The sequence below is a fragment of the Triturus cristatus genome, chromosome 5_1 (genome assembly GCF_964204655.1).
Source record: "Triturus cristatus chromosome 5_1, aTriCri1.1, whole genome shotgun sequence".
Classification (NCBI taxonomy): Eukaryota; Metazoa; Chordata; class Amphibia; order Caudata; family Salamandridae; genus Triturus; species Triturus cristatus.
Genome location: NC_140587.1, coordinates 410,020,563 through 410,164,741, shown reverse-complemented (window position 1 = coordinate 410,164,741; position 144,179 = coordinate 410,020,563).

The following is a 144,179-nucleotide window of genomic DNA, read 5'->3' as shown; positions in this document are numbered from 1 at the left end:
TGGCCTAGACGCCGTATTATTTCTTGATTTATGGGTGGACTACACCAAAGAATTACCAGAGAGTCAGAGATGGCCCGCAGCGGGGACCTGGGATGCAGATTGCATCATGAGAGTAGAAGAAGAATTATGGAAAAAGAAAGCCAGACAGTCACAGAAAGATGCCATTGAATTATGGCGTAAAGAATCGTATAGACGTACAGAAAAAGCACTCAGACAGGAAGATAAGGGTAAGGAGAATTCAAATAAAGTCCGAGAGAATCTGTTAATTGAGGAAGGTACCCGAGTAGAATCAGAACAAGTAAAATAGACAAAGAAACACCCTTATGAATGGTATGTATCCACTTCTGGCCGAAGGGTTACCTAAGGCTACTCCGGAAATACCAAAAGACTTGCCACCTCCATTGTTTCCGATAAAAGCACATCCCAAATCACATCCCAAAACAGCAAAGGACGTTTTTCTTTCCTCCTATTTAGATGACGCAGCTCCCGAGTATGCTAATGCCATACCACCCACACCGCTTGCCGATGGTGTTCAACACCAAGAGCATTCGTCTGTATCCCCGCAACTACAAACTCCTACACAAGTTTCAACAGGCTCGTCCGTCTCTACAGTTTTTCCCACATCTACAATCTCTATCCTACGCCCAACGAATCCTTTCGTGCCTAGCACCTCAGATGGTGCTACAGGAGGTACGACAGATATGTTTGCCACACCGCCGAGAAATAAACAGACCCTTAGAGAATTAGCACACCAACGCACGCCCAAACTAGCAACTCCCGACATGCTTAAGGAACTTCTAGTAGATTGTAGATATGATCCTGTGCCCGGTAAACGGGACGAAATGCTGCTGTCATCATTACGTATTCGACGAGCTGCAATATATTTAACGAAGCTACCAGGAATGACTACACATTTAGAAAATATATATCACTTTGTCCAGTCAGGGCGAGGTCCTGAAAGTATTAGCAGAGCCATGGAGTACCAGAAAGCGGAGGTACAGGGACAACTGTTACGTTTCCTCATAAACTGTGTAATTAGAAATCAAGACCGGCCTGGGGTAAATCCGAAAGAAATGCAAAAACTTTTCACTTGGGGCCAGAATATATCAGAAGGAAGACATGATAAACAGTTATGTATAGTAGCTATGTACCGAAAGATCCGCAAAGAAGTAGAACGAATACACGAAGAAAGATTAGAGGTAGACGCCACTGACCTAAACAGAGAGGAGGGGGAAGAATCAGAAATGCCAACAGGGCAATTAGAAACGATAGCTTATGTAGGTAGAGGAAGATCCCATAATAATACCGGAGGTTTTAACGACCCAATACGTCCAATACGTTCAGATTGTAATAGACATTTTCCACACCCTATGCTAAATACAAAATCCCCTGAACACTTATTCCAAGCCGCTGATAAATTACTCCGAAATCGAAGGGGGTACCACATGCTCGATTCCATGGACGAACAAGAATTAGCCAGGTCAGCAGTACAATGGGCTGACAGTCCCGGCGAATACAATGATGATGTACTTGCACACACATTTCTGAATCTAGACCCATATGAACAGCGTTTAGCTAGTATATACATGATTCAACACCTCCTTATATTATATAAAAGCCAACACTCCGATCCAGGACCCTTACCTGACATATTGACAGAACTACTCACGAATATATGGAGAGGGTCAGGTACTGATTTGATTAAAGAAATTCTAGAATCCCGAAACCAATATTTAAATTTCGTATGCCCAGAACACGTTCCAGTTCCCATTATGGGAAGAAAAATGTATCACATAGATAGACAGAACCCGTTACGCGAAGTGCACCCAATAAGAGGTGCCGGTGATAATTTCACACGCGTGTTTGTGTACACGCCTATAACTAAACTGGAATTATTAGAAATGAAGAAAGTAGTACCCAGCCATGACAAGGACCCAGCAGGTTTCCACCGTGAGATAAAAGACATGTTACTCATGGGAGAGTATACCTACCCCGACATTATGAAAATATTAAAGGTCCTATTACCCGCCGGTGTTTATGAGAAACTCAAAGAAAAAGAATGGGAGGTGGGAGACCAAAAGATAGATTGGACAGCGTTGGAAAACGAAGAAAAAGCCCGAGCTGCAGGAGCAGGGCTTGGGGAAAAGACTTCAGCACTAGCAGGATTACTAGTGCAGGTACTGCCACGTTTATTAACTACGAAAAAGGAAGACTGGGGTGCAATCTCAGCCTGTAAACAAAAACCAGATGAAGACACTAGTGATTTCTATTCCCGATTTGAAAAATGTTTTGGTATTAATAGTGGCATAAAAGCAAGTAGCGAGTCATATCCACATCTGTTTGTGACGAAATTAGTTGAAAACTCTCTGCTACAAGTCAAGAATAGAGTATTGAAATTCGAAAGTACCTGGCAAGGTAATACCCCATCACAGATGCTACAGATGTTACAATATCACCACAATAGAATTAGAGAAGAACAAGAACACGAACAAAGACGTATGAAAGATACGAAAATGAAAATGCTTGTTGCACAGTCAGTTCCAGTCGATAGTCATCAAAAGGGTGATTCTGCAGGTCCTGCGAAAGGGACATGCAACTATTGTAAACAACCAGGTCATTATATACACGATTGTCCAGTCCTGAAACATAATATTGCTACAGGTAGAACTCAGGAGAGACCACGTCCACCTAGACAGGATCAGAATATACAACAAATCCCTCAGCATGCACAACCTAGGTTAGCTCCGCAACAACTAGCTCCGCAACAGGCAGCTCCACAACAGATCGTAGCACAACAACAAGCGCAACCTATTGCTGCAACACAAGCGACAACACAACAGATGTATCAGTATGCACAAACAGATTATCCCGATTATCAGCGATACTCATGAGATAGCCTAGAGAGGGAAGTTGGCTTACCCCTTATTGAGGTTCCTGTAGACCAAGAGGGACCTTATGTACATAGTGAACTATTAGGGGAAGACAGAAAGTTTTTACTTGATACAGGGGCAAGCAGAACAACTATAAGACGCAGTGAAGTTCCAGGGGCACCCCTCTCAGGCTCACAGAATATTTCCCTTGGATTCTCAGGAAAACCTATAATAAATGACGTAACACAACCTCTTCCACTCACAGTAGGTCCATTAACACGTACTACAGATTTGTTGCTTACTAAATCATGTCCAGAAAACTTGTTAGGCATAAAAACATTGAAAGCTCTAGGAGCCATAATATGTTGTTCTCCGGAAGGAGTACGACTATTTTTACGTGACTTTAAAGGTCACTACGTATCCAGAGATATGGATCACCGACTGCAGAATTTACCTACACATTTATGGGCACAAGGCCCCACTGATGTTGGTTGCATGAACATTACACCATATCGAGTTACACTGAAATCAGGAATAGTACTACCACGAATGCGACAATACAAGTTACCACCAGATGCTGTAGTGGCTTTACTGCAAATAATTGACGAGCTCATTGCACAAGGAGTGGTTGTCGAAACGGACTCCAATGTGTGTAATTCCCCGATAATTCCGATTCTTAAAAGAACGGATCCAAAAGCTCCACCAGTATATCGATTAGTTATTGATCTGCGCGAATTAAATAAATGTATTGTACCACAATACCCTGTGGTCCCAGATATCTCTTCATTACTCACAGCTATTGACTCAGAAGCAACGTTTTTCACTGTAATTGATCTCAAGAATGCTTTCTTTAGTGTCCCAATCGATCCGGAAAGTCAATATTTGTTCGGATTCAGTTTAAATGGACGAAGTTTTAAATTCACACGCGCACCTCAAGGATTTACAGAAAGCCCCAGCATCTATAGCCAAGCACTGAAACGAGAACTTGACAGTATCCACATGCCAGTTAACACTGCCTTGCTTCAATATGTCGATGATCTGCTGATCACCGCTCAAAGCGAACCTGAATGTGAAAAAGCGTCACTGACGGTTTTGAAATTTCTGGCCGACAAGGGGCACAAGGTGTCCCCTTCTAAGCTGCAATTCTGTGTCCAGCGAGTTGTTTACCTTGGGCACTCGCTGTCCAAGGAGGGAAGGCAGCTTACACCCGACCGCATCCAGTTAATTGCTAACATGCCACCACCCAAGACACAAAAGGAGGTGCGGGCTTGTATAGGCCTCACTTCATACTGTAGGCAGTGGATCCCTCAATATGCATTTCTAGCAAAACCACTCATCCAGTTGACAACACAGGAGGCAGCCACATCGACTGTCCTCCCTTGGACTCCAGAACATACACACGCTTTTGAAAGCTTAAAGAAAGCTTTATGCCAAGCACCTGTCCTAGCAACACCATGTTACAGTAAACAGTTTACACTCTTTGTTACAGAACGCGAAGGTACTGCTTTGTCAGTACTCACTCAGGAACAAGCAGGATCACACAAACCATGTGCTTATTTCTCTAGTACATTAGATCCAGTAGCTCAGGCACTTCCTGCGTGCTTGAAATCAGTGGCAGCAACAGCTTTAGCAATCAGACAAAGCGATGCCATAGTGTTAGGACATCAATTGACAGTACAAGTACCACACGCAGTAGAGGTTCTCTTGAACCGCACACAAACACAACACTTGACTATAGCAAGACTCACCGGTTACGAATTAACATTGTTTCAGCCACATATAGAAATCAGACGTTGTAATACGTTAAATCCTGCCACACTGTTACCAGTAGGCGGAACAGATCCATTGGCACATGATTGTGTCGAAGTCATCACTATCACGACGAAACCCAGACAAGACTTGACAGACATCCCTTTGTCAGATCCAGACTTGACATTGTATGTAGATGGGTCATGTATGAGAACAAGTACAGGAGAGTTAGTGGCCGCTTACGCAGTCACAACAGACACTGAAGTCATTGAAACAAATTGTATTAACACTTTGTCAGCTCAAGCAGCAGAGCTCACCGCTCTGACACAAGCCTGTATTCAAGCTACAAATAAAAAAGTCAACATATACACAGATTCACGTTATGCATTCGGAGTCGTCCATGACTTCGGCGTACTGTGGCGAGAGAGAGGTTATTTAACTTCTCACGGTGCCCACATCCAACACGGACCCCTCATTCAAGCCCTATTAGACGCGATTCATCTACCTACTGCAATATCGATTATGAAATGTAAAGCCCACACAAAAGTTACCGATATCATTTCTCAGGGTAATGACCTAGCTGACAGAACAGCTAAACAGACTGCTCAGAATCAGACTCACACAACTGACGTGACAAAGACAATAGTTCCGACACCAACACATTGCATGACAGTTAAGGATCCCGCCCTTGATGTAATTGATATACAGACACATGCTACACCAGAAGAAATAAAGAAATGGACTGAATTAGGAGGGATCCAAACAGATCAAGGATGGATGACGAAGGAAAAATCTATATGGTTTCTTCCCGACTCAATGGTCCAAGTCATCATTAACACTATACATAGTCCAGCGCACCTAGGAGAAAAAGCTATGCTAGACAGCATTCAACACATTTGGTTCAACAAACATTTACGAGCCGCAGCTAAACAAAAGGTTCGTACCTGTATGATATGTTGTCAGTTTAATCCAGGTAAAAGCATCCCCGTAGAACAAGGTGGATTCCAAACTCCCGATCATGCTTTTGAAGTCCTCCAGATGGATTATATCCAGATGGAACGATGTCGAGGATTCAAATATGTTCTCGTAGTTGTCTGTGCTCTTTCCCGTTGGACAGAAGCATACCCGGTTTCAGATTACACTGCCCCGACTACTGCCAAACAGTTAGTTCGAGAATTCTTCCCACGGTACGGTTTACCACGTGTTGTCTATTCAGATAACGGCCAGCCGTTCTCATCCGAACTAATGAAACACGTTTCCCTTCTATTAGGCTATCAATGGAAGTTTCACTGTGTCCGACATCCCGAGGCAGCAGGTCTCGTAGAACGCCATAATCAAACTTTGAAAATTAGATTGTCCAAAATATGTAGAGAAAAAGGAGTCGATTGGATAGTAGCCTTACCAGTTGCGCTCTTTTACATGAGAATGGTAGCACATTCTCGAACAGGGCTATCCCCGTATGAGGTGATCTTCGGTAGACCACCAAATATGTGGGGGACGCCTATACCTCGCAAAATCACTGATGTTGACTGTAATATGCTGACAGATTACCTGGCTTCCTTGATGTCTGCACTACAATCTTGTCGTTCACAGGTATCCGCAGCTTTTCCCGATAATACTGAGGTGAAGCCCCATGACGTGGTTCCTGGTGACCTGGTTTTGGTCAGGAACTTTGACCGGAAGACCCAACTGGATCCTAGGTGGAAGTCACCGAAGTTGGTTCTACTCACCACAAGGACAGCCGTGAAAATCGAGGGACGGAAAGGGTGGTTGCATTCGAGTCATATCAAGAAATTTTATGGACTACCACCCAGTGTAGAGACTCAACCCTGTATTCCCTCACAGACAGACTCAAAGCTCCCCTTGGTTGAGCAATCGAACTCAGAAATTTATAAACTAAAATTGAGGTCTAGTAAGTCAGACAATTTGATTGTTTAAGTCCTCTCCAAGGTGAATCGGTTGAATTTGTCTCTGACATGTATCCTCTAGACCGGAATAGAGAAAGAAATCATCAGATGCAGCTCAAAAAGCATGCGTATTGTAAATCACTTCGTAGTCACTGCACAGTAACATTATTAATTTTGTTTTCTCTAAGTCTTCTGATCATCATTGTCAGCATACTATTGCACATGTATTACCCTATTCTTAAACGTGCTTACAATATAACTGCAGAACATTCTTTTAGCGAATTTCCTCCACATGAATTGTCTTATAGATTTGCGCTGCGCAACAACACATTCATTAGTATGTTACATCATTCCCATCAAACCAGCAATGCCACAAATTGTTGGATATGTGGCCGACTCCCTCCCTATCAGAACTATAAGGGAGTTTTGCCCCTCTTTCCCTATCCGTTTACACACAATGGCTCCTGTGGAGCATGGTTTAGTTTGATTAATTCCCTAGATTCAAATTCCGCGGTTTATCAAGACAACTGGGTATGGGGCAACCTGAACTTAGTTTTGCTTAAAGTCTGCTACCCTAACAAGGAGGGACTTCCCAAAAGAACAGGAACTGATCTAGAAAATGAAGTATATGGATTAGGTAACTTTACACTTAACCTCATGATCCTGAACGTTGAATCTGAAGCTACACCAATCTTGCCCGCCATGTCAGTATTCCCAGTAAAAGGGGAATTATGTATAAGAAAGAATGGTTCCATACACATGGGTCATAGTAAATGCACCACTGTAATAAAATTCAGTGATCAAGGCAAGTCTACATTTAGAGCTTCTCATCATTCCTACTTCATATGTGGCCAGACCGCATATATATGTCTACCTCTAGATTGGGATGGTACTTGTTACATAGCATTCCTTCTGCCACCTGTTTTCCTAGCCCCTCCTGATTATCATAGAAATACCCATTTAGTACACAATAGACAGCAGAGAGATCTCCCAATTGTCGATTACACTGAAACAGCATGGGAAAAATACACAGATTTCAATAAGGGGTTCTTTCCCTATATAGGTACAGTCACTAATAGTAAGCTGATACGTAGATTAACCAGAACCCTTGAAGCAGTAGTGAACGAAACTATTTCCGCCTTAGGCAATTTAACAGAAGAGCAGTCTGCTATGCGGATTGTTGTGCTCCAAAATCGTCTTGTCCTTGACGTCATCCTGGCCGATAGGGGCGGAGCTTGTAGGGTCATCGGATCAAGTTGCTGCATTTTCATCCCAGAAAATTCACCATCAGTATATAAAGCCATAACTCGCCTTCATAAGATTGTAAGCCAGATACACCAGAGCCCAGGCACCTGGACTTGGTCCGGTTGGTTCTGGGGCGTGTTGTCAGCCTGGGGATGGAGAATCCTATCCTTCCTAGGTATTGGCCTTCTCATACTATTCAGTTGCTGCTTATGTCTACAATGTGGGCCAGCGATTTGTGGTCTGTGTGCCACCTCGTGTATCCCACATCCAAGTTTTCGTTCGAGATCCCGGAAGAAGAAAGAAGAACAAATTATGCTATATGAACAGATCGATGGATTGATGAAGATCGATATCTCCTGAGGGTCCGTAGGGGACAAGGAGGGAATGAGGAAATGTGAATTTTGTGATCAGTTATGTCCCCTATCGTAGACCCCAACGGCTCCATGTGCATGCTATAAGTACATGTATGTTCCCTCCTACTCCAGTTTTGAAGACGCAAATATATGTGCGTCCACCGTCAACATGTCCTCTTTCAGATCCGCCATGAATGGGTCAGATATTCCATTCCTAAGTATGAAAGGCCACCGACTTTATATGGTTCACTTTCCACATTTTACAGATTCAGGCGAGTAGGCCCGAATTCTGTCATCAAGCCTTTTCCTGCCTTCTGCTTCTGAAAGCTCCAGTCTGAGCCTGCATCTGTGACCATGAACTTTGTCCTACTCCCTGCGCGGCTAACGGTGCCTGATCCAGCCAGTTGCCTGCCAAAAACTGTATTTCACCTTCAAGATTATCTCCTTCGCTCCTCATCCGATGCATTCCTGTCTAGTAGTTTAGGTAAACATTCCTCCAGCTACCGTGCAAAGGGCCAGGCCTCGCTGCCCTCATGCAAGTAATTCATAGCCCCGTTACCATGGAATATTCCTACCCCCTCGCATCTAGTGTAGACACTTAGACGCTTGTACACGCACTAACAGTCAGTATAGTCAGTATAGAATAGATTCTGTCCTAAGAGACCTCTCCTTTTGGATAACACAGTTCTTTAAACATAAGGATATTAGATATGATTTGGGATTAGGTTGACATAACCCCAGACTTCTGTCTCCACATGTAGAGCTAAATGTCAAGTCTCCTTCACCCTCTAGTTGCACGTCAATCACACGTCATGCGGCTGCGCGCGCATCTTTGCCAAACATTTCTGCTGACATTGCAGGATTCTTTTATGGATCCACCCACTTGTGACATCATGTTTAATGACGTATTCTAGTTACACCCATGTTTACGCCTCTATTAGTTACGTATGCACAGTTTTTCTGTATTATCAGCTGTCACGCCTCTTGCATCTGTTTCACTGTAATGTATTTTCTATAAAGCTGCCTATCTGTCAATAATATATGCTCCCTTCCTTCCTGAACTTTCGTGGTGATGGAATAGAAGGCCCACAATTCGAATTGTCTTCCTTTTTATAGGAATAAAGCCTTTTAAAACCTCTAATACCACGGATTCTGCCTCTTATATTTACTGAGTTATTCTTGATAGACTTTACCGCATAAAAAATAGTACCGGTAACGAAATATTTACCACAATACCATCTTTTACACTAAAAATGTTAATGATCACGTCAACAATTCAGATACATACATGCCCACCCCAACGGATCCAACCAATGATTTCATGATTGTGCTAAAAACCATCGTTAATACAGCTTTAGAACAGGGTGTCATCAACGACGAAGACAAAACATATCTGATCAAAAGCAACCCATCTACACCCTATATCTATATGCTCCCTAAAATGCACAAAAACGCCACAAGACCGCCATTTAGACCCATTGTGTCTACAGTGAACTCACTACATGAACCCGTAGGGAAATACTTGGACAAACATCTACAAGCTTCTGTTCAGTCGATGACTACCTACATTAAGGACACTACTGATTTTCTCAATATCCTGGAGTCCATTCAAAATTTGATAACCATGGAAACCGTCCTATGTACCATTGATGTAAACTCACTTTACACTTCCATACCCCATGATAAAGGCATTGAGGCAATCGAGTCATTTCTGATGACCACAGACAAACCAGAGAATCTCAAAGTATTTCTGATGGAACTCATGCATTTCACCCTTTATCACAGCTACTTCGAATGGGCAGGAACATTTTACATTCAATGCTCCGGAACTTCCATGGGCAATTGTGCCGCCCCAACATACGCGAACCTCTTTATGCACCGTTTTGAAATAGACAACATACTTTGCAAACACGAGTGGACCCAACATCTTACCCTTTATAAAAGATACATTGATGACATTTTTATCTTATGGAATGGCTCAATTGATCATCTGGAATCATTAATTGAATCACTTAATACAGTTGACCAACGAATTCAATTCACTCACTGTATAAACAAAGAATCAATAACATTCCTGGATACCAAGGTCACATTATACCAAGGAAACCTCACCACTGAGGTTTACACTAAACCTACTGACCGCAATAATCTCCTGCACTTTCACAGTTTCCACCAACCATCTCTCAAGAATCACTTGCCCTACTCACAACTACTACGATTGAAAAGAATCTCAAGTACCAATGAATTGTTTGAATCAAGCAAATCCGCTTGCATTTCCAAATTTGAACAACGAAAATATCCTACCAAAGTTCTTGACAGCGCCATATTGAAGTCTAACAAATCTACCCGACAGATGCTTCTTTCACCCAAACCACCAAAAACTTCAGATCAACGAATGACATTTGTGTCAAAATTTTCCACACAAAGTTTCAACATAAAAAAAACCATCCTCAGGTATTGGCCTATGTTAAGCATGGAAATGGATTTCAATAACATTTTTGAAATATCACCTAGATTTGCTTACCAAAGATCACGCAACATCAAACAAATATTGTCTAAAGCTGATGAACTCACTACCAGCTCCTTCAAAGGTACTTTACCATGTCTTAACTGTGGTAACTGTAACTCTATCATCAAAGGTACCAACATCTAACATCCTTCACAAGGCAACACGATCAAACTCAAGGTTACAGCCACATGTAATAGTCAGAATCTCATTTACATGTTGAAATGTCCATGTGGTTTGGTTTATGTGGGCAAAACTGAGAGAAAAATCCGTATACGGATCAATGAACACAAAAGCAATATACGTACCAAACAGGCGAAATCACCAATCGCAACTCATTTTCACCAGCATCAGCACAACATCTGTCAACTGCGATTTTTGGTTCTTGAACAGATTCCCCAGCTGAGGGGTTGTGACAATAGTAAATATCTATTACAAAGAGAAACATTTTGGATCCACAAGCTGAATTCCATACATCCGAAAGGTCTCAACGAGCGTTATGATCTGGGCTGTTTTCTGTAACCAAGGTCTCCTTTATTCACCTTAAATTGGAGATTTGAACTTTCCACCCGACTTGTGATACCCTAGTACCTTGTGTAACTTTACAGTTCATGTTGAACCTCACAGTTATTTCCTTTTATTTTACTTACTAATTTCATCTTATACACATGTACTATTGCACTATTACATTGACGCTCCCTTACAAGCTCCAGGATTTGGTAATATCTTACATTTTTTGAACTATCACTTTTGGTTCGAATCACTCGAATTACATGTGTTTCTTCGGTTTCACACGCTGTTTATTCCATTCTTTTTACTTTTGGCCTAATTCCTTTACAGATTTAACTGCACTCACTTTTGTTTATTATTTTATATTTTGTTTGCACGTGTAGTTTCACTAAACTTTATTGACCTTTTGGAACTACAAGTCTGTTTTCTTTGTAGTTCTCCTTTTCCCGCATTTTTCTTTATCACATATCACATGATTACCTCTTGGAACTACAAGTCTGTTTTCTTTGTAGTTCTCTTTTTCCCGCACTTTTCCTTATCACATGTCTATATATCACATGATTACCATCCATTACACTTACCGGAGCGTTTCCGATTTGATTCTCCCGGGTTCAGGAGAATCTATACATCACCATACCAACTGTAAGTTTGATCTTCCGTTACTTGTCAGATAGTGATTGTATTCTTTTAAAAGGCCCCACGCTGTATGTATTTTTGTTACCCACACCACCATCCAGATTTTTCTTTTTATTTCGTCTTTACTTTTTCCTACAATTTTGGCAAAAACACACCACATTACTTTGTCCTATATGGCATTTTCATTTTTTCATTTAATTTTTTTACTTACACTACCACCCAAACTTTCTTGGTCCATTTCGGCTTCACTATTTCTTATGACCTTGGTAAATGCACATCACAGTATGTTGTTTTAACATGTAAAACAAGTGGATATTTTCACATCACTTTGATGTGTAGTGTACCTCCATTTTGGTAATTACCAACACTGGTATTGTGTTTTTTTACTTATTACGAACGTATTACTTTTAATACTGTTTCAACATGATCATGTTTGTTACAATCAAAATCTACTGTATAATTGTTTGGATAAAAATTGTTCTTTTCTATTGAGTGTTTATAATATGTATATATATACTGAACCCTATACCTTATCCTTTCAGAGTACCGCCCCTGAAGAAGGGCTTAAAAAAGCCCGAAATGCATTGGGCAGTTGGATATATGATGCATTGATAAAGAATGAATACAATTCTTTGACTTCATTAACTTTGAACAACGGTTAATAAACTCAAGTTATGCTTGAATAAATTCCGATTTACCTGAGTTTAATTTCACAAAAGAGATCATATCTCTGAGATTGAGTGCAAAACGAAAGACATTTTCCTATTCAGGAACGTGCTATCATTATCTACGATTTGAATTCCCTACTCAGGGGGATTAATTCGTTTGCACCAACTAATTTTGCTTAAATTATTGACCTGGAGAAATTTTGAGTGCGCAACTTCTGTTCTAGCTTTTCAATGGGTGACATCCCCATACTGGAGTACTTATATAGCGGAAGGGGGGTACGCTCTCCTCCACTGGCTACACAGGTGGTTTTCAATGTATGGAGGGGCTTCTTGCAGCGGATGGACTGGTGGAGGAAGTTGCCAGAGTGGAGGCCATTGTGGCAGGGTAGCATGCTAAAACAGGTGACGCAATTGGAGGAATTTCAGAGGTGGGACATAATCGGGATCTCCACTCTAGGGGATGTGATGTGGGCCACTGTCTTGAAATCGTTCAAGGTGCACCAAACTGATTATTAACTCCATTGTAGTCAGTTCCATTGTTACCTGCAGCTCCGTCATGCCCTCACCTCTTATATCTGGGACCTAACAGACCTTCCAGAATTTAACCCACTGGAGGGTTAGCTTCTCCTGGGGGACTTGGGACCTCAAATTGGCAAAAGTGTACCAGACGCTAGTCACAAATAGCTCCACCACACTGCCTACCCTTCAGGTGACATAGGAAGCAGACCTTGGTGAATTAGAGAATAACGTTTGGACAGAAGCATTGGGGGCGCTTCGTGAGTTGGCCATTTTGGCCCATTTCCATTTAATACAATTCAAGTACCTCCACAGAGCATACTAGACAAGTCATCGTTTGTGGCGCATGGGAGTGATTGACTCCCCAACATTCCTCAGATGCAGGATGGTAGAGGGTACTTTCCTTCACAGTGTGGAGTTGCACAGAGCTGAACAGGTTGTGTGAGGTGTGACATCATGTTTGGGGAAGTCCTCTCTTGGACCATTCCCCTAGACCCCAAACTGATTCTTCTTCACACTACAGAGGCCATGGGGGGAACAAATATAACCGAATGCTCCTGTTTTTGCGACAGACCCTGGCAAAAATGGGATATAGCCAGAGAGTGGAAGGCGGAATCCCCACCATCTCTTAAGGTGTGGAAGAAAGGGATGGACCACTGCATGGGGCTGGGGGTTGCAGTAATCAGGCCAGGGGCTGCCCTCCAAACCAACCCTAGATCTGGCAGAAATTTGCCGATTACAGGGTGATTGTTTTGATGCCCACTATTATAGCGCACTCAACACTTGAGGCAGAGATCCGGGGATACGGAGCTGGTGTATAGGGAATTGATTTAGGGCCAGATATATGAAAGGGTTTTGCCTATTCTGTGTCTATGGGAAAATGTGTTCGCACATAAGGCCCCAAATGATTTATACGTAGAATGTTGGTTTTGCGGGGCAATTATTTTGCTGCTTTGTGTTTGGGGGAGGGGGTGGGGTCAACTTAAATTTTCTCTGATTATGTTTATGGATGCATTTAATTTCTTATCCTTTGTATATTTATTAGCCTTGGTGGCCATGTCTTTTTATAAAAATCATAAAATGCGTTATTGCAAAAAAATAGGTTTGCCCTAGAAAGTAGAAATCCAATAAAGTGTGCTATTAAATAAAAAAAATAGGTTTGCCCTAAAAAGTAAGGGGCAGATTTACAAGCCCATTGCGCCACTTTTGCATCACTTTTCCCATGTTAAAAATGACGCAAAAGTGGCGCAAGGGGCTTGTAAATAAGCCCCTAAATACTTTATCAAGACTTTGCACTGTTTGCGTGACTTTGCAGTGGCACAAGTCTTGATACATCTGTCCCTTTGAGCGTTATATCAGTGTCGTATGTGCACCGCGCTGCTAGAAGACTGATTATGGACACGATCTGCCCGTATCCATGAAGTCAAGCTGCCACATTTCTGCTTTACAGCAGGTGCATTGTCGTTTAGAATACGGACACACAAATAATGGCATTGTGAAAATGACTGGTCTGAAAGGCTGTCATCAATCATCGGTGGGGTTTATTTGCATAGAGCAGTGCCCAGGGCACACGTGGGGGACCAGGCGTGCATGGACAGAGCATGTCAGTGCTGCACAGTGTGTGCTGGCTCAGTGAATCGTGCGAGGGAGCTGTGAAAAACCATATTCTGCTTATGTGAATGTGCTTTTTGTAAACATTCTCTCTCCATGAGCACACTGTCTCGTGAGAAGCATTCTTTGGGTAAATTAGTTAAGTATTTACAACTGAATGCAATCAGACAACTCCTTCTGCCTCTTGTAATGATTATACAGGCACGTGTCAATCTTTGAGTGTGGAATCATTTGAAAGACACTGATCCATGCTGATCCACACAGTGACACTCTCTGAAGCCTGGATCCACACAGTGACACTCTCTGAAGCCTGGATCCACCCAGTGACACTCTCTGAAGCCTGGATCCACCCAGTGACACTCTCTGAAGCCTGGATCCAAACAGTGACACTCTCTGAAGCCTGGATCAAGCCTGGATCCACACAGTGACACTCTCTGAAGCCTGGATCCACACAGTGACACTCTCTGAAGCCTGGGTCCACCCAGTGACACTCTCTGAAGCCTGGATCCACACAGTGACACTCTCTGAAGCCTGGATCCACCCAGTGACACTCTCTGAAGCCTGGATCCACACAGTGACACTCTCTGAAGCCTGGATCCACACAGTGACACTCTCTGAAGCCTGGATCAAGCCTGGATCCACTCAGTGACACTCTCTGAAGCCTGGATCCACACAGTGACACTCTCTGAAGCCTGGATCCACACAGTGACACTCTCGGAAGCCTGGATCCACCCAGTGACACTCTCTGAAGCCTGGATCCACCCAGTGACACTCTCTGAAGCCTGGATCCAAACAGTGACACTCTCTGAAGCCTGGATCAAGCCTGGATCCACACAGTAACACTCCCTGAAGCCTGGATCCACACAGTGACACTCTCTGAAGCCTGGGTCCACCCAGTGACACTCTCTGAAGCCTGGATCCACACAGTGACACTCTCTGAAGCCTGGATCCACACAGTGACACTCTCTGAAGCCTGGATCAAGCCTGGATCCACACAGTGACACTCTCTGAAGCCTGGATCAAGCCTGGATCCACTCAGTGACACTCTCTGAAGCCTGGATCCACACAGTGACACTCTCTGAAGCCTGGGTCCACCCAGTGACACTCTCTGAAGCCTGGATCCACACAGTGACACTCTCTGAAGCCTGGATCCACACAGTGACACTTTCTGAAGCCTGGATCAAGCCTGGATCCACACAGTGACACTCTCTGAAGCCTGGATCCACACAGTGACACTCTCTGAAGCCTGGATCAAGCCTGGATCCACTCAGTGACACTCTCTGAAGCCTGGATCCACACAGTGACACTCTCCGAAGCCTGGGTCCACCCAGTGACACTCTCTGAAGCCTGGATCCAAACAGTGACACTCTCTGAAGCCTGGATCCACACAGTGACACTCTCTGAAGCCTGGATCAAGCCTGGATCCACACAGTGACACTCTCTGAAGCCTGGATCCACACAGTGACACTCTCTGAAGCCTGGATCAAGCCTGGATCCACACAGTGACACTCTCTGAAGCCTGTATCCACACAGTGACACTCTCTGAAGCCTGGGTCCACCCGGTGACACTCTCTGAAGCCTGGATCCACACAGTGACACTCTCTGAAGCCTGGGTCCACCCAGTGACACTCTCTGAAGCCTGGATCCACACAGTGACACTCTCTGAAGCCTGGGTCCACCCAGTGACACTCTCTGAAGCCTGGATCCACACAGTGACACTCTCTGAAGCCGGTTCACCAGGACAGAAGCTTTAGTCCTAACAGCCTACACACAACTTCTTTCTTTTCTCCAATAAATCGCCCATCTCCTTCTTGTTATTTCTTTGAGTGTCTACCTCACTTGACAAGCAAAGTAAGAATGAGGCAACTTTATGAGGCAACTTGGTGTTCCTAGGAAGGTGAGTATAATTTGTAACAATGACAAGGATTCCTCAGAGTATGCATCGCCAGTAACCTGCTCCTGGAGGCCAGTGCACATGTTTGTCCCGCTCGCTCTGCCTGCCTTAGCACTTTCTCCGTTCTCCTGGCTGGTGAGGTAAATAGAAAACAATATTTTCATTTAGTCCCAGTACATGACAATAGACCCTATTCAGGCCTCAATAGAAGTCAATGGGAGAAATACATTCTATCGACTATTAAAAAAAACCTCCCACTTTTCCCTTCTAAAATGTTGGCATGTATGCCAGTATGGTTCATCTTAGTGATGGCTAATGCCAAACCACAGTCCGCAGGGTTCAGCAACTCGTTTGTCTTTGCTAATTGTTCGTGCTCCTACAGGCGCCATGTGAAGTAGGGATTGGTGGGTCATGTCAGGTGGGTTGCTGGGCCTGGGGAAGGACAGACCTTGTAGCCAGCACCGGCTGCACACGGCTAAAGGCATGTGCAACGGGGCTTGGCTGTTCACAGCGAGTTGGGTGCTCGACCTGGCCAAAGGCCAGCTCCGCAGCATAAACCTCCTGTGCAGAGTCATAGGACATATGCAGAAGGCACTGGTAGCTTGCATCAGATTGGCTGCAAGGCTGCACCGCTGTGGCACAGCTGGGCTTGAAAATAAAATGAAGTATTTAACAAACTCTAGAAATTCACTGAAAAAAACATGCAAAACCACTGAAATGTAAAGGTTATGGGAAGCAATCACACAACATATGTTATAACTCACACTGCCATCCATGCTCACAACAAACACCACTTTGCCAACAGTACAGGAACAAAATAAATTCCATAGAGAACGAAAGACACAATGGCTGGTTTTAAGCACCTGAGCGGGGTAGGTATAAGGTATGGACAAAATGGATAGAAATAAGCACCAAAAGCACTTAGCGTACAGTAAATGTAAAAAATGTAAGGAATTCACACGCACTGGCTGCCTTTTTGTACTAAGAAATGGGAGTAATTTAGCTGGGTTTGCAAATTCCATGGAATTCATAAATTTAAAAAAGTGTAAACGAAAGAAATGTCTGCAGGTCTGTGGGTAGGTTCCGGGGCTAGTAGAAGGCACAATGTGACACATGGGTAGGTGGGCACATGGCCTGAACTGCAGCCAGCCCTGCCCGCAACTGCGGCAACACTTGGCCAGCTGGACACAGGGCCACAACCTGGGCCTTAAGTCCGTACCACACCGACACGGACTTTATGCGCAGTAGGGTGCAATGCATGGTGGGGTGCCAGCCCTTCACCTAACATTCTGTCTAGTCAAAAGTTGTATGAGGGAGGGCTAGATGCACAGGTGGTTAGGCATACGACCTCCCCATGGGCACATGCCTGCTACCAAGCACAAATGTCCTTTTAAAAAAACATAGATATTCATTGGGAAAAAAAGTCAAAACAATATGGTTCAAGTAGTGCAGACACTGGAGAATGCACATTCACATGGTGAAAAACCCTATGACATTTACGGAAAACAATTTAGTTAAAGTGACATAACAGTTCTCAATCCTAAATCACCCGGCAATTTACCAGTTCTGATCTGCTGCACAAACAATAACTTGGCCTCCAGCAATGGAATTCGTACCTCACCCCCAAAGAGAGCATAAATGAATCTGATATTGAAGCGATAAATGTTATCCCCTTCATCTGTAAAAAGTCTACTACTGGAGTAAATATCTTGGTGAAGCCTCGAGCAGCAGAAGATAGATCCAATAGTGGAACTCTCAATGCTGGGAGCCCTAGAAACCCTAGAAACCGCTGACAGCCCAGATGAATCTGTATTTATAAATAGGCATTTTTAGGGATAAAGTCACCAGAAAATCCCTGGAGCCACTAAGGGAATTGCCCCTCTGGAGCCACTAAGGGAATTGCCCCTCTGGAGCCACCAGAGGAATTTTCCCCCTGGAGCCACTAAGGGAATTGCCCCTCTGGATCCACTAAGAGAATTGCCCCCCTGGAGCCACTAAGAGAATTGCCCCCCTGGAGCCACTAAGGGAATTGCCCCTCTGGAGCCACTAAGGGAATTGCCCCTCTGGAGCCACTAAGGGAATTGCCCCTCTGGAGCCACTAAGGGAATTGCCCCTCTGGAGCCACTAAGGGAATTGCCCCCCTGGAGCCACTAAGGGAATTGCCCCCGTGGAGCCACTAAGGGAATTGCCCCTCTGGCTTGGGAATCAGGAAAAGGTTGGAAGAGAATCCTAGGACATGTTTGTCTAAAAGAGCGCGGTTATCTGTCAAAAAGCCCTGATGCCGGATTGGAGTTTATAGAAGATGAAAACTTTAAAGCGAGTTTCTTTCCGAGGAGAGTGGCAGAGTGCAGTGTTCAGGGATTGCTCTTCTCTGCCCCAGCGACAGCACCTGAGCACACCAGGTTGCTCTGCGTCATGTCTCCCGCCTTCCTCTGGCTGCAGCTCTGAGTGTGCCAGCACAAGGCTTGAAGGGGCACCAGCCTCTCCCTCCATCTCCTGCCAAGGCAAGGGCAGGAACCTGAGCAGCAGAGTGACAGAACGAGCCGCCCAGACCAAGAGCCGCAGTGCTGTTTCTGCCCCACTGTAGACACTGCACCTGCACTCCGCAGCGCAGTCCGGTGCCAGCCAGCTGCATCACTGCCCTCTGCCCCGCTCCAGCTATGGCACCCGATTGAGATGGCGCTGATCCTGGAATCAGCTATACCCTGCAGAACAGCGATGTATGGAGAGCAGGTAAACAACTATGGGTAAGCATCTTTGGGGGAGACACAAAGGAGGTGAATCTTGGGGGGCCAGAGTGACGGTTGCAGGGGAAGGAAAGGGGTTAAATCCTATGTATATGGAAACAGAAGAAGGAGTAAGTACTCGAAGAAAAAAGGAAATGTCCTCTTCGGTACAATAACGCAGAGGCCTGTGTTCATTGGAGATCGCCTCCTCAAGTATCTCAGGACTGAGAGGAGGCTGATGGAGGAGGAGGTCATGCGTTTTAGTCATATCAGTATCGACAACAAAATTCAATATCATTTCGTAATATTTCTTAGTGCTGACACATATATACAGCTTGTCAATCTTTGATTACGTAGCTGATCAGCTGAGACCTCCCGTTAATCATATATGTATGGATGTACACATATGATATGACATGTGTAGAGTGTGTCATCAGCTCTTTCCCAAACTCGAGCAGGTTTCGGGGGGTCCCGGTGGACATTGAGATGTTGTTCCAGGTCCTGGGTGTGCAGATGGAGAAGGCCTTCGATGGTTTGTGCTCTTTGATCAGAAAGCGCTCTTCTTCATGCTTCTATCACTGCCAGTGAGCGACCCTTCCAAGTGTTCCTCATTCTGTACAAGTGTCAGGACAGTAAGCCCTCAGTTGTGTCTATTGCTGGACACCTTAAGTTGCAATGTCGATGGCCCCTCTTGCCCAGTGAATAAATTGTAAAAAAAAGAGTAAGTGCCAGGGCCCAACGCAGGAGCCGCGGCAGTGTGCACCATCCATTGCCCCTGCCAGCGCTGCCAATGACAGCACCAACACAACTACTAACCGCTGCACTCCTACAAGTGATACTATTCAGACTATTTTTATGTATTTTGACGTATCAAACACACTTGTTGTGCTCATCTCTACTTAAAAAGACAGCGCCACCATGTGGTGGACTGTAACTTGAGTCAGTGCTGACAATTAAGTGCTGGTGCTCAGCACCAGAAACCACCGGCTCATATTAAGCACTATGCTTACCCTTGTTAAAGCAGAATGTTAAAAGGAGTGTTTCAAAGAAGCACATGCACATGTTCTAAGAAGTTCAGGATCAGTGCTACAGCTAAACTGTGCCTCTCCAAGACCGACTACAAGCTCATCCACAAATAGAATTTGCAAGGTCTAATAATTTGTGGGTTGTGGCCTTATTGTTGGTAATCGTGTTAGAGTTTTTCCTCACTCACTAAAATCGGACATACCGCAGTTATGATATGCATTAGTCCTGATATTATATTTTTATCTATTCCTTACTCATCCTGTCTTGAATTAATCAGCATTGCTATCTTGTGGCGCAACATGCCCAAGTTTGAAATACTGGTGATAAAGCATGACATGCATTTGAAGCCAGAGTATTATCTGCACAGGATGTTTAATTGAACTGCTGGTGTACCATTTTATTGTTTGCACCATGTGCACTGAATATATGTTTATTATCTTCCCGTCCCTGTATCCCTGGCATCTAGCATCTCTTTCCTAGTCACATCCACTGTAGCTCTATTAGTATTCAGTGAACACGTTTATGTGCTGGCAAGGTGTTTGGTGATATATCTGCCTCATGATATATCTGCAGTGCTAGCAAGCTGCCAGCTGTTTGACCTTGTCAATGCTTGTTTTCTTTTGTTGTGGTTTTTACAAAACGTTACTGCCGGGGAAGCTGTCAGGCTCTCCTCAATCTAAAAAAACAGTTTTACTTGCAAAAAAAATAAATATATTTTTTGGTTCGAAAAGCACACATTGTCCTACTAGTCCTGGCACTGAAGGGAACTATTTGGTGGGTGGATGTCCTGTTCGTGAAAAGGCAGACTGCCATCAATGACTGAAGAGGGCTGACCAATGACTGAAGTGTTTATTCCACCCACTACAGCACTCATGCTCTAATGGGTGGAATAAAACTGTGAATGACACAAGAACAGACCAGTGGATGAAGATGGCTGGCTGCAAGCCTCTATAAATTAAGGCCCAGCTTTACTATCATTTTGAGCCGGGGTTGCGTCAGTTTTGTGGCGCAGCCTAGAAGCCAAATCATTTAATAAGCTACATAAAGCCACTTCGTGTGGCTTTGTGTGGTTTAGTAATTACAAAGTAACACAAGGCAACGCACAGTGATCCCTTGTGGTACTTTGCATCGGGTAGGCGTTACATAGGTGGAGCATGGGCACAGTGGCATTGGAACTAGGAGTGCAGGAGGTGCTATAGCAGCCCCATAAAACTTGAAAGAGCATAGGTGGAGAATGAACAATAAAGGGGCCCTTCGGACAATTTTCTTCTGGCTTCATTTGTTGTGTTTTCAAAAACATATAGCCACTATACCTTCAGTGAGGTGACTTTTTGGCAAGCACCCCACTCTAAAATTGTTTATAGCACAACTGTAGGGAAATTCCCATGCATCTACCCATGGGTTCTGACATAAACCCAGATTCACAAACACTTGTAATCCTGGGTTTGCATCAAAATGATGGGCCTACCCGACAGAGGCGTAACGAGGAGAAATACCTTTATGTCTGCTTGTTAGGGCCTCTTTCCACGTGTGCTGCACACGTGGAAAGAGGAATATGCCTCTAAGGTTTATTTTGTGCAGAACGGTATCTCTTTCTGTACAAAAACAATCCGGCCTGTGAGGGAGGCATCCTTGCACAATATGCAGACAGCTTTGCACCATGGTGCAAAGCTGCCTGTGTTGACACGAGGCAGCACACAGTGCACCAGCGCAAGGAGACAGAGGAAATTCTCCATATCGCATTACCTGAATTAATAATAAAAGTTCCGCTAAGTTTATTATTCATATAATGTTAGTAAAATCAAAAGGTCTTGGCAAGCGATAGCCCTAAAAAGGGTAACTAAAAACATGCTTTGAAAAAAATAGGCACACCATTATGGAGAGTTTGAAGTATGAAATATGAATGTATTGAAGGAATTACATATAAAAAGGGAAAAAGCAAACAAAGTCCATTATGACAAATCCCACATAAACAGAGACTGTCCAGAACGACATATAGAACACCCCTTTGACCTTGCTAGAATTTTAATTCCAGTATAGTAGCTAAATAGAAAACATATTTTTTGGCTTGCAATCTAAAACATACCTTTTTGCTGGGAATCACTCCAAAGCGGGCATTAATACTTATTTCTAGAATATGACACAAAGCACTAAGCAAAATGTCTACTTGTAACAATTTAATGCGAAAAAAAAACAATTAGTTGTTATTGAAAGAAAATACGTGGAGTTTTCATTAACTAATTTCAACAGGCACAAATTTGGGAACACATAAGAATGTTTTAATAAATGTAGGTAGAAAGCAAACAGGACAGGATTGTCAGAAGATAAGAACGATGTTTAAAATGTGGAATTGAGAAGCAGGACTATAAATCTTTTTTTTCAATAACGTATTAAGAACAAAACATTTCCTCCATTCACCCCTGGCGTTACTGCACAGAAAAAAACAGAAAACTGTTGCTTTAGCCACAAAGTTTAAAACAAGCATTGACAATGCCAATCGTGTTGGGTTTTGCATATGGTAAGTCTCTTTGGAAGGCGGAGTAAGGCTCTGCTTTAATGAGATCAGTGTAGGGTCCTATGGATATAGGGTACTGAAGTAGTGCAGGATCACAATGCATTTCATGGTCCAAGGGGATGGGGGTCCAGGAAGCAGCAGCACATGGTCCATAGCCAGGGCCGGACTGGGAATCAAAACCAGCCCTGGCAAAGTGCTCGGCCACCCCTCCACCCCCGGTTGGGAGTGCGTCCGTGCTCTTTGCCAAGGCCGGTTTTCGGCCGATTTTGTTACAGGGCCGATTTTGCAGCTATGCTGCAAAAACAACCCTGTACCAAAAGCGGCCCCCAGGAGCCCAAAACCGGCCCCTACCCTTGCGGCGCACCGGGGGATTGCCCGGTGCCTGCTACGACCAGTCCGGCCCTGTCCATAGAATGCAGAGTCAAGGGGTAGGTCAGGGGGTTTGGGAGCAGTGCTCAGTCAAGGGGATAAAGTGCAGTGCACGGTCAAAGGGGTGGGAAGCAGTGCAGGGTCCCCTGGGGAACAGTATAAGTAGAAGCAGGACAGGGTCCAGTAAGGGAGCAGCGCAAGATCCAGGGGAGGAGCTTCAGTGTTGTCATCAATGATGCCATTTGAGATGTCATCAGTTATGTCGTAAATGACATCACAGAACATATCATAAGCAATGTAATATGTGAGGTCATAAGCAGTGCATGTCAGGAAGCAAGTTATAATTTGCTCTGCTAACTATAAATGGTGAATTTCTGTGTTTTTTAAGTTCAAAACATTAATGTCGTCACTGAGATATTCACCTGACTATAACATCACTTTAACCTTAGTTTTTTTCAGTGAATTTCTAAGGTGTAAAAAAAATGTAAACATATCTTTTTTATCACACTTAACTGTAACATGACTTGAACTTTTTTTCCAGTGAATTTCTAGGTTTGTTTTTCACTTAAAGTGAGATTTTTATTGCCATATGTAAAGCCAGGCCCCGCCACTCATGGCCTTTGGCTGTGCCCTGTGGGGGGTTGTCCACTGGGCCTGGCTTGTGGCCCGTACTCTGGGCAGCCTACCCAGCCAATCTCCCCTCAGGCAGCCAACACCATGCTGCCCATGGCCTTTCATCACGAGTGGTGTGGTGATGGCTGCAGGCAGCCAGCAGGAGGCAGCCAACCCCACCCTGTGCATGGCCTTCAGTCATGAATTGCGTGGGGTTAGCCGCAGGGCCTGTCTTGCAGCCAGGCCCTGCTTCCAACTCACCGTAGGCAGCCAAACCCATGCTGCACACAGCCTTTGGTTGTGCGCAGTGGGGTGTTGGCTACAGGGCTTGGTCTTCCGCCAGGCTTTGTGGCCAAACCCTCAGCAGGCTGCCAACGCAACAGAGCAGTGTCGAGCTAGCCTTTGGGCCCGGGGAGCCATCCCCTTGGGCCAAATCACATATATATTAAGGGGAGGGGGACATGCAGCTCCCTCTCAATCCTTAATTGGCCCCAGGGACCCCATCCCCAGGGGCCAAACATAATACAAAAGGGGAGGTGGCTGCTGAGCCCCCCTCCCCGATCCTTATTAGGCCCTGTAGACCCCATCCTCTGGGCCAAATATAAAAATTTATAAGAGGAGGGAGCCTTATTGGGCCCTGGATATCCCATCTCCAGGGTCGAAATAGTAAAAAGGGAAGGGGTGTGTGCACCCCCCCCTGAGCCTTCATAGAACCCAGGGTTCCCAACCCCCTGGGGCTTTTCTGTTTAAAAGAGGAGGGGAGCTGTATGACCCCCTTCACCAAGCCTTATCGGGTCCTGGGGACTCCATCCCCCAGGGCCAAAGCCAATTTAAAGAGGGGAGCATACAGCCTCCTCTTCAAGTCTTCTTGGGCCCCTAGCACTGTCCCCAAGACTAAATTTTATAAAAAGGGGAGGGGCTTGCAGCCCCCTTCCTTTAGCCTTATTAGCCCTGGGGACCCCTTATGCTGGGACCGAGTAATCAAAAAGGGAGGGAGCGTACGCCCCACTCACTGAGCCGAATTAGGCCCCAGGGAGCCAATCCCCCAGCGCAAGAATGTAAATAAAAGGGGAGGGTGCTGAGCTGACTTTCTCATGGCGCCTTTATAGGCACCAGGGACCCCACCCGCAGGGCCATACTATTGTTAAAACAGGAGTGGGCCATGCAGTCCCTCTACCAAGCCTATTTTTGACCCAGGAACGCTATTCCCCGAGGACCACATCAGTTATAGATGGGTGCCCAGTGCCCACCCAGGGCTACCACTGACTAACACATTTGGGCCATGGGGGAACCCCTAGGGTCCCAGCCGGCTCCCCACATGGTGCGGGAGCCAGCATTGCTCCCACCTGGAGAAAGGAGCTCTTTATGCTGCTCCGTCCGGGCGGGAGCAATCTGCTGCTATATTTCCCTACCCACATCCGTTTGGCCAGGGAAATAGATCACGGGTCTTCTCCCAGCGGGCGGGAGCATTTTTAAATCTCTCACCCACTGGGAGCAGACTTAATGTTTGCTCATATTTGGCAGAAGATTTGAAAATGCTGCCACCAGATGGAAGCAAACATGTTCCCTACCCGCTGTAGTGTGGGAAGGGAAAATACGGTGGGCTCCCTGGGAAACAGCAAGTGAGCCAGCCCCAGGGGATGGGGTCCCCAGGGCCTTTTTAAGGTTTAAAAGGGGGGGCCTTATTAAATACATTGGGCCCCAGGGGATGGGGTCCCTGGGGATGAATACAGCTTGGTGAGGGGGTCGCGTGGCCCCTTCTCTTAAATATACTGGCCCCGGGAGATGGGGTTCCTGTGACTGAAAATGGCTCTGGGATGGAGCTGCATGCCCCCCCCTTGAATATACCCAACACCAGGAGATAGGATCCTGAATGTGCTGGGTAGGGGGGCTCTACTAACACCCTACTGACGGGTCAAGGTCAGAAGTTTGAATTTGGTGGCATTGATGTTAAAGCTGTGCTAACTGTGCAGACCTGTTTTAATTATATTGAGCTATGCAGGCTGCCTACAGAATATGTACTTTGTGATACGCTCATTGTGTATTTCTATCACCTTCGCCTGAGCACAGATCATGTTTTTTGCACCCCATTGTCACTTATGCACAAGAAAATTGTTTCTTAAATTTTCTTTATTTAAACATTGCTTTTGGAATGCCTTTTTTATTGTGAGTTGTTGCTTACTTATCATACTAGGGACCACTGTTCCTTTAAAACATTGATTTTAAAGCCCCACCTCTTCAAAGAGATATAAGTAATTCTGTATTTTAGAAAGAGATGTAATCGGGTCGGTGAGGGTTAGGAGGTCTTCATCTGCATAAAATATGATCTTATGCTCCTCTCAGCTAAAGTGTATTCCCTAGAAATCCCGCCATTGTGTATGTGAGTGGCTAGGGACTCGATACTAAGGGCAAATTGAACCGGGGAAAGTGGACAGTTTTGGTGCATACCTCTCTCCAATTGAAAAGGTTTAGAAATACATCCATTCAGATCACCCGAGATCTAGGTGCATTGGGCCCCACCATGGCCATTGTTATAAACTTTGGACCCAGCCCCATCACCTCCATAGTAATCTTTAGGAGGCTCCAGTTAACTTGATCAAATACTTTCTCAGCATCGATCGCCAGGATGAATGCTGGGATCTTTTTCTTCTTTGCTTTTTCCATTAGGTGGATGACCGTCTATGGTTATTATGTGCCTGGCGTGCCTTTATGAAGCCAGATTGAAGTGCATTAATGTTGGAAGGACTGTCTCTCGTTGTTGGGCCAGGAAGTTTGTGTAAATTTTAGCATCAAGTTCAAGAGGACTATTGCCCCTGGTCTTTCCCCTACTTATGAATTTAGGACATAGTGGCCTCAGTCATCGATTGAGTGACACTCCCAGTTGATGAAAAGGAGTTATATAGATGGGTTAATACATGTGTTAATCTGCTTGCAAAGCATTTATAGAACACCAGAGAAACCAGCTTGCCTGGCATTTTGTTGTTCTTTGGAGTTTTTAAAGCTGCTTTGACTTCGCTGTTTGAGATTGGGGATTCAAATTCTAAGGACTGGTTGCCAGAGACTTTAGCCTGGGGATTAGTAACCATTTAATGATCTTGCAGTAGCTCTGACAGCCATTCTGCCTCATACAGTGAGGCATATTAATCTTGAAACGCCTCTACTTTTTCCTCTTCTTTAGTTAATTATTCCCATTCTCTAGTTAAATCTCCTGCATAAAGTATGATGCAGATCCGCCGCTCTTGTTGCCCTGTGCATAATACAGGTGTTTGAGGCATAATAATGACAGTTCTGCCTTTTTGGTGTTTAACCCCTTCGCTGCTGCGGACATTCCGCTGCAGCGCTGGGGGGGGCAGGGGGGCAGCGCGGTGGGCCTGTGCTCATGACGGAGCCGCTCCGTCATGAGCCACAGTTGAGCTGTGCTCATGACGGAACGGTTCCGTCATGACTCCGCCCATTTGCGTTGTCCCCCCGCACAGGCGGGGAAACAGCGCCGCGCAGGCGGAGCGGCCGCCAACGGGCGTGTCATGACGGAACCGTTCCGTCATGAGCACACGGCAACCGTGGCTCATGACGGAACGGTTCCGTCATGAGCGGGGAAGGGGTTAAAGTGCATAAAAGCCCCTGAATAACCACCCCTTAACGATCAGGTGTCACCTTCCAGCAAACCAAGGAATGGATAGATATAATGTTTCCTTGCCTTTGAGATTTTACTGAAGTCTCAGATAGGAGGTGAAGATGCAGTGACAAGAAAATTCCACATCTAGGCCAGCAGCTTCCTGGGAGCCTCCCATAGAGAAGAACAGAGATACGCCTAGGCAGGCCATGATGCTGGAGTAGCCGTGGGAAGTTGAAAAACCCGAACAGGCCAACCCCATCTCTTAGACAACTTATTATCTTTCACTAGAAAAAGGACTGCCATGAGGGTGTTGGGTAGCTACTGTAACATGCCTCTTCCTTGCTCTACTTATCATTGCAAAGGAAGTTGCAGGGTGCCAACCTGGAATGTTTGCAGCATTGTGGTTTATAAAGGTCCTACAGCTAAGCAGCTTCTTCCTGGGCATCCCTCCTTATCCGACCCTACACAGTGTGGCTGAGATAAAGACCACACCCTACCGGTTTCCTGGAGAAGCATGCTCATCACCCACATCCAGCACCACCTCCCACTCTATCACTGGGCTCTCCACAGCCACAGCAACTGGCAGGCACCCACCGCACCCCCCCTTCCTATGCCACTGACTGGCCATCAGGCTTCTTTCTGCCTAGTGCTCCGGCTAGTTGTGTAAACTTACAGAAAACATTGTTCCTAGTGCTGCCTGCGTAACTCTGCTCCTGATTGTAATCAGCTATTGAAAGATGAACCAAGGTCAAGGCCGGACTAGCTGTAGTGGGCACATGGTATTTCCCCGGTGGGCTGGATGGATGGGGGCCGGCTTTGGACCAGTGGGGGCCGTTTTTAGGTCTCGCTGAGTCAGCGCGCATGCGCAGCTCGGAGAGACTTTAGTAGGTGGGTTTTCAAAGTGCTGCTGGCTGGCGACAAGCTTGCGTTCAGTCGAGCGTGCACGCGCGAACCGCCAGCCTTCACGAATAATGACTCCAATAATGAATTTCCTTGATGTGTGCAGCTTTGGCACCCTCTAGTGTAAGACTATTATAAGTGCAGCATAATATCATTTGCATTTGCTGTTTCTGCTATCTACCTCAAAAAAGAAAACTATCTCCCTTAAATCCTACCCAAGATTGGCACATTTCCACATGCCTCAGATCTGTGGTTACAAAAAGCCCATACAGTCTCATAACTTTTTGTATTGGAATACTGAAAACGATACGTGCACTCCCCCCAAAAAACGGACCCCTCGCCTAACAAATAAGCTGATATGATAGTCTACAGTAGGTTCACTTAATAACATAAATTCAGCTCAGCAAATGTCTCAACGTATTTTATCTTTAAACAAGTTTGCTTAATTATATGATCCGTTGTTGATTAAAACTTATGAGAGACTTTTTAAGTGTTTTATGACATGCATAAACAAATGCGACTTTATACTTGTCAAGTAATTTTACATCAAGAACACAACAATAACGTTTCTAGCACTAGGACAAGACAGCAAGAGAATTAAAATGAAAAATATATTTGGCATTCAAATGATCTTTAGTATACATAATTGTATGTTTTTTCATTATGTATTCTGGAATTGCTGTGCCTGATTCGCAGAACTAACTTAAGACAAAATCCTAAACTTACTACCATTTTGGTATTCACAGAAGGCACTTACTCATTTTGGTGTTTACAGAAGGCACTTACTCATTTCGGTATTCACAGAAGTTAGGAGACCTAACTTTAGGACTCCTAAATGCCTTCTGTGAATACCGAAAGTCTTAAAGTTAGGATTTTTCTCAGTTTAGGAGTAGTAAAGTTAGGAGTCCTAACTTTAGGACTCCTGAATGCCTTCTGTGAATATCGAAAGTCTTAAAGTTAGGATTTTTCTCAGTTTAGGAGTAGTAAAGTTAGGAGTCCTAACTTTACTACTCCTAAACTGAGAAAAATCCTAACTTTAAGACTTTCGGTATTCACAGAAGGCATTTAGGAGTCCTAAAGTTAGGACTCCTAACTAGGGTGAATACCGCAATGAGTAAGTGCCTTCTGTGAATACCAAAATGAGTAAGTGCCTTCTGTGAATACCAAAATGGTAGTAAGTTTAGGATTTTGTCTTCAGTTCGTTCTGTGAATTGGGCCCACTGTCTTTTGACGGACATTAATGTTGTGCATATTTGTGATTAATTATTGTTACGGTGACAGTATTGCTTTACATAATTCAATGTCAATGGCAAAGCATGGAAAGAGGCAACAATTAATTTTCTGGTGTATCAAATTTTGGCGATTGGGCTGGGCTCAGCAAAGTCGCTTTATTGCAGACATTATTTTGTGCAGTTTGCAGTATTGCGCCAGTTGTATTGGAGTAACTTATGTGAATTGAGTCCAAGTTACACTTTTTTGCTGTCGTATTTGGATTGCCGGACTTGTGTCAATACTTTGGTAGCGATTGCTCTCTTATAAGATCCCAAAGGCGAAACCTATTGGCTATGCCAATGCTTGTTGTTCATGGTGGCAGATTTACATTAGTGCTACAAAATCGGCCCCTTGTAACAAAAGCACAGCAGCAGTGTACCCCCCCACACCCCACCCCCACGGGCTGGTCGGACATAATTGCCAGGGCTGGTTTGCGATCCCAGTCCGGCCCTGATCAAGTTACCCGGGTCCAGTCATTCGACTGATTTTTTTTTTTCAACACATTTTATTAATGACTTTGACATTTATATAATGCAATGTTTATCCCAGAGAGGCAGTCTTTTGTTTTTAAAAGAAAGTACATTATACATAGTACATTCAGCTTCCGTATGTGTCATTCTTTAAGAGATAAGAAAAAAGAAAATAAACTTGAGGATAGTGATCGCCAGTGACATCGTGAATATCACTACATTAGATTCTAGAAATAGAAAATGACAATACAAAACCGTTATAGTCCGATGAACCATAAAAAACCTATTTAACCATGCCCCCTCCCTCCCTAGCCCACCCAAGCCCACTCCTGGTCGGTCTTATATCGGCTTCTATCTCAATCCATCTATGACGCTAAGGTATAAAACTCGAAGGGCTGTAATGTCCGTGGGTTGGAAAGCGTGTGTCTGGGTCTCGAGACCTATAGCTAAGAAGTCATATGATAACCTTGTGTGCTAGAGGGTTGGGGTATTCTGTGGCGGTAATAAATCAAGTGATTCTAGTTTAAGCAGCATAGCCTCCCATTCCATCGAGATGGGCTGCTTCCTGAGTCCCCTCTCCTCCTCTCTACGAAGAGCTGCACTCTCTGCCCTCCCCCACTGAAGCATGTCAGCCTGCCACGTGGATGACGCGGGACCCCTAGGGGACTTCCACCGCATGGTAAGGGCTTGCACTGCCAGGATAATGGCCAAGGTATGGTACCCTTCCTCTCTATGATTTCCAATCTAGTTGGAACAAGGTAAATGCGCACCCAACAGGTTGCCCTGGCTGTGCTTCGCCCACCGAGTCCATCGGCCACTTTATGTTTGCTTGCCAGGCATACAGGCAACCCAGACTAAGGTGGCTTAAACCTGTTTGTAAAAATCTGGGCATAAGGTCAGCAAGGGCAGCATTGCGCATTTTGACATACGACACAACTGTCCCAAGTGTAATCTGTGGGACTGCCAAGTATCTGGGTTGGGCTTGGAGGTTAAGACGTAGGTTGCTTAAGGTGCATCATCTGCAAGAATACCATCCACCCACATGAATTTGCAACCTTTTTCTGCTTACAACATCAATGTCAGAGGTCATGTGAATATAACTTGAGCATATATGACTTTTTTATTCTTTTTAATTTCATATGAATTTTAGTTGGTTGCTGTAGTATGGTCTATTTTAAAATGTTTTCATATACATTGTGATGAACTTTTTTATATAGATTGTGATGAACTTTTATGACATTTTTTGCTAATGTCGAATAAAGTACTACAACAACAACAATGGCCAAGTCTAAAAACTTTAACTGTACCCTCTGTACCTTTGTGCGTCTGCGGAGGCCTGTGAGGCAATACCGAGCGTCGTCCAGGACAGGGATTTGTGTGACTTCGCTCAGAGCGCAGCGGACTCCCACCCAGTAGTCGCTAAGGCAGGGGCAAGACCACAGCATATGGAGGAAGTCTGCCTCATCTCCTTTACAGCGGGGACAATGATGGGGGAATTCTGGGAACATGCGATGAATCCTCCCAGGGGTAAGGTATGCTCTATGGAGTAGCATCAGCTGAATAAACTTCAGTCTCGCGTTACGTGATACTTTTTGGGGTGTTCAATCATACATTTCCAGGCCTTATCAGTAAGTTCAATATTGGAGTCTGCAGACCAGCGTGCCCTAAGGGCCGTGAGTGTGACTGCTGCATGTGTCCGTATACCAGTATACAACCATCGGACCAAGTGTCCCCCATGGCCCATATAATACAAGAGATGTACTAGATTATGTTGTGGGGGTTCGCTCCTCTGTGGGGCCCAGTCGTGTCTAATATAGTGGGACACAGTAGTATGTAGTAAATATAAGCGTAGTGGTGTACCTGTAGACTGCCGGAAGGAATCATGGTCTAGCATGGCACCATTGTCTTCTACCCCAGCATCTGCCCATTCCCGCAGCCTGGTCCTCGTGAGTCTACCTTGTGGTGTGGGAACCCCAAGAGGGGAATGCTCGTTGCGTAAGGGATCGTTGGGGAGGTATATGATAATGCCTTTTTCCAGCATTGTAAAGCTGTCGTCAATAGAGGAGGGCTATTAGCAGGGATCTTGGCCCTGGGCAACAGCAAGGAGTGCAGCTCGCCCCGGTCCAATCTATGGGGTGTAAATCCGATCTCCTGCAGATTTTTCCCCGCAGTCCAGTATGAGATCCATTGGAGCTGACTAGCGTAGTAGTAGGCCCTGAAGTCGGGGACTCCCAGACCGCCACTTCGAGTACTCAGTTGGAGCTTCCTCAGGCTCATTCGTCTGCGGCCTGTGCCCCAGATGAGATTTACCAGTATAGTATTCAATGTGTTAAAAATGGACAGCGGGAGAGCGACGGGTAAATTTACGAAGTAATATAACAGGCGAGGTAATAGCACCATCTTCGAGATGGCGACTCTGCCCATCACCGATAGAGGTAACGAGGACCAGAAAGTCACACTGGCCCGCAGGGCCGCTATTGCTCGCCCAATGTTGCCGTCAATTTGATCTGTCTGTGTTCTGTATATATAGATGCCCAAGTATTTAAAGGTGGTGGGGGCCACTGGTAATGTGTAGTCATCAAACTGCAGGGTATTTGGGTATGGCGTGTCCCTGAAGAAATAGGCGGTAGATTGCCCAGGGTTTATAGCCAGGCCCGAAAGGCGTTCAAAGTTGGCAAACACCCCAGGAAGAGGGGTATTATCCGCCATCAGATCTCATAAATACAGGAGTATGTCATCCGCATAAATGGATAGTAAGTGATCTGTACCATCAATGGGGATGCCGAGTTGGTCCTCCGATCTTCTGAGTGCTATAGACAGGGGCTCCAGTGCGAGCACAAACAGTAGGGGAGACAGTGGGCACCCCTGTCTGGTACCCCTATAGATAGAATATTGATCGGAGATGTAACGGCCCGTACGTGCTCTGGCTGTGGGGGATGTATATAATAAGCGAACCCACTTGAGATATGTGTCCGGGAACCCAACATTTCGCAATGTCGCATAAAGTCCCAGGAGAGGGAATCAAAAGCCTGCCTGAGGTCTAATGCTATGCAGCCCGCATACTGGTATGCACGTGGAGCAGCCGTCATGACGTAATGTAGCCGTCTGTTATTTAGGGATGTGCCAGTCATTCGACTGATGACTAATTTTAGCACTGGGAAGTGCATTTCTCAGTTTTTGTACATGGTATATCTAGTGCGATCACTAAAACTTAAAAAAAAGTTTGCCATGAAAAAATCTGTTTTTGAGATAAGGTACATAAATATTGTAAAATGTGACAATTTGGGTATTTAATAAATAGTTCTCTGTTTTCAGCATATCTTGTTCAAATTGTATTAAATTATTCTCGCTGTTGAGCAAATACATCTCGTTATATAAAGCTGTGTGGCAACAGTGTTGTCATTGTAACATAATTTTCATTACTGAATATAATATTACTAATTCCAAATGTGATATCGAAATTTATTTTCATGATGCATATATTGCATTCTAACATAATATGTAAAAATAGAACTCTCTGGTTGATGTATGTGCTTCGATGTGTGAGATAGGCTGCTCATCATATGACTTAATAGGCTTAATAATTAGAAATGCATCCGCCAAACTGAATGAATGCCACAAACCCCCTCATACCCTGAGCAATAACAGTGTCTTATAAAGCACATTTGCTTCTCTAACAATCATTTTCCAGAGAGGTTGGTGTTTGGTTGGTGGTGGTGCGTGCACAGGAAGTGAATTCATGCAGAATGTTCTCCATTTCCGTCACGGAGTTAGATCATGGGGCTGAGATTGAAATGTGTGAATTTCACAGGCAGCGGTCAGCCCACAGCTGATAGCAGCCCCAGCAGTGACCAAGCAGGTAATGGTTAAGGGAGACTGTCCAATACTGCACAAAGTGTTCCATTTATGCCTGTCAGGTTTCCACAAAAGGATAGCTGTGAATGTTTTTATTTCTGTGTAATTGTACGCCAAAAGATTTTATTACTGTGTAATTGTACGCCACACCTTCATACAATCATGCTGTGGTAAACCCCTGTCAAGGGAGGCGAGGTAGAGAAGATGTCGTTTGCCTTGAGAGTTTGCAAACGCCCTGAAACTTGTGAGTTTATTGACATTCATAAACACCTCCCAAAGTCATTCTCACACTGAAAACTCATACAGATTTACTCCTGTAAAGGTTTGAAGTAACTATCCTTCTAGGGTGGTAAGGGAAACAGAGCGCTCTCAAACTTAGTGGCCGTTTGGGGAAGAGTTTCATAAAAGAAGAAAAAATGTGCACGTGTACAGTGTCTGCCTTTCCCCAATGAGGGGTTGTATGGTGCGTACTTTGGGAAACTAACAGCTGTCCAGTCGCGGTCCGAGCAGGTAATAGCGGTGAGGCCGGGTAAGAGGGGATTTCGAAGGACAATGCAGGGAAAATGAATTATTTATTTAATTTCCCCTCTGCATCGTCCCTCAAAAGCCCCCCTTACCCGGCCCCACCTCCCTACCGCTGTTACCTGAACGGACCGTAGCTGCAGCTGTCGCATGACATTCCCAGTAGTACCCCTGTAAAGCTGTGACTGATTTAACATTTGTATCATTCTGTAACTAGGACCATTTAGAATCATACATTGGCAAGTGTCATGCATAATACACTGCTGTTTAGAAGTAAACATACATCAGTAACATTAAAAACATCCACTTCCAACATACAACCTCTGGCAAGCCATGCCACTGGAGCCACATCAGGCCAAATAAATCACACCCATATCCCCACTGTTCCTTCTACCTACTCCTCTATGCATGTATTGCTGCTTTCTGAACAGGCATTCTTATGTTTTAACTAGGATCCTGTAAGAAATTGAGTTATTAGTTGAGTGGGTGAGTACCCACCTCAAGTAATGATCACAGTCATTGTTGGGGTTAATCACTAAAGTCACTAAATCAATCGGAGCTCAACCGCTGGGGGCTATGATACAGAGCTTAAAGGCAATGTGCAAAGAATGTATTGAGTACTAAAACTTTAATAAAGTTGAAATGCAAAAAAATAAAAATCCCCAAATAAAATAGAAAAAAAAGTCATATCTAATAAACAAAATAACATGAAAATGACAAAAATCCAATAAGGGAACTGGAGATATGATCTTTTCAGTTTTAAGTAGGACTGGTCCCAAGAAGCACAAAGTGCTAATGATAGTCAATGGTTGTGGTAGAGCAGGACCTAGGCGGAATATGATGCTGACCACGATGGAACACGGTTTTGATTCACTAATCATGTTCATCCTGATGAAGGATTTTATCTTCTGACTTTAGTCCTTTAAGTCCCATTCCACCACAGGGGTATACTTCTAAAGCCCCAGAGCACCTAAGGGGAGGCAGTTAGAGACTCAAAGGGAATCAGAAAAAGTACAGGTCCAGTTGCCACAGATCAGCTGGGCAGTTGCAGGGAAGGCTCTTGGAGCTTATTATATCCCTGTGGCTTGAACAGAAAGTTAGCCTTATGACCCTTGGTGCCCACTTCTTTGTCCTGGATACTAAAGGGACAGCAGTCCCAATCTAGCAGGATCTTATCAGGTTTCAAACAGCAGGTTCAATCTTCTTCTGATCTCCCACAAGTCTAGGACTGTCCTGAAATGGGGCTTGGAGATTCTGCATTTATGACTGGCACTAGCTAGTGGAGGCACCCTAACCATTGGCATAAAGGTTTGCAGGGCTAATCCTATGCACTTTGGGCATTTTCGAGATGGCTGAAGTCTTTGGCCACACTTACCTTGGGCTCTCATGGCTGGTTGTGTGTGGGGAGTGTACCATGGTAATCCTAGTGTCCTCACACATCTAATACTAAGATAAAATTTGAGGTAGGTTCTGTACCCACAACAACCTCAGAGACAAAATGGTAGATGAAAAGTTAACTAAACGGTGGATACACTAAAATTGTTTTGATGTCTTGTTTACCCCATTTGAAGGGCACCCCAAAAGTTATATGTAAATTCAACAGACCTGTCAAACAGGCTTTGACACTAATTTCAAAAAGAGGCCTGTAATTGGGGCCGGACTGGCTGCGGGTACAAAAGAAGGGTCCTACCTAAGTGTCAGCTAGCATTTGCCTGTGACAGGGGAAGCCTCTTTAAAGTGTGCCCCAAGTATCATATGAAAAACTCAAGCAGACCTGTCAAGCAGGATGTGACATTCAAGCAGGATTTGACACTTTAATCTCAAAAAGAATTATCAGTCTCATAGCTCCACCCTGCATATTATGTCAGATTCAGATGGTTCATCTAGGCTCATTCCAGTCAAAGTAAATTAAAAACCACTTACCTGTACTGCAGCATCCCTGGGCTGCTCTCCTCCTCTTCCTCGCTGTCTCTGGCGATCCTTGAGAAAATTGCGCACGCGTATTTCTTGCAAGAAATGCACATGCGCTGGCACGCGCGCATGTAAGGATTACCAGAGATGGCGAGGTAGAGGAGGGGGGCAGCCCAGGGACGCTGCACACAGGTAAGTGGTTTTTAATTTACTTTTAATTCATTTACAATTAATTGTTAAGAGGGGGGTGGAGGCAGGGGCTTCCCAACTCCACTCCGCTGCTGAGTGTACGGAGATTTGCTTTTCCCGCGTTCGCAGAACGCGGAGTAGGCAAATCTCCGCACACTCCGCCGGCAGAGCGGAGTTCTCCGTCTGCCCCTCATGTTAATTACTGGCTGGCAGAAGTGGGAGAGCAAAGTGCAGATTTAGCTTCCAATTACTTTAGGGAGGGCAAAGGCAACTTTCTAAAAATCCCCTTTCCACAATATTTATTAAAAAATCAGACTTTACCCGTGAATTGGGCTTGTAATATATATTTCAAAAAGTCTAAAAATAACATTTGAAGCTGTTTCCTGGCTGGAGACAACATTTATTAAACATAACATTGTATATTGATGCTTTCTTATGGAACATTCAGCCCTGATACAGTGAAAATTGCTTATGAGGCCTTTTTACTCTAAGGACATTTAACCTTAAACTTTTACATGTCCTAATTTAAAATACCATGCACCCTGCCTTATGGGCACTAAGGCCTACTTGGGGGTAACTTATTAATATTTAAAAGGAAGCTTTAGACCTGTCAAAAGGGGTCAATTTTGCATGTCAAATTTGAAGTTTTAAAATTGCACAGCCAGACTACAGTAGTAGGGCTGGAGACAGGTTTTGCAGTTGCAGTGAAGTAAATGGCACAATGAGTGCTGCAGTCTACTGGTAGCATTTAATGTAAAGGCCCTGGGTACACTTGATACAATATACTGAGGAAATATTGGGAAATTAAATAAACAAATCAGGTGTATACCATTTTTACCATGGTGAAAGGAGGAGCAGAAGACTGTACCAAAAATAGGGCTCAGCAAAAGGACAAAACCATCTGTGGTAACCCTGCAGAGAGCACAAACTTCCAACATGTTCTCTCCTCTGCTAGTGCTACTTGAACTTTTCATTGAACTACATCAAACTCAAGAAATAAAACCACATAGGAAAGTAGATTTTTTTGTGTTTCAAATTAACAAGAGTAAAATAGTTGTAAGACTTCAGTACAATTTGATCAGAAAGTGTCAATTGACAGCTGTGCCTCTCTAAATTATTTCTAAAATGCATTTTATGACTTGAAAACCTTGGTCAGACCAGTGCGTAATTTGAGCCGGTGGTTTCCAGTGCTCGGCACCGGCACTTAATTGTCAACACTGGCACTTATGACAGTCTGCCACATGATGGCACTGCTTGTCTTATTTAGTGCTAAGCCTAACAAAAGTTGCTTATTAATTACAATGACTACTACCTGCCAACCAAGCCCCTCTAATAGCTTTACAGACTTGGAATAGTCTTAATTGTCACACTTGTAGGAATGTGTTGGTTAGCAGCTGTGTTGGTACTGTCACTGGCAAAGCAGGCTGGGGAAGGGGAGTTGTGGGAATGGGGGGTAGGAGGGAGGAGGGGAGGTAACATGGGGTAGGTTTTAGGATTCTATGTACTTTTATCTTATTGAGATATGGAACTTCCGAGTGCACTCACTGTTATTCGCATTGTTACGTTGCATCTTGCTATGAAAAGAAGATGGTACAGTTAGTGGGTGATGTATCACAGGATGTTACAATGTGTAAGGACAACGTTGACTGTAAACCATAGATCACGAAAAGTCTTGAGTGTACAAGGAGTATTGTGTATTAGGGTACTGGTATGTGAGCGGAAGCTCCTGATTGAAGTGCTCCTGAAGTATTGTACGAGGTTAATCAATAAACATATTTTACAAAAAAAAAAAAAAAGCAGGCTGGGGCAATGGGATGTGCAAGCTTCAGTGACCTCTTGAAGAGGGCCCTTGCACCTACATTCTCACAAATTAAGCACTGGCATACCTTCTAAATGAGTACTAAGACTTCAAAATTAGTGTAAAATCCTGGTTTTCCCTCAAAATATGGGTTACGCACAATTTACACCCATTTTTATCTAAAAAAAAAGGTACATCTCCTCCATCTTCATTTGATTGAATCACCTGCTGCTTGCATCCTCCTCTTGATCCTGAGAGGCGGCGTAGGCAAAAAGTAGCAACAGAGGTACTTGCCACAGCGTTTTCCTATTTACAGTTTTCAGTCCTCCTGATATGGCTCAGTGGGTTATGCTGTCACTGCTAGGTCTAACATGTTATGCACAGGAGATACGTATTACACTTTGCAGGCTTATCGCAAATGTAGTAGATATTTTTTAACCACTTGTGTTTTTTCCACTCATTATTTCAGTTTTTTCTTTTTATAGTTTACATTTGTAAGTTTATTTTTCACATGAACTCAACATGGTACACGCCTTGCCAATTGTATTTTTTGTGTTAAAAGTAGAGCATGTAAGATCTTCGAAAAAAGAGCGCGGAGACTGTTTCAAACATTTTACAATGAATTATTTTGACTAGAACGAGCACTTGCTGCTTATACATGAAACAAAGACTAAATGTTGGCAATGGATACCACCCTTTTTCGAGGTAAGTGATCCATCAATGGCTTCCGACAGCAGAAAAGGTCACAAACTCGTGACATATATCCTTGTCAGTTGCAGGTAAGAAGGCTGTCCCTTAACCACCACCATTTCCTAGTGATTCAGAAGGACTTGCAGTGAGCATGTTATGAGTCACCATGCCATCTGCGTCTTCCAATGTGTTTTTTATACATTGCGACTGTGGCCTTTGCACTTGCAAAAATCTGAAGTTTTTGGCCACATGTATGACCGTCAAGGTTTGCAACTCGCAAATTGCGATTACTAGCGACTTGTGATTTAAGAGTCACAAAACCTGATGTACAAGAGTGTCTCAGACACTGTTTGCGATTCCCAAATGAGTTGCAAGGGACCTGCCTCATTAATATTTATTAGTCAGGTTTCACTTTGCGACCCATTGGGAATGGCTAAACTCACAAAAATGGTGGCCTACTGGGGTCAGCAGACCACTATATCTGTGACTGCTTTTTTTTGAAAAGCTGTCTTTTTTAAATGCACCCATTTTCCTTAAAGGAAAAAGGGATGCATTTCAGAAATTAAAATGAAAAGTATTCTTTTCTTTTTTTTTAGAGTGGGACCACTGCTTGCTCTGAAAAAATGTTGTAGCCCCCATTCACAAAGGGGAGGGGGTCCCTTGGGGACTCCTTCCCGTTTGCGAATGGCTTTTGGTGGTATTCTGCAAATGTATTGCAACCACATTCCGGGTCGCAAAACATTCATACATACCAGTGGGACTCGTTGTTAGGACGGGACTCCTTTTACAAGCCCCTTCCTAATAGCGACTTGCAAATCCTATTTTTTGAGTTGGTAATAGGTTACCGACTCGCAAAATACGGTTGGTACATAAGAAAATGCGATGGGCCATTTGCGACTGGTAAAATGGATCAATAATCTGGCCCTTTGTGTGCTGCAGGATTTGCAGGTGCAAAAACCTTTGAGACATCTGGCCCCACATCTTGCTTGAAACTAGGATATTCCATTTCAGACAACCTGGAGAAAAAAGTCACAAAGCAAAGCACAGACATTCTTATCATTTATCAAATGTGCTGTTAAGATGAGTTCACAAATTCAAAATAAAAACATCACTCCACTGTTCTTTTCCCACGCATCTCCAGTGCTGATTTGCTGAATTCCAAAATCTCCTCACTGGACATCACAGAAAAACCTGTCCTCAGCAGACCAACCGTGGAAAATACAGCTCCTGGCTGGGGGCTGACGTGCTTAAACGCCTGGGAAAAATTGCCATAAAAATGATGAGTCGGTGGAACAGATCACAACATCTAAAATCCTCAGCTTGGCCCTGTGCGTCTGGTTTCATAACATTTATGAATTGAAAGCAAGGTTCATATCACACAGCACGTGTATCCGAGCTGGCTTCATCTCTGTGATGTACACAGCAAAGGGAAAACAGCTACTGCGGTGGCCTTCCCAAGCAGTGACACTGGATTGTGTACTCGGCTCGCCTGATTGGCTAGATGTCTGTTTTCCAGTTTAGCTCTATTCCTAGGGATAGCTATGTAACTGTTTTGTGTTTTATAGTTCTCACTCACTGCAATGCGTTAGTGTGCTTCACAGCGAAACAACAATACAGAGACAAGCAGTGACAACTGTAGAAGGGATGGGTTAGCGAGATAGCAGTTCACGTTCATGTTGGTAGTGACAGTGGTTTGATGGATGCCACAGATGCAATGCCTGTAACTGAAAAAGATTAGGAAAATCTGAGGTAATAAGATTATGACAATTTGGGATGGGTTGCAAGATTTATATTGGGTGTGGGCTGGTTCATTCAGGTGTTGAATGAGGCAGTGAGTTTTCAGTTGTTTGCTAAGCTCCCAAATTGTGAAAATGGGCAACGCATTCTCAAGACCAGTCAATGTACATCAAAGGGTCTCTCAAGGCTCAATCCTCTTCCCAACCCTCTTTAACCTGTCCCTAGAACCACCATGTGTGATTCTCAGAAACGCTGGGGTTCTCTACGCTGACAACACTCAAATATACATGGAAATCACTTTCCCTGAAGACCTTGCCCTCCATTCACACTCCTAAAGATTCAGAACTGGATGCCTAACCATCACCTAAAAATCAACCCAACTAAAACAGAATTTCTTTTGATCTCACCTCCAAAAGCAAAATCCCCAGTACAGGAAAGGATGGCCAACTTTCTCTGTACTGGATGGCTGCCCCGCCATTGTTCAGAGTGCTAGATCCCTTGGTATCACCCTTGACAATCATCTAAATATACAAAGCCATGGCCAAAAGCGCACAACACCAACTCAGGCAGCTATGTGGCATCAGACATCTGATCCCGGAACAAGACCTCAAAACAGTGGTGTAGTCTCTTGTCCTCTCCAGACTAGACAATGGAATTGCTGATCTCTCAGGCATTCCCAAAGTTCATCTAGGCCCACTGAGAGCAACTCTACATGCAGCAGCGTACTTTGTACTAGGTATCAGAAATGTGACCACATTTCCCCGGCCCTGCTAACCCTTCCAACCCTTCCCATTGAAGCTCAGGCCCAATTCAAGACAGCCTTCATTACCCACAGGGCTCTGCACTCCTCTTCACCCTCTATCGAAGTAATAAACTGAAAACCTCTGGAGCTAATAGGGGTTGCCCCTACCTTCAGTTGACCCATGGCCATATTATAAGTACTCTAACAAGGAGACAAACTACCTTCATTGTATTTCCCCATCATTTTAATCAGTGCTTGAACCATGTACATCCCTATCCAACAGCTGCTTTTGTCATGGTAGCAGCTACCAATGCAATATGTCTGAATGGAATTATTGTAAGTGTAACTTGCTGCACCCTTGTATCATGCTACTGTTGTAAAGCGCTCTGATGCCTTCGGGACATGTCCGCGCTACTTAAAATTGCAATTAAAAAAAATAAATGTCAAAAGGGTAGCTACCATTCATAGCTGTTCAGGGAGAGTTGCAGAAAGGTTCTGGAGTGGCCCTATAGATTTTTAGGTCTGGCTTGGCAGCTCAGCCACTTGCCTTATCTATTCTTGCCTATTTTTGAAAATATACATAAAGTGGGCTTTGGCTCCGCCCAGGGAAGTACTTCCCTCTCACCTCATTTTATTGTCTGTTTAGTGTATCATTCCACCTACATGAAATGCTAACAGTGCAATACATATAGAATGATTTCATATCTCCAATGTATACTCCATCATGGCACATTAAATGAGTTATCTCATACATACACTGCGTAGAGCAGAGTTGACCAAACTGTAGGTCTCGATCTACTGGTGGGTCCCGACCTTATTTTGGGTGGCTCACAAAGGTCAGAGCGCTAAATAAAGAGCCCTTTCAAGTCTGTGTTTAATTGTTCACATTTGCCAATGATTCAAAGACAGAGGTCCAATGTCAGACTGCTTTAATCTTTTGTCATGGGGAGTGGTGTATACTTTTCTTTCTCTTACTGTAAAGTGATAGTAGTTTTTAAAGTGAATTATTTGACAATGTAGGATGTAATTTTTTGCATTACACAACAAAATGTAAACACTTGTAAATGAACCATATGCATCCAGCAGTAAACAAAGCAAAACTGAAGCATGTTTTTGCAATTCTGAAGTGTACAGAAAACAGATTTTAATAAGATCAAAATGAAACCTGATTTCCAGACATTATCATTTCTGTGCTATATAGTTTTATCAATAAAAATGTAGGCCTGTGCAAATTTAGTGGCCATAGCAATGGAGAATGTGCTGCCCTTAAATGGAAATGCACTACCATACGATGGTTTAGTTACATTCAAATATTGCCTGTCCATTAAAGGTAGGTGGGCCATGAATGTTTTTGTTCGAAAAAGTGGGCTGTGGTTCTAAAAAGTTTGGGAACCACTGGATAGAGATAGCAATCCTTTTTGTTTTCTTTTTTCACTGCAGCAGGTTTTAAAAAGAAATCTAATCACTGTCTAGCTCCCCATTGTTATTTTCTCTCGGTGCCCTCTGTGCCTTTTCTATTGACTTTCCTTTTATGTGTATTTTACATTATATATTTCCTTGTATAAAAACTCCTGTTGTGCTCCTCACCTGTTTCTTATCCATTGTAATTCATCCTATGTTTTCCGGTTTAAAACATATTTGCCAAAGTCAATAGGTTTGACTTTAATACTCTAACGCATGCAAATACAAGAAGGCACAAATGCTTTTTGTGTGTGTTTCACTGTCTCTATGTTTTTTTGTATTTATCTATGTGCACTTTTATAGGGTTGCTAGAAGGGGCAAACAAGTACTCCAGTAGCTTTATTTACAAGATACAAGAGTCTCCATGGCATTTCTAGAAGCTCTACAGGTTTTCTGAGGGTCTAAGCATATACTGCAAATACAGAGATGGATTTATTATAAAAACAAAAATAGCAAACAATATTCAACCAAAATATTAAGGGCTGCATTATAAAAACAACCAATGCGCATGGTACCATTTCACCCAGGCGTCAGCAGTGTGCGACACTCTATGAGGCATGATAGGCAAGATATTACAATAACAATATAAATTACAGTCCACCACACTAGAGCGGCATTTCCGAAGGATCTTAAGAATGCTTTCCTGGAAACGAGTTAACTCGTTGTGTTACTTGTACATCTTATCTACATAGTCTTCTTAAAGATCTTTCCAGGAACTAGGCAATGTTCTGCATTCTTTGTCCAAATAAACATCTTGATCAATAGGTTTTATTTCAAGCTACTTAAAGAGGACTGAGTATCCGGGATTCCCGAGGGTGCTGATTTGTGGGGGAGTGCAGTACAATGGGGAGGGTTTTGTCTATGTTGGTCAGATGTGGCCAGGGGCGGCTCCACCGTTTGAGCAGAGGAGCGTCATCCTACTTAAAAGTTCCCCAAAAGCCCTAGAGATTAAACATAAAATGGTAATTTATTACCATTTTATTTTTCACCTTCGTCCCGAGCCGCGCATCTGGACAGGGGTAGGACCGCTGCTAAGCGACAGCAGGATGGACGAGGGTGGGCTGGCATTGCACTGTTTAAAGTGTGCCTGTCTTTTTGGCCGGCCGTCTTGCTACAGCCAGTCACCATGCACACTTCAAACATCTCTAACCCAGCTGTGCTGGGCTAGAGAAAGCCAAATCCTCCAGAGCACAGTGGAGCGCCAAGTGAGGCCGCTCCCACCAATCCTAGCGCTGCTCTCATGCTGGTGACAGCAGCACCAGGACTGGCCAAGGGAGTTCCAGCATCCGGTTCCTGTGTCGGCAAAAGAAGACGTCCAGTGCGTGGATGTCGCGGAGTTTGGTAAGTTTTATTTATTTTTTTATTATTATTTTACACACATGAGCGCATCAGTCCCCCCATCCCCTACTGCCCACGTAGATGTCAGCCGCCACTGGATTTGGCCCCGTTTATTTGTATGGTTGGACTAGGTCTGATTTGCCAGCGAGTAACACTTTTAAGAGTAGGTAGAAGAGCTAGCCTCATAGGCAATGTATTGCTTAGTTCTGCAGCATGGCCTTCTGTGCTTGGCATGGGTCTGGAAATGTGCATGCCCCTATCCATAGCTGAAATGAGTTCATCTGATATTGGCACCGCAGTAATATGCACACGAGTAAAATTGTACAAGTTTGGCCTACTCCATAATCAAAACCATAAAGATCTAAAGGAAATGTACCATCTTGGCAAGACAAACAACAGTAGTGTGGTAGTGCTTGTTGAACATATCATTAGTAAGACATAGTATTTTGTCACTGTCCCTCAACCGACACAATGTTATATGCAAGGGGAGCCCATGTGAATGGTGTGACAATGAGTGCGCTGGGAAAGAATGAGAACTCAATAGAGCCCTAGAGTTTGCCTTGGAGTGCTAGAAGGCGAGCAGGAGCTGGCTGCCCTTGTGTAAAGAGTATAAATTGTTACTGATGCTTAAAAAGAAGCAGGCACAGCAGAGAGTGTGGGCCCATTAACTGCTCAACAAGATTGCTAAAAGGTTCTGGGAAATTGTCTCACAGAGACCCACCTGCTCAGCATCAGGCCTGTGTGTGTCTCAGAGGGGGAGGCTTTGACTTTGTTGTACTACGCTACCCTGGTTATGCAAGCAAACCAGATAGTCCAGCCCGTATTACAAGAAGTCGCATACATGAGACCTGGATTATAGTTTCATGCGCAGCCATGAGTCAGTGTTCTGGCCCCAACAAACTGGCTCTATTTATGCCATATTGCTGCCAGGAATATCATGCGAAGACCACTGCACGTAGAGCAGGGGTGCCAGCTGTGAGTTCAGCATACAAAGCACCTACAGCGTATTGCACGAGGTAGGTGCTGGGCTCTACCTACCAAGTCTCCGGGACAGTCAGGTATTATGGGAAGAGAATATAAGAATTTCCTGCCAAAAAGTGGACTTTATCAGTACTAATATTAGAATAAGCTTATATAAGATAGTTTCCAATCTAGATAGGGTCTCTAGGTCCTGAAGAAAGACCACGGGTGTTTAATTCACCAGATCAAGGCTGAAATGTGTAGACCTGGATAGGCATGTGAAGAATATGTCATAATAGCTGTCTCCCAGTCCTTCTGTTTTTCAACTCTGTATAGGATAGGACTTCAATACCCTTATTTGTAAAGTAACGTAACATATATCAGTATAGTTAAACAATTGTCTCCACCCAACTTTTAGTTATAAAAGGCTCCAAGATCTCTGGATACGCCCACTTAGCACCAAGATGATGCTTGCGAAGAAGCATCTCCTAAAATGGTTGAATGAATGACTCCTTTTTTGGAAAGAATTTCGTCACTCAAGAGCTTTCTCCATCAATTCTGTTGTTCAGTATAGCATACAAATCTTCTGATGACACACTTGGGCCGATGGAACACAGCGTGTGTTTCCACTGTTATTGGAAACTGTCCGTCGCCCCGTCCTATTTAGGGCAGGGCGACCATCACTGATTTTTACTGCCTGTGGTTACTATACAATGCATAGCGGACATGGGCAGGGAAAACGTAGACTGTCCCTCACATTCAGGGAGAAAACTCCCTCTGTGCAGGGCCATTTGTTTTTCGTTTTGTTTATTTTTTGCTGAAAAACTTCTGTTTTGGGAGTTTGTTTTCTCTAAACAAAATAAATTGCCAAGTGGTTGCTTAAATCGTGGTACCTGTTTTTCAAACCAGCAGTGGTGTGAGGATAGCAGCCAAAGAGGCAGCTCCCTTCACAGCACAGAGATCCCTGCCAGGGAGGCAGGGCTCTCTAAACAGGGGCATCAGGGTGAGGTTCTTTATGGGTCTCTTCTGTCTTCAATTCTGCAGACAAACGTTCATAATTAATGCAAAGAAACAAGTGTTATTAGAAAAGGGAAATATGAATGAAAGGAAGGGAAGGTGAGAGGAAGAAAGGATGAAAGAAAGTTAGGACAAGTGATAAACGAATGTGCAGGTGGGTGAATGAGAGAGTGGATGAATGAGTAGGTTGAGGGATAGGTGAACGGAAAAGTGAATGGACAGGTGAAAGGATGGCAGAGAAAATGAAAGTCTGAGAGGGTGATGAATGGACTGGTGACAAGATGGCAGAGTAAATGGAAATCTGAGTGGATGAATGGCAAAAAGGGACAAAAGATGAAAGCCTTTCCTGACAGATGTGTAAGTCAAAGGATGAATGTATGGGTGGATGGATGCATGCATAGATGGCAGATCTGTGAATGGATGGAATGGTGAATAATGAATGAATGTATGACATTACATAAAGGTGAAATGATGGTTATCAGAAAGTGGATGGAAGAGTGAAAGGATGAATGGATGGACAGATGGACAGATGCGTGGATGGAAGAGACAAGGAAGTGCTTCTAGAAAGGTTCGAACTCCCTTCCTGCACTTGCTTGATACCATCAGAGCTTTTGTTCAAAGTGGGGGTATTTTAATTTTCTGGCTGCTCCCTTGCGTGTTCATTTGCTTAATTTCCCTCGTTGATGTGAGTAACTTATTTGCTTTGAGCCAAAAACATATAATATTACGTGTATCTTCAGAAATCAAGGCTGAAATGTGTTTTGAATGTTGAGCATAAAATCTTGGACGACAACCACATGCATTCCTAAGGCACCTTCATCGTTGTAATACGTTTAAGAAAAAAGGGCTGTTTTCTCTTTCCTGGCCCCCAATCAATATGTTCAGTGTCTTGAACATGCATCTGTCTACGGAAAGCCCCTCATGAGCCCGCATGAGAAAACCTCACCGCAAGCTTGATTGTGAGACCTGATTTCGGACCAGAACAATAACGAACAAAAAAGGAGTGACCTTTTTTTCTGGGAAGCCTAGACAGCTAGATACTCGGAAAAGTGGTCGTGCGGCCATTTTTCTTTTCTGTGCAATACCATGCATAACCCCAAGGGGATGACTTCAGGCTGTGAGATAATTAGACTTTAAGAAAGCCCCAAGCTCCCACACGCTACGGGGTGGAATCCTTGTAGCCTGAAAGTACAATGAGTATTTGAACAAATTCTGCTTATCGATAGGCATATATGAAATGTATCATGTACAACTTGTATTGAAGTATTGATTGGTTGCGATTTACTATAACGCAGCCTTGCCTTTGTGTTTTCCCTTGGAAACTATTGTACAAACAAAACCGAGAACACAGAGATGTGTCAAACAGCCTTTTGGAAAAAATATCATGTAATAAATATCAAGAAATACTGTTTTTGAGCATTTAAGCATTTCCAATTTCGAAACATATGCTATATTTTGAGTGTGGCAGAAGCATCCTGCCATTAATTAATACTTACATTGTTGACCTGTGCTTGTTAAAGCCCACCGATTGGTGGCATTGTTCAAGTTCCAGCTGATTGTCCATAAGCATCCCTGTCGTGTTCTGCAGCAATGCATGTTCTTCCTCCATGTCTAGGCTATTACCTTCTGTTGGTACCGCCAAAGGTAGAATGTGATGGTGAAAATGTTACTGTGCATAAAAGAGTAAAAATTGAATAGACCTGTGTTGTGCAAGGTTTTACAAAGATTTTGCCAACAAGACATATGACCTTATTTAGAGTTTGAAGAATGGGTTACTCAGGGCTTTAAGTGGGATAAAAAAACTGGGAGGTCTCTCAAAGGGGCTTGTCCGCTGAAAAGGGCCTGGCTTAAAAACACAGAAACATAAAAATATGTACTTAGCATAGTGCGCCACCCGACTGGTATTTTGCTGCTTCTGTCATTGCATCCAGATATATAATACAGCAAGTATCATTACACCTACAACAAGCCAGGACTATTGGCTTTCTCAATGACTATTAGCAGCATAAGATAAATAAGCAACAACTATGGCTTTATTGTATATAATGTTGAAAAAGCTTCAGTTCTGAAATGATGAGATTGTGAAAGAACTAGAACCAGTGTATTTGAAGTTACCTTAAAGGCAGTGTAGGGTGGTACTCCTGCAGAGTTAAGATTTTGTTTTCACCCTGAGGGTGAGGCAAAATGGAGAGCCCAATAGGGACCCATCTCAGCACCGGTGAGTAGACAAAATATCGGAAATGTAATATCGATATACAGAAATATCGAAGTCAAAATATCGATGGAACAATATATCTCTGTCAACAATATCGATGTAAAAAATGTCGAGATTGTGATGTGTAGTAAAATATCGAGGTATAGTATATCGAAAGACATAATATCGTGTAGTAAAAATATCGAAAAAGTATAGTATTAAGTCACTTTGTGATTTGTAAAAAATTATTGTTTAGAAGTGTCAGCAAATGTTTATTTAAGTGTATTAAAAATAACAATTTTCTTTCTATTAATATAATTTTTTAAATTTTGATATATAATTTTAGGAGCGGGATGTTGGGTTTATAGGGGATAAGGGTGGGGAGTGTTTTAAAAAAATATATTTGAAATAAAATATTTTAATAAATTTTTGTAGAATTTAAATTTAAATTTTGAACAAAATTCAATTATTTAAAATTTAATTGTGAAAAAAAAAATTTTTAGTGGGATGTTGTGTATATAGGGGTTAAGGGTGGGGAGTATTTTGGAAATAAATATTATATTTAATATTTTAGGATATAATTATTTAACTATTATTAATATAATTTTTTAAATTTGGATATATAATTTTAGGAGCGGGATGTTGGGTTTATAGGGGATAAGGGTGGGGAGTGTTTTAAAAATATATATTAGAAATAAAATATTTTAATAAATATTTGTATAATTTGAATTTAAATTTTGAACAAAATAGTAATATTTAAATTTTAATAATGAAAAAAAATATTGTTAGTGGGATGTTGTGTATATAGGGGTTAAGGGTGGGGAGTGTTTTGGAAATAAATATTAAATTTAATATTTTAGGATATAAATTTAGAAATATTATATTTAAAAAAAAATAAAAAAATTCAAATGTGTTTTTAAATTTTAAATGTGAAAATTGTAATAATAAAATAAATGTAATCAGTGGGATTTTGGGGTTATAGGGGATAAGGGTGGGGAGTGTATTAGATATATATTTAATATTTAATATTTAATTAAAAAAAAAAATTTCAAATTTGGTATGAAAATTTAAAATTAAAAATTTTAGTAATAAAATTTAATAATTTATGATATAAATTTTGAAATATTATATTTAGAAATAAAAACATTTCAAATTAGTTTTAAAATTTTACATGTGAAAATTGTAATAAGAAAATAAATGTAATACGTGGGATTTTGGGGTTAAAGGGGATAAGGCTGGGGAGTGTTTTAGATATATATTTATTATTTAATATTGAATTCAAAAAAATTTACATTTAAAATTTTGTATTAAAATTTACAATTAAACATTTTACTAATAAAATACATTTAATAAGTGGGATTTTGGGGTTATAGGGGATAAGGGTGGGGAGTGTTTTTGAGAAATATTTAATATTTTATAAAAAAAAAATAGAAATTTAATTTTTGAGTTTAAAAATTAAAATTAAATAAATTACTAATACAATAAATTTCATAAGTGGGAATTGGGGGTTATAGGGGATAAGGGTGGGGAGTGCATTCAAAATATATGTAATATTTTATTTTTGAAAAATATAATGCAAAGTTCTAATTTCTTAATAAAAGTAAATTTTAATATTTTTAATAATAAAAAAAATTTCATAAGTGGTATTTTGGGGTTATAGGGGATAAGGGTGGGGAGTGTTTTATAAATATATCAAAATTTTATTATTCATAAAAAATTATTTCCATTTAGAAATGTTATTTTAATTAACATTTAACAATTTTAAGAAGATAATTCATTTAATAAGAGTGATGTAGGATTTATAGGGGATAAGGGTGGGTAGTGTTTACAAATTAGTAATTGTTTGAAAAAATCTAACATATATAGTAATCCTAATTCAATATAGATTGGAGTGGGAATAGTAAATTATTTATGGTCACTGTCCAGCACCTACTGTAATTTTTTATAGACTGGAGTGGGAATAGTAAATTATTTATGGTCACTGTCCAGCACCTACTCAAATGTATTATAGACTGGAGTGGGAATAGTAAATTATTTATGGTCAGTGTCCAGCACCTACTCTAATTTATTATAGACTGGAGTGGGAATAGTAAATTAGTTATGGTCAGTGTCCAGCACATACTCTAATTTATTGTAGACTGGAGTGGGAATAGTAAATTTTTTATGGTTAGTGTCCAGCACCTACTCTAATTTATTATAGACTGGAGTGGGAATAGTAAATTAATTATGGTCAGTGTCCAGCACATACTCTAATTTATTATAGACTGGAGTGGGAATAGTAAATTAGTTATGGTCAGTGTACAGCACCTACTCTAATTTATTATAGACTGGAGTGGGAATAGTAAATTAGTTATGGTTAGTGTCCAGCACCTACTCTAATTTATTATAGACTGGAGTGGGAATAGTAAATTATTTATGGTCACTGTCCAGCACCTACTGTAATTTTTTATAGACTGGAGTGGGAATAGTAAATTATTTATGGTCACTGTCCAGCACCTACTCTAATTTATTATAGACTGGAGTGGGAATAGTAAATTATTTATGGTCACTGTCCAGCACCTACTGTAATTTTTTATAGACTGGAGTGGGAATAGTAAATTATTTATGGTCACTGTCCAGCACCTACTCTAATTTATTATAGACTGGAGTGGGAATAGTAAATTATTTATGGTCACTGTCCAGCACCTACTGTAATTTTTTATAGACTGGAGTGGGAATAGTAAATTATTTATGGTCACTGTCCAGCACCTACTCTAATTTATTATAGACTGGAGTGGGAATAGTAAATTAGTTATGGTCAGTGTCCAGCACCTACTCTAATTTATTATAGACTGGAGTGGGAATAGTAAATTATTTATGGTCACTGTCCAGCACCTACTCTAATTTTTTATAGACTGGAGTGGGAATAGTAAATTATTTATGGTCACTGTCCAGCACATACTCTAATTTATTATAGACTGGAGTGGGAATAGTAAATTTTTTATGGTTAGTGTCCAGCACCTACTCTATTTTATTATAGACTGGAGTGGGAATAGTAAATTATTGATGGTCACTGTCCAGCACCTACTCTAATTTTTTATAGACTGGAGTGGGAATAGTAAATTATTTATGGTCAGTGTCCAGCACCTACTCTAATTTATTATAGACTGGAGTGGGAATAGTAAATTATTTATGGTTAGTGTCCAGCACCTACTCTAATTTATTATAGACTGGAGTGGGAATAGTAAATTATTTATGGTCACTGTCCAGCACCTACTCTAATTTTTTATATACTGGAGTGGGAATAGTAAATTATTTATGGTTAGTGTCCAGCACCTACTCTAATTTATTATAGACTGGAGTGGGAATAGTAAATTATTTATGGTCAGTGTCAAGCATCTACTTTTATTTATTATAGAGTGGAGTGGGAATAGTAAATTGTTTATGGTCAGTGTCCAGCAACTACTCTAATCTGTCTGGTATTTAATTTAATTAAATTACATTGATATAGTAGTTATAAAAATATATTTAAGTGAATATTATTTGTATTGTATGTTTATATATTGGATTTGTAGTAATTAATTCTATATTTATAGTTTAGGATAATATATACATGTAACCTTTTAATTTGATATGTTTGGAATATTTAATATTATTATTAGGAAAAATATATGAATATTTTGTATTGGAATAATGGGTAATGGCATTCTGTAATTTTATAATATTGATTGATTTGTAATTTTTTATAAAATAATTATTCTATATGTTAAATATTCATAATAGAAGATTAATATTAATAATCAGAGAAACACAATTCATAAGACAAGAACATGGTTTTTATTGTAGTTTTTTAAATTTGTTATTGTTTATTCATTTGAGTAAGATCATTCAGAAATAGTATTATTTACATTGTAATTACATTCAAACATATTGAATATAGGTCAGAACAAATTTTATGTACATTAAGTATATTTTCAAACATTTTTAAGTAAATTATAAAGATTATTAATAATGTTGTACAATGTAGTGTTTTAAATTAAAATTAACATAGCAATAGGTTTTGTAAATCTTTATACAAAACTTTTAACAAATATTTTCATATATAAACATTTTAATATTTGTAGTACAAACATGTTATACCTTTTTTATTAATATTAATATGTAAAATATTAATATTAATTATTTTTACAATGTTTTCGAAACAAACATCTTTTTAACATAAATAAAATTTTAGCATTTATGCAAAAAAAAATTTAACAATTTTTCATACATTGTTCTGTAGTATTATCTTTTTAGAAATTATAATAATAAATATTTTAAATTTTAAAATATTTATTAATATAATTTTACAAATTAGGAACATTTGTTGACAATTTGTAGGTAACTTAAAAAAATAGGTATATTTTTACTAAATAATATAAAATATTTGTGTGTGAATTTACTGTTTTACCTGATTTATTTAGGGCTTTTTAGTATAGTTAAATGTTTTATTATGTTTTGGACACTCTGGTGCCAATTCCGATCCGGTAAAAAAATTCCCCGTCCGACTCGTATCCGGATTTTTTTCCGTCCGAATCGTCAAAGTAGCGTACAAACTGCCAAGTACGATTCGAACGGAAAAAAGTCCATACGAATCGCATTGGGAAGATTTCCCCACACGTCCTCGGGTCGGGAAAAGTCACCGACACGTCCCCGGGCGAGAAACCCACCGTGCGGAAAAATAAAGTCCGACTGCGCAAGTACGATCCCTCCCGTCCTCCCCATTTCACAACCGTACGCAAAAAACACCGTCCGAACCGAACTCCCATAGCAACCATGGAGACATGTGCCCGCATACGCGCCGAACACCCCACCACCCCCCGCCCGCGTATGTACGCCCCGAACCCCCACCCGTGTATGTACGCACCGAACCACCAGCCGTGTATGTACGCACCAAACCCCCCCCCCAGCCCTGTATGTACGCACCGAACCACCAGCCGTGTATGTACGCCCCCGAACCCCCCCCAGCCGTGTATGTACGGACCGAACCACCAGCCGTGTATGTACGCACCAAACACCCACCCGTGTATGTACGCCCCCGAACCCCCCCCAGCCGTGTATGTACGCACCGAACCACCAGCCGTGTATGTACGCACCAAACACCCACCCGTGTATGTACGCCCCCGAACCCCCCCCCAGCCGTGTATGTACGCACCGAACCACCAGCCGTGTATGTACGCCCCCGAACCCCCCCCCAGCCGTGTATGTACGCACCGAACCACCAGCCGTGTATGTACGCACCAAACCCCCACCCCAGCCGTGTATGTACGCACCGAACCACCAGCCGTGTATGTACGCACCAAACACCCACCCATGTATGTACGCCCCCGAACCCCCCCCCCAGCCGTGTATGTACGCACCGAACCACCAGCCGTGTATGTACGCCCCCGAACCCCCCCCCAGCCGTGTATGTACGCACCGAACCACCAGCCGTGTATGTACGCACCAAACACCCACCCGTGTATGTACGCCCCCGAACCCCCCCCCAGCCGTGTATGTACGCACCGAACCACCAGCCGTGTATGTACGCACCAAACACCCACCCGTGTATGTACGCCCCCGAACCCCCCCCCAGCCGTGTATGTACGCACCGAACCACCAGCCGTGTATGTACGCACCGAACCACCAGCCGTGTATGTACGCCCCCGAACCCCCCCCAGCCGTGTATGTACGCACCGAACCACCAGCCGTGTATGTACGCACCAAACCCCCACCCCAGCCGTGTATGTACGCACCGAACCACCAGCCGTGTATGTACGCACCAAACACCCACCCATGTATGTACGCCCCCGAACCCCCCCCCCAGCCGTGTATGTACGCACCGAACCACCAGCCGTGTATGTACGCCCCCGAACCCCCCCCCAGCCGTGTATGTACGCACCGAACCACCAGCCGTGTATGTACGCACCAAACACCCACCCGTGTATGTACGCCCCCGAACCCCCCCCCAGCCGTGTATGTACGCACCGAACCACCAGCCGTGTATGTACGCCCCCGAACCCCCCCCAGCCGTGTATGTACGCACCGAACCACCAGCCGTGTATGTACGCACCAAACCCCCACCCCAGCCGTGTATGTACGCACCGAACCACCAGCCGTGTATGTACGCACCAAACACCCACCCGTGTATGTACGCCCCCGAACCCCCCCCAGCCGTGTATGTACGCACCGAACCACCAGCCGTGTATGTACGCCCCCGAACCCCCCCCCAGCCGTGTATGTACGCACCAAACACCCACCCATGTATGTACGCCCCCGAACCCCCCCCCCAGCCGTGTATGTACGCACCGAACCACCAGCCGTGTATGTACGCCCCCGAACCCCCCCCCAGCCGTGTATGTACGCACCGAACCACCAGCCGTGTATGTACGCACCAAACACCCACCCGTGTATGTACGCCCCCGAACCCCCCCCCAGCCGTGTATGTACGCACCGAACCACCAGCCGTGTATGTACGCACCAAACACCCACCCGTGTATGTACGCCCCCGAACCCCCCCCCAGCCGTGTATGTACGCACCGAACCACCAGCCGTGTATGTACGCACCGAACCACCAGCCGTGTATGTACGCCCCCGAACCCCCCCCAGCCGTGTATGTACGCACCGAACCACCAGCCGTGTATGTACGCACCAAACCCCCACCCCAGCCGTGTATGTACGCACCGAACCACCAGCCGTGTATGTACGCACCAAACACCCACCCATGTATGTACGCCCCCGAACCCCCCCCCCAGCCGTGTATGTACGCACCGAACCACCAGCCGTGTATGTACGCCCCCGAACCCCCCCCCAGCCGTGTATGTACGCACCGAACCACCAGCCGTGTATGTACGCACCAAACCCCCACCCCAGCCGTGTATGTACGCACCGAACCACCACCCCACCAGGGAATGTACGGACCGCACCCCCACCAGTGCATGTACGGACCGTACTGACGCCAAAAAAACACGTACTGAACCCGGACAAACCATATTTACACAAGGAGAGTCAAGTAGAGTTTCCCCACACCACCAAACAGGCCCAACAACCCCACAAACATCACATACACTCACCTGCAACTGCCAAACTGCCAAACAGAGGCCCAAAACTCAATCACTCCTCATAACACACCCACACAAATTTCAAACACAGCCACACCCACAAATGGACCAATAAAAATGGACCACACACACAAACCATGAGCCTTTGCAACAGACCCACTGCTGCCAGAGCCCACAGACGACCCACACCACCATACTTGAACCTCACACTTGCATACCTTCACACAACCACCTACACAAACACCCCCTCATCACATTCACACACACACCTCCACTACCACACCCACACACCCACAGCCATCCACACCCACACCCCCACAACCACACCCCACGCCATGTCCACCACCAAGAATCCAAAGTTCACAAAGGAGGAGCTGGAGATCCTTGTCGACGAAATCCTCAGAGTCGAGCCACAGCTCTTTGGGACATTGGTCAGACAGACCAGCATATCCGAAAAAACCGCCATGTGGCAGAGGATCGTCGATTCTGTGAATGCTGTTGGGACAACCAGAAGGACCAGGCACGAGTGCCAATCCAGGTGGTACGATCTGCGGAGGACGGTCAAGAGGAAGATGACTGACAATCACAACCAGGGGAACATCACTGGAGGAGGGCCGCCCCCCAGACCGGTACAATACCATCCCTGGGAGGAGAAGGTGATGTCCACGCTGGCGGTGGAGGGACTACACGGACTGCCAGGACTCCCAGACCCTGGTGAGTACACAAACAACTCACCTCACATGGGGGGGATGCCATACACAATCAATCATGCATGCCACCCCCCCCAAGCCACCACCGGACACAACAACACTCCACAAACACACACATGCCACTGGCACCTCCATGCCCCATGCATCAATCAGGGCCATGCCAAGTCACAGGCCACACAATACACCAACACAACACAGGATGTGGTCGATGCTGGGAGTGGGGGCAGCAAAACTAACATTGAGCAACTCACAAGCACACAACAATGCCCTCAGCCCATATGGCCCAGGGCACAGCCATACAAACTGTGTGTACCCACACAGTACTGTCTTGCCTGCAAATGATGGCTGCCATGCAGGATGCCATGGGTCTGAAGGCACAATTTGCACATAACAGCAGACAATGAAGATGCATCGCTCTGATAGAGTCTCAGCACACACCGCCACAGCAGCAGCCTACACTCAGACACACTGCCCAATGGGTGCCCGGAGAACAGGGACTAACTCACATGAACAAGCCAATGGCCATTCAAAGACCGGCTAACTGTGTGTGCCCAGGAAGCTGGCCTGAGGTGACAGAGAGTGACAAAGAGAGGGAGGGAGAGGGGGAATGAGAGGGAAGGAGACAGAGGGGGGACACAGGGAGACAGACAGAGGGAGGGAGTAGGGTGACAGAGGGAGACCGACAGAGGGAGGGAGGAGGGTGACAGAGGGAGGGAGGAAGGGAGACACAGGGAGACTAAATCACCCTTGGGTGGTGTGGCCATGTCCACTCGTCAGCCGGTGGACTGTGTGCATGCAGACCAGGTCTGGCAGTGCCTCAACCCCCCCTTCCGTAGATGAAGACCGGTCCATGTGTCAATCTGTGCACGAGTCCATCCGTGCTGCAGGCACAGACCTAACCACACACCCAGTATACCCACCCACCGTGTCGGTAAGAACCCTGTCACAAATGCTTCAGTCCCCTACCTGCAACATCAAATTGCCTTGCCAAAACACCATTTGGCCACGTACAGTGCAACACGTAAGGCGCCTCTGCATGGCTCGCTACGCCCGCACACCACACTGCTGACTGTGTACCCAAATAGATGCATCAACTAAGATTGTGTCTCACACATGCGTAAAGCCCTGACAGCTGTGGCCAAGGGACATAGCCATGCACAAGTGCACTGTGAGAGGAATGCAGGACAGATCCAACTACCCAGAGGAAGAGTGCCAAATCAGAAATGCATGCAACATGGATGCCACATGTGACACTGTCAACATTGTCTCTCTCACACACAGGTCAACGTCGACGAACACCCCCCAACACTGGGGGGGAAGTCACACAGGACCAGGCTCCGCGGGATGATGACCCCACCGCCAGCGATGACTCTCACCACTCCGTGGATGACCCAGACCAACCTGGCCCCTCTGGTGTCCAACCACCTGCAGCACCTGCGTCAGGTACAACTGTGCCAACCACCACCCCCATTCCTGCCACATCCCAGGAGACGTCCAGGAGCCCTGCCCGCACACGACCACCCAGCCAGTCTGCCCAGGAGGGACACGGTCCTCCGGGCACCCAGGAGGAGGCAGGCGGCAACGCAGATGCCATCCCTCAGGGGTCCCGGAGACCCGATGCACCCACAACGGCAGGCCAGGTGCACGTGGGCAGGGGTGGCGGGAGTGGAGGACGGCGGAGGCGCGAACCTGACCAGGCAGCTCAGGACCCGGTAGTGTCCCAGGTCAGCAACATCCTGGATACATACCGGCGTGACACCAGGGGCATGGACCAGATTGCGTCCACCCTCAATGACATCAAGGGGACCCTCCAGGAGATGAAGACCCTGCAGTCCCAGCAACATGCCTGTCAACTGCAACACCAAGGAAGGATGGAGGATAGACAGGCTGAGCTCGTGGCGGTGCAAACCCAAATGACCGGTGTACTCCGTCGGATTGCCGACAACATGGGCAACCCTCCCTGTGGCACCAGGCGAAGGCCATTACCAGACACAGGGAGGGATCAGGAGGAGGAGGATTCATCCGACGGAGCGTCACAGACATCGTCACGGACTGCTTCCGAGGGTCCCCGCAGGAAGGTGGGTCGTCCACGAAAAAGACTGTGAGAGTCAGCAGAACATCACCATCTCCCAGGTCACCTGGCCTGGCACCTGGCCCTCTGGCCCAATAGCAGCACATGACATTGTCTGCCACATGGACTTGCTGGTCACTGTCTGACCTATGTTGACGAAGACTGTGGCATGGACTCTGACATTTTGCTACGACAAGGATACCAACTCCCCCAGTGAACTTTGGATTCTACACTCCCGCTGTGCACCTCTTGTCATCCCCACAAACCCGTACCCCACCACAAATAAATTAATCACACTTACAAGATGATGCCGTGATTCTACATTATTACAATACATGTGTGTGTCGTACAGTCAAAGCATGCCTGATCTCAGAATTAACTCCAACCATCCAAACCGTGGGGTCGCAGTCTTGCCCAGGACACACATGGGTCCCAATGTCTCATCTGATACAGACATGGAGTACCAAACTCACCTGTGCTGGGCCCAACCAGCTGAGTGGTTCCCGCACAACTGTGGCTACAGACACATTCAGGGGAGCAACAGTCATGCGCAGAGGTCAGGGATCATGTGGAGTGACCTGGCTTGCCGCTCCCAGGTATGTCTAGACATGTGTCCCTACAATGTGCAGCATGCTTGCGTCAGGCGGATGTTGAGAATGGTGGCTAGGCCAAGGTTGGATGCATGGAGATGCCAGAATGCAGTTTAGGATCACTGTGCCACATGGTTGTGTTGGGGTTGTGGGCTGCATCATGAGTGTGGGCGTGGATCTAGAAGGTCATCCTGCAGCTGGCTGTGAAACATTCCCCCCATCCCGTTAGGACGTTGATGTGGCCTGGTTGCCCGACGCAGTAGCAGAGCTGTGCAGATGCACTCCGGATATGGACAAGTACCATGGGAGTCGTGAGGCACATGTCCGTAGACTGCAGGGTAGGATTCTACACAGATGTTGTAGTTTCCCTGGGGGATGGTCTCTCTTGCCTTGAGGTGGATGGAACTGTGCATCTTGTGCATAATACAGCTCCCACTCCCTGACAAACCCCTAGCATCTTGTCACTCTACACATAGACACATATGCACCACCTATGAAAACTATGCCAGACCTGCGGCACGCACAGTGGCAACAGGGCACCATTGACAGGGAAGAGGCACCTTGGAGACAGAGGGACAAATTTATTAGTCATGTGTGTTGGAATGACAATGATACTCTGTCAACACATACACAGGTCATGTGGATGTACATGTGGGAGCAACACTGGCACCCCCCATTGCAACACAGATGCTGGCATCCCATTGACCTGGCACACAAGTGACGGATAACAGCTAAACACCCCCTGCTGCCACGGAGAGGCCGCTATACACCATTGAGGCCCTGATGGGGCAATCACACACCATGTCAACCCGGTGCAACCTGTATGTTTCCGAGGCCAGTGTTACACACAATGATGGCCTCATCACAATCCCCAATCCCCTGCCACATGACAGTCACCAAGTCTGAGCATGGCTCCAGGTGAAGCCTGCCCCATGTCATGTTCCCCATGTAGGATCACCATGTATGCAAATGGAACACACATGAACCGGAGAAGTGCACACAGACTACAAACAATTCACACACCCAAAACGACGTGAGGCATCCCTTACCCTGAGGAGATTTCAACACTTGCCCGTGCATGTGACGCTGAATCAGCACATGTCGCTGTGTTCATGAGGAGTAGCAGGAGCACAACAATGCCACCAGCAGACAGCATGCACATGGACCTGTGGAAGAGAGACACACAAGGATTCAGCACAAAGGAGCACATCCGCAAGCATGTACTTAACACGTATCATGTTGTTAACATGACAGGTGACAATGATGACCCTCAGACAACATCCTTCCATTGCGCCATCACTTGAGTGACACTTCAATACACACCACTGACTCACTTGGCAGACATGCAGATGGACACACACATTGCAACACATGCCACACACGGCCCAATGCGTGCACACTCAGACACTGGAACTCACCACTAAGCAAAGAAGTTGCGTATGAGCCGACTCCGCATGTCCTCCACAGCCTCCTCCTCCTCCACATCACTTGCCCCGTCACCAAGCCCTTCATCCTCCACGGGTGGATGGTCCTGGTCATCTTGATCCAGTATGAGTGGAACAGCTTCCTCCACTGCCATGTTGTGCAGCATGCAGCAGACGATGATGATCTTGCACACCTTCACCGGGGCATATGGGAGTGCTCCGCCGGTCTTGTGGAGGCACCGGAATCGGCTCTTCAGAAGTCCAAACGTCCTCTCAATGACTCTCCTGGTCCGCCCATGTGCGTTGTTGTAGAGGTGCTCGGCAGCCGTGCTGGGGTTGCGGACAGGCGTCATCAGCCATGGCATGTTGGGATAGCCAGCGTCCCCTACAAGGAAACATCATGGACAGAAGTGTGTCAGCACAGGCAGTGAGATTGGAAGATGACGCCAAACACAGAACTGCCAGAGTCTACCCACCAACAATACATGCTCGCTCGTTCCGCAGCTGCAGCATCATTTCTGGCACCCTGCTACGCCTCATGATGAAGGCATCGTGTGCTGATCCTGGAAAGCGAACACAGACATGTGAAATCACCATGTTGGACAGACACACCACAAGGGCATTAATGGAGTGATAATGTTTGCGATTCCTATACACCACCTCCTGTGCCTGTGGTGGTACCAACGCAACATGTGTCCCATCTATGGACCCAATGACATGGGGCATCCCTCCCAGGGCATAGAACTCACGCTTGACATCTGTCAACTGCTCACGATTTGGGAATTTAATGTACTCATCCAGGTGAACCAACATGGCCTCTAAGAAATCATGCAGAACACGGCTGAACATCGTCTGGGACATGCCCCCGACATCAGCAATGGTATGTTGGAACGTACCCGTGGCAAGGAAATGTAGGGCTGCCATCACCTTCAACTTGGGTGTCAGTGCACTTGGATACCTGTGGCGCGGGAGGAGTTGTGCTTCCAGCCGGCCAGTCAACTCATCAATCAACCGTTGGCTGAATCTGTAGCGGCGTATACAGTCCCGTTCATGCAGGGCAGCAATGTCTGGCATACGTCGAGGGAGAGGCGGAGCCCTGCAGTGAAATGGAAGGAACACCTAAGAGTGAGCACTGTACAACAACATCGTCAATGCACTGAGCACATGTTACACAGCCAATACACATATGCCACGTTGTGAGTCAGGTCTGTGCCACAGTTCCTGGACACGAACGCCAGTCAGGTTACACTCCTACCAAGGGACAGCCACTAACGGAGGGGGGCAAGATCACGATGACATGGCATGAGACTAGCTGTGGGCCAGTGTAAGTGAACATGCACACGCATCACAGGATTCACAGACATCCACACATGTGCAGAGGTAGTATGCGTATGGTACAGACAGGTAGTTGGATGCGATATGCACTGGTCACATGTCATAGGAATAGGACAGGCCACACACATTGCCTTTGAGGAGTACATGTCGAGACAGAACATACATAGGGAGCATGTGGATATGTACTTGTGTTGATACTCCGTGTAGTTGGATACATACACACCTCATGGCAAATCACATATGTGGGCTGGTGTGCGGAACAGTGTGCCATGCCCATCGACACACAGACACATGTTGGCAGCAGCAACTGCTGACACATTGAATCACACACCTACAGCAAAATCATGGAAAGACATGCCACACACATGACATGGTTGCAGCATGCAACGCAGCCATACACGTGTCATATGTAATATTCCGTGTACCTGGCATCAGGGGACAGGTGCGGGTGTCCGTGACTGGGACATGCAAGTGACTCATGGCTCCACTAGTGTGTACGACATGCACACATGTCAAAGGAGTGCAGGGGATGTGTGGTACAATGCGCACCATCACACACGACATGTGTACACAGCTCATCGTACATGTGCTTTGCCCACACCTCAGGGGTAAAGTGCCACATCACATCCTGACACACCTGTGTCACACACAGGTGGTATTGCACAGACAATGCATTGGTGTCCACCCTTGGCAATACCTGTCCGCTCCATTCCTGTCTGTGTGCCGCCTGTCACCACTGACAGTTGTTATACGCACCGTACATACGCTCGGAGCGCGTGTATAGGGTCCCTGGGCCAATATTGCCGCTGGCGTATGCGTACGCCACAGTAGTACGGACTGTACACGCGCTTGTACGGTCCGGATCACAATATGTGCGCTGGCGTATGCGTACGCCACAGTAGTACGGACTGTACACGCGCTTGTACGGTCCGGATCACAATATGGGCGCTGGCGTATGCGTACGCCACAGTAGTACGGACTGTACACGCGCTTGTACGGTCCGTACTACTGTGGCGTACGCATACGCCAGCGCCCATATTGTGATCCGGACCGTACAAGCGCGTGTACAGTCCGTACTACTGTGGCGTACGCATACGCCAGCGCCCATATTGTGATCCGGACCGTACAAGCGCGTGTACAGTCCGTACTACTGTGGCGTACGCATACGCCAGCGCCCATATTGTGATCCGGACCGTACAAGCGCGTGTACAGTCCGTACTACTGTGGCGTACGCATACGCCAGCGCCCATATTGTGATCCGGACCGTACAAGCGCGTGTACAGTCCGTACTACTGTGGCGTACGCATACGCCAGCGCCCATATTGTGATCCGGACCGTACAAGCGCGTGTACAGTCCGTACTACTGTGGCGTACGCATACGCCAGCGCCCATATTGTGATCCGGACCGTACAAGCGCATGTACGGTCGGTATCACTGCTTGTGGGGTGCCCTAGGGCGTGGAACGCACCGTACCTGTGTGTAAATGTATGAAAACACATAGGGGACACATGAGGGACAAGTATAAGGGCCTAAATGCCTGATGGTTGCCATGGAGACTGAGTTAAATTTTTGAATTTGAGCACCAGGTGCACAGCAGAAGTCAGTTTGAAAGAATCTACATTGTTGCAATGTGGATGTTGACTTGACATCATTATCAAAACTGAAACCATGCAAAGCCACACACTGGGGTAGGTTTGAAGGGATTGGATGAAACGTAGGATGCTAATGTGACTGACCAATCAATCTGTACTCCTATACATGAACAGGCCAGCCAGGCATATATAAGGCAGCCAGGTCCCATGAGAGAGCACTTGCCTGCACATCCATTCATCCCTGACCACTGCTGCTGATAGTGATTCCTCTGGCACCATGTCCAGGACTGTGGAGAGGTCACAGCCATTCACCCAGGAGGAGAACCTTGCCCTGATAGATGTGATCCTCCCACAGTTCCAGAGCCTGTATGGTCGACCAGGGGTTCAGGTGAGTGCAGACTCCACTAGCTTAGACTGTGCCCCTTTTGTGTGACAGTGACTTCTGGCATTGTGTCCATGTGTGACAGACATGCACTGTTGTTTGGAGTGGGTCCCAGGGTGTGGAAGGCCTCATGTCACCCATGCAGAGCATGCTGTGTTTCCTGTGTGCACTCCTCACTTGCATAGTGCCTACTGTGACAATGAATGCAAGGTGCATGCCACATTCTGCCTGCATACTCCTCCTGGGGATGTTGTTTCCACAGTCCTGATGTGATCCTGTGTTCCCCCCAGTGTGACAGGTGTCAGTACCCATGGATGTGTGTTTGTTCAGTGTACCTGTGCTGTGAGTGTCCAAAGGCCGTGTTCGTCCCCTGCACATTGGTGTGTGTGTTAGTCCCCTGTCATGTGGGTGAGTGCATATGGGGAGTGTTGCACACAAGCAGCATGAGGGATGGATATGGCCTGGCCATCGGATGTGAGCAGGGAGCAGTGCTGTGTGCATGCCGTGCTGAGCCAGCCCCACACCTGTGACACCCCCGTCTACTGGCACATGGGCAGAGTGAGGTGTGTACCCGCAGTTGGCAATGCCATGTGATTGTCCTGTACCTGTGTGTGTCTGTGTACTCTGCTGAGGTAGCATCAGTGTGCTGGGGCAGGTGACTGCTGTGAGGTGCTGTACATAATCCTGGTGTAGCCTGTGAGGCACAGTGTGATCCCTGGTCAGTGAGTGTGTGGTACCCCTCATGCCACCCGTGTGCTTCCACTGGCACGTAGTGCATTTGGCCTTCCACAGTGGATAATGTCCCTATGACAAAGGTGCAATTAGTTGCATGCATACCATGGCCTGTTCATAATGAGGATTGTTCTATATGTGTGTCTCTGTGTCTTTGCTCATGTGGATTAATGTATTCTCTCTTTTGCATCCTCACAGGTAGGCGCCATTGCCAAGGGGGAGATCTGGAGGGAAGCCGTCAGTGCCGTGAGGGGTACAGAGGGTCGGAGGCGGAGCCTGTCTCAGGTGAGGAAACGCTGGCAGGACATCCGGTGCTGGACGAGGAGGATTGCACGGCTCCTGCTGGGGGACTCACCTGAGAGCCGTAAGAACCGTGGCCGCCGTCGTCTGACCCACATCCAGAAGCGTGTGCTGGCGGTGGTCTTCCCCGATATGGACAGGCGCCTACAGGAGAGGCAGCAGCAGGAAGGGGGTAGGTACATGTGTGTCAGTTGTGTGTCCCCAGCCAATGTAAGTGTGCAGTTGCATGGATACACTGCCAGGGTTTGATTGTGCAGTGCGTCAACTTCTCCACAAAGTAGCACAGTGCTGTTCTCACTCCCTCCCTTCCCCTCCTTGCAATGTGTTCCCTGGTCTGTCGCCACTCTTGCACAAGGTTATTTATGCAGGCAGTTCATGCAGGTGCCCTATGCTATCAGCATCATGTGTGGGGGTGATGTGCCACAGGTATGGGGACCTTGCGTGTGCCATGGCCAATTTCAGTCATTGTGGTGTCCATGTCACTTGGCACTGATTGTGAATCACGACATAGGGGTGTGTCTCCAAAATGTACAGCCTTCCAGCATGCATGTCCAATTGTGTGCCCTCTGACATGATGTGCCTGAGTGGGAGGCCTGCTAAGTGCAGGGACGGTTGCTTAATTTGCAGTCATGTCCATCCTGGACCATGGAGGAGTGTGGGCACTACTGTGCCCTGGGGCACCTCTTCCTAGGTATCATGTGCGTCATCCAACAATATGGCCATTCACTGTGTCTTTGCCATGGGTTGCGTAGGGTGGCATTGTACCCTGGGCTCAACTGTTAGGACCTACAGGTTGCTACATGTGTCCACTGTACAGGGGGACCCATTTTGCTTGTGCATACTCACAGTGGGCATTACCTGTGTGTGTTGTTGAGACAATCTGATGATGTTTGCCTGTCAATGATGTGTGGACATGGCCACCAGGGGCTGTGTGTTTACAGTCATGAATTAGTGGAGGCCATGTGTTTCCATCCCAGAGTAAGAGGTGTACATACTTTCTCCGTCTCAATGAGATTGTCTCAGGTGTGGGTGGTTTGTGCGTACAAGGCCTACATGTCAGAAGCTTCATCCTCCTTGCTGGGTTTAGCCTGTGTGTGATGTTTGACTGGACATACGCTCAAGGTGCAGTGACCCTGTCATGTGTGGCCTGGTTTCATGTATTGCCTTTGCAGCATGCGGCAAGAGTAAATGGATATGATTCATGCTCATCCCTTTTTGACGACGCAGTGTGGTGCAGGTGCTGTGCACATTTGTCCCCAGAGGCTGACTCCTCTCTAAAATTTCAGGTGCAGTGATTTGCTGTTGTGTCATGATCTCCATTGTGTCTCAGTGGCATGGTGGGTAGAAAAACTGTGTGTTCCATGGCCTACATGTGTACATTGTTTTGTAGGTGTTACTCCTGTTGCTTTTCAGGCTATGCAATGTGACCTATGTATATTTGACTCATGTGACATAAGTGTACAGGTGTCTGATTTTCTCCTGTCTCTTCACCTTGCCCACAGCATCGCCGGGGGACACGGAAGGAGACACTAGCACGGACCGGGAGGAGAGATTGAGCACCAGTACCAGCAGTGCTGTCCTGTCTGGCACATGGAGTGGCACGGAGGCCGAAGGGAGTGAGGCGGAGGACCTGTTGACTGCCAACACAGACTATGACGCAGACGGGTCCGAGGCTGAGCTCCCAGAGGTGGCGGAGTCTGCCCCCCCAGCTGATGGCAGCCCTCCACATCCCCCCGCCACCTCAGGTTCCATCACCGGCCTCCCACATGCTCGTGGCCCTTCCCTCCGTGCTCGGTCCCCACATGTCTCCTTCCTGCCAGGCACCGCACCCCCTGCCCCTGTCACCACTGCTGCGGTGAGTGCGGAGTCTGTGGACATCCTGAGGCAGTTGCAGGTTGGTCAGACTGCGATGCTAAATGTCCTCCATGCCCACACCCAGGTGCTGACCCAGATGGAGGCATACATGGAGGGCATGTCGGCTGCGCAGTCTGACCAACGGCAGTTGCTGAGGTCCATAGACTCCACACTGACTGCAGCACTGGATCTCCTGCAGCGCTGCGTAACACCCCCTACCCCTGCCCCATCCACAATTCCCACTCCCGTGCCTGTCCCACGCACATCCAGACGTCAGCGTGCACGCACCCCAACAGACACAGGCACCACACCACCAGGGAAGTCGAAGCGCACACCTCCTGTCACGCACACACAGGGTGAGGAAGGCACACCCACTGGGTCGGGGGGGAAACGTAGAACACGCAGCCACAGTGGGAGTCCGCATTCCACACAACCCACTCCCTCCAAATCCACTCCCCTTAGCTCTCCTGGCCAACAGTCAGTGACAGCATCATCCACTGCGAGTGTGCCCCCCAGCCCCAGGATGACACCACCCCGCAAGCGGTGGAGGCGGGACCCGGCCAGGGGAGTTGAGTCCCCCACCCTGTCCACACCCTCCCCCAGTGGCGCTGCGACCCATCCCTTTGCCCCCCCCCCCTCCTTGGGGCCTGTGGTTGGATTGGGTACGGGGGAGTCGCTGGGGGAACTTGCCGACGTGTGCAGCGCCATTCTGTCCTCCACCTTTGGCGCTGGCACCCCCCCTGTGGCAGATTCATCCCTCCCTGCACCCACAACACCTACCCTTTCCCCTCCTGTCCCTGCGGTGCCTGTTTCCACCCTCCCCCCTGATGCCCCCTCTTCTGTGGATGAAATGGACTTGTGAACTGTGCAGGCAAGCTAGGGGACACACGTCCCGATGTGTACCCCCCCCCCGGACATTGCTGCTGGGCTGGCCCATGGCCCTTGTACATAGTGGACATTTTCTCTGATATATTTTCCTGCTGAATAAAGCCTTTTCTTTTTGTTTTGCACACTGATGCTTTCCTGGACTTGCTGTTGGTGCTGGTGCTCCCTGCGTTGGGGTGGTGATAATGTGTTAGGGGTCTGTGAAATGTTGGAGTGTGCTGCTCATGGGGTGTACCCTGCCATCTGCGTGCCATCACAAAGGTCTCTGCAAATGGTATTTGGTCATGTTTGCTCTCACTGTATGGTGACATTGTCCCAAGGTGTGTTCCGTCCTCTGTGGCCCAGGCCATTTTTCCTGCAGGGTGTCTCCCAAATGCTGTGCTGTGCTGTGTCTACATTTCCTGGATGTGTGAGGGTTGCCTTTCAATATAGCCATGCTGGCTCAGCGATGGCTCCGCCTGCATCTGGGGTATCACCCTTGTAGGTCACTGAACTTGTTGATGGGGTATATTGTCCGATGTCTGGGCACTGCTGGGAGTGATAGGTACACACCCCTCCTGTGTCTGGGCACTGCTGGGAGTGATAGGCACACACCCCTCCTGTGTCTGGGCACTGCTGGGAGGACCCTGCACCCACCCCTCCTGTGTCTGGGCACTGCTGGGAGGACCCTGCACCCACCCCTCCTGTGTCTGGGCACTGCTGGGAGTGATAGGTACACACCCCTCCTGTGTCTGGGCACTGCTGGGAGGACCCTGCACCCACCCCTCCTGTGTCTGGGCACTGCTGGGAGGACCCTGCACCCACCCCTCCTGTGTCTGGGCACTGCTGGGGGTGTTTTGCACACCCCATTCTTATAGCAGGTTCGGTGCGTACATGCACGGGTGGGGGTTTGGTGCGTACATACACGGGTGGGGGTTCGGTCCGTACATACACGGGTGGGGGTTCGGGGCGTACATACTCTGCTGGGGTGGGGGTTCGGTGCGTACATACACGGGTGGTGGTTCGGTGCGTACATACACGGCTGGGGTGGGGGTTTGGTGCGTACATACACGGCTGGTGTGGTGGTTTGGTGCGTACATACACGGGTGGGCGTTTGGTGCGTACATACACGGGTGGTGGTTTGGTGCGTACATACACGGCTGGGGTGGTGGTTTGGTGCGTACATACACGGGTGGTGGTTTGGTGCGTACATACACGGCTGGGGTGGGGTTTCGGTCCGTACATACACGGGTGGGGGTTTGGTGCGTACATACACGGCTGGTGGTTCGGTGCGTACATACACGGCTGGGGGGGGTTAGGGGGCGTACATACACGGGTGGTGGTTTGGTGCGTACATACACGGCTGGGGTGGGGGTTCGGTCCGTACATACACGGGTGGGGGTTCGGGGCGTACATACTCTGCTGGGGTGGGGGTTCGGGGGCGTACATACACGGGTGGTGGTTCGGTGCGTACATACACGGGTGGTGGTTCGGTGCGTACATACACGGCTGGGGTGGGGGTTTGGTGCGTACATACACGGCTGGTGTGGTGGTTTGGTGCGTACATACACGGGTGGGGGTTTGGTGCGTACATACACGGCTGGGGGTTCGGGGCGTACATACCAGGGTGGGGTGGGGGTTCGGGGCGTACATGCACGGGTGGCGCTTGGGTGCGTACATACACGGGTGGGGGTTCGGGGCGTACATACCAGGGTGGGGTGGGGGTTCGGGGCGTACATACACGGGTGGCGCTTGGGTGCGTACATACACGGGTGGCGGTTCGGGGCGTACATACACGGGTGGGGGTTCGGGGCGTACATACCAGGGTGGGGTGGGGGTTCGGGGCGTACATACACGGGTGGCGCTTGGGTGCGTACATACACGGGTGGCGGTTCGGGGCGTACATACACGGGTGGGGGTTCGGGGCGTACATACACGAGTGGGGTGGGGTTTCGGTCCGTACATACACGGGTGGGGGTTCGGGGCGTACATACTCTGCTGGGGTGGGGGTTCGGTCCGTACATACACGGGTGGTGGTTCGGTGCGTACATACACGGCTGGGGTGGGGGTTTGGTGCGTACATACACGGCTGGTGGTTCGGTGCGTACATACACGGCTGGGGTGGGGGTTTGGTGCGTACATACACGGCTGGTGGTTCGGTGCGTACATACACGGCTGGGGGGGGGTTCGTGGGCGTACATACACGGGTGGTGGTTTGGTGCGTACATACACGGCTGGGGTGGGGGTTCGGTCCGTACATACACGGGTGGGGGTTCGGGGCGTACATACTCTGCTGGGGTGGGGGTTCGGTCCGTACATACACGGGTGGGGGTTCGGGGCGTACATACTCTGCTGGGGTGTGTGTTAGGTGCGTACATACACGGGTGGGGGTTTGGTGCGTACATACACGGCTGGTGGTTCGGTGCGTACATACACGGCTGGGGGGGGTTAGGGGGCGTACATACACGGGTGGTGGTTTGGTGCGTACATACACGGCTGGGGTGGGGGTTCGGTCCGTACATACACGGGTGGGGGTTCGGGGCGTACATACTCTGCTGGGGTGGGGGTTCGGGGGCGTACATACACGGGTGGTGGTTCGGTGCGTACATACACGGGTGGTGGTTCGGTGCGTACATACACGGCTGGGGTGGGGGTTTGGTGCGTACATACACGGCTGGTGTGGTGGTTTGGTGCGTACATACACGGGTGGGGGTTTGGTGCGTACATACACGGCTGGGGGTTCGGGGCGTACATACCAGGGTGGGGTGGGGGTTCGGGGCGTACATGCACGGGTGGCGCTTGGGTGCGTACATACACGGGTGGGGGTTCGGGGCGTACATACCAGGGTGGGGTGGGGGTTCGGGGCGTACATACACGGGTGGCGCTTGGGTGCGTACATACACGGGTGGCGGTTCGGGGCGTACATACACGGGTGGGGGTTCGGGGCGTACATACACGAGTGGGGGTTCGGGGCGTACATGCACGGGTGGGGGTACGGGCCGTACTTCCACGGGTGGGGGTACGGTCCGTACATACCCCTGCCCACGCTCTGCGTGCCTGGGTACGGGCCGTACCCATGCCTTTGGTGTGTGGGTACGGTGCGTCCCACCATTGTTGCGGGCCGTGGGGTCCGCACCGTACACAGGCCTTGGGGGCGTGGCTACGGGTCGTACCACGCGTACCCCTACATGACCCCAGCAATGCTGGTACGAGCTGTACCAAGGCCTTTCTGACGTGGGTACGGGCCGTACCGCTATTGTTGGAGTGACGTAGGGGGACGCGTGGTACGTTCCGTACCCACGCTCTTGCGGCCTGGGTAGGGTACGTACCGGTTCGCGTGACCATCCACTTCCGTTGTGGCGGACGCTTGCGTTGCTGGCCTTGCCCCCACCCCCTGGAAGTGACCAGGCCCTGATGGTCAGGTATGTCCAGGCCATGTGTGATTTGGTACCATGTGTTGGTGTTGTGTGTCCTGCCCCTGCCCCCCCCTTTGCCCCTGGTTGTTGTGCTGACCTTCTGCGGCGTCTGCGTCGGTTCCTGTACGCCAGGTGGACTGCTAGGAGGGCAGGGATGGCACGTAGGTTCGGGTCCATGTCTGTTCGTCGCGTCCAGCTGCTCCTTGCGTGTGTCGTCCTGATTTCCCGGCAGTTTTTGGCAGCCGGTAAATATTTTCCGTGCGGGATGACGTCGGTTCGAATCGTACTTCCTGGTTCGTGAAACGTAGGCTGGATGCGTACCGACGTCACGTCGGCTCCTTTCAGGATCGGAATTGTGTTTAGTTTCTGTTCGGTCGGTGTTTTGTTCGAATCGTACGGAAATGGTGTTTCCGTATGAATCGTACTTGCATTTTCGGATGGATTTCGCACCGGGTACGAGTCGGACGGAGAAAAGGCTCCGTCCGACGGTTCGTACCCGGTTTTTACCGGATCGGAATTGGCACCTCTATTTTGTAACCGGGTAATGTTGTTTTGGGTCATTTGGTTTGAAGGGAAGCTCGCGGTTGGGAGTTACTTCGCGTCGTGAAAGGTAAGGTTTGTTTTATGTGTTTTAGATGGTTTTAAATTTACTTTTGAGCCTAGTTAGATAATGTTTAGTGTAGCTGTACATATATTAGTTATATTTGGAAATGTTATGTGTTAGAGTTGCGTGTTGTGTTTTTACGTGTTTTTAACGATGTGTAGGCATGTTTCGAAAGTTAGGTTTAAGGTGTTTAATGTATATTTAGAAGTGTTTTAAATCTAGTATTATTGTTAGTACGTGTTTATGTGTTGTTTTATGTGGGTGGGAATGTCAGTTGCTTTGTTTTTACTATTTCTTTTCTAGGTTATTCGTTTCGGATGGACTCTTTTTTTTTTTAAAAAAAGTGTGTGTTCGTTTTATTGAACAATATGGTTTTTACACTACTTTAAATGTTTCGGTTTTCATGGATCGTTTTTTAATATTTTTAGCTATTTTCGGGTTTTTCATGGATTTTCGAAGGATATTTGGTGAATGGCTTATGGATTTAATCGCCAGTTGTATTTTTGCATTTTTTTTTGGGAACCATTTTTTTAATGTTTGGATTGTGTAAGCAGGAAATGGATTTTTCAGACTTTGGAATAAACGTGGTAAGTTAATTTATTATTATTTCTTGTGGGTGGGTATTGTTTAATATTATTGTTCATTTTTATTTTATTACAAATATTATTAATGTGTGTTAATATATTTTTGACAATATGTATAAATATGTTACACACAGTAATTATTTTTGTAATAAGATACATATATTTTATGTGTTTGATATTATTGAAAATGGGTAATTAGTCATTTATTTGTATTTGTACTTTAAAGAAGTGTTTTAGCTATGATGTTTAGGTATTCTAGGCCTTTGGTAGAAGGGTACAATTTTACTTGTTGCTCTAGATATTTATACATTTGTTTAGTTTGTTTTGAGGTTTTTGGAGTTAGCTGAGTTATGGATTGTTCCATTCGGAACTCTTGATAACTCTGTTCTTTTTGTAGGCATGATATAAATCTTTCTAGTGTTGGTTTTGTTCTGCCTGTTGATTGTAGGAAGGCGTTATGCCATCCTTCAACTGCGTTATTAGTTTTGGATTCTCCATTTAAGGTGCTTCTGTATACGTTCCACCAGGGAATTAAGAATTTAGGGTTTCTTCTGTGGCCAGATCTATGTAGTCTGCCGACCCATGTATCTTCGAAATAGTCCAATAGTGAACTTAGTTTTTCTTCATTTTGTTTGTAGAAGGCGCTGTCTATTAAAGTGTTGTAATGTTCTGTTACGTCTGTGTCAGGTACATAAGCTAGTGCTATGAGTTTTTTTATTTGATATGCAAAAGATGAATTAGTTGCATATTCAATGCTTAGGGCTGATTTTTGCATGTGTCTCCATAGGCATTGATTAAAATGATAGTAACAGCCTTGTATGGAGGTATGGGGGTGTGTTTTTAATATAGAATTAATCATTGCATGTTCAAAATCTAGGATTATTTTTTGTGGGGAAAAGTCATTTGTTTTTTGTTTTATTATATTTAATAGTTCAGTGTATGTGGAGTTATGTTTGTTTGGTAATAATGTGTAAATTAATGGTATATTGCAATTGTGATATATGACATGTATTGTATATAGTTGGAAAAATGGTTTGGGACATATGGTAAAAGTCCCATCCATCATCCAGTTATGTGATTCTTGTAGTTTACAGAGATTTTTAGCTGTTCCAAATATTATTATTCTTTTGTCATTGTTTTTATTATCAAAAATGACAAATGGTTCTTTGTTGAAAGTTATACTTTGTTCTGGACTTAGAATAACTTCACTGTATGTGTGAGGAATTGGGGTTGAAGTAGTAGTGGTTTTTTTAGTACGTGCAATAGTTCTTTTGAGTGAAGTTACAGATGGCATTTGTGTAGTAGCAGTTTTAGGAATTTTGGGAAGCTGCTCTTTTAAAATTACACTGGTAGGTTTTTGAGAACTTGTGCTAGCTTCCTTTATAGTTTCTAAAGCAGATCTGACTTCGATTTCAGTAATGTTTGGTGGGTGGTTATGTTCTCTAGTGTATAGTACTGTTGTTTGTCGTGTTGTAGCACGCCCATAGCACTTATTAGAGTAGTATTTAGTGCATTTCCAGTTAACTTTTAAACCATACACTTTTTCCTGTGTGTAAGTGTACCCCATATAGCATAGTAACATTTTTCCCTTCTGGCTTGTTATGAATTCAGCTCCTTCAGTCATTTTGATGTAGCTTTATCTATGAAAAATATATATTATAGTTATTATATATGATGTTATATTAATTTTCAGTAGAAAAAAACAAGATTTAGTTACTATATACTTACAACGTTGGTTTTGATGTGTTTGAGTAGAATGCTCCTGATTCTTTATTTGTGGGATTTTCCTCTAGTATTTTCTTTGTCTGGAAAAGAAAAGGAAATGTGTTGTAATAATTGTTTCTATATTTTTATAGGGAATGGTTAGGGGATTTGCAATTGGGATTTAATTAGGGTGGTATTTTAATCTATTAGTTGATTTTTGGTTGTGAAATACTTACTTTTTAGTTGTATCTTTTTTGGTGCTGTTCTGTATTTTCTTAGTTTCTTTTGGAGTTTCCTGTAGTGAAAACATGAAATAGAAAGAAGACATTAATTTATTTATAGTGTATGTATATTGTAATTACAATTTATTCTATTTGAGTCTTCATGAGAATAATATAGTTAACTTACTTTTGATAGTTTTAAACATTTCCTGTATGTTGATTTTCTTATATCTGTAGTTGCAATCCAGTCGATTTTCCTCTTCATTCAATTTCGTTTTTTTGGTTTTGGACTGTGAATGAAGTTGAACTTCTTTTTATAGTGCTTTGGATGTTGTAATATGTGTTTTATTGGTCAGTTTGAATTCGGAGTGTTTTTATTGGTTAGTTCGAATTTTTTTTTTTTTTTTCTGGTAGTTAGTTTCCTAATAAGGAAAACGCTAATTAGTGGTTTTGTGGTGTATTATTCTATATGTATTTTTCTAAACATTATATTATGTATTGGATGCATGAATTGATAAAGTATAATTTAATAATATAGTTGTTTAATGTAGGAATGTTGTTAATAATGTTTTAGTAAAGAGTTAATTATTTAAATCCATTTTTAAATGTAGTAAATATATAATTGTTTAATAATAATTTTGTGTAGAGATAAAAGACATTATTTGGTGTTTATGTAGTTTGATTTTAGGTTTTCATTAAATGTTATATAGTCGATATTAGTAAAATGGAGATATTTTAGTGGTCGATATTTTAGTTTACGATATTTTGTTATGAAGTATATGTATATTATTGAGCATCGATATTTTAGGATTTCGATATTTGTGTTGCCGATATTTTGTGTACCTATATTTATGTAGTTCGAAATTGTGTGTTCGATATTTTTGTAATGTTTTAAATAAGTATATGATGTCGATAATAATGTGATCGATTATTTTGTATCGATATATTTGTAGGTCGATTTTTTGTCTTTCGATATTGTGTCAGTGATTCCTCAGCACCTGCTTTTAAGAACTGTCGGTGCTGAGGACTGGCAGGACCCGGCCCACTTAAAGCCCTGGGGTTACTCCATCACAAAGGTGGCAGATATCCCTTCCGTCTTATTACAAGTGCTATACAATATAATGCACTTGTAATATGTCAGACAGGATATCTTGAGAGAATCAGATTACAAGAATGCGCAGCTCTTTATATCCAAATGTATTCTGTATCCTATATGAACTTTACAAAACTCTTATGTTTGCTGCTAAGGAGTACCCTCTGTCCTTGGATACAACCGTGACAAATCTATCTTTCTACTCCCCAAAGAATATGGGTTGGTGTCCTTCAGTATACTAAGTGGGCTCCCCTGAGCCTATTTTTTTAATACCAAAATATTATCAACTATGGAGAAAACAAAATCAAGAATGTCCCAATTTTTAATGTATCTTCATTCTCTAATGAGATATATTTCTATTTCTTTTTTTAAAATTTGAGCAAAGCATCTACATTCCTTTAATCAGAGCTGTTTGAAACATCCAATGTAAACATGGTTCTCTTGCACATATGCATTTCAAACAGAATTGCCCTTCTTCAGGGAACAAATCCTTCCTGAATTAACCTGTAAATGATAAACATTTAAAGTAATACTGCACAAATCAATGATATCTGTAGCAAGTGAATTATTATTGTGATAGTTATGATTAATTCCTGAGAGTAATACTTGAAAAGAAATGAAAAACGAAATACTATGACCTGTGCCTTGGTATGCCAGAATTCAATATGTGGGCACTCTCATAACTTCACCTGACCTTCCCTATATATGCAGGGATTGTGCTATGAAGATACATGTTTTGCTAACAAAAGGTGCTTTAATTATTATGTACAATTTGAGAGTATGCAATGAGCCTGCTGAGATCAAATATTCTTCCAACTGAATATATGAGATAGCTACTTCATCTCTCCTGACGGATGGGTGATTGTCTGCATGTTGGTGGCATCTCAAACTGTCAAAAATGGGCATAGTCAAACCTGAAGACACTTGTACACAATAACATACAATGTTGTTACAGGACCTGTATGAAATAACTTGTAAACGTTCCTAGGTTTGGTTGTAGTCAGTTAAGGTAATGAGTTACAGCCTCTCATTATTAAGGCAACTGCACTGTAACATAAAACTATAATGATGCATAGATTACTGTTTAGGCTTGTGAATGTATGTTCAACAGACCTGCTTATCTTATATGTGCATATTCGTGTTGATGGTGTGTTCCTTCAGTGCACACGGCACAAAGTCTCAATAGTGACCTTTCAGCCCCTGGATTCAAACTAGAAGTGGGCAATATATTCCGCTCCGCCAGCGGAATTGGAGAAATTTGAGCAACTCCGCATTACGCTTGTAATGCGGAGTTCTGGTCACATTTCTGCCAACCACCGCAAAGGTTTTTCTCGCACGCTGCTCAAATGAAGTAAATTGGCGAGCGTGAGCGAGATTTGCCATCCCCTAGCATGATTTTCAGTCGCTAAGAGGACACCCAGTGAGATTTCTCCGACGTGGGCGGTGATGGAGCAAGGACTCGTATAAAAGAGACTTGCTCGAATGCAATCTTCTCAGATAACTCTTAATACCGTAAGGATTGTGTTTGTAAGTACTAATAATGCATCAAAATTCGTACATTCAAGCTTAGGGGAAGCTTGTCTATGTGTGGTACTAACAAGTAACCCGAGAGTGACTAAAAATGGCTGCTAACGCGGGAATCTTTGCTGTGCATGCGTCAACTAAATCTACGTGGCAATGACGAGTTTTTGCTTGGAGGGAAATCTTTGCAACTGGCAATCGATTTCAAGATGGCCGCTTGGAACTTACATGTTAATGCGCATGCTTTTGCTGAAACTAAACCATGCAAATTTAATAAAATGCTAATGTGAAAGATTTATATAAGTAAAAGGGCGTAGAGTAGAGATAGGTGGTATACAGTGAAATCATTATATTTTGAATTTAACATGTCTCTTTCTGACTTTTTTATTAGTTCGTATTTTGGGCCTCAAAGGATGACCAATGTCCATACCCCACGTGTCCTCCGCACATGCGCTCTTGTAACCCGCCAGGAACCATGACGAATGAATTTGAAACTCATCCAAGGCCACGACCTCTACATGTCCTGGGAACGGAATTGTCTTCCTGACTGATGAATGAAGAAATTATTAAATTGTATAATTTTGATCGATAAAAATGTGAACTCGGTGGGAAATAAAGTATGGCAAAGTAAATTAAGGGTTGGGAACACAGAACAATGAGCTTAAGGAAAAATATTAAACTTAGCATGGTGTGATGATCATCTCCCCTTTTTCTGTCCAATCAGAGTTAGGAGTTTCATAAATTTGAAACATTTAGGGGTGGTACATGCTATTAGAAAGGTATAATTGAGGAAGTTGAGTTAGATGATCACAGATCACAGACCACAGCAAGACCAGAATGGTGATAGACCGAGATGCTGTCCGAGAATTAAAAGAATACTAAAGAAAATCCATTTCCAGACTTAGAACTTTGAGCCAATTAATTAGAAGAACATCGCGGAAGAACCAAAGAGGCACATAATAGAAGAAGATCGCGGAAGAATTAAGGAGGAAGATAGTGTCAGAGAGGGGTGCGATGCAGGCGTCGTATCTAGAAGAGGTCGTCCATCCTGTCCCTGAATCCTGTCCTGAGCCCTTGTCACCTGATCTGTCCCAGAGGACCCTTTCCAATTCCTTGGCCAAGGGGTTGGTTTTCACACCATTCTAGGTAACTATAATTCTGTGTAGTATGTCATAGTACTGCTCTCTCTGTTTTCTCCCTATTCAGGTTCTGACATCGTAAAATCTTTGTTTAACGATTATTCTGCTCTTTTCTAACTGTATTTTGGCTCTTGGCTCACATGAATTTAACTAGATAAAACTCTCCTAAGTCTGTGGTTATTAAAGGTTTTATTCTAACGTACATTTTTACCCACAAGGTTAACTAAAAGAACCATTGACCAGAGGAAAGTACATTTGGTCAGAAAGGTTTGGTAAGAAATGATCAGATAAATTTATCTTATTGGCATTAGTACAATACATTTACCCTAGTGGTATCTACTAGCCTATGTGAATGTGTGTATGTTTATGGGCCCAGGTGAGTATATGGTAGTTGCGTACCTGAGTTTAGTAACCCGCTGTATCAGTTTTTCTGGTAGCAGAGCTATGGTTTTTTATTAACTACTTAGGTAAAAATATTGATTTGATTTATTGAGTTATGTATTAACAAACCCATTTTGTATTTTGTTTTAAGTTGTCTGGAAATTCCCGGAAATATTGAAAAGCGGGTGGTAAATAGAAACCACACTACAGTGAGGTTACTTGTTTGCTAAAGATTGCACTGTAAGGCTATGCAAAGTTGACAACGCTGCTTTAGGGATTATTTTGTATCAAAGTGAGAGTGATTGATAGCAAAGGGTTCGCTGGTGAAACTTTGGTCTTATATCACCTAGAAAGGGTAATATCAAAGGAATAGCAGGTTCGTCGGCGCTTGAGTGAAGAGTAAGCAGAAGAGTTTTACTCGTAGTGTGTGAAGAGAAAGCGGAAAGATTTACTCGCAGTAAAAGTAAATCGACTTTCTGATTTAGCGGAGCAAACACAGTAGCGAATGTTTCTATGTTGTCATTTAATGAATTTTGCATGTAAATTGAAAGAAAAATAAGTTATTTGTGTTACCTTGTAAAGGAGTGGTCAGCTGCGGGTGCTGCACTGACATCAGAAAGGGCCGCGTTGGGATTGGTTGGAACAGTGGGCATGTGACTGACGCGAAATTATAAAGGAGGGGTCAGTAATTAGGAGTGATACTGACGTCACAGAAAAGCTGTGCTAGTATTGGCTAAGCACATAGCGTGGAACAGAGTTTGATTGGTTGAAAGAATAGAAGCTGCGCTGATATTGGTCAAGAATTAGAGTAATAATGAACCTTTGATTGACTAGTAAAATAGAAGCTACAATAATAATTGACAGTGGGCTTTGCATGTGGAGACACGATCCAACATTAATAGGGAATTGCCCAGACAGAAGGTATTTAGGGTTTGCCAGAGAACAATATATAAAAGGATCGACACCTAAAATGTACGGAGAAAAAAAGAAAGATGACATTTATGCAGAAAATTAAAAATGATTTTAAAAAGGATAAACCCGTTAAGACTAGAGAGGGAATCCTTATCCCTCCCCCGAAAAAGCCCGCATCATACATGATGATGGAAAGAGGCTATCATACTTGTGTATGGTTAGAAAATTGGATAGAATATACAAAAGGTGATGGAGTGCTAGCTTTTCCAGAGCATGGTACGTTTAATAGGAGAATTCTACATAACCTGAGATTAAGAATGAATGAATTAGAGCCCCGACCAAGATTAACCCAATATGAAGCTTAGTGATAGATACAGAAGTAGCAGAAGCTTTAGAGGGTTTTATCCTAGACTACCGCACGAATCACAAGATAATCAGATAAAACAATGGAGACAAGCAATGGTGGCTGAGGGATTATATCTTGTACTAATGGCTGAGAAACAGCCAGGAGGCAAGTGCACAGAGAAGACCAAACATTTAACGATGACAGGTAGCGGAGAATCGGAAGTTGATTTTTTGGAGACCATTTTAATGAAAAACCCTCCACCTTACTAAGAAGGACTAGGTAGAACTACTCCTAGTGCTCCGGTTTTTTGAACACCATTGGTTCCCTAAATTATACATGACCCAACGAACAGAAAGGTACTTCAGGAAAAATAAAGAGTGGCAATAAACAAGAATAGAGAGGAATTAATACACAAAGTAACCCAATTGAGTACTCTGAAGCACTGACTATACCAGTGACTATAGGTCCAGTGGATCCATTATATGTGGATTAGACATTCGCTCACAAACCACCAGTCATGAATTGAACCCAGAAAAGAGAATATAATAATTGATGATCAAGGCAGTGAATCTGATTCGGTGATATCATTAATGGATTTGCCGATAAGAGGACAGATAAATGAAACCCAGAAAGGAGTTACACCTAGTTGTTCAAAGGAAGTACAAATAGAAACATCTACAGGAGTCAAGAGTGCCACAATAGTATCCCCAGAAGAAATAGAAAGATGGGCACAGAGAATAGATAAGCCAAAACAGCCACTGACAATTTTAGATATCTACAAATTGAAAGTGGAATTGGAAGAAATGATAGCTGGAAACTTGGGACTAGACAGGCTAAATACTTACAGTGAAGAAGAGTTACTGTTTATTTGCTAAAGTATCACTAGAAATACAAAAATATTCCATGAGAAAATGACAGCCCTAGCTTCTGAAATGGGAGTTGAAATAGTGAAATACAAGGTATTACAAAAACCATACAGAGCAGAATTCAGTGAGAAGGACCTGGAAAATATGAATGTGTATGGAAGAAAATTACAGGTTAAAGAATTAATGACCATTTTATAAAAATGGGGTGACCTAGACAAATGGAAAGCTAGATGGATGTGAAAAAGGGAAGAAGCACACTCTAATCAAACATCTTCTGAATATTTGTTGAAAGACACAGGAAAGGTAGAAAGATTATGTCCAATGAGAGAGGTACCAGGAGGAGGATATGTACATGTTCCATGGACTAGACAGGATATTTTATCGTTTACAAATGATTTCCCGAAGTTAAGAGAAAAGCCAGTTGAGTGGTATCGGCAAGTTGAAAGGTTTGTGAAGGTTTCTAAAGTATTGTTAAAATATTTGGATGGTTTATTTGACATAGTGGTACCTGCTGATTTATGGACAGAATGTAAAATTACTGTTGATTGGCCTAGTGATGAATACCCGAGAGATGCGAAAACAGAAGCCCCTTCAGAAGAGGTAATGAAGAAATATCACCAGGTGATCACTTTCTTGAAAGGGAACATTCCTCAAAAGGAAACAGATTGGGTAAAGATAGATAGAACGACCCAGGATAGAAATGAGTCCGTACATACTTATTATGAACACTCACTGCAGGTATTTAAACAGTATAGTGGTTTTGAGAACATTGGAGATAAAGATACGTGACGTTTGTGTATCGATTTGTGACAGGATTGAAACCAGAAATTGGAGACATAATTCGTCAGCACATGTTATTCTCAAATACGCAAAGTATTGCGGAGATGAGATTGACAATAAACAAAAGAAATTAGAAGAAAAGGTGATGTGGGCCCAAGTAAAATTAGCAGAACAGTAGGAACTCCAACTAAACAGTCAGACAGGAAACCAAGGCCGAAATGAAAATAATGGGGGAAAACAAAAAGGACAAATGAGTAGAGAGGAAACAAAGAAGACATTTCCTTGTCATGGGTGCGGAAAATTGGGGCATTGGAAAAATGAGTGTAAAAATATTCAGAATAATAATGGCCCAAATCAAAATTTAAATCCGCAGACACAGAATGAGGTAATAATGAGTCAACCACAGTAGGTTGTAAATCTACAGAGTTAGTTGCCACCTGCCCCTATGCCAAATTTTATGAACCAGGCCAGGTACAGTGCGGACATCGGATTTCAGGGAGGAAGTGGTAAGAAAAATTCTGTAAAATCACAATTTCTTTTACAGGACACTTATTTCGATGACAGCGACCAATGACGGTGCCTGAGGGGGAAGGAAAAGGAGTGCGTACTTGGCGCATACTTACCGGTAGATCAATCAGGTCCATATATTGATGGTAAAGTAGAAGGAAAAGACATTACCTTTTTGTTGGACACTGGTGCTACCCGTTCTACTGTGAGAACAGTAGACATTCTAAACCTACCCCTCTCGGGAGAAGTGATCCAAGTAGTGGGCGTTTCCAATAAACAGATTAGAACCCCTATTACAGAACCCATGGAGGTACGCATTGGCAATTTCAGGGAAATGCACAGATTTGTGGTGTTTGACTCCAGTACTGTACATTTATTAGAAAGAGATCTACTGTGCAAAATGAATTGCATAATATTTTGCACACCAGACGGTGTTGCAATTCAAACCCCAGAAGAAGACGGAGTCTACATAATCATGTTAGCTAAACAACGCACAGAGGTAGACAAGATGTATTGCATGGTGACAAAAGACGATTTACCAGATGAGGTCTAAATGACAGTAAATCCAGATGTGTGGGATTTTACAGGAAAAGAAGTAGGGTTAATAGCAAATGTAGACCCAGTAAAATTAACTGTGAAGGAAGGTGCAGTACCCAAATACTTGACAATACAAAATGAGTCCCGAAGTTAAAGCTGGTGTTGCAGCAGAAATTGATTGAATGATTGAACAAGGAATTTTAAAGGAAATAATGAGTAGACCCTGTAATTCACCTATAATTGGCAGTAAGAAACCTAGTGGGAAATATAGAATAGTTCAAGATCTAAGAAAGATTAACAACATTGTTGTACCTTGTTGCCCTGTAGTGCCCAACCCAGCAGTGATTCTGTACCAGATACCATGGAAGGCAGGATGGTTTCCTGTAATCGATCTATGCCATGCCTTTTTCTCCATTCCATTACACCCAGACAGCCAATATTTTGTCTCATTTAAGTTTGAGGATCGTATTTTAGTCTGGAATCGCGTTCCTCAAGGGTATACTGAAAGTCCTTCAATTTTCAATCAAATATTGAAAAAATGCCTAGAAACCTTAGTGTTGCCCGAAAGTCAGTATTGGTGCAGTATTCGCGTCTAAGACAAGAGAAGACTGTGTTACTGATTCAATTGCCTTGTTGAATCATTTGGCTGATGGTGGACATAAAGTGTCCCCAGAAAAATTGTAGTTTTGCAGAACCGGAGTACAATATATAGAGCACCAAATAGATAGCAGAGTAAGGAAAGGGACCCCTGAAAGAATAGAAATAATAAGGCAAATGAAATTGCCGCAAACCCAGAGAGAAATAAGAATGTTCCTTGGAGTTGTAGGATACTGTAGGCAGTGGATTGTAGGGTTTTCCCTGCTAGCCAAACCCCTAATACAAATGACCAAGAAGCGAGCAAAGGATCCTATAGAATGGAATGACGAAAGCATGGGAGCATTTGTGAAATTACAGAAGTGTTTGTGTGAAGCCCCAGCTTTAGGTATGCCAGATTACTCGAAAGAATTTGCACTGTTTTGAAAGAAATAGTTGTGCACTTTCAGTCTTAACCCAGAGACATGGTTTGATGCGATGTCCAGTGGCATACTTCTCTGTTACTTTGGACCCTATAGCCTCAGCTTTACCTGGTAGTTTAAAAGCAGTAGCTGCAACCTGCATGAATCTAGAACAAAGTGAATCAATTGTGATGGGACATCCGGCAAAGGTGCATGTTCCACATTCAGTTGAGATTATTTTAACAAGAACTCAAACTCAGTATCTCACTCCTAGTCGGATGACTAAGTATGAAAGAATCATATTAGGTGCTGAAAACGTGACAATAGTCAGGTGTACTGTGCTAAACCCTGCCACCTTGTTACCAGATGTCTATGGAGAAGAGGTGAGTGATGAAGTCGGGCACGACTATTTGGATGTGACTGAACTTTGCACTAAGCCCCATCCAGACATACAGGAAGAACCATTGAAGAATTGTTCATCAATACGCCACTGAACTCCCACAGTTGACCACACATTGAGCCACCTACTCCTCGAATGACGGGTTGCATGCAGTGGTTTTTTTATTGCTTATTGATACATGCCTTGTATATGTAGCCTACAATGTCTATTACATGATCATTTTGATACACTGGGTACTCATGGGACCACAGAGACAGGGGAGGAGGGTGGCGGTGGAATTTATTTTTTTGGGGGGGTAACTGCTTATAACCATGGCTATGGACACGAGACGTGCTCCTGCAGCAAGATACTGTTGAATGTTTATATTATGGCAGACGTCATTAGATATGTTGGTTCCATAGACTACATATGTTGGTTTTTTTTATCTTTAAGTTGACCGACAACAGTAATACTCCTAGGGTCATAATATAATACCACCAACTTTTCAGTGCATGATATCTGTAATGTGGCTATGGTCATTTTTGTTGCGCAATGCAGTAACATACTGTATATGTTCTACGAAAATCAATAAAATTATGTTTTTTTTAAAAAGAACCTTTGAAGAATGCTGAACATGAGCTATTTGTAGACGGCTCATGTATGCGCCATGAGGAGGGAGGACTAAGTGCTGCTTACGCTGTATGTACATTGGCTGGAATAGTTGAAGCATCCTATTTGCTATGAGTCAAATCTGCACAAGTAGCCAAATTGATAGCTTTGATTAAAGCCTGCAAAATTGGGAAAAACTGGAAAGTAACCATTTTTACTGATAGCCAGTATGGTTACGGGGTTCTGCATGATTTTGGCCAACTTTGGATGCAGAGAGATTTCTTAACTTCTTCAGGATCCCCAATTAAAAATGGAAATTTTGTAAAAGAACTGCTTGAAGCAATACAATTGCCAGAAGAAGTGGCAGTGGTCAAGTGTGCCGCACATCAGTCAGGAGATGACTATGTGTCAGCCGGTAATAGGTATGCTGCCCAGGTTGCCCGATACTGGTCCAGAAATAAATTGGCAGTAAATAAGAAAATGGAAACAAGTGGAATTAGCTGCCAACTTATATTACTCTCAGGATTGGAAACATGGGAAGAAGTAAGACAACTGCAAGATGAGGTAGAGATGAGAGAAAAAGAAGAATGGGTAAAAGTAGGGTGCCAAAAGAGGTCAGAAGATGATGTATGGATTTACCTAGATGGCAGGCCAGTAATGCCAGACTGTCTGCTTTCACAATTGGCTAGGATGTATCACGGAGACACCCATATAGGCAGCGATGCCATGATCAGACTCTTTAGACAGATTGGTTTAATCCGAAGTTCAGAAATGTAGCAGAGAGGCTATGCCAGAGATGCTTAACCTGTCAACAAAGGAATCCAGACAGGAAGACAGTGGTGTGTATGGAAAATATTGGAAAACCCGAAGGCCCATTTATAAGGCTAAAAATAGATTTTATTCAATTACCACCTTGCAAAGGTTTGAAGTATATACTCATTATAGTTTGTTTGTTCTCACGGTGGGTGGAGGCATACCCTACTAGAAGAAATGACAGTATAACAGTTGCCAAACTATTGTTGAGAGAACTGATTCCACGGTTTGGTTTTCCAGTTACTTTGGAATCAGATAGAGGGTCTCATTTTAATAATGAAATAATTTGACTAATCTGTGAAGCATTTAAAATTGAACAAAAACTGCACTGTGCATATCGCCCAGAGGCTTTTGGAGTGGTAGAACAAATAAATGGCACTATAAAAACAAGACTAGCAAAAGTATGTGGATCCACCCCACTGGAGTGTCCTGATGCTTTACCTCTTGTTCTGATGGGACTCAGAAGCATTCCTGACACGAATACAGGATTGAGTCCCCATGAAATACTCATGGGAAGAGCAATGAGGCATGCATGTATACCAGGACACAAAATGTTGAATATAACTGATGATTTGGTATTAGACTATTGCAAAGAACTGGCTGACCTAGTGCGTTCTATCTCTCACCAGGTTGGAGAGCATGCAGTTGCCAGGCAGCCGCATCAAGCAAATGATCTAAATCCCGGTGACTGGGTGTTGGTGAAGAATCACACTCGAGATTCGTGCCTAGCACCAAGGTGGGAAAAACCACATCAGGTTATATTGGTTACAACAACAGCAGTGAAATGTGCAGGCTTGCCTAATTAGATTCATGCAAGCTACACTAAGAGAGTACTAGCACCTGATAAGGAAAGACCCCAACTGACTCAAGCAGTTGAGGCTGCAGAAGGTAGTACAGCTGAAGGACTTAGAATAACAGATCCTGAAGAAGCTGATCAAGAACAACCGAGCATAAGTCAAGATGACTGGATACCGTGGTTGACATACCTGAAGTAAATGTGAGAACAAGAAGCCAAATCCAGTTAGAGAGATAGGAGAATAGTGAGGACCAGTCAGGTATAGAAGAACAAGCTCAGGAAAGTGAAAATACAGCTGTTGGAGAACCTGAGCAGGATCAGACAAGGAGAGAACAATCTACTCAGACAGAAGTGAATGAAACCATTCATGAGTCTGAAGAGGGACAGATAGGTCTAGAAGAACACGTTTAGGATGCAGAAAACCAAAGTGCAGTAAGACCTGAGCAGGACCAGTGAGGAAAAGAAGAACAAGTTCAGGTAGAAGAAGAGAAAATCAAAATAAAACCTGGACAGGGTCAGACCAGGGAAGTAGAACGCATTCAGGCAGAAAATGACGTTACAGAAATAAGCCCTGGACAAGGTCGGATAGAGAGGGATTCTGAAGACGAAAATAACCAAATTGTGCCACAACTTAATGAAAATAAAAGAGCACTAGAAGACAGTGACAGTGCAGTGCAAGCAAAAAGGGTCAGAAGAGGTGATAACTGGAAAGGTGGTGTGAAAAGGTTAAAGTATAATTTCAAGATAATTAATGAAGAACCAGACCAGGTAAACTAAATTTCTAGTCAGTCTGGGACATCTACTGATAAGCCCAAAAGTCAAAGATTAAAAGTATTGAACAATAAGTTCAAGGGTCCTGAATGGACCTATGTAATTCTTGAAGAATTAGAGAATCTAGATTTAAATGAAGAAAGTGATGAAGAAATAAATGCAGAACAGATTGTCGAAGAAGTGAGACCAACATGAAAATTCCCCAAAAATTTAAATTTCACAAATAATTGAAAGTAAAGAAGAGAAATCTTCTTAGCCCAAAATGGCTGATGATAGGGCTGCTGGAAAACCAAAGCGAAATTGTGTACAAAGATGTTGTAGAATATGCATATGTAGTATATTTTAGTACTTATCATTTGGTTAGTACTAACAGTAGCCATCCCTTCTTTGATGGGTACAAAAGAAAAGAATAACACAAATATGTATGAAAGGGTAGCTAACATTAAAGGAGATAGAGTAGCATTAGAAGCATCAGATGAGTCTAAGACTAAAAGAGACAGAGTAGTTTTAGGAGCATCAGATGAGTTAGATGTACACCACACTGTGACAAATAATGTCCTGCTTTAAATGTATTTACAAAGTAATTAGTGCAATACGTGGACACTATGGAAGTTAGTGATTGTTATGTGTGTATGAAATTACCTGCATCAGTAGCAGAAGGTGTAACATATCACCATATTTAATTAACCTATGGTATTTCTTGTAGTATTTTAGCAAGTTTGTTTTATAGAACAGGAAGGTTACAATATTATTATTCTAATGTAGATGTGATTTTTTCTGAGGTTCCTATGCAAAAGAGCATGAACCCAGTTCTTAGTACTAAGGATGCGCAGTTTATGAGAGAATATTTTCTAACTATGAAAACAATAGATATAGCTGAAGCACACAAGCAAAATTTAACATGTAAATTACACGAAGAAGAAAATATATTTTTGAATTTAGTTCAGCAAAGGAGATAGGACTTCCAAAGAAGGGCCTCTGAAACAAAACCTCAGATACCCCAATGGGCTGCGAAAGATGAAATTGATAAAACTGGTAAGACTCATGCTACTATGTCCATGGACTTTGAAAATAAAGGGAAGATCTGCCTCCATAGATTAAAGACTGAATATAACAATGCATTTATTGGTTCCAGTGAATGTGAACATAATTTCTTAGTTATTGGGGGATGGGCACTAAAAGGTGGAACAGATCCAGTATTTCCTGGAGTTTATTACGTATGTGGCAATAAAGCTTATTTCAGACTACCTGATCATTGGTACGGGAGTTGCTATTTTGGAATAATATTCCCAAAGGTGTATCATGTGAAAAGAATCACTGGAAGCAATGAAGACGCAAAAGAACTAACACGTATAAAAAGAGCTAGTTTTTCTGAAATAGTAGGTAATATATTTAGTGCATTGATACCTTCAGTGGGAGTAATTCTGAATTCACGAAATATTTGTCAGCTATCTACAGTAGTGGATCGGTTATCTACTGACACTGCTGGAGGATTTTTAATGATCAACACAGAAATGGTTGCAATTAGATCTATGGCTTTGCAAAATCTCTTGCTCTTGATATATTATTGGCAAAATTGGGCGGAGTCTGTAAAATGCTGAAGGCGCAACATTGTTGCACCTACATACCTGACAAAAGTGTTGAAATTGGAGGATATAATAAGAATATTACGAAATTGGGAGAAGATTTGAAACCACTGGAAGTTGATAGTGTATGGAAGAAATTAACAAATAGTATTACTACAATAGGGAGCTGGTTTTCTAACATAGGTAAGAGCATAATAGGTCAAATAATATTGTCAATTTTGGGAATAACACTATTAGTCTTAGCAATAATGATATGGTTCATATGTTGTAGGAAAAGAAAAAGGTATGAAGTGAATGAAAATGGAAAGAAAAGAAAGTGTGAGGAAATACAACTTGAAGAAGTAAAAGGAAATCTATATAAAAGAATGAAGGGTTTACAGTACAGAAATGAAAAGGAAGGAAACGAAAAGGTTGAAGAGGGAATTGAGATGTGCTTAAGTTGGCATCTGATTAGGTGATGGGAAATTAGTGATGGCATAAAATGCCATCAGAGAGGAGGTTGATGGAGCAAGGACTCGTATAAAAGAGACTTGCGTGAATGCAATCTTCTCAGATAACTCTTAATACCGTAATAATTGTGTTTGGAAGTACCAATAATGCATCACAATTCGAACATTTAAGCTTAGGGGGAGCTTGCCTATGTGTCCTACTAACAAGTAACCCGAGAGTGACTAAAAATGGCTGCTAACGCGGGAATCTTTACTGCGCATGTGTCAACTACATCTATGCAGTAATGACGAGTTCTTGCTTGGAGGGAAATCTTTGTAGCTGCGCAATGGCTTTCAAGATGGCCGCTTGGAACTTACATTTTAATGTGCATGCTTTTTCTGAAACTAAAGCACGCAAATTTAATAAAATGCTAATGTGAAAGATTAGTTTTGTTAGATGATCACAGATCACAGACCACCGCGAGACCAGAATGCTGAGAGACCGAGATGCTGTCCGAGAATTAAAAGAATATTGAACAATATCCATTTCCAGACTTAGAAGTTTAAGCCAATTAATTAGAAGAACATTGCGGAAGAACCGAGGAGGCACATAATAGAAGAAGATCGCGGAAGAATCGAGGAGGAAGATAGTGTCAGAGAGGATTGCGACGCAGGCGTCGTATGTAGAAGAGATCATCCATCCTGTCCCTGAATCCTGTCCTGAGCCTTTGTCACCAGATCTGTCCCAGGGGACCCTTTCCAATTCCTTGGCCAAGGGGTTGGTTTTCACATCATTCTAGGTAACTATAATTCTGTGTAGTATGTCATTGTACTGCTCTCTCTGTTTTCTCCCTATTCAGGTTCTGTCATCTAATAACTTTGTTCAACGATTATTCTGCTTACATTTTATTCCCTTCCTCTCCTTGGAGAAAACGGTGTTCTAACTGTATTTTGGTTCTTGGCTCACATGAATTTAACTAAACATTTAAAACGCTCCTGAGTCTGTGGTTATTAAAGGTTTTATTTCAACATAACTTTTTACCCACAAGGTTAACTAAAAGGTCCATTGACCAGAGGAAAGTACATTTGGTCAGAAAGGTTTGGTAAGAAATGATCAGATAAATTTATCTTACAGGTATTAGTACAATAAATTGACCCCAGTAGTATCTACTAGCCTATGTGAATGTGTGTGTGTCTATGGGCCCAGGTGAGTATATGGTAGTTGAGTACCTGAGGTTAGTAACCCACTGCATCAGCGGCCATGACCGTTCAAGGTCAGAAAGCTGCCACTTGAGTAGAAAATCAGCAAACTGAAATTGAGAAGCTGCGTGCTGATTTTTGAGAGTGGAACAAACTTCTGGCATTAAATTATAGCACGAGCAGCACGATGTACCTATTTCCCCCCATTTGTGGAATTCTGCGGAGTAAAACTCTGCGAGTTCTGCCCAGGCCTAATTCTAACCTATCAGTGTTCAGCCAATGCACCACAGAGATGGATTCCCCAGAGGCCATAATCTTTATAGTGTGGTTGTTTAACTGGCACCATCATGTAACGATAACTCGAAAATGTTAAAACTGATGAATTGTGAACCAATTACACCATTGAAGAACATTTACAGTGCATGAAAATACTGCTGGCGGTTCTATGTGCATTGAACCAGACATCAAAAGTTATTATCAATCACAGGAAATTACATGAATTTCTGAACGATGACTCAAATCATTATAGCGTACCATGCTTAAAAATATTGTATATGAGAAAATGTAAAAGAAATCAATTAACAGCAGTAGCGGTCCGTGGAGGGAGTTCGGTGAGGCAGAGAAGCGGGGGAGGGGCAGGGTGGGGAAATGTAAACACCGGAATATGGATGAACGGAGGTAAGTACACATTTAAATAAATAAAACGAATGCGATGCAGCGCGCGCAACAAAATTCGTTTTATTTATTTAAATGTGTACTTACCTCCGTTCATCCATAGTCCGGTGTTTACATTTCCCCACCTTGCCCCTTCCCCGCCCCGCCTCACTGCCCCACCGGACTCTCTCCACGGACCGCTACTGATGAACAGTAAACAAAAAACTTCCAGATAGTAAAGATTTCTGTTCTCGAATTTTTCTGGCCATGAGGTAAATGTGATAAATCATTAAAAAAATAAGGTATCTCCATTCTGTCACTAAGTTTGTTAGCTTGCAGTGTATCCAAATGTCTTATCTAAATTACTTCTCTTTGTAATGTGTGTTTCAAAATGTCTTTATCTTCTACTGTCAATGATGTTTCCAAACTTTCCAACAACTGGAATCTCAGTTGGCTGATGATGTGTCTCTGCTCATCGACGTGACGCTCTTTGTATGAATGCTAGACTTCTGTTCTCTTAGCCTTAACTTGACTTTTTTCTGTCTCTCTCTGTTTTTCCAACGTATAGAAGCCCACAAGAGCATTGGACATGTTAAAAGTGCCATCGTTTTTTAATTTTATAGTTTTCACACTGTGGGGGTGAGTTACCCTTTCTACTTTGATGGCACTAAAATGTAGACCAAGTTAAGTCCCTGGCTTCTATGTTCCGGTTACATCAGTTCTTGGGTTTTTTGAACCACTAGTACCTTGATATGTTTGAGATTTCATCCAAAAATGAGTTCATCTTTAAAAAGTCTTTTGAAGTCCTTCTCACACTGTAAAATGTCCCATCTGTCGCTTATGACACTTATAATGTTGCTATTTACTGTGGAAAACTTTGAAAAAAGCTGAATTGTGTCTTTGTTAGTTTCAACAGGATACCCCCACATTTGTGATGAAGTAAACTGTCCACCAAACTCTAAACCAGGCCCATAGTGTGGCCATTCTGTAATCTCATCCTGCATGTAGCACTCAAGCTACTGCTCCAAGAATTGAAATACACATTCTATTTGACATCAGATTGTGGGTGATCCCCAGATTATAGCTGGATATCAATGTAATTCTAGAGCAAAACACATTTAAGAAAACCTGTTCTGGAGACACTTTCTCCAACAATATTTTCCTCAAATTTTTGCAAGTGAATGACATTCCCAATATATTGAATCCACCCTGGTGAATGTGCTTCAAGTCAAAACATTCCTTGCAGTCTGTTTTACTCAGGATCACATAGACGCCTTGCCCACTCTTCATCTCTTCTCTTATATTATACCCAGTCCGCCCACCTTCCCCCACATTTACATTATTTAGCCCTGTTCACTTCTCCCACCTATACTCTTGTAAAGTCCTCTACTACTACCTATGCTTTTGTACCAGTACCATTACCTATGCCCTAACTTATTTACCAAATGTGAAAACCAATGTCCTTCTACCCCTATCTCTGCTTTCCAACCCCACTTGTACTCCCCTCTCTCATCTTCATCAGTTCTGCCCATTTTTCTCAGCACAGGGCATGGGCACTGCTGGAAGCAACTGAGACCGGACAAAGACTGAGCCCAGTGGGATACAGCAAAAGGATTGCTCAGGACAAGGCCTTAGTGAGAACAAGGCCCTGGTCCCAGAGCTCAACAGGCATGACTAAGGGCCAAAATCATTTGGCTTTGCAGTCATGGGTGCAGGGCACAGAGCCCTGCTTACGGTCTTGCGTCAAGTGCTAAAGGACGTGACCAGAATTTTCTGAGACAAGAGCATCTTAACTAGACCATTATTTGAGACTTCTGAGATGTTCGTGCTCATTTCACTGGGGATGTGCTATCCCCAGAAATTCACTGGTGATGGTGAGTCCACGATTATATCCCCCTCCGATATAGTGGTTATGACCTCATAAATGATGCCAACAGTGACATTACTAATAACAGAGTTAATGTATTGCTGGTGATATCATATGTCACACCACAACTGACATCATCAAAGCCATCACTGAAGCCGATGTGGTCTGAGTTAAGGGCTTCCAGCCAGGTCTGCACCTTGCGTCTATGGCCCATAACAAAGCGTTGAACCCAGTAGTCTCTGGGGTTCAGGGCACTGAGTCTCTTTACGAATAATATTGATGAGCTCAAGATCATGGTACAAGCCATGTCACCAGTAATGATTGATCATGTCATTTCTGACATGAGTTTAAGAAAACTGTCTTTCATTCATTCTTTAATGTGTCTCTTAGTCCTTTCAAGAGGATAGCACATTTTTAGAGTCATTTATGAAAAAGAGAAATATGTTTCCTTCATCATTGTTAGATTTCTCCATCAGTGTTAGGCATGTAGCAGCCTTGAAGATGTTCTAACATTGTGAATAATGAGGCTAAATGCGTATTAAAGGGCGCTGGGGATAATAGAGAACTGTAATGCACTCTGCATTCCCAAGTCAATACTGGGGATATTAAAGGGACAAATTGAATGTTTGATAGTTATCCCAAGTTTAACATTGAGGTTATTTTGAAATATTAGCAGTGCTCAATTTGTAAGAAAGTAGGTGTAGGGCTCTCTTCAGGAGGTCACTGCTGATTGCACCACCCAATGCCCCTGCCAGTGTTGCCAATGACAGTACCAACACAGCTACTAACCACCACACTCCTACAAGTGTGACAATTAAGACTATTCTAGGTCCCCAGAGGTATGAGTGGCTTGGTTGACAGGTATTAGTCCTTGTAATGTATTTTATATTAATAATCAACTGTTGTGTGTAGCTCTAAATTAGGCAAGCAGCGCCACCATGCGGCAGACTGTCATAAGTGCCGGTGGTAACAATTAAGTGCCGGTTTCGAGCACTGGAAACCACTGGCTCAAATTAAGCACTGAATATTACCACTGCTCCTGTACTACTGCACCACAAAACATACTAAGATTCCAAACTTCCTAAAAAATACCCTATCCACAAAGCCTAGTAGTTCTCTTTCTGCAGCCCACCCTCTTTTAGTTGTCTATTATCATCTCAAAGCACTCAGGATCTTTCTTGAGTGCATGCCACCTCGATGTGTGAACACAAACTGAATCAGAATGTGATTAGAAAGAGTCCAATTCTGTGCTTGGCCAGGCCAGGAGATGCTGTGCCTGGAAGTGTGCAAAGCAGATCTCAAACTGTGCCACAGGGAAGTGAGGTATGTACTCAGAGATGCGGGCGCGGCTGAGCGTGTCCGTGAGCCTCACAGAACGAGGTTCAAGAGGTCTACTCTACAATGAGTGCTCGTTGTGCACACAGGCTGCCGCTCTGAGAGTACAGTTATACTGTTGTGCGTTGATCTGTCCATGTCAGTGCCACAAGGGGTACGTATTGGCCTTTTGGGTACACTCAGTTGCGTACTTGAAGGACTTCAAAGGCTTCCTGCTCAAATAGTCTCTTTAACGAGAAGGTGCTTCGTGTTTCCAAGCACATCACTGGAGTAAAGTTTATTATGAATTCACAGGCTCCGTCGGCTCGCCCTCCCCTAGGCGGTTGCAGATGCGTGGGAGCAAGAAGAAGGCGTGGACGGGAACGTCGCGCTGTGAACTGAAGACATTCTCCCTTCTCAAGCCCATGCATGTCTGATCACACCAAGCACTTGGAATGCGCCTTGATTTGCATGAAATGAAAGTTCCTCAAGTGTAGCCCTGCCACAGCAAGTGGAGCTGACACTAGATTACTATATTTAAATGAGCTTTTGAGACTGTGAAGCATAAACATGCATGTTGCTTCAAGAACATTTGCTACCCTTTCCCCTCTTGAGTTCTATCATTGTAATGTGACTACCTTTCAGTAAAGAATTACAGATGATCATAGGATCTCTTCCCTTCTGCAGTTCACAGTGTATGGCCCACCAACATTACCTTATTACACGGATTTTACATTGACAATTACACCAAGGTTTGGATCAGCAAAATGTACTTCCTACACATGCCACGCTATACACACATGGGTTGAAATGTGCACGACCCCTGGTGCAATATCTGCAATCAGTTACCTAGAGCCACATTACAGAAGGTACCCAATGGGTACAAAGGATGTTTGCACACGATTGGAGGCCCTCGGTGTTTACACGGTCCCTCCTCTAATACACACTACAAAAGCAAGGTAGCTGATCCATGATTTGCACAGGGTTAGCCCCTGTCTGCTTGTGCTCATTACACATGTAGGTGCACAGGGAAAAAGAACAAAGAGGAATGCACTGGGGGTGCACCACAGCGGAAGTGGTGCACATATAGTGCCCCGCACCCCTCGAGCGGACCTTTTTTTATGGCCAAGAGGATCAGAAGCCCCTCAAGAGAAGTGTTGGGGTCATTGACTCCTGCCGAAGACTGATGTTGCCCTATGTAGTAGACATGTACAATGTGCAAAGCCCGCTCTATCAGTATTTGAACAGAGGCGCCATACACCTAAGTGCAAGTTGAGCAGAATACAGGTGGCATCTCCTGCACCAGGTTTATACCAATACCTGGAGGGAGGTGATGCCCAGTTCAGAGTCTGACAAGCCAGAATGGGGTATATATTGTTTTCTGCACCAATTAACGCATGATTCACATTTTTTGACATTTTATTTTCTCGAAATCAGTGATACTTAAACTTTTGATATCTGATGACCCCCACTGAGTCATAAGTGGAATCCAGGGTTCCCGGCCAAACAATATACAAAACTTCAGAAACAAGCATTCATCAAACAAATATGCAAATGATGAAATAATGTATTCAATTCACAAAAAAACATGAAAAAATCAAAAAGTTAATTTTAATAGTCATGTTGGATCTTTTCTAAATTCATTTGAGTCCACTCATCCTCCATACTATATTCTGTGGGATGCACTAGCACTGCTCCCACGAATCATCTGAGGATACCAAAAATACACTGTCATTTGTGCATCACATAAGATGTAAAAACAGGTCTTGTAATCAAGTTCAGTGTTTTTATTTATGGATTTTCAAAAAGAAATTCAATGAATTCAAAGAAAATGGCGACGAAGACAAAAACACAGAAAGGGCCTGAGTGGAAAAAATATGCTAAAAATCTGTTCGCTCACATAGTTTGTTTTAATATTCGTAGGAAAAAAATAAGTAGGAAAAACCGCTTAAAATCTGCTCTTAAAATCTGTTTCCCCACATAGGTTGTTTTAACGTTCAGTTCAGATCTGGTTAAAAGCATTTTAGACGAAAAGCAGTAACCTTAACGTTTGAGAAACAGGCCTATAAAACGAACAGATATTCGTGATGCACAAGCGGAAACCTTTGAATTAAATGGAGGTCTCCCCCTCGAACATGCAAACATGCCGTCTCTGGGCCCTTTGTCCAAACATGTATCCTCTGTGTGCACAGAATGAAAGGGGCCATTTGTGGGAGCTTCTAAGAGTGCAAACATCACCGACCACACCGGTTTCAAGAGCCATTGTCCTTAATTATCAACGCACTGGCTTACACCATAAATAAGGAGGATAATGGACAATTTAAACAAAGCACTGTTTGCTGTTTTCAATTTTAGTTTTTGTTCTTTTGCGGTGGTTTGAATCTGCTCTTGGTAGAGCACCGCAAGGAACGCAAATCCCACACGCCTCACTCCTGGCTTCATAATCATGCAAAAATCCATGGTGCCGATATCGGCAACCCCCCCCCAACTTATCAGTAGGTAGTCGAGCTGCACAAAATAATCAGTCCACACAAATTTCTTTGGAAAACAGTTTGCTGCAGTTTTATTTCATACAAGGAGTATGCCAACGTGGTGGGTTAACTTCCGGGTAATCCAAGGGCAGGCAGTGGTGACTAACCTAAACTGCCCTGCCTGCCTGATGAGCACCGTGGCCAACCCAATCAGTGCTACTTTTTCTATGGGGATTACCCCCTTAAATACCATGGACCACAAGTCCATAGCTTTACTCACGCCTTTTTCAGGGCGGAGCGTGGCATGGCAAGCCCCTGGTTGCTCAGACTTACAACCGCCCGAAGGACTAGCGGGGCGCCGATGTTTTTCAACCAGGGTCCTGCCGTAAAGACTCCTGGGAGTTTGGTTTAAGGTAACTCTATTGTGCTCCTGAAAGGGTACCCCCATGCACCAATCAGCCTCCGGATCGCCCTGTAGCTACGCCTGCAACACAAAAGTATACATTAATACGTTCAATTCCTTTGCCAGCCATCCCGCTGGCAAGCAGGGTAAGGGGTTGGGAGAGTGACTGTGCCCAGCGGGGAACAAAGTGGATGGCCAGTAGGTGGGGGCAGGTATACCTACTTGTTCCCAGCCCAATGCGCACCGGATATGATGCCGCAGTGGCACCGGGTAAAGGAGGGACTCCCAAAGGAGGGGTTCCAGTGACAGGGCACGGGGAGGTACCTAACGCAGCAGTAAGGGGCCACCCTCTTACAAGACCCTCTCCGTGTGCCAAAGGCAGCCGCATAGTGCCGATATTGGCAACCCCCCCCCCCGCTTAGCAGGAATTAGTCGCACTGCACAAAATAATAAGTCCACACAAATTTTGCTGGAAAACAGTTTGCTGCAGGTTTATTTCATACAAGGAGTATGCCAACGTGGTGGATTAACTTACGGGCGATCCAAGGGCAGGGAGCAGTGACTAACCTAAGCTGCCCTGCCCGCCTGATGAGCCAAACTACACTATGGGCAACCCAATCATTGCTACCATTTATGTGGGGATTATCCCCCTTAAATACCATGGACCACCAGTCCATAACTTTACTCAAGCCTTTTTCAGATCGGAGCTTGGCATGGCAAACCCCGGGTTGTGCAGGCTTACAACCGCCCGAAGGACTAGCTGGGCACCGACGTTTTTCAATCAGGGACCTGCCATAAAGACTCCTGGGATTTTGGCATAAGGCCCCCCTATCACCCCTATTGTGCTCCTGAAAGCGTACTCCAATGTACCAATCAGCCTCCGAATCGCCCTGTAATGCCGCCAAAGCCCTGGATGTGGCCGCAGTCATATCCAGGGCCCCCCACCATAGCTGGCTCTATAACCACCTGCAACCTGCCGTTAGTCCTTCTAGGTAGACTCTTTCCTTATCTACCTCTGACAGGTGTGCCCCGTCCCTATCGGAGTACCATATGGTGATGCACAAAAGAGGTGATGCCAAGTTACCCAGCCCTTCTTATTTTGAATCGAATCTGAGTTGAACCATGCCCTCCTGCTTGGTGGGCTTGTACATGGCTTTATTTTCCTATAGGAATGTGATGGCCTCCCCGGAGGAGGGGATCAACTGTTCCCTTCTTTAGCCACAGCTTTATTTACCCTTCTAGTTATTAGAGGCTCCATAACCTCCTGCAAATTCTCGTTACCAGTCCTTCTAGCTGGACCATTTCCCTATCTACCTCTAATAGGTGTGCCCTGTCCCTATCAGGGTAATGTGGGTGTTTGCACAAAGGCATAATTTACCAAGTACTTGTCATTTGATTTGCGTTTGCATTGAACCAAGCCATCCTGCTTGGTGGGCTTGTGCATGGCTCTATTTACCCTTCTGTATGACTGTTTGGTGACCTCACCAGGAGTTGGGAACTACTGTTCTCTTCTTTAACCACAGCTTTATTTACCCTTCAAGTTATTGCTTGGGACCAACCAATACCCATATCTCTACCCACTGACCTCCAATTGTTTGGGAGTGCAGTGCCAACAGGAAGTAGTACCCCAAGAGCATTAAAACTACGTCTCTCTTCGTAACACAGTTCTGTGTGATATAATCCATTGTGCACCATGTGCAAGATTATGCATTTACCTTGGGGGGTTGACTAAGACCATCTGCATGACCCCCTTCCTGGTGAGTCCCAACTGTGAGGGTTCAAACTTATAACCATCTACTGCACAGCAGTGAAATATGGGCCCATGGAGAGGGTCATTGGGTAGGGACAGGGTAGGGCCAAGTGAACGAAAGGTACCCCCGCCTGAACTAGCACCTTGGCATGGCCCTCTCGCCCATCGGAAACATATGACATGTGTTGCATTCGAGCTTTGTCTTGCCTTCCAAAGACACCAGGTGGACCTCTCCACCTAAACCAAGACAAAGGTGGAGCTAATTGAGGTCCTCTAAGGGTACTCCTACTATCTTGTTACATCTCACCCTGCAAAACCCATCAATCTGCCTGCAATCGTCTGGTAATGTGTCGCTATGCTGGTGTGCCCACCCTGGTGTCAGTAGCCCGTAGCAGATTTTGCTGAAGGTATACCAGGATGCCAAAAAAAGATACCACTGCCACTGCTATTGGATTTGTGAGGCCCTGGAGTAAACATATGAGCAAATTTACCTGCACTTTCCTAAATATGATGCAAGCAGTGTCCTGGAAATTGTCCGCATAGTGCTCTGAACCGTTAATTCTCCACCCTATTGGAGTCACTGCACACTTTTGGAATGGCAAACTTACGCAACCCACCAGGCTGAATGACTCTGATGTTTACAGAGTGCACATCTTTTATAGCAATGGGCAAAAGGAAAACCTATTTAAAACCCAATCTATTTGCAGGATCCTGCCAATGTACCCTTCTGCCCATAGCTGGACAATTGTAACGCTTATAGCATTGCGGATCCCACCGCCCTACCCTCTAATGCGATAAGGAGGTGGGCTGCACCCCCAGTATTCTGCTTCATTTCATGTCCCTATTGCATGCAAGCCCCTCACCATCTGACTGTGATGTTTATCTGCTTGTCGCCATGCTGATGTCCCCACCCTAGCGTAAGTCGTCCGATTCAAGCTTCTGCTAATGTGTACAAGGAAGCAGACAGTGGGAGGGGACAGAAGGAGAACACTATGTACAAATATCCGCCCTTTCTTGAATAATAGAAATGCAAAATGCTTTTTACTACATTGTAGTCTTCTTTAGCCACAGCTTTATTTACCCTTCTAGTTATTAGAGGCTCCATAACCTCCTGCAAATTCTCGTTACCAGTCCTTCTAGCTGGACCATTTCCCTATCTACCTCTAATAGGTGTGCCCTGTCCCTATCAGGGTAATGTGGGTGTTTGCACAAAGGCATAATTTACCAAGTACTTGTCATTTGATTTGCGTTTGCATTGAACCAAGCCATCCTGCTTGGTGGGCTTGTGCATGGCTCTATTTACCCTTCTGTATGACTGTTTGGTGACCTCACCAGGAGTTGGGAACTACTGTTCTCTTCTTTAACCACAGCTTTATTTACCCTTCAAGTTATTGCTTGGGACCAACCAATACCCATATCTCTACCCACTGACCTCCAATTGTTTGGGAGTGCAGTGCCAACAGGAAATAGGACCCCAAGAGCATTAAAACTACGTCTCTCTTCGTAACACAGTTCTGTGTGATATAATCCATTGTGCACCATGTGCAAGATTATGCATTTACCTTGGGAGGTTGACTAAGACCATCTGCATGACGCCCTTCCTGGTGAGTCCCAACTGTGAGGGTTCAAACTTATAACCATCTACTGCACAGCAGGGAAATATGGGCCCATGGAGAGGGTCATTGGGTAGGGACAGGGTAGGGCCAAGTGAACGAAAGGTACCCCCGCCTGAACTAGCACCTTGGCATGGCCCTCTCGCCCATCGGAAACATGTGACATGTGTCGCATTCGAGCTTTGTCTTGCCTTCCAAAGACACCAGGTGGACCTCTCCACCTAAACCAAGACAAAGGTGGAGCTAATTGAGGTCCTCTAAGGGTACTCCTACTATCTTGTTACATCTCACCCTGCAAAACCCATCAATCTGCCTGCAATCGTCTGGTAATGTGTCGCTATGCTGGTGTGCCCACCCTGGTGTCTGTAGCCCGTAGCAGATTTTGCTGAAGGTATACCAGGATGCCAAAAAAAGATACCACTGCCACTGCTATTGGATTTGTGAGGCCCTGGAGTAAACATATGAGCAAATTTACCTGCACTTTCCTAAATATGATGCAAGTTGTGTCCTGGAAATTGTCCGCATAGTGCTCTGAACCGTTAATTCTCCACCCTATTGGAGTCACTGCACACTTTTGGAATGGCAAACTTACGCAACCCACCAGGCTGAATGACTCTGATGTTTACAGAGTGCACATCTTTTATAGCAATGGGCAAAAGGAAACCCTATTTAAAACCCAATCTATTTGCAGGATCCTGCCAATGTACCCTTCTGCCCATAGCTGGACAATTGTAACGCTTATAGCATTGCGGATCCCACCGCCCTACCCTCTAATGCGATAAGGAGGTGGGCTGCACCCCCAGTATTCTGCTTCATTTCATGTCCCTATTGCATGCAAGCCCCTCACCATCTGACTGTGATGTTTATCTGCTTTGTCGCCATGCTGATGTCCCCACCCTAGCGTAAGTCGTCCGATTCAAGCTTCTGCTAATGTGTACAAGGAAGCAGACAGTGGGAGGGGACAGAAGGAGAACACTATGTACAAATATCCGCCCTTTCTTGAATAATAGAAATGCAAAATGCTTTTTACTACATTGTAGTCTTTTGTGCTCCAACCCAGTGTTTCCTCAACTTTTGGAACTGCTGCACATTTGTTAGATGACCACTTCCACAACCCACCTAGCTGCCATGGCGATGAGGCGGGTAATTTTTAGCGTAACTCAAGCAACCTGTAACATGCACTCGATTACGGAGTGAACATGCTTCACTGAATTGACCAAACATTTGGACAGACAGTTTTATTGATGAACTATGGCAAACAAGCTAATTGTGTCACATCTGGTTTCAGAGTGTTTGTCTCTTGTGCATCTGCCAGTGAGTACTTTGATTTGTTTTGGCTGTGTTAAAATTGTTGCTTGCATCACACTTCAGGATTATAGAACTGTGCTAAATCTCTTGCTTTCTTCACTGCTGAGTGAGCCCAGTACATTCACAGATATTTCTTTACATTTTCCATTTCTGACTGCAAAAGGGAATGAGATTGCAAGCACCAATCCCAGACACGTAAAATGTAACATATTCTGTAAGAAGCCATGGCTTTGCCTTCACCTTCTGTGATGTGATCTGGACTGCAATGACAAAGCGTCAATGGGGCCTCAGCAATCACGTGTACCCGTACATCCTATGATACACCCGCTGTGATAACTAATATGCTCCCTATCCATGGTACATTGTGGTACATTGTGGTAACTCAATGATGACAACAGCAAGGCCTTTACTGGTCTGTAACTGGTCTGCTTAATCCAGAAATTGAATCTAGTTAAAAGATTTGTCGCCAGAATGAATTTCCCTCCACCAGAATAAAAGGCCTGCCTATTTACTGGTTTGCCACCTAGTAGCCTTCTGACTGGTGATACAAAACATTCTAATCAGCATGAACTGACAGACTTGTGTTGCATTGCCATCACCCATCATATGCCCTTTGTACTCACCCTCCATTATCCTGTACAGTGGTCATTTGGCTAAAGCCATGGGGACCCTGAAATGCTCTTTAACCCTCATATATTCTGCACTAATGGCAAACACCACTCACTGTTTCCCAGATGGAGGCTCCCGTTAGTAGAAAGCGTGTGAAAATGTCCTGCTAAAGTGATAGTATATGTTTGCCCGTTCTCACCAAGCTACATTCCTGCCTAGCTTCTGGTGCTTATAAACGAGTGGCCTTGAGAAAAGCATGTCTGTAAAATTCAATCTGTCTGTTAATTCCCTAAAGGAGTTTTAGGCTTACAGTTGAATCCTGAGCTGTTCAGCTGACCATCCTTATAGGCTGTTTAACTGTTAACCATATGAGTGGTGCGGGGACATTATGTCGGTATCTAACAGTTTCATGTTCTGGTGCAGTCCCCAATTGTGTGGATCCTACTGGAGCCCCTCTGCCTAATGTGCATGACCTAGGTACATAGTCCAGCTCACTTGACACACTTGCCTGTGACTCAATACAAACTAGCACCAACTGGACATACTGCTGCTGGTCGAGTCTTGCTGCTAGGGGTGGAGGAAGCATGTCTCTACCATCGATGCTCCCATTGATATTAAGTGTGTGTACATGCCCTGCTAGAATGATCCCACAAGACCGTTATTTGTTGATGCCTGTCCCCGCTATTATACATGATGGCACAACTTCTGATGGGATGGCCTTAAGTAATGGATGCCCTTATATCCTGCTTGACTAAATTGTGGTATCCTAGGCAATCATCTGAATTTTTACTTGTACCTTTATTTGACATAAGGGCTACATGTGGTCAAGATGTCCACTGTATTAAACGTTCTCTTGTGTTTGAATATTGAGCTAATATGTTGTTCATCCTAGTAATAAAATGGTGTAAATTTAATAACACTGCTAGGGGTGGACTGGTGGAGTGCTGTGGACCTACTGCCAACTAATCTACCCATGCTCCACCAGGGTTTCCTAAGCACCCGTTTCACACACCTCCTAGTACCCCCTAGGATGTAACAGAATTGACACAACACCCGATAGATTCGGCTCCACTTTACTATCCATCTCTGCAGTCCTTTTGCCTGTACGAGAAAAGGGGTTATTAACTTCAGCGCTCTTCCACAGAGCCCTGAGTTTCAACTCACATTTTGGAGCAATAAGAAATTTCTACTTTAAAGGATGAAGCCATATGGCTTCTTAAGGTAACAGGGTTCGGGCATCAGAAAACTGCGACGCATTGTGAGATTGTTGACCCATGTGTTGATACTAAATTGCACTGAAAATTAGTTACATTAATACCAGTGCTGTGGTTCAGACACGTATAGTGCTGCTGACCTCTTAACACCTGAATTTGCCCATGCTCCATCTAAGCTTTTCTAAGCACAAGATTCAGAAACTGATGTACCCGTATTTTCAATCAACTTGCCACACAATGGTTTATTCAGCCCCCATTTAACTATCTAAAGAGCTCCGCAGTCCTTTTGCCTGTAGGAGGCAAGGAGCTAAATTAGTGGCACACTTAATAGTGCTCGACAGTGTGATGTAAGTGCAATTAAAATATAGGTCCCAACCAGTCCTTCCCATATTCTGACCACGTTTCACAACCCCGATAGTGAGAAACACTATCCATACTCATCAGGCCCATGCCAAAAACCGATGAACAGTCCCCTCTGTGAGCAGTAGCAACATTCCAATCCTTCAATACGTAAATGGAAGAACAAGAACTCAACAATGCTTGCACAAGGACCTTGCTGGACTCCAGCGAGGTCTCCGATCAATGCCATTAATTAAAAACCCTACTCTTCCCAGCAGTTCCCTTTGAGACTGGTGGCTCTAGAACATATGCCTAACATTCGCCTACACACGTCATCCAACAGCACAAGTTGGCCCTCACGAACCTTGTGTTCTGGCGCCAGATTTGGAAAGAGCCTTGCCTTCGCTTTCCTCCCCCTGAGACAAAGACAATACCCTTGCACTAGCCGCAATGACCACTGTACCATCAGGCGCTTGGTCAAAATCACTTGGCACTCCAACTACTTAAACCTACACCTTGACAATAGTGCATCCACCAAACATGCCCCTGCAAACCCGACTAGCTAATTTTTTCACTTAGAATGCCTCCACACTGGCTGCACGCAGGAGGTCTGATTCTGCATGGTGGCATGGAGTGAATATTTACGCATAATGCTTTTGAGAAATGAGAATGCCTCAAATGTTGGCTTTCTTGTGACATAGAATGGTTTGTAGTGTCACCAGTACTGTAAAATGAACTGCTTGCACCCAACTAAGCCAACACCTGCACCGCGAGAAATCACAGACACTGCTCCCTGGTTACTCAGTGCGACGTGGCACAGCAAAGCAGGCATCTATGGACACAGTGTGTTCAGCGGGGAATAAAGAGGATGGCCAGTGGGAGGGGGCAGGTACAAATACTTGTCTCCAATCCACTGCGCACTGGATATGACGCTGCAGAGCCATCGGGCAAAGGAGGGGGTCCCAGCGGTAGGGTGCAGGGATGTGCCTAATGCCTAATGCGGCACTAAGGAGGCCGCCGTCTTACAGGGCCCACTACGTGCGCTGCGGGCAGCCGCATTGCCATGCAATTTTTAGTGTTTTCCATGCAGGTTTGTGTGAATGACAAATTGATGAACATTTCAGTTGATTTAATTAAAAATGTCTCTCTAAAATATCTGCCCAATAAAAAGGTTCTCGGTTTTAGGGAATTAACAAATTAACACAGAAGCAAAGTCCCATGTGCAACCATGCTTCCAGACGCTTCCACAATTTACAACAGACGCAATGAGATCATAATTGCCAAAGGACAGTTGTAACGTACAATGCACCTCTGGAGGCCCTCAACATTTTAGGGTGCAGCACTGAGGCTGGGACTGCACGGCACGTGGTGCGCAAGCGCTCAAAACCTTTTCGGAGGCGATGCCACCTGTGAGCCTGTCTACTACACAGTTACTGTTTCCGGGATGCGCCACATAACAATGACCTATGAGGTAATGGCTTCATCTCAATATGTGGAAAACTTAGGATTTTCAGTACGTTGCCATGGAATATCACCTAAGTAAGAATGGCATCAGTACTGCCATCCTCTGGGGCCAATGTATTGATTTTGGGGAGGGGTCATGTGGCCCTCCTCCCTGAGCCATTGAAAGACCCTGGGGACACTATTCCCCTTCGCCAGCCCCCCAAAAGCACCCTCTGACAATGGCCATGTGTGGCATGGGATTGGGCACCCACCCCGCAGATGTCCACCCCCTTTTACCTAATTGTTTTATTTCGCATACTGCCGGATCGGCGAATCTACCACAATGAATCCTCAAATTGTCTGAGGTGTGAAAAATACAAACTTTTAGAACCTTAATTTTGCAAACCTCTGAAGGGGATTTGCACGAAATCACAAAAAGTACACTTTCTGGCCCAAGATCTAGTTTACTGCTGCATTTGTGTATTTCCGTTCAGCAGTTTTTGAGGTACTACGGTACATTTTTCTTATCGAAAAATGAATGGGGAAAAAACTTTATGGGGCCCCCTTGTTTTCTCATCCCCCAGTTAATGAATCACCCTGAACGTTTCCAGGAAGAAGCTGAGGTGGATAAGACTTTTTGCAGAAATTTTGAGAAGATTTGTCAAATGGTGTCAAAGTTTTAAGCATACCAAAAAATGCTTTTCCTATTGAAATTCAGAACTAACTATATCTACCGAATGGCGACTGCCACTAGGTAGTATATACATGTATTTAGAATACAGAAAATATGACCAAGCCCCTGTGTGTGGTCAAAATGCATTATTTTATTCTGCTTGATTAAAATAATACCTTTCAACCGCAAATCGGAGTGGCTCGGGATTTTCTTCTGGGGGGTGGAACATCTGTACACTTGAATATATATATATATATATATATATATATAAGGGCGGCACGCATTACCCAGAGTTCTTGCCAAACGTGTTTCAGGCTACACGCCCTTTCTCAATGGCAGGCAAAAGAGTTCACACAAGGAAGTTGCAGACACCATTTTTATTTTCAATAAGCCACGCCCACCGGCCTCCGATCATCATAGTACTTGTAGTGTCTATATACGTATTGCCCCAGTAGGCTCCGTGTGCTACTCAAATTAAATTGCTCATATTAAAACCACAGATGGTTGGTTACTGTGCCAAAATCCTTCACGGCGCTTTGCTCAAAATCTCACCGGAGGGGACCTCACCCGCCTCAAGTCTCATGCCGTCATGGACTTTGGATCCTCTTTCATGCGGCGGGCAGTTTTCGCGACCGGGCGGCCGCAATAAATCCATCCATCAAGTTTGCTCCTTGTGAAAAAAGCCACACAGGTGAGTTAAGGGAAGGGCGGCACGCGTTACCCAGAGTTCTTGTCAAACGCGTTTCAGGCAACATGCCCTTTCTCAATGGCAGGCAAAAGAGTTCACACAACGATGTTGCAGACACCATTTTTATTTTCAATAAGCCCTGCCCACAGGCCTCCGGGCATCATGGTGTCTGCAACATCGTTGTGTGAACTCTTTATATATATGTATATTCACTGAGAAAACCAAAGGTTACAGGGACATTATAGTAAGGCTCAGATTTCACTTGTACAAAGTCATAGAAGTTCAGCATTTATAGTTACCTGAGCGAAGTATAACTTATGCCCCCGCAATGCACTGCTTATGACCTCACATATTATATTACTCATAACATGGTCAGTGACATCACTCGTGACATCACTGATGACATCTCAAATTACATCACTGATAACATCATCCAGTGAGTGTAAGTGTTTGCTACAAATTTATGAGTGTTAAACATATATATCAAGATACTACAAAATGTTCATTAGTATACTAAATGTAATACTAATGAGTGACTCTACTTTGAACATATATTATGTGAGTGAATGTGTGTAACCATGTGTGAGAAGGTGTCTGAGTGGCTGTATGGGTGTGTGAGTGGGTTTGTGAGTAGCTGTGTGGGTGAGTGAGTGGCTGTGTGAGTGGCTGTATTGGTGTGAGTGGGTGTGTCAGTGGCTGCATGGGTGAGTGAGTAGTTGTGTGAGTGGCTGTATGGGTGGGTGAGTGGGTACGTGAGTGACTGTATAGGTGGGTGAGTGAGTGAGTGTCTGAATGACTGTATGAGTGAGTGACTGGGTGTGCAAGTGGCTGTTTTAGTGAGTGAGTATGTGTTTGAATGGGTGTTTGTTAAGTAAGTTGGTATGTGAGTGGCTATATTAGAGAGTGAGGTTCTGTGTGAATGGCTGTATGGGTGAGTGAGTGGATGTGTGAGGGCTTTTATGGATGTGTGAATAGGTATGTAAATTGTTGTGTGTGTGTGTGTGAGTGCTTATATGGTAGAGTGAGAGGCTGTGTTGAGAGGCTATATGGGTCAATGAGTGGGTGTGTGAGTGGCTGTATAGGTGAATAAGTGGTGTATGAGTAGCTGAATGGGTGTCAGTGGTTTTGTGAGTGGCTATATGATTAAGTGAGTGGGTATGTGAGTGACTCTATGGATGAGCAAATGGTTGTGTTAGAATTTGTATGGGTCTTTGGATGGGTATGTGAATGGTTGTCTGGGTGCGTAAATGGGTGTATGAGAGGTGTATGTGTGTTTGAGGGGTTCTGTGGATGATGCCATCAATGATGTCATTTGAGATGTCATGAGTGATGTCTTCAGTGATGTCACTGACCATGCCACGAGTGATGTAATACGTGCGGTCATTAGCAGTGCATTGCGGCGGCATATGGTATAGTTAGCTCAGGTAGCTATAACTGTTGAATTTCTATGGTTTTGCACCAGTGAAATCTGAGCCTACCTATAACGTCGCTGTAACCTTTATTTTTTCACTGAATTTCTATGTTTTTTAAAGTTTTATTCCCTAACTATAACGTCCCTGTAACCTTTGTTTTTTCAGTTAATTTATGAGGGCTTTTAATGTTAATTCCTAACTATAATGTCCCTATAATCTTAGTTTTTTTAGTGAATTTCGAAGGTGTTTTTAATTTTAGTTCCTAACTGTAACCTGTAACCTTTGAGAGTGTGAATGTGAGTGCTGTATAGGCTAGCGAGTGCGTGTGCGGCTATATGGGTCTATGACGGTGTGTGTGAGTGGTTTTGTGCATGTGATTGGCTGTATGGGTTTGTGAGTGGGAGTGTGAGTGTGAGTGGATGTATGAGTCTCTGAATGGGTGCATCAGCATCTGAGTGGGTCTGCGAGTTGGTGCATGAGTATCTGAGTGGGTGTCTATCTAAGTGGTTATCTAAGTGGATGCATGAGTGAGTGTCCAAGTGGGTTTGCGAGTGCCTCCATGAGTGTGTGAGTTGGTCTTAGAGTGAGTGAATGAGTGTCTGAATGAGTCTGTGGGTGGGTGGGTGTGTGAGTCTCTGAGTAGGTCTGGGAGTGGGTACATAAGCCTCTGTGTGGGTCTGTGAGTGGGTGTGAAAAAGTATGAGTGGTTCTGTAAGTGGGTGCCTGAGTATCTGAGTGGGTCTGTGAGTGGCTATACATGTCTGAGTGGGTCTGTGAGTGGGGGCATAAGTGTCTTAATGGGTCCATGGGTGACTGTGAGAGTGTCTGTGAGTGGGTGCATGACTGTCTGAGTGGGTTTGTGAGTGGCTGTGAGAGTGCCTGAGTAGGTCTATGAGTGATACATGAGTGTCTGAGAGGATCCAGGAGTGTGTGTGAGAGTGTCTGAGTAGGTCTGTGAGTGGCTGTGTGAGTGGGTGTGTGAGTGTCTGAGTGGGACTGTGAGTGGGTGTATCAGGGTCTGAGTGGATCTGTCAGTGGGTGTGTGAGTGCCTGAGTTTGTGAGTTGATGTCTGTGTCTCCGTGGGTGTGTCAGTAGCTGTGTGAGTGACTGGGCCACAACAGAACCGCACCTGCCCCTTTATTCAACAATATCAACAGTTTTGCACAAAATATCTACTCAAGTGGAGCACTTTATTCTGGTTAATTAATAACTGCTACCTTGTTGGGAAATGTCCATTACGTATACCTGTGTAATGGACCACCAAGAAATGTCTCAAGTGACCTTGGGTGCACTTCGGCAATGTTTCTTGTGCGTCTTTATCTAGAAATCTGTGATAACATGAATCCTCCTATAGAGGGAACAAGAAGCCATAAAAAGAGGTAAATTACCACCAAACAAGGATACTTCCTCTTATCCATATCAAATAAGTGCTTTTTTATTTGGTTGAGATGTCCTCATAGTCCTTGCCATGAAGAACGCATCACCTAAATCGGTGGAAAATGCACTATAGGGTCTTTTAATAAGCTGGCCATCATCCTGGCAAAAGGCAGGAAGACATTTGCATACTACTAAGGTGGACAGGGATGCTCAGCCAATTATTAGAAGGGAAGGGGGTCTGCGTTGCCCCTTCCCCAGGCCAATTTCAGCCCTGGGGACCTCATCTTCTGGGGCCAGGCCCTCCCTGAATGTCCTAGCCCCACCCTGGGCACCCAGTGTGCATTTTGGAGGCCATGGGGGGAGCCTCAAGGCCCCTATGGTCCCAGCCGGCTCCCCGCCTTCTGCGGGAGCCAGCATTGCTCACACATACAGGGAGCTACTGGAAATGCAGCTCCCTACGTGCTGGAGCAATACTTTCATCTCTTTCCCTGCCTACATGCCTGCAGGCAGGGAAACAGATGAAATCTCTGTTACTAGCAAGCAAGAGCGGTTTGTCAGCTCCCACTTGCTGGGAGCAGAGTTATGTTTGCTCTAACTTGGCACTGGGCACCCCGGGACATAGGGAGCCAGCCCTAGGGTGTGGCAGACCCCAGGGCCATTACTGGCTCCAAGAGGGCGGTGTCTCTATGTTCATATGAGCTTCTGTATTTATCTCAGAAGGATTGTGGGGTTTGTCACCTCTTATTTTAAATCAAATCTGAGTTGAAGCATGCCCTTCTGCTTGGTGGACTTGTACATGGCTTTATTTTCCTATAGGAATGTGCTGGCCTCCCTGGAGGAGGGGATCAACTGTTCCCTTCTTTAACCACAGCTTAATTTACCCTTCTAGTTATTGCAGGCTCCATAACCTCCTGCAACCTGTCGTTACCAGTCCTTCTAGGTGGACCATTTCCCTATCTACCGCTAATAGGTGTGCCCTGTCCCTATGAGGGTAACGTGGGTGTTTGCACAAACGAAAGCCACGCATAATTTACCAAGCACTTCTTGTTTGACTTGCGTTTCCATTGAACCAAGCCATCCTGCTTGGTGGGCTTGTACATGGCTATATTTACCCTTCTGTATGACTGTTCGGTGATCTCCCTAGGAGTTGGGAACTACTGTTCTCTTCTTTAACCACAGCTTTATTTACCCTTCTAGTTATTGCTTGGGACCAACCAATACCCATATCTATACCCACTGACCTCCAATTGTTTGGGAGTGCAGTGTCAACAGGAAATAGGACCCCAAGAGCATTAAAACTACAGCTCTCTTCGTAACACAGTTCTGTGTGATATAATCCATTGTGCACCATGTGCAAGATTATGCATTTACATTGGGAGGTTGACTAAGACCTTCTGCATGCCCCCCTACTTGGCGAGTCCCAACTGTGAGGGTTCAAACTGATAACCATCTGCTGCACAGCAAGTGAAATATGGCCCATGAAGAGGGTCATTGGGGGGGACAGGGTAGGGCAAAGTGAAAAAAGGTACCCCCTGCCTACCTTTGCATGGCCCTCTTGCGCATCGGAAACATATGACATGTGTCGCATTCGAGCTTTGTCGTGCCTTCCGAGGACACTAGGCGGACCTCCCCAATTAAACCAAGACAAAGGTGGAGCTAACTGAGGTCCTCTAAGGGTACTCCTACTATCTTGTTACATCTCAATCTGCAAAACCCAACAGTCTGCCTGCGATCATCTGGTGCTGTGTCGCTATGCTGGTGTGCCCAGCCTGGTGTCTGTAGTCCGTAGCAGATTTTTCTGAAGGTATCCCAGAGTGCCAAAAAGAGATACCACTGCCAATGCTATTTGATTTGTGAGGGCCTGGAGTAAACATATAGGTAAATTTACCTGCACTTTCCTAAATATGATGCAAGCTGTGTACTGGTAATTGTCCACATAGTGCTCCGAACCGTTAATTCTCCACCCTATTGGAGTCACCGTACACTTTTGGAATGGCAAACTTACGCAACCCACCAGTCTGAATGACTCTCGTGTTTACAGAGTGCACATCTTTTATAGCAATGGGCAAAAGGAAAACCTATTTAAAACCCACTCTATTTGCAGGTTCCTGCCAATGTACCCTTCTGCCCATAGCTGGACAATTGTAATGCCTATAGCATTGCGGATCCCACGGCCCTACCCTCTAATGCGATAAGGAGGCGGGCTGCATCCCCAGTATTCTGCTTCATTTCATGTCCCTATTGCATGCAAGTCCCTCACCATCTGACTGCGATATTTATCTGCTTTGTCGCCATGCTGATGTCCCCACCCTAGCGTAAGTCGTCCAATTCAAGCTTCTGCTAATGTGTACAAGGAAGCAGACAGTGTGAGGGGACAGAGGTAGAATACTATGTACAAATACCCACCCTTTCTTGAATAATAGGAATGCCAAATGCTTTTTTACTACATCGTAGCCTTTTTGTGCTCCAACCCAGTGTTTCCTCAACTTTTGGAACTGCCGCACATTTGTTGGATGACCACTTCCACAACCCGCCTAGCTGCCATGGCGATGAGGCGGGTAATTTTTTGCCTAACTCAAGCAACCTGTAACATGCACTCGATTGCGGAGTGACATGCTTTGCTGAATTGGCCAAACATTTGGACAGATAGCTTTATTGATAAACTATGGCAAACAAACTAATGGTGTCACATCTGGTTTTAGAGTGTTTGTCTCTTGTACATCTGTCAGTGAGTACCTTGATTTGTTTTGGCTGCGTTAAAACTGTTGCTTGCGTCACACTTCAGGATTATAGAATTGTGCTAAATCTCTTGCTTTCTTCACTGCAGAGTGAGCCTGGTACATTCACAGATATTTCTATACATTTTCCGTTTCTGACTGCAAAATGGAATGAGATTGCAAGCACCAATCCCAGCCACGTAAAATGTAACATATTCTGTCAGGGGCCATGGCTTTGCCTTCACGCTCTGTGATGTGATCTGGACTGCTATGACAAAGCGTCAATGGGGCCTCAGCAATCATGTGTACCCTTCCATCCTATGATACACCCGCTGTGATAACTAATATGCTCCCTATCCATGATACATTGGGGTGACTCAAGGATGACAACTGCAGGGCCTTTACTGGGCTGTATCCATAGTTGCTTAATCCAGGAATTGAATCTAGTTAAAAGGTTTGTCGCCAGAATGAATTGCCCTCCACCAGAATCAAAGGCCTGCCTATTTACTGGTTTGCCACCTAGTAGCCTTCTGATTGGTGATACAAAAATTCTAATCAGCATGAACTGACAGACTTGCGTTGCATTGCCATCACCCATCATATGCCCTTTGTACTCACCATCCATCATCCTGTACAGTGGTCATTTGGCTAAAGCCATGGGGACCCTGAAATGCTCTTTAACCCTCATATCTTCTGCACTAATGGCAAGCACCACTCACTGTTTCCCAGATGGAGGCTCCCGTTAGTAGAAAGCGTGTGAAAATGTCCTGCTAAAGTGATAGTATATGTTTGCCCGTTCTCACCAAGCTACATTCCTGCCTAGCTTCTGGTGCTTATAAACGAGTGGCCTTGAGAAATGCATATCTGTAAAATTCAATCTGTCTGTTAATTCCCTAAAGGAGTTTTAGGCTTGCAGTTGAATCCTGTGCTGTTTAGCTGACCATCCTAATAGGCTGTTTAACTGTTAACCATATGAGTGGTGCGGGGACATTATGTCGGTATCTAACAGTTTTATGTTCTGGTGCAGTCCCCATTTGTGTGGATCCTACTGGAACCCCTCTGCCTATAGTGTCCTTTACCTAGGTACATAGTCCAGCTCACTTGACACACTTGCCTGTGACTCAATACAAACTAGCACCAACTGGACTTACTGCTGCTGGCCGAGTCTTGCTGCTAGGGGTGGAAGAAGCATGTCTCTACCATCGATGCTCCCATTGATATAAAGTGTGTGTACCTGCCATGCCAGGATGATCCCCCAAGACCATTATTTGTTGATGCCTGTCCCCGCTATTATACATGATGGCACAACTTCTGATGGGATGGCCTTAAGTAATGGATGCCCTTATACCCTGCTTGACTAAATTGTGGGATCCTAGGCAATCATCTGCATTTTTGCTTGTACCTTTATTTGACATAAGGGCACCTTGAAATACATGTGGTCAAGATGTCCCCTGTATTAAACGTTCTCTTGTGTTTGAATATTGAGCTAATATGTTGTTCATCCTAGTAATAAAATGGGGTAAATTTAATACCACTGCTAGGGGTGGACTGGTGGAGTGCTGTGGATCTACTGCCAACTAATCTACCCATGCTCCATCAGGGTTTCCTAAGCACCAGTTTCACACACCTCCTAGTACCCCCTAGGATTTAACAGAATTAACACAATACCCTATAGATTCCGCTCCACTTTACTATCAAACTCTGCAGTCCTTTTGCCTGTACGAGAAAAAAAGTTATTAATTTCAGCACTCTTCCACAGAGCCCTGAGTTTCAACTCACATTTTGGAGCAATAAGAAATTTCTACTTTAAAGGATGAAGCCATATGGCTTCTTAAGGTAACAGGGCTCGGGCATCAGAAAACTGCGACGCATTGTGAGATTGTTGACCCATGTGTTGAAACTAAATTGTACAGCTCAATATCCTATTACTGAAAATGAGTTAAATTAATACCAGCGCAGTGGTTCAGACACGTATAGTGGTGCTGACCTCTTAACACCTGAATTGCCCATGCTCCATCTAAGCTTTTCTAAGCACAAGATTCAGAAACTGATGTACCCGTATTTTCAATCAACTTGCCACACAATGATTTAGTCAGCCCCCATTTAACTATCTAAAGCGCACCGCAGTCCTTTTGCCTGCAGGAGGCAAGGAGTTAAATTAGTCGCACACTTAATAGCGCTCGACAGTGTGATGTAAGTGCAATTAAAATATAGGTCCAAACCAGTCCTTCCCATATCCTGACCACGTTTCACAACCCCGATAGTGAGAAATATTATCCATACTCACCAGGCCCATGCCAAATAACGACGAACAGTCCCCTACATCAGCAGTAGCAACATTCCAATCCTTCAATACGTAAATGGAAGAACAAGAACTCAACAATTCTTGCACAAGGACCTTGCTGGGCTCCACCGAGGTCTCCGATCAATGCCATTAATTAAAAACCCTACTCTTCCCAGCAGTTCCCTTTGAGACCGGTGACTCTAGAACATATGCCTAACATTCGCCTACACAAGTCACCTAACAGCACAAGTTGGCCCTCACGAACCTTGTGTTCTTGCGCCAGATTTGGAAGGAGCCTTGCCTTTGCTTTCCTCCCCCTGAGACAAACACAATACCCTTGCACTGGCCGCAATGACCACTATGCCCTCGTGTAGCATCGAGCGCTTGGTCAAAATCACTTGGCACTCCAACTACTTAAACCTACACCTTGACAATAGTGCATCCACCAAACATGCCCCTGCAAACCCGACTAGCTAATTTTTCCACTTAGAATGCCTCCACACTGGCTGCACGCAGGAGGTCTGATTCTGCGTGGCGGCATGGAGTGAATATTTACGCATAACTCTTTTGAGAAATGAGAATGCCTCAAAGGTTGGCTTCCTTGTGACATAGAATGCTTTGTAGTGTCACCAGTACTGTAAAATGAACTGCTTGCACCCAACAAAGCCAACACCTGCACCATGAGAAATCACCGACACTGCTCCCTGGTTACTCAACGCGACGTGGCACAGCGAAGGTGGCATCTATGGACACAGCGTGTCCAGCGGGGAATAAAGGGGATGGCCAGTAGGAGGGGGCAGGTAAAAATACTTGTCTCCAATCCACTGCGCACTGGATATGACGCTGCAGAGGCATCGGGCAAAGGAGGGGGTCTCGGCGACAGGGCGCAGGGATGTGCCTAATGCCTAATGGAGCACTAAGGGGGGCACCCTCTTACAGGGCCCACTACGTGTGCTGCAGGCGGCCGCATTGCCATGCAATTTTTTTAATGTTTTTTCGTTTATTCCATGAAGGTTTGTGTGAATGAAAAATTGATGAACATTTCAGTTCGTTTAATTAAAAATGTCTCTCTAAAATATCTGCTCAATAAAAAGGTTCTCGGTTTTAGGGAATTAACAAATTAACACAGAAGCAAAGTCCCATGTGCAACCATGCTTCCAGACGCTTCCTTAGAGCAACCATGCTTCCAGACGCTTCCACAATTTACAACAGACGCAATGAGATCATAATTGCCAAAGGACAGTTGTAACGTACATTGCACCACTGGAGGCCCTCAACATTTTAGGGTGCAGCACTGAGGCTGGGACTGCAGGGCACGTGGTGCGCAAGCGCTCAAAACCTTTTCGGAGGCGATGCCTCCTGTGAGCCTACCTACTGCACAGTTACTGTCTCCGGGATGCTCCACATAACAATGACCTATGAGGTAATGGCTTCATCTCAATATGTGGAAAACGTAGGATTTTCAGTACGTTGCCATGAAATATCACCTAAGTAAGAATGGTATCAGTACTGCCATCCTCTGGAGCCAATGTATTTGCCTGACGCGTTTCTGAGAACATTTCTCCTTTTTCAAAGGCGCATGGAAAGACTGCATTTAAAATCCACAGTTGTCACCTCCTACTGCGATGTTTTAATTGGCTTCTAGTGTTCCTCAGTCTTCGATGTACTCCTTCCAACAAGGCACTGTGGGACTTATAGTTTGTTTCTCGATTTTTTCCTCGAGTGGGTTTACATTATGTTTAGCAGTTTTTAAAAGGGACACACAGATTGAAAGTCTTGCTTTTCTTTAATTTATAGTACCTGCATTGTCGTTTCTTTTCCTGGAGTGATTTATGGCACGGCAGGTCCAGTCGTGGAGTCGACGCACCGCCCTATATAAAGAAGGGGATCGTGACATGGAATCATGCCAGGAAAAGAAACGACAATGCAGGTACTATAAATTAAAGAAAAGCAAGACTTTCAATCTGCGTGTCCCTTTTAAAAACTGCTAAACATAATCTAAACCGACTCGAGGAAAAAATCGAGAAACAAACTATAAGTCCCACAGTGCCTTGTTGGAAGGAGTACATCAAAGGCTGAGGCACACCAGAAGTCAATTAAAACATCACAGTAGGAGGTGACAACTGTGGATTTTAAATGCAGTCTTTCCATGCGCCTTTGAAAAAGGAGAAATGTTCTCAGAAACGCGTCAGGCAAAGCATGGGGAAATTCACAGACTAAAATGCTTGCTTTCCTTGGAAATAAATGTTGATGTTCAACTTACCTGCGTGGAGTGCGGGCTCATTTGCAGGGCAAAGTTTGAGTGATATATATATAGACACCGTTCAATCTTTCTTTCACAAAGATTGCGCCGAGCCCCAATTTGCTTTTTTAAGCGTGCTTTATTTTATCAAGCTTGTGGCAAGCTACTCCCGACGCGTTTCAAAACCAGAAGGTTTCTTGGTCACGGGTCAATAAGATGTTTACTCTTGTCACATGATATAGTGTGAAAAATATAAACCATATGAAAAAAGGAATACATTGCTGCCCAGTTTGTGTGACGAGCATTACCGCCATCTTGGAGTGGTATAATGAAACTGGATATAGTACAAGCTTTTTATACTTCACTTCAGTTTTCAAACATTCTAATATAAGTTGAATAATTATTGTGACATGAAATAATACAAACAACAATTACAAGTGTAATGTTCAAGTTGTGAACTAATTATTCATATGTCTAATATAGACAAATTTCAAAATTAATAAATCATACTTCAAGCCTAATAAAATACTTGAATATTTACACATTATCCTACCCAAGTGGATAAGAAAACCACAAAATTCACATCTCATTCTTGTCAACTCAGTTAATTCTGCCCAAGTGGGCTGATCATCACCAAAACTAATCGTATTTCCAGTTCATTTTCTAACATCCATGCAAGTGGCTTAAGCTGCACATCTCTCAAAACAAGGCAAAAGCTCCGTCTCCTATAAAAAAATAATCCAAATACACACATCAATAAAATGGTCTTGTACCAAAATTTAAAAACACCATAAACATCTTTTCACGAGATGCAACACGAAATCAAACTTATTTGTATTTACATTACAATATATCTTTTAGGGTCAGATCAAATTTCATCTCAGCCGAGATGAACTAAAAGTTCCTCATCCTTATTGATACCCTCTGGGTGCACAGTTTCATAATTTATTATCAGTCGTGATTCCAATCTGCGCAATTCCTGAATTCTATTTCCTCCTTGCTCGGAGACCAGGATTCTATCCAGGGCACAATATCTTAATAGGCTGGTATCTTTGTTGTGGCATTCCTTAAAATACCTAGAGATAGGATATTGTCTGTCTTCATTCGTTATCGCTCGCATGTGTTCTAAAATGCGCAGCTTAACTTGATTGATAATGCTACCGATATATACCAATTCACATGGGTATATCAATGCATAGACACAGAAGTCAGATTTGCAGCTTAAATGTTTTGTAATGGTAAATGGTTTCAAAGATTTAGATAATGTTACCTGTTTACAATTCAAACTGTATCTACAAGCTTTTCAAGAAGTACATCTGTAGAATCCCTGAATATTAGATCGAAGATCACTTTCAGGTATTAACATACTTTTGCATAGTACATCTTTGAGTGCTGGAATTCGTCGAAATGTAATGCTAGGATAGCGTTCAATAAATTTTTCAAGTGCATCATCCACACTCAATACATTCCAAAATGTATTCAGACATTTTCTGACTTCACTTGCTTGATTGCTGAAGGTTGCTATAAATCTTATAGATTCAGTCTCTATATCTGTCTCATCTTTTCTTACTAGCAAATCCTCTCTTTTTATTTTCTTAACTTTTTCACTTGCTTTTCTAATAACCTTTTGAGAGTAGCCTGTCTCTTCAAACCTACTCTTCATTGTATTTATTTCTTCTGCAAAGGCCATTTCTGAACTACAATTACGTCTGGCCCATAATAGTTCCTCGTAGGGGATACTATTAATCAGATTCGAGGGGTGACAGCTTGAAGCATGTAAAATACTATTCCCAGACGTAGTTTTACGGAATAGTTTGCTTTCTAAGTGATTCCCATTTGCCTCAACTACTACATCTAAAAACTCTATAGAAATGTTATCCATTGTACAGGTAAATTTCAAATTCAGGCTGTTTACATTAAGGGAGTCCACAAACTTAGTTGCTTCTACTTGATCTCCTTTCCAAATGCAGAAAATATCATCGATATACCGTGCCCAGAGGACGAAATGATGGTTAAAGGCGCTGATGTTTTTCGCCACCTGCTCCTCCCAACAGCCTAGGTACAAGCCCACATAGCTGGGGGCGAAGCAGGTCCCCACCGCGTCCCCTGGGCCTGACAGTATATCAAATGATTAAAAATGAAAAAGTTGTTTTTGAAATAGGTTGACATCATGTCAAGTAACATTTCTGTGTGCATAAGAAAACACACGGATCTATCCTTCAGATAATATCTGCAGGCCTCTAGGCCTAACTCATGTGGTATACAGGTGTACAAGCTATTTACATCCAGTGTGAGTAACAGCATGTCCTGTTCCCAAAGTACACCATCAATCAATTTAAAAAGAATGCCAACTATCCTTTACATAGGATGGTAATTTTTGCACAAACGGTCTTTGGAAATGGTCAATGTATTTTGAGGTATTTTCAAACATACTGCAAATCGAAGAAACAATAGGACGACCTGGTGGGACATCCTTGTTTTTATGTATTTTAGGAAATAAATACATAGCTACTAATTTAGGATATTTGCAGTACAAATACTTGTATTCATCATCAGTAATTAAGTTTTCATTTTTCCATCTATCCAACTTTTTCCTGAATAAATCATTGCTTTTCTCATAGAGTTGCTTATTACTTTTAGTATAACTCTCTGTGTCATTCAATTGTCTTCTGTTTTCTTCTAAATACATGGTACGGGGCGATACCACCACATTTCCCCCTTTGTCTGCTTTTTTAATTACAATAGATTTATTCTCCTGTAATTCTTTGAGCTCACTTTCCTGTTTTCTTGTAAGGTTACTAACAAACTGTGGATTATGTTTTGCCAACTTTTTAAATTCTTTCAGTACTCCTTTCTCAAATACTTCTATAGATTCATTATACAATTGGGGCAGAAATACAGATTTTGGTTTAAAACCACTATCACATGAGTTATCAATTCTTACTTCTTCTTGTTCTAGAGTGAACAAAGGATCATCCACCCAATTATCAGCCCCCAGTTCCCTTAACGTATGTAATGTCTCTATATCTCCAATAGATAATATGGGTTCCTTATCTATCGCAGTATATACTGTCCGTTTCAGTTTATTAGAATGCCACTTTTTTAGTTTTAATTTGCGCGTAAAGAAGAATAAATCAATCCTACTTTCTGTGTAGTTAAAACTTCTAGTAGGGCAAACAGTCAATCCAGAGACAGTACATTAATTTGTTCTTTAGTCAGAGAAAAATCAGAAAGGTTCAATACCGTATGTGTGTCTTTCATTTTGTTGCCGTTTTGCCCCTTGTGGTCATTCCCATGAAGCTTTAAATGTTTCCTTGCTGCTTTGCGCCCTGCTTGGCGCCTCTGCCTCCTCGACCTCGACCTTTTGCCGCTTGGGGGCTCGTAGATTCCTGCCTTCCCTTGGCAATTATGTCGTACTCTTTTAAAATGCTGGATTTTACTCCTTCAGGCGTTTTGTTTTGTGCTTTCTCCCCTGATTCTTTTTCCAAAGATTGCGAAGTCATTCCCATCTCATTTATAGCTTTATTGGTAATTTTATTGGCAGTAGCAGTAACTTGGGCTTGTTCCACGATATTGGTTACTTTTTCTCGTAAATGATCAAATTTCTTCCCAAAAGTAGGATCTGTCCTTGCTTATAATCTAACTCATCACAATGAAATGTTCGTTGTTTTTTCAGTTTGATTTCCGTTCGATTTCCTCTTCTGCTTTTTCAAGTCTCGTCTTCAACTTGGCCATTTCTGTCTCAAATTCGCTTGTGGTACTTTTATTTTTCAACAATTCAGATAGTTTTTCTATTTCCGCCGCAAGTCGTTCTGTGTCCTTCAATGCATATTTAACCAAGAGTTTTAACATAACTGTGGAACCTTCATGATTATTTTCCATCCATTCCCCTAGGGACCCTTCCACAGTCTATGTATTTCTGCAGAGCTGTCACCTCCCACCATTTAGATTGTTCCATTTTAGCCACTTTCCACAATTTATCCCATAATTGGCGCTTACTTTGTGTTTCCTCTGTGGTAATGCTGGTAGCCAGACCGCCATTGATCTGACCCTCTGATATTGGTATACAGAGCAGCTCCGATGCCTCATGTCGCGTTGCCTCCCGGTTTGCCAACATTTTGTTTGAATGAATAGGAACCAACTGAAGATTTCCTATATCTGATTTTTTCTCAGTTGCACGCTTGCAGTACGTGACGCGCCCGTCACACTGCTACCACCAGCTTCAAAAAATGACTGCCGTGATAATCCGCCGAGGTTGACGGGTTCCTGTTTCCAGATACGGCAACAGACAGCCGCGTTAAACCGTGTGCGCCGTACTCGTTACCTCACTGGAAATGCTCCCACCTCAAATGGACTTGCGATGTAGCTTGAAGCGGGCAGAGAAAAATTCTTTTAAAAATTCAAAACATTCCTCGCAATGACCTCTGCCTCTGGATAGTGAAGGGCTGCCGGCAAGGACGCGACCCCTTCGTATCCAGAAACCGTTCAATCCTTCTTTCACAAAGATTGCTCCGAGCCCCAATTTGCTTTTTTAAGCGTGCTTTATTTTATCAAGTTTGTGGCAAACAACTCCCGAGGCGTTTCGAAAACCGAAGGTTTCTTGGTCAAGGGTCAATACGATGTTTACTCTTGTCACATGATATAGTGTGAAAAATATAAATAATATGAAAAAAGGACTACATTGCTGCCCAGTTTGTGTGACGAGCATTACCGCCATCTCGGAGTGGTATGATGAAACTGGATATAGTACAAGCTTTTTATACTTCACTTCATTTTTCAAACATTCTAATATAGGTTGAACAATTAATGTGACATGAAATAATACAAACAACAATTACAAGTGTAATGTTCAAGTTGTGAACTAATTATTCAAATGTCTAATATAGACACATTTCAAAATTAATAAATCATACTTCAAGCCTAATAAAATACTTGAATATTTACACATTGATTCTACCCAAGTGGGTGAGAAAACCACATTATTCACATCTCATTCTTGTCAACTCAGTTAATTCTGCCATATATATATACATAATGTCTAATATGCAAAGCATGTACACATGGGGTTAATACCAAACACTATAAAGATGGTTTTAGCGATAGAAAACATAAAATAGAGAAGCTTTTAACTTGCAAAACGGAATATGCCGTATATGTACTCCAATGTCCGTGTGCACTTAGATATGTAGGTAGCACCAAATTAGAGGTACACAAACGCATCCTACAGCATCTAAGGGCAATTGTAAACCAGGACAATACCTACCCAGTTGCTCGCCACTTTAAGGAGATACACCACAGCAACAACAAGGAATTGACTTTCTTTGTTATTGATTCAGTACCGGCTAGCAGACGTGGAGGAAACAGGGAAGCCATGTTAAGACAGTTGGAAACAAAATACATACTCCGACTTGATTCCAAATTCCCGGGTGGGTTTAACGTTACTGAAGATTTACATACCACCTTAGGTTAGGAGCACATTCCTCATTTTCTGTATATTCTATTTGGGGTAGTACTTGATACAAGAGCAAACACATCAATTATAGGTATATTTACGAATTTAGTTTTTATACAATCGATTCTACTAATGGTTTTTATTATTGTGGGATAATAATTTTAACCTATTTGTGTACTATTTATTGTTTTATAACAGATACATTTTACCAGATATACTGTTTATGATGTTTTTGATGTTTTGCTTAGTATTATACATCAATACTACATAAGTACTGGGCGAAAATATAGGAAAGCCTTGAACATAATGACACCCCATGAATATTTGCATTGTTTTAAATCAAAACCCTCCTTTATAGATACTACATATTTTTTACATCAGTGATCGGTCATGCTTTTACTATGTCCTTTCAATGATTTACCATTTTCAAACATATTGTTGGTAGTAGTTAATTAGCCACTTTAGTGATTATTCATTTCAGGGTTTCCTATGGGAATCTTAACCTGTGAACATGACTGGGCTCAGTCAGCCGATCTCTACTTACTTTGCACTTTCTATGCATTTTTGCACTTTGAAAATTACAAATGTTGTTTACATATTTTTAACACAATTGGTTTTATATGAATTGAGTGTTTATCGAATTATTGGGTGATATGATTATTTATTGGCACTTTTGCACTTTAGTACACTCCCTCGCATTTTTGCACAGCTGCAGAGATCTGCAGCATGAAATAGGGTATTTGTGGCTAGACATGGACTTTATTGGGATTCATCCCGTAATTGAAAATCAGGACAGACATTTGATGGTTTAATATGCATAATGGAGTTATTTGGCCATATATGTATTTAACAGATATTTTAATAGGTACTTGAATATTCAAATATCTATGATGCACCATTGTAGGATGCAGCAACTTTGCATGGCTATTGTCTTTATGAGTGTTTATTTAAAACTTAAACAATTGTTTGTTTTTACTGTACAAACTCCTATATGTATAATACGGTGATATCTCCCCATTTCTAAATTGTATTATGATTTTAACATAGCAATTTACAAAGTATATTCATGGAAAACGATGTTACTTACATGGGGATCCATCTTTTCTAGTCCATGCCGTTTTCTCTGTTATCACGTGCAGAGTATCTTTTTTCCTATTTAAGGAAGTGTTTTGAAGTTTCATGTTGTCATGTGAACAAGGCTCTAGTGGAGCCGAAACGTTATGGCGACTAGCATGCGAACTAGCTAATAAATATTTACACAAAGAATACGGTCCGTGTCTGTACTATCTGGGGCAGGTGCCACGAGGAGGCAGCCTTAACTGGGAAGCAGAATTGGTGGATATATATGTATATATATATAGATATAGATATATATATATATATATATATATATATAGATATATATAGATATATAGATATATAGATATATATAGATATCTATATATATATTATCTACTGGCGGTCGCCAGTAGATAGTTATAGTTAGGACCCTCTTACCATAGGAAATCCGCAACATTCTATTTTGAATAACTTTGGCGCCAGTCGACGAATCCTCGCAAAATTTTCAAAATAGGTGGGGCGCTGAGCTCCGCTCCTACCCTGAAAGTCTCAGGGGGATTCGTCAAGCGGGGGCTGAGATAAAAGGGGGGTCCCAAAACGCGTTTTTCCCATGCATTTTTCCATAGGACCTTTAGACAGAGCTACAGCCCGAACGGCTGAACAGAATTTAATGAAATTTGGCAGAGAGGTAGTCCTCAGGTCAAGGAAGTGCCTTTTGTAGGTTTGGTGTAAATCTGTTCAGTAGATTCTGAGAAAATAGCCTTTAAATCAATATATATCTCTGAGCCAGCTTACGGTGCGCTTACGGTGCGCTTACCGTACGCGTACGGTGACGTGCGTGAGCGCGATTCTGATTGGCCATTAGATCTTAGTAAACATTCGAATCGGTCGAAACCAGGAAGCGGCGGCCGCCATTTTCTCTCTCGCACTCTGACAGGGGGTTGAAAAACAAAGTGCAAAAACATGTAAAGGGGCTGTTTAGACAGCTCCCAAGCACCTAGCCATGTCGAGGGAGTCCCCAACGATCCCCCAAGTGAAAAAAGGCAATTTTAATTTTTTCGAAAATTTCGTCGATTACGCTTACCGTACACGTACGGTAATAAATAATAAAAAAAAAAAAAATATCCACATTCTCCCCACCCCGTGTGCAAATGGTGCACGAAGGGCACCATTAGTGCATGGCTTATTACAGCAAAACAAAACATATATTTTACCTGTCACAACGATGCTCATCATATGTCCTCCATGTGCGCACGGTGCGCGAAGCGCATCGTGCGTTCATGGCCCGTCTAGCGTAACGTGGGCACGCGGTGCGCGAAGCGCACCGTGCGCGCGCGGTGCGCGAAGCGCACCGTGCGCGCACGGAACGAACTGCGTTAAGTGGGCGCGCACGCCACAAATGGCGTAAAGTAACTTAGCATTTAAAAAACCGTACAAATTCACTGAAAAAACCATAGGTTTCACACACGTTATAGTTAGGAATTAGCATTTAAAAAACCTTGCAAATTCACTGAAAAAACCATAGGTTTCACACATGTTATAGTTAGCTGGACATTTTACTGATAAAAAACCAATGAAATTCCCCCGTTATAGTTACTGTAGGCAACTATAACTCGCGCGACCGTAATCCTCTGCTGATGACATATGTGTCTTTATGAAAAAAAAATATTTGTAATATATGTATAGCTAAAATTTAATGGAAGAAGACATGGGCAAATAAGTGTCTAAATACAGTATTAGCATCAGCAGAGGATTGCGGTCGCGTGAGTTATAGTTGCCTACAGTAACTATAACGGGGGAATTACATTGGTTTTTTATCAGTAAAATGTCCAGCTAACTATAACATGTGTGAAACCTATGGTTTTTTCAGTGAATATATATATATATATATATATATATATATATATATATATATATATATATATATATATATATATATATATATATATATATATATATTATCTACTGGCGGTCGCCAGTAGATAGTTATAGTTAGGTAGTTAGGATCGAGTTCCCATAGGAAATCTGAAAATTCTATTTTGAATAACTTTGGCGCCGGTTGACTTAACTTCGTGAAATTTTCAAAACTAATGGGGCGCTCCGCTCAGCTCCTACCCGGAAAGTCTCGGGGTGATTCGTCAAGCGGGGGCTGAGAAAAAAGGGGGGTCCCAAAACACGTTTTCCCCATGCATTTTCCCATAGGACCTTTAGTCGAAGGTACAGCTGAACAGAATTACTTGAAATTTGGCAAAGAGGTAGTCCTCAGGTCAGGCATGTGCCTTTTGCTTAAATGGTGTAAATCCGTTCAGTAGTTCCTGAGAAAATCAAAAGTAAAATCACAGATATATCTGGGCGGAGCCTAACCACACATCTCATTGTAAGATCTGATTGGCTGTCAGCACTTCATCCAAGAAGTGTTGGCAGCCATCTTGGGACCAATATACATGATAGCACCTCATTAAAAAGCATTGCAGTTAATAGAAGGTTTTAAGACTTTAGTTACATTATAAATCATTTGTTGATGGTACCATACTCATTTTAGGAATTGTGGTGTGTTCTAAGGTGATTTTACCATGTGAAAAAGCCTTCTGCTGTGATATCATTAATCATGTTTGAGAGAAAACTATTTTCTCATGCTTTTCCCACAGAGGTTTGGAAGGTGATCTATAAGCTAACTGAGAGCATATTTTCTGTAAATTCACATTATCTTTCTCAGTCATGTGAGAATGAAGTCTGACATTCTCAGTAAAACATGTACATCCAACAAGGGCAGAGACTGTCAGTTGATTCCTTTGTGTTCTACTGCAGCTTCCCAGAGTGTTCTAAAGAACAACTAGAGCGCTAACAGTCCTACTTATGACAAAAGGATGGCACACCTGAAGCCATCTTGGTTGGAATAAAGTGGTAATTCTTAAAACATTTCATTTAAAAAGGAACAAAATGAGGGGGTTCATTTTGCCATAGAAAGTATGATTAGTGCTGCAGAAAGAAAAATTAGGGAACATTTTGAGTGACTTCTCAAATCCTCTTATATTTAATTAAAAAATTCTGACATGCCGACTGTAACATGCACTTTCAATACCAGCAGCAGACTTCCCTGGTGAGCAGTAGCTTTACTACTGTGATCTAATAAGCAACTAGAGAGCTCACATTCTGAATTTATGGCAAATTTGTGACACATCTGAATGCCTTCTTGATGGAATCAAAGTAAAAAACTGAAAGTATTTCCTACTGAGGAGACTGTAGTAAATGAGGAAATTAGAAAACATCATAACAAATAAGTCTCCCAAAATGGCCACCAGAGACAAAAGAGCCCAAATGTAGCCCAAATATCACCCAGATGTAGCCCAAGTATAGCCCAATGACAGAATGTCCCAGAGTGTTCTAACGAACAACTAGAGCGCTAACAGTCTTACTTATGACAAAAGTATGGCACACCTGAAGCCATCTTGAATGGAATAAAGTGGTAACACTTAAAACATTTAATTTACAAAGGAACACAATGAGGGGATTCATTTTGCCATAGAAATTATGATTAGTGCTGCAGAAAGAAAAATTAGGGCACATTTTGACTTCTCAAATCCTCTTCTATGTCATAAAAAAATTCTGACACGCAGACTGAAACATGCACTTTGAATACCAGCAGCAGACTTCCCTGGTGAGCAGTAGCTTTACTACAGTGTTCTAATGAGCAACTAGAGTGCTAACATTCAGAATTTATGGCAAATGTGTGACACATCTGAATGCCTTCTTGATGGAACCAAGTAAAAAACTGAAAGTATTTCCTACTGAGGAGACTGCAGTAAATGAGAAAATTAGGAAACTTCATAACAAATAAATCTCCCAAGATGGCCACCAGAGATCAAAGAGCCCAAATGTAGCCCAAATATCACCCAGGTGTAGCCCAAGTATAGCCCAATGACAGAATGTCCCAGAGTGTTCTAACGAACAACTAGAGCGCTAACAGTCTTACTTATGACAAAAGTATGGCACACCTGAAGCTATCTTGATTGGAATAAAGTGGTAACACTTAAAACATTTAATTTACAAAGGAACAAAATGAGGGGGTTCATTTTGCCATAGAAATTATGATTAGTGCTGAAAAAAGAAAAATTAGGGCACATTTTGAGTGACTTCTCAAATCATCTTCTATTTCATTAAAACATTCTGATATGCAGACTGAAACATGCACTTTTAATACCAGCAGCAGACTTCCGTGGTGAGCAGTAGCTTTACTACAGTGATCTAATGAGCAACTAGAGTGCTAACATTCAGAATTTATGGCAAATGTGTGACATATCTGAATACCTTCTTGATGGAATCAAAGTAAAAAACTGAAAGCATTTCCTACTGAGGAGACTGCAGTAAATGAGGAAATTAGGAAACTTCATAACAAATAAATCTCCCAAGATGGCCACCAGACACAAAAGAGCCTCAATGCAGCACAAATATCACCCAGATGTAGCCCACATGTAGCCCAATGACAGAAGTGTGCAAAACACTTCCTTTTTTGTGTATTTGCAGTTTTATATAGTGCAGACTTGTCAGGTATTGGAATGCTTTACATGAGCATTGGTTACATCACATAAGATCAAATTCATTTTGGTTGTAGACATTTGGAGATTAAGCGATTTGACCACAATCACAGAATGTTGAGCTGAAGCAGAAACCCCAACCTGGTTCCCCAGTTGCAAAGTCTGCAGCTCTGGAAGTAACACCACATCCTCTCGCCAAGGTGCAACATTTAATCAAGTGGTCAACTGGATAAAAAAACATAAAGATTACAAATAATTTAAAAGTTCTTTGTCGCTATTTGAAAACTCAGAAAATATGTCCTCATTTTAGTTTTTTAGAGCACTAACCATAATTTTGATGCAAATAAGACCCTCTCATATATGTAATTTCTAAAGGAAATACTCTAGGTATTACAGTTTTGATTACATCAAGATGACGTCAGGCGTTCCACACTTTTGTAATAAATATAGAATGTTAGCAATCTAGTTGTTCATTGGGATACTGTTGAGAGGCAGAGGCCAGGGGCACGGACTCTGAAAATTGAAGGTAGGTAGGAGAGTGCAGAGGCAACAATTTGACCACACTGGGCAGGCAGGAAGGGCAGTGGCAGCACAACAGACTATGGAGGGCAGTGGAAAGGGGGGCAGGGGCAACAAACCAACAATACAGGACTGGCAAAAGAGGCTGTGGCAATATAATAGACCATTGTGGGCAGAAGGAAGAGGCAGTGGTAGTACAACCATACATGCCAACAGACCCGTTTCAGCCAGGAAACGTCCAATGTTTTTAAGCTCAAATGGGCTTTATTTGATCTGTCTCCTGTCTACAATCTCCTCTTTTTCAATGTAAATCAAAATGGAAAGTCAATACCCCAGTTTTTTTTCAAAATCTCCCTCTTACCAAGTTCAAAATGTTCGCAAGTATGGTACATTGAATCATGGTAGGCAGGAGGAATTGGGGTAGGGACATGGACTCGGATAACAGAGGACAGGAGGGACATGGAGAGGTGCACCAAACTGACCCTACAGGGCAGGCATCAGGGTTTGCAGCAGCACAATACACCACACAGCGCATGCCGGACGGGAGTGCAGCACAACAATCCATAGAAAGCAATAGGGAGGGGACAGGACCATGCACATGGACAACAGAGAACAGATGGGAAAGAGGCAATGGTAGCTAGCTGACCATAATGGACAGACAGGAGAGAAAGCTGCAGCATAACAGACCATAAAGGGCAGGAGGGACGGATCAGGGGCATTACAATGGAACAGACAAGCCAGGAGGGAGGGAATAGGGGGTCTGCACATGGAAACAGAGGGCTGGGGGCAAGGTGGCAGGGCAGGAGCAGCAAGATGACCATGGAGGTCAGGCAGGATGGGCACTAGAAATAATACACACCATGGAGAGCAACAATGAGACTATGGTGGCATACACACAGACCATGGAGGGAAGGTGGGAGGGGGTCAGGGGCAGCTAGCTGACCACACAGGGAAGGTGGGAGGGGCCATGGCAGCAAAGAAGACCATGCATGGCAAGCGGGAGGGTTAGTGGCAGCACAATGGCTATGATGGGCAAGAAGGAGGGTGCAGGGGCATGCACAAAGAACCATGGAGGATAGAAGGGAGGGTCAGCACCTGGGCACAGACAAGAGAGTTCAGGGAAGGGCCTCACAACAGACCACGTGGGGCAGGCAGGAAGAGCAGTTGCAGCACAACAGATCAGGGAGGGCAAAAGGGTGTGGCAGTAAAATGGACCATGGAGGACAGGAGGAAGGGGATAGGGGCATGGCATGTGGACAGGCAGGGTGGAGGTGGCAGGGACAGGTTACAGTCATCTGACAATGCTAGGCAGGTGGGAGGGGAGTGGCAGCTCAACAGAACACTCAGAGTAGATAGGAGTGGCAGGTCCATGGAACATAGTGGGCAAAAAGGATGGAGCAGGGGCATGCACAAAGACATCGGAGGGCAGGGGGAAGGAGAATAGGGGCAGCAAGCTGAGCATAGAGGCTAAGCAGGAGGTCAATGATGGGCCATAGAATTGGGCAATGGAGGGCAGGAGGAGTGGACTGGTACATCATGCTAAATGGAGGGCAGTGGCAGCACATCAGACCATGCATGGCAGGAGGGAGGAGGCTAGTCCATGGATTCACACAACAGAGGATAGGGAGGAGGGGGATGGGGCAGCAAGCTAACTGTTCAGAGAAGGCGGGTATTAGGAACTTTATTGTTTTTAAAACATTGTGTCTGTGCGAACTACTTAAAATATGAACAAGTATGCAGCATAATCTTACTTTTATTCAGGAAGAAGAGGACATTTGTGACTGTGACTCCGGGCTCACTTGGCAGAAACACCCCCTGACCCTCCACCCCCATCGCAAAATGTAATGCCCGTGAAAAGGGTAGGTGGACTTAGTGTTATATAGAACATAGTCCTGAGAGCACGATTGAAAATGAAAACTAGATGTAGTATATGGTATAAACTATGCACCAAAAAGTGTGATATAAGATGAACCGGGGCGTGAAATATAATATGCAATACATTGTGCGCAATGACAGATTCATTGGAGAGCGCGAGATAGCACAGGCACTAGCGCGTGCTATGCGATATGCGCCTTGGAGTGTAATATGCACAGGGCAGTGTGGTGTAACATAACTAGTCTCTAAAGTTGTAATATAAAATATGTGCTGGGGAGTGTAACGTTGCATATGCACTGTGACAAAGATATGGATCCCAGATTGTAATATGTATGGCATAGCGCTGTGCGTTATAACATACACATCGAGGAAGGCACGTTAGATGGGGCAATATAACCCGTGCGAAGGCAAGTGTGGCATGACATATTCACGGGGTGGTGTTACAGTGCACATGGGCTAGAGAGTGTCATAGCATACGCACTAGCTGGTGGAATACAACACAGAGGTGTGAGGCAATCGGCGGGCACTGGTGGGTGTGACACAGCATTGGGCTCAGCCAGGAGCACGCTGTGACTCTCAAGTGAGGTTTGTCTCCTTTCCAGAGAGTAAAATAAAAAGTATTACACATCCGGCGGTGGATGTGTTTTTTATTAACCGTGAGGGGGGTTTCTTGCATAGTTTGGTCGAATTTTTGTCGAATCCCCTTTGAATGGTTTGGTGTGCGTGTATATTAAATGTGCCCGTCAATAGCTACCCATGTTTGTATAAATAAACGACAAGGGTGTCTACTTGGAGAGTACCCACCGGCGGGGGTGCCGGGATTAGGCACGGTAGGGCGTCAGACACGTCAGAGCTTCACTAGCAGTGTAAATACATTCCATGTGGATTCATTCTATGCATAGTCGCCTTTTAATGAATACCACGCAAATCGTCATGGTGATAGGTACATACGGTTTGTCTAGCATGTCCTAGGTGTTTCTATAAATATATATATTTTTAAAATAATAAAAAACAAAGGCTGGCCCCGGGGGATGGGGTCCCAGGAGCCATAAGTGGCCTGAGGAGGGGGGCAACGCAGCCCCCTCCTAAAGAATTTACATAAAAAAAAGGCCATGACCCGAGGGTTGGGGTCCCCGGGGCCGATTAAAGGCTTGGGAGGGCCAAATTTATTTTTTTCAACAAAAGAAATTAGGGTGCAGGCCCTGGGGGATGGGGTCCCCACGGCCAGTAAATTAGAAAAAGAAGGGGGGCCACACAGCCCTCCTTCTTAAAAAAATAAAAAAAATAAAAGACCGCAATCGCGCTGGAGGCCACGCCCCCTCCTTGCAGCACTCTGCAAACGCGCCCCCTGGCCAGTTGTCAGTTGGGGAATTAATTCCCCTTCAATACTGAGGGTCCCTGAGGGCCAACTAGCCCAACAGGTATCTCCATTGTGCGCCAGGGAGCTGCGTTGCAGACAGGTGTTCTGAGGCCACGCCCCTTTTTACACCTCTATGCAACGCAGCTCTGTGGCGCTTACTGGAGGTACCTAGTGGGCTAGTTTGACCCTAGGGACCCTTAGGATTCAAGGGGACTTAATCTCTCAACTTAGAATGGCCACAGGGCGCGTTTACACAGTGGTGAAGGGAGGGGACGGGGCCTGAGGTGACGTATGCAAACACGCCCTGTGGCTCGTTTTAAGTTGGGGAAATAATTCCCTTTCAATCCTGAGGGACCCTGGGGGCCAACTAGCCCACCAGGTGCTTCCAGTAAGTGCCACTGCTCTGCGTTGCAGAGAGTTGGTGCAGGCAGTGCCCCTTTTTACACCTCTCTGCAATGGCGCTTACTGGACGTACCTAGTGGGCTATTTTTCTCCTAGGCATCCTCAGGATTCAAGGGGACTTAATCTCCCAACTTAAAAAACGGCCACAGGGCTTGTTTACACAGTGGGGAAGGAAGGGGACGGGGACTGAGGTGATGTGTGCAAACACGCCCTATGGCGCGTTTTAAGTTGGGGAAATAATTCCCCTTCAATCCTGAGGGCCCCTGGGGGCTAACTAGCCCACCAGGTGCTTCCAGTAAGCACCACTGAGCTGCGTTGCAGAGAGGTGGTCCAGGCCATGCCACTTTTTACACCTCTCTGCAACGCAGCTCTGTGGCGCATACTGGAGGTACCTAGTGGGCTAGTTGGACCCTAGGGACCCTCAGGATTCAAATTAACTTAATCTCCCAACTAAAAACGGCCACAGGGCGTGTTTACACAGTGGTGAAGGGAGGGGACGGGGCCTGAGTTAACGTGTGCAAACAAGCCCTGTGGCGCGTTTTATGTTGGGGAAATAATTCCCCTTCAATCCTGAGGGCCCCTGGGGGCTAACTAGCCCACCAGGTGCTTCCAGTAAGCGCCACTGAGCTGCGTTGCAGAGAGGTGGTCCAGGCCATGCCACTTTTTACACCTCTCTGCAACGCAGCTCTGTGGCGCATACTGGAGGTACCTGGTGGGCTAGTTGGACCATAGGGACCCTCAGGATTCAAATTAACTTAATCTCCCAACTAAAAACGGCCACAGGGCGTGTTTACACAGTGGTGAAGGGAGGGGACGGGGCCTGAGTTAACGTGTGCAAACAAGCCCTGTGGCGCGTTTTATGTTGGGGAAATAATCCCCCTTCAATCCTGAGGGACCCTGGGGGCCAACTAGCCCACCAGGTGCTTCCAGTAAGCACCACTCCGCTGCGTTGCAGAGAGGTGGTCTAGGCCGTGCCCCTTTTTACATCTCTCTGCAACGCAGCTCTGTGGCGCTTACTGGAGGTACCTAGTGGTCTAGTTGGACCCTAGGGACCCTCAAGATTCAAGGGGACTTAATCTCCCAACTTAAAACGGCCACAGGGCATGCTTAGACAGTGGGGAAGTGAGGGGACGGGGCCTGAGGTGACGTGTGCAAACACGCCCTGTGGCGCGTTTTGAGAGGTAGTTTTAATCCCCTGCCCTATTATATACTAGGGGCTTACAGAGGAGGTCATGCTGATCACAGGGGGACCCCAACGCATAGTGTTCCCTAGTGTATGTAGGTGTTTTCACTGTATTCTGAGTGTCTTTTAACATAGCACTGGCTCTAGGACTGGTTAGTCAGACTCAGTTACCACCAGTATCCGTCTGAAAAAGTTGAGGGTACAGGATGATTTTGCAACAAGGCTTCTTTCTGCTCTTCTGTTTGTTCTTTCTGCACGTTATCCTTCTTCCTGCACTTTTCTTCGTCTTTGAGGACTTCTGTTGCTTCTTTCTGCATTGCTTTTTTTTCTTTCTGTGCGTTTTTTCTTCTTTCTTCACATGTCCTATCTCTGTAGGCATAGTTAGAAATTAGCATTTAAAAAACCTTTGAAATTCACTGAAAAAACCATAGGTTTCAGGCACGTTATAGTTAGGAATTAGCATTAAAAAAACCTTAGAAATTCACTGAAAAAACCATAGGTTTCAGGGGCGTTATAGTTAGATGGACTTTTCACTCGTGCAAAACGATTGAAATTCCCCCGTTATAGTTAGTTCAGCTATGCACTGCTGATGACGTCACATATTACATCACTCATGACATGGTCAGTGACATCACTCATGACATCACTGATGACATCTCAAATGACATCACTAATGACATCACTGATGACATCATCCTTGTGATAGAGTGGCAGACCTCCTCTTCCCCTAATATAACCTTTGATACACACATTCAAAAATGGAAACTACAATGTTCAAAACAATGGACATACCAATACCAGTTACAACAACCTATTCAGTAATTGTAAGATCCACATACACATCCACTCATTCACCAACAGTCCTATACAGTCACTCATACATGTACTCACTCATCATATGTACTCACACACCTATACATCCTGTTACACAACGCCACTCATCCATAGAGTTACTCACACACATAGTCACTCATGCTAATAAAGAATCAAACATCCATTTACTTGCATATACAGTTATACACACACCACCACACTTACTTCTTCAGAAACTTACACATACTTAGGGCCTCATGTAGGTAGCCAAATACCGGTCGGTAACGGCCGATTTTCGGTAAATATGCCGTTACCGACCGGTATTCAGACAAGTGAGATGTAGGAGTCCAAAAACCACTTTTCGGTAAATATGAGGCGGTAAATACCGATTCATAGTTACCGAATTCTAAAATACCGATTCATATTTACCGAATACATTATTAACGAATCGGTAAATATGAAGTGGTAAATATGAAGTGGTAAAAATTGAAAATGACATGTAGGAGCAGTCGGTAATTAAGAAATCCAGGAAAATCGGTAAATAAGAGTCGGTAATTAACACGGATGGAAAGCAGGTGGTAACCATCAACAATGCACATAAGCAATCCCAAAATGCAACAGCGTGGACAACATGGCCGCCATGTACGTCATTGCAAGGCGCCTACGTCTACAGGCAGCAGGACTGAGGGTGTGGCGACGGGAGGAACAAATCTACAGACAGCGCATCACACTATTCCAGCTGACTGATGCAGAGATACATGAGAGGTACAGGCTACACCCCGAAACCATCATGGACTTAATCAGGGACCTTCACCCACTCCTGGACCAGCCAATAAGAAGGGCGCACGCCATACCCCCACATGTGCAGGTGCTCTGCAGCCTACATCTGTTGGCATCCGGCAGTTATCAGGTGGTGATAGCTGCGGTGGGTGGGGTATCCCAGAGTTGCCTGTCACGTTTCTTCAGGAAGTTCCTGGATGCCATGATGCAGAGAATGCACCACTACATCAGCTTCCCAAACACACAGGCTGCACTGCAGAAAACAAAAACAGACTTTTATCACATGGCACAGTTCCCCCATGTCATCGGCTGTATTGATGGTACACACATCCCAATCTGTCCTCCAGCTGACACAGAGCACATCTACAGGAACAGGAAGTCCACCCACTCCATCAATGTGCAGGTGATCTGTGATGCAGGGAACATCATCACAGATATTGTTGCAAAGTTTCCTGGGAGCACCCACGACTCTTACATCTTCCAGAATAGTGGGATCTACACACGACTGAGAGCCGGAGAATTAGGAGAGGGATACCTGCTGGGTAAGTAACAGTGACGCCCCTTGAAACCTGCAAATCAGAGTGTATAGAGGCATGTAACTGATGGTTCCCTTTTACTCATCCAGGCGACAGTGCATATGCATGCCGTTCATTCATCCTCACTCCCTACCTACACCCAGCAACCCAGAGTGAGAGACGATACAACGTGGCCCACAAATCTACACGCAATGTGGTGGAGCGCACGTTTGGACTGCTGAAGAGCAGGTTCCGCTGCCTCCACAAGAGCGGAGGCGCACGCCAGTACAAACCCATCACCTGCTGCAAGATAATTGCCACTTGTGCAATGCTGCACAACCTTGCCACGAAAAAAGGTACAGATGTGGAACTAACATATTTTGAGGACAACGAGGATGAGTCAGGCCAGCCAGAGGGCAGTGCAGCTAGAGTGCCAACTGCAATCGATGGGAGAGAGAGACGGGCAGAGATCACATGCAACTATTTCTGAGTAAGTGAGGGGACACAGCGAGTCGTGAGAAGTCATGACGTAGTTTAATGTGGCACCACGACATGAACACATGAACAGGCCAATCTGGCAATATGCCATCTATACAATGAGTATGTCCAGGGTTACGTCACCCAATGGCAAGTGGATAAGCAGGGCCACATCAATGTTTGCGCATACGCGCTGCAGTGGTGGATTGCACGGCCTGTGCATCCTCACTAGAGCCAACCCCAAGCCGCCTGCTGCTCCTGCGTGCTTCTGGGACGGGGGGTGTGATGCTGCTGCTGGTGTCGATGCTCTCCGCAGCATCCCCTGCAGCAGTTGTCGACGCCTGACTTGTCAATAGCACCCCTAGTGCACTTGTCACCTGCACCATCCCCCGTGACAGGTCGCTGCAGCACTGTGTTAGGCCCTCCTGCATCGTCACAGAGCGCCGGCAAAGTAGGGAAGTCGCAGTTGCCAGACGGTTGAGTGCCCTGCTGGTAGTGTCCCTTCTCTGGCGTTCCCGGCGCCGTGCTTCGATGTCAGCATCTAATTTGCTGCACAACTGCTGGATTGACTGGGACATGTCCCGAATGCCCGCAGCCATGCCGCCAATGTTTGTGTCCATGTTGACTAAGCTTGTCCTCATCACCCGCATGTGCCTCTGGACTGACATTACTGCCTTTGATTGCAGGCGCTGTTGCTTCAACATTTGGCCCTCGAGCCCCAAGAAGACACCATGGCCGTCAGTGAGTGCTGGTGGACTCTGGACACGCGACCTGCGGCGCCCTCTTGCTCCCGTCTGTGCTGCCTGTGATGTTTGGGGCACAGTGGGATGGCTCCCTTCCTGGGGCCCGGTGCGGTCTTCTGGGCCCATGCTGTCGTCTGACGAGGTGTCTAAGGCTCGTAGCCTGGCTGCTGGACGCCTCCTCATTCTCACACCTGCAAGCGGAGATGTGGCCGGTGATTCGAACATGAGTGGCGATGCTGGCTCTGGTGGTGGTGATGCTGGCTCTCGGTGAGGTGATGCTGGCTCTGTGTGCGGCGAGGCTGGCTGCATAGGTGGTGCGGCTGCAAGTGGGCCTGCTCCCTGGTCTGCACTCGTGCTGGCTAGAGGTGATTTTTGTGGCCGGTGTGCCGTCTCCCCTGCAGCATGCCCTGTACTGCATGATGTCACATCTGTGGACAGAAAAACAACATTGGCTCAGTGTCCCCGAAGGGCTGCATTGCAAGCGTCACAATAAATCATTTCACATTCCAATCTGTCCTCTGTCTCCTTGTGCCTCGAGTGCGTGACATGCCTTGTTGCCCTGTGACATTTACGTCATGGTTAGTGTTGCCCTGACTACATCTCCCGGAATGCATTGCCTGTCTGCACTGACACGTGTGGACTGCAGTGTGATTCTCGTGTCACAATGGGGGATGTGGGATAGGGGTAGGGGCGGCTACATTGCTGTGCTTTCGTCTTACCTTGGTGTGTTGCGGCTCTGGCAGAGCTGTCGGCGTCCCCAAGACCCACGACGCTCTCTTGCTCGAGTGTGGCCGCCACCAGCTCCTCCAGTTCGGTGAGGGCAGGTGCCCTGTTGGTTCCACCTCCGGTCTGGCTGGCCTCCTTCTGGATGTCGCCCATCTTCCTCTTGGTCACAATCCTCAGGTCATACCAGCGCTTTTTGAGGACCTCAATTTCCCTGTGGGTCACTCCCACAGCATTGACCTGCGCCTGGATGGCCAGCCATATGTTGCGCTTTTCGGCCTCAGGCACTTGCAGGGATTGCCTCCCAAACAGCTTCTGGTGCTGCTTCACCACCTCCTCCACCAGCACCTGGAGTTCCTTGGGGCTGAATTTGAGCTTCCTCCTCCTTTCCCCTCCGTCTTTCTGTGTGCTCTGGCTGGACATGCTGTTCGTTTCCCGCTCGCACATGCAACTGCTCCCTGCCTCTCCTCTGCACTCCGAGCCTCTCCAGGGTCGGCTAATTATGTACACCTGCCTGGGTGTGGCCACTTCGGCTAATTGTGTACACCTGCCTGGGTGTGGGCAGTTCCTGGTTGGGTGGGCTGTCGTTGCACAGGATTAGCTGTTTCGTCAAGTCATGTGATGTTATTTACCGAATCCGTACGTACCGATTCGGTATTTTCCGATTCGGTAGATACCACCTCGGTATTTTCCGATTCGGTAGATACCACCTCGGTATTTTCCGATTCGGTAATTATCACCTCGGTATTTACCGAATCGGTGAATTCCGATTCGTATTTACCGACTGTTACCGAATCGGTAACTGTTACCGAATTTTTACCTACATGTAACTTACCGATTCTAATTTACCGATTCGGTACGGCTCGGTATTTATGAACCGGTAAAATTTATTTACCTACATGAGGCCCTTAGTCTTTTAAACAATCACTTATAGAAACACATACTTATTCATACAGGAACTCTTTCAATCTCTCACTCTCACATATACTCACTTATATACACCAATAGTCACATATACTAGTTTAAACATATGTAGTTACTCATAAAGACACTATTGAGACAGTCTATCACTCACCAACACACCATGCACACACTCATCCACCCATACAGTCCTGCACACATGCTGTCTTCAACACATACAAACAGTGAGTCACTCATTCATGCACCTATGCACTACGTAATACCCCCCACCGAACCATACAGACACTCAGACACTCATACTGATACTCAAAAAACCAACTAATAACCTATATAGACACTCATGTAGCTACTCACCAACCCATGCAGCCACTTATACACAAAGTGAGAGACTGATACAGATATTTACACATTTAAACATTACTCACTAAGCCATGTATTCACTAAGATACACTTAATCAGTCAGTTATACAATACATTTTTCAAAAACAAATCATCCATTTAGACACTTATATACCCATTTATTCTTCCATCGACCTTGAGATATACATATATAAAACATATGTAATTTTCAGAAAAACACACATTCACTGGATGATGTCATCAGTGATGTAATTTGAGATGTCATCAGTGATGTCATGAGTGATGTCACTGACCATGTCATGAGTGATGTAATATGTGATGTCATCAGCACTGCATTGCAGGCGCGCGAGTTATAGTTAGCTGAACTAACTATAACGGGGGAATTTCAATCGTTTTGTACGAGTGAAACGTCCAGCTAACTATAACGCCCCTGAAACCTATGGTTTTTTCAGTGAATATATATATATATATATATATATATTTATTTTTTTTTCACTTAAAAAACCATAGGTTTCACACATGTTATAGTTAGCTGTACATTTCACTCGTAAAAAACCAATGAAATTTCACGTTATAGTTAGATCAGGTAACTATAACTTGCTCGCCCACAATAAACTGCTGATGACGTCACATAGTACATCACTCATGACATGGTCAGTGACATCACTCATGACATCAATGATGACATCTGAAATTACACATTGTGGATCGCGGTCGCGCAAGTTATAGTTACCTGATCTAACTATAACGTGGAATTTCATTGGTTTTTTACGAGTGAAATGTACAGCTAACTATAACATGTGTGAAACCTATGGTTTTTTAAATGAATTTGCAAGGTTTTGTAAATGATAATTCCTAACTATAACGTGTGTGAAACCTATGGTTTTTTCAGTGAATTTGTACGGTTTTTTAAATGCTAAGTTATGTATTTATTTTTTATTTTTTTTTCTGGTTTTTCACTATGCGCACACCCTGCGCGCACGGTGCGCTTCACTCACCGTGCGCGCGCTGTGGGCGCTCAGTGCGCTTCGCGCACCGAGCGCCCACATTGCGCAGTCTATGCCGTGCGCGCCTCGTCTTTTTTTACGCAGTAACATTTGTTTTGTTCTCCCTTGTGGGTCCTTTAATTTATTTAATAAATGTGATTGTTACTTCTTTATTTTATTTATTTTTTTTATTGCCGTGCGCGTACGGTAAGCTTACCGTATGCGTACCCCGCGATTTTTTTTTAAAATTATTAAATTTATTTTTCGTACTTTTGGGTCCTTCTTGGACCCCCTGACAAACACTAGGGGGTCTGCAACTCTCTTCGTTGCCCCCGTTTCACGTTCCCCACCTTTGTTTCTCAGTGCGAGAGACAGAAAATGGCGGCTGACACTTCCTGATTTCGACCGATTCGAATGTTTACAGTCATGTAACCACCAATCAGAATTGAGCTCGCGCACGGCACCGTACGCGTACGGTAAGCTTACGGTAAGCGCACGGAGCGCGCTTACAGATATATATATTGATTTAAATGCTATTTTCTCAGGACCTACTGAACAGATTTACACCAGACCTACAAAAGGCACATCCTTGACCTGAGGACTACCTCTCTGCCAAATTTCAAGTAATTCTGTTCAGCCGTTCGGGCTGTAGCTGTGTCTAAAGGTCCTATGGAAAAATGCATGGGGAAAACGCATTTTGGGACCCCCCTTTTTTCTCAGCCCCCGCTTGACGAATCCCCCCGAGACTTTCAGGGTAGGAGGGGAGCGTAGCGCCCCATTAGTTTTGAAAATTTCGCGAGGATTCGTCGACCGGCGCCAAAGTTATTCCAAATAGAATGTTGCGGATTTCCTATGGAAACACGGTCCTAACTATAACTATCTACTGGCGCCTGCCAGTAGATAATATATATATATATATATATATATATATATATATATATATATATATATATATATATATATATATATATATATATCAGGGTGACATGCATTACCCAGAGTTCTTGCCAACCGTGTTCCAAGCTACACGCCCTTTGTCAATGGCAGGCTAAAGAGTTCACACAAGGATGTTGCAGACACCATTTTTATTTTCAATAAGCCCCGCCCACAGGCCTCCGGACATCATGGTATTTGTAGAGTCTATACGTATTGCCCAAGTAGGCTCTGTGTGCTACTCAAACAAAATTGCTCATATTAAAACCACAGTTGGTTGGTTACTGTGCCGCAATCCTTCACGGCGCTTTGCTCAAAATATCACCGGAGGGGACCTCACCCGCCTCAAGTCTCATGCCGTCATGGACTTTGGACCCTCTTTCATGCGGCAGGCAGTTTTCGCGACCGAGCGGGCCGCAATAAATCCATCCATCAAGTTTGCTCCTTGTGAAAAAAGCCACACAGGTGAGTTACGCCCCTCAAGGTGAATGCAACAGGAAGGGCGGCACACATTACCCAGAGTTCTTGCCAAAAGCGTTTCAGGCAACACGCCCTTTCTCAATGGCAGGCAAAAGAATTCACACTACGAAGTTGCAGGCACCATTTTTATTTTCAATAAGCCCCGCCCACAGGCCTCCGGGCATCATGGTGTCTGCAACATCGTTGTGTGAACTCTTTATATATATATATGTATATTCACTGAGAAAACCAAAGGTTACAGGGACATTATAGTTAGGCTCAGATTTCACTTGTACAAAGTAATAGAAGTTCAGCATTTATAGTTACCTGAGCGAAGTATAACTGATGCCCCCGCAATGCACTGCTTATGACCTCATATATTATATTACTAATAACATGGTCAGTGGCATCACTGATGACATCTCAAATTACATCACTGGAAACATCATCCAGTGAGTGTAAGTGTTTGCTACACATTTATGAGTGTTAAACATATATATCAAGATACTACAAAAGTATCATTAGTATACTAAAAGTAATACTAATGAGTGACTCTACTTTGAACATATATTCTGTGAGTGGATGTGTGTAACCATGTGTGAGAAGGTGTCTGAGTGGCTGTATGGGTGTGTGAGTGGGTGTGTGAGTAGCTGTGTGGGTGAGTGAGTGGCTCTGTGAGTGGCTGTATTGGTGTGAGTGGGTGTGTTAGTGGCTGCATGGGTGAGCGAGTAGCTGTGTGAGTGGTTGTATGGGTGGGTGAGTGGGTATATGAGTGACTGTATAGGTGGGTGAGTGAGTGGGTCTCTGAATGACTGTATGAGTGAGTGACTGGGTGTGTAAGTGGCTGTATTAGTGAGTGAGTGAGTATTTGTTTGAATGGGTGTTTGTTAAGTGAGTTGGTATGTGAGTGGCTATATTAGAGAGTGAGGTTCTGTGTGAATGGCTGTATGGGTGAGTGAGTGGATGTGTGAGGGCTTTTATGGATGTGTGAATAGGTATGTAAATGGTTGTGAGTGTGTGAGTTCTTATATGGTAGATTGAGTGGCTGTGTTGAGAGGCTATATGGGTCAATGAGTGGGTGTGTGAGTGGCTGTATAGGTGAATAAGTGGTGTATGAGTAACTGTATGGGTGTCAGTGGTTTTGTGAGTGGCTATATGATTAAGTAAGTGGGTATGTGAGTGACTCTATGGATGAGCCAATGTTTGTGTGAAAAATTGTATGGGTCTTTGGATTGGTATGTGAGTGGTTGTATGGGTGTGTGAGTGGGTGTATGAGAGGTGTATGGGGGTTTGAGGGGTTCTGTGGATGATGCCATCAATTATGTTATTTGAGATGTCATGAGTGATGTCTTCAGTGATGTCACTGACCATGTCACGAGTGATGTAATACGTGAGGTCATTAGCAGTGCATTGTGGAGGCATATGGTATAGTTAGCTCAGATAGCTATAACTGCTGAATTTCTATGGTTTTGCACCAGTGAAATCTGAGCCTAACTATAACATCGCTGTAACCTTTGTTTTTTTCACTGAATTTCTACATTTTTTAAAATTCTATTTCCTAACTATAACGTCCCTGTAACCTTTGTTTTTTCAATTAATTTCTGTATGAGTATGAGTTTGAGTATGAGTATGAGTTTGAGTATGTGTTTCTAAATGGGTGCATGAGCATCTGAGTGGGTCTGTGAGTTGGTGCATGAGTATCTTAGTGGGTGTGTATCTAAGTGGTTATCTAAGTGGATGCATGAGTGAGTGTCTAAGTGGGTCTGTGAGTGAGTATGAGAGTGTCCAAGTGGGTTTGCGAGTGCCTCCATGAGTGTGTGAGTCAGTCTTAGAGTGAGTGAATGAGTATCTGAATGAGTCTGTGAGTGGGTGTGTGAGTCTCTGAGTAGGTCTAGGAGTGGGTGCATAAGCCTCTGTGTGGGTCTGTGAGTGGGAGTTAAAGAGTATGAGTGGTTTTGTAAGTGGGTGCATGAGTGTCTGAGTGGGTCTGTGAGTGGGTATAGATGTTTGAGTGGGTCTGTGAGTGGGGGCATAAGTGTATTAATGGGTCCAGTGGTGACTGTGAGAGTGTCTGTGAATGGGTGCATGAGTGTCTGAGTGGGTTTGTGAGTGGCTGTGAGAGTGCCTGAGTAGGTATATGAGTGGTACATGAGTGTCTGAGTGGGTCAAGAAGTGTGTGTGAGAGTGTCTGAGTAGGTCTGTGAGTAGCTGTGTGAGTGGGTGTGTGAGTGGGTCTGTGAGTGGGTGTATCAGGGTCTGAGTGGATCTGTCAGTGGGTGTGTGAGTGCCTGAGTTTGTGAGTTGATGTCTGTGTCTCCGTGGGTGTGTCAGTAGCTGTGTGAGTGACTGGGCCACAACAGAACCGCACCTGCCCCTTTATTCAACAATATCAACAGTTTTGCACAAAATATCTACTCAAGTGGAGCACTTTCTTCTGGTTAATTAATTACTGCTACCTTGTTGGGAAATGTCCATTGCGTATACCTTTGTAATGGACCACCAAGAAAATGTCTCAAGTGACCTTGGGTGCACTTCGTCAATGTTCCTTGTGCGTCTTTATCTAGAAATCTGTGATAATATGAATCCTCCTATAGAGAGAACAAGAAGTCATAAAAAGAGGTAAATCACCACCAAACAAGGATACTTCCTCTTACCCATATCAAATAAGTGCTTTTTTATTTGGTTGAGATGTCCTCATAGTCCTTGCCATGAAGAACGCATCACCTAAATTGGCGGAAAATGCACTATGGGGTCTTTTAATAAGCTGTCCATCGTCCTGGCAAAAGGCAGGATGACATTTGCATACTACTAAGGTGGACAAGGATGCTCAGCCAATTATTAGAAGGGAAGGGGGTCTGCGTTGCCCCTTCTCCAGGCCAATTTCGGCCCTGGGGACCTCATCTCCTGGGGCCAGGCCCTCCCTGAATGTCCTAGCCCCACCCAGTTCACCCAGTGTGCATTTTGGAGGCCATGGGGGGAGCCTCAAGGCCCCTATGGTCCCAGCCGGCTCCCCGCCTTCTGCGGGAGCCAGCATTGCTCACACATACAGGGAGCTACTGGAAATGCGGCTCCCTGCATGCTGGAGCAATACTTTCATCTCTTTCCCTACCCACTTGCCTGCAGGCAGGGAAACAGATGAAACCTCTGTTACTAGCAAACAGGAGCGGTTTGTCAGCTCCCACTTGCTAAGAGCAGAGTTATGTTTGCTCTTACTTGGCAGTGGGCATCCCGGGACATAAGGAGCCAGCCCTGGGGGGTGGCAGACCCCAGGGCCATAACTGGCTGCAAGAGGGGGTCTCTATTTTCATATGAGCGTCTGTATTTATCTCAGAAGGATTGTGAGGTTTGTCACCTCGATATAAGCTATTTAGCATTTCGATCTGACATCCCTCTGTTCAACAAAAGAATTGGTGTTTTGCGCCACCCTGGAGTGCCTGTTTCCTTGGTCTCCCTGTCCAAAACTTGTTGTGGATATTATCAGCGGGGAATCATGCCCGCTACGGAGCACCCCACTCTGCTTACTGTCTACTGGGAGCAAGCAGCCGACTTCGCCTGCAATGACTGACATAAACAGAGAAATTACTTATGATACTTTACCCTTCAATTGTCCTTTTCAGGCTGACTTCACCTTTGTCCCACAAGCCTGGATATGTATTTAGAATTAAGGAAAGCGCCGGGACACTGGGACAGTCATCTAAAAACTGGGACTGTACAGGGAAATGGGATATCCGGTCACCCTATATATATAAAAGAACTGGTAATTTATGCCACCCTGGAGTGCCTGTTTCTTTGGTCTTCCTGTCCAAAGCTTGCTGTGGATATTATCAGTGGGAAATCGCACCCGCTACAGAGTATCCGCATGCCAGGTGGATGTGACCATGTTTCAACTATGACTTTCGAGTAATTTATGGTGCATGGTTTACGCTGCTGCCAGTGTATATCACACTAATTTTGAAAGCATTTACACTCATTATGGAATTGGTGGCACTTCCTGGTCACTCTGAAGGAATATCTGTAGGTTGCTTATCTTGACTTTGAACCCCATCTTCTCATGAACATACATTCAAACGCATGAATTTGCTTGCCTTATGAACTGGAGTAAATTTAGGTATGTCCATGTGTTAAATGTTTTACATTCCGCTATTGATGTTGAACATAGGTAAAACTATAACCCATAATTGTGCTTAGAGAGAATAATATTTGCATCACAAATTGTCATG